Consider the following 133107-nt stretch of genomic DNA (forward strand, 5'->3'; position numbering starts at 1 on the left):
CCTGCAACCATGGAAAGTGGGATCCCACCCTGCACCCAAGGAAACTGGGACCCCAACCCTGCAACCATGGAAAGTGGGACCCCAACCCTGCACCCAAGGAAAGCAGGACCCCCACCCTGCACCCAGAGAAGCTGGGACCCCAAAAAAAGGGGGGGCTCGGTGCCAGAGGTGCCCCCAACCTCAGGGCGGCACCCAGAGAAAGTGGGACCCCCACCCTGCACCCAAGGAAAGTGGGACCCCCACCCTGCACCCAGAGAAACTGGGACCCCCGCCTTGCTCCCCAAATGACAGAGCTGGTGACACGGTCACCGAGGAGGAGATGTGGGGGTCACCAAGGAGATGGGGGGGTCAGTGAGGAGGGGATGTGGGGGTCACTGAGGAGTTGGGGGGGTCACCAAGGAGGGGGTGTGAGGGTCCGTGAGGAGGATGTGTGGGAGTTACTGAGGAGATTTGGGGATCACTGAGGAGGGGACGTGGGGGTCTCCAAGGAGGGGATGTCGGGGTCCGTGAGGAGGAGATGTGGGAGCCACTGAGAAGATGTGGGGGTCACTGAGGAGATGTGGGGGTCACTGAGGAGGGGACATGGGGGTCACCAAGGAGGGGATGTGGGGGTCACTGAGGAGGTGTGGGGGTCAGTGAGGAGGGGATGTGGGGGTCACTGAGGAGGTGTGGGGGTCACTGAGGAGGGGACATGGAGATCACCAAGGAGGGGATGTGGGGGTCACTGAGGAGGTGTGCGGGTCCCTAAGGAGATGTGGGGGTCACCGAGGAGGAGATGTAGGGGTCCCTGAGCAGAAGTGGGGATCGCAGAGGAGATGTGGAGGTCCCCGAGGAGGGGATGTGGGGGTCCCTGAGGAGATGTGGGGTCACCAAGGAGAGGACGTGAGGGTCTCCAAGGAGATGTGGGGGTCACCGAGGAGATGTGGGGGTCATCGAGGATGAGATGTGAGGGTCAGTGAGGAGAGGACATGGGGGTCCCCAAGGAGACATGGGGGTCTCCAAGGAGGAGACGTGGGGTCACCAAGGAGAGGACATGGGGGTCAGTGAGGAGTGGATGTGGGGGTCACTGAGGAGGTGTGGGGGTCACTGAGGAGGGGATGTGGGGGTCACCGAGGAGGTGTGGGGGTCACTGAGGAGGGGACATGGGGGTCACCAAGGAGGGGATGTGGGGGTCACTGAGGAAGGGACATAGGAGTCACCGAGAAGGGGATGTGGGGGTCACTGAGGAGATGTGGGGGTCATCGAGGATGAGATGTGGGGGTCCCTGAGGAGGGGATGTGAGGGTCAGTGAGGAGAGGACATGGGGGTCCCCAAGGAGACGTGGGGGTCTCCAAGGAAGAGATGTGGGGTCACCAAGGAGACATGGGGGTCTCCAAGGAAGAGATGTGTGGTCACCAAGGAGGAGATGTGGGGGTCACCGAGGAGGTGTGGGGGTCACTGAGGAGGGGACGTGGGGGCCACCGAGGAGGGGATGTGGGGGTCCGTGAGGAGATGTGGGGTCACCAAGGAGAGGACGTGAGGATCCCCATGGAGATGTGGGGGTCATCGAGGATGAAATGTGGGGGTCCCTGAGGAGGGGATGTGAGGGTCCGTGAGGAGAGGACATGGGGGTCCCCAAGGAGACGTGGGGGTCTCCAAGGAGGAGATGCGGGGGGTCCCCGAGGAGGGGGACGTGGGGACCCCAGCACCCCGCGAGGCTCGTGGGGTGAACAGAAAGGGCTCTGTGCTGGCCCCAGCTGGGAGAAGCGGGGGGCCAGGGTGACGGAGCTCGCTCCTCCCTGTTTGCCGGCCTCGCCGGGGCCAGGGACAGAGGGGGATTTGTCCACCCTGCGTCCTCGTCTCCTGCAGCCTCGGCGCTGGGAGCTGCGGGCAGCTGGCGCGGGAGGCGTCGGGCTGGGACGAGACCCCCCTGGGCAGGACCCTCAGCTTCATCAAGAGGATGACGGGCAAGACGAAGGTGAGGGGGGGGACGAGGAGGAGTGTGGGGGTTAGAGGGGTGAATCCGCACCCCGAAAGGCGGCGGTTGGGTTGGGATGGGAAGGGTGGCGCGTGGCATGCTCACTGTGCCTCAGTTTCCCCTCTTCTGCGCATCGCATGGGTTTCTATTTGGGGATCGAGAAAGCTGGGGGGATGAAAACCCTCGAAAGCGCTTGAAGAAGGGGATGGAGGATGAGGGAAGTGGCTCGGGGACGTGGGTTGGGTGGCACTGCCATCGTCCGCTGTCCCCGTCCCCGCGGCGCGAGCGGAGGGTCGGGATGGCGAGGGCTGGCGGCCTCTCCGGGATGGCGAGAGCTGGTGTGGTTCCCGGGACGGCGCTGGGAGAAGCCGCTCAGCCCCGCGGTGAGTCTGGGGGCTGCTCGGGACCCCCTCACCCGCCGCGGGGTGGGAACGGGGCTGGAGGCCGCGAGGTTGGTGCTGGCAGCGGGCGCGCTTGTTTGTGCGCTGAGCTCACCGCCCGCGCCCTCCCTTGGGCCCCTCGCTCCATCCCGGCTGTTTCCTGGAGCCATTCCTGCTTTGGGGATGTTTTCCTCCCGTCCTCCCTACAGGACCCTCTCCGTGCCTCAGTTTCCCCATCGCTCGCTGGGCGCTGCTGGGGGGCTCTGGTTGCCTCTTGGGGGCTGCGGGGCAGCAGGGGATGGATGGGGGGGTCTCTCTGCCCCCCCTGCCCCCTCAAACAGCACCAGGAGCTTGAGGGGAAACTGAGGCACGGCAGCACGCGGGATCTCGTGGCGGCGGCGGCCGCCGAGGGCTTTCTCCCCTCATCTTTTTGGGGTGAATCCCACCTCGCCCCCCCCCCCAGGAGCTGCGATTTGCCGCCGTGCAAAGCCATTAATCCCCCCCTCCACCAGCTCCTGATCTCATCCCGCTTCCTCGCCGCCAGCTGTTAACATCATCGCGGGGGCCACGTCCCCCCCGCTGCGGTCAAGCAGGCCGGACGCCGTCCTCGTCCCACGCCGGGGGCTGAAAATGGGTTGAAATCCAGATTTATTCTTCTTCTTATAGTTATTTTTATTTAAGGGTGCTCAGGACGCCCCCAAAAGGGCTGGGAAAAGTTGGTGTCCGATGGATCCCCAGGGAGGGGTGAGGGACCCCAAGGCTGGGAGCGATGGGGGGGTCAGGATGTGACCCCCCGGAGGGGGAAAAGGCGCTGATCCCGGCGAGAGAAATGAGGATGCTGAGCAGGGCACGTGGCGATTGCATCAGGTTGGGGGGGGGTTTGAGGATTGGGGGTGCTCAGAGCTTGGGGGGCACAGATCCTGGGTTAGGGGACACTCAGAGGTTGGGAGGCACAGATCCTGGTTTGGGGGGGCTCAGGGCTTGGGGGGCACTCAGGGCTTGGGGGACACAGATCCTGGGTTGGGGGGTGTTCAGGGTTTGAGGGGCACAGATCATGAGTCAGGGGGTGCTCAGAGCTTGGGGGGCACAGATCCTGGGCCAGGGGGTGCTCAGAGGTTGGGGGGCACAGATCCTGGTTTGGGGGGTGCTAGTAGCTTGGGGGGCACAGATCCTGGGTTGGGGGTGCTCAGAGCTTGGGGGGCACAGATCCGGAGTTGGGGGATGCTCAGAGCTTGAGGGGCACAGATTGTGGGTCAGGGGGTGCTCAGGGCTTGGGGGGCACAGATCCTCGTTTGGGGGGTGCTCAGATGTTGGGGGGCACAGATCGTGGGTCAGGGGGTGCTCAGAGCTTGGGGGGCACAGATCCTGGGCCAGGGGGTGCTCAGAGGTTGGGGGGCACAGATCCTGGTTTGGGGGGTGCTAGTAGCTTGGGGGGCACAGATCCTGGGTTGGGGGTGCTCAGAGCTTGGGGGGCACAGATCCGGAGTTGGGGGATGCTCAGAGCTTGAGGGGCACAGATTGTGGGTCAGGGGGTGCTCAGGGCTTGGGGGGCACAGATCCTCGTTTGGGGGGTGCTCAGATGTTGGGGGGCACAGATCGTGGGTCAGGGGGTGCTCAGAGCTTGGGGGGCACAGATCCAGGATCAGGGGGTGCTAGTAGGTTGGGGGGCACAGATCCAGGTTCAGGGGGTGCTAGTAGCTTGGGGGGCACAGATCCTGGGTTAGGGGTGCTCAGAGCTTGGGGGGCACAGATCCTGAGTTCTGGATTGGGGGTGCTAGTAGGTTGAGGGGCACAGATCCTGGGTTGGGGGTTGCTAGTAGGTTGGGGGGGCACAGATCCTGGGTTGGGGGGTGCTCAGAGCTTGGGGGGCACAGATCCAGGATCAGGGGGTGCTAGTAGCTTGGGGGGCACAGATCCTGGGTTGGGGGTTGCTAGTAGCTTGGGAGGCACAGGTCTTGGTTTGGGGGTGCTCAGAGGTTGGGGGGCACAGATCCTGGGGGGGTTGCTAGTAGCCTGGGGGGCACAGATCCTGATTTGGGGGGTCCTTGTAGGTTGGGGGTGTCTGAAGCAGAAGCTGTGGCAGGGATGGGGATGGGTCCCTGTGGTGCTGGGCACTGCAGGACAGAGGCACTGGGGTAACTGGGGTGGGTCACCCCCATTGAGGGATCCCCCAATAGAGGGGACCCCAAAAGAGAAGACCCCCATAGAGAAGAGCCCGAAAGAGGGGAGCCCAGCAGAGGGGATCCCCAAAAGAAGGGATCCCAAAAGAAAAGACTTCGGCAGAGTGGAGGTTGAAAGAGGGGACCCCAAGAGAGGAGACCCCCCAAAAGAGGGGATCCTAAAAGGGAAGACCTCCATAGAGTGGAGGTCAAAAGAGGGGACCCCAAGAGAGGGGACCTTCATAGAGAAGAGCCCAAAAGAGGGGAGCCCAGCAGAGGGGATCCCCAAAAGAGGGGATCCCGACAGAGAAAACCTCCATAGAGTGGAGGCCAAAAGAAGGGACCCCAAGAGAGGGGACCTCGATAGAGAAGAGCCCAAAAGAGGGGGCCCCAAGAGAGGGGACCCCAAAAGAGAAGACCTCTGTAGAGTGGAGACTAAAAGAGGGGACCTCAAGAGAGGGGACCTTGATAGAGAAGAGCCCAAAAGAGGGGACCCCAAGAGAGGAGACCCCCAAAAGAGGTGACCCCAATGGAGGAGATCGAAGAGACCTTTGGGCAACAGAGAGCACCCAGGACCACCTTGGGGTCCCCTCCATGGCTGGTGGGGTTCAGGCGCCGTCCGAGCCGAGGCCGTGGGGAGCGGAGAGGCCGCCGAGGGGAGGGACTGTGCTATTTCAGGAAGAAATCATAACTTAGCGGCGGGGGCCGAGCTCGCCACCGCCTCCGGGCCTGGGCGCAGTCCTTGGCGTCCCGGGGAGCCCCAGCCATGGCCATGCGCCCCGCGTCCAGGGTGAGTCAGGAGCTGGCAACTTCGGGGTCCCGCGGCATCGCGGCTGCTCGCGCCCAAGAACCCGTCGATGCCGGGCTGGGTGCCGCCCTTGGGACTGGGGGATGCTGGGGGGGCTGGGGGGCACGGTGGGGATCTCCGAGATCTGGTCCCCGCGATGCTGTGGGGCAGCTGCATCCCCATCGTGATGCCCGTCGTGAGATTTGGGGTTGGGGTAAATCCAACCTCGCGGGGTGGGACCACACGGTTCACCCCGTGGCTGTGGGGCACAGTGGGGGATCCCCAAGGAGCCGGTCCCTGCGATGCTGTGGGGCGGCTGCATCCCCATCGTGATGCCCGTCGTGAGATTTGGGGTTGGGGTGAACCTGATCTCACATGAGGGAGCCACGCGGTTCGCCCCATGGCTGTGGGGCACAGTGGGGGATCCCCAAGGATCTGGTCCCTGCGATGCTGTGGGGCAGCTGCATCCCCATCGTGATGCCCGTCGTGAGATTTGGGGTTGGGGTAAATCCAACCTCGCGGGGTGGGACCACACGGTTCACCCCGTGGCTGTGGGGCACAGTGGGGGATCCCCAAGGATTCAGTACCCGCGATGCCACAGGGCAGCTGCGTCGCCACCACGATGCTTATCATGAAATTTGGGGTTGGGGTGACTCCCACCTCGTGGGCTGGGACCATGTGGTTTGCCCCACAGCTGTGGGGTGCAGTGGGGGATCCCCAAGGATCTGGTCCCCACGATGCTGTGGGGCAGCTGCATCCCCACCATGATGCCCACTGGGAGATTTGGTGCTGAGGTGAATCTGGTCTCATGGGGAGGGATCACAGGGTTCCCCCTGGTGTTCTGGGGCACCGTGTGGGATCCCCAAGGATCTGGTGCCATGGGGTGGCTGCATCCCTGCCACGATGCCCGCTGGGGGCTGGGGTGATGCCGGCCTCACGCGTGGGGCCCGCGCGGTTCCCCCCAGGGCCGCGGGTTCCCCTCTCACCCCATCTCCTCCCTTCCTGGCGTTTTACGGCAGAGCTGCCACCGCTTCCCCCTTCGCCCTCTTCGCCACGTGACGATGCTCGCGGGGCTTTCCTGCCACGCGGGCAGAGGCACCAGATCCCCCGTGGGCATCGCGGCAGCCGCCGTGCCGGCCACATCCTGCCCCGGCTGCCTCCCCTTCCGTCGGCTTCGAGGCTGGTTGGGGTGACGCCTGGGCAGGGGGAAGCAGGAGCCAAGCCCAGCCGGAGGGCTTCGTGCCCAGGGAGGAAACGAGAACTCAGGAACGGGGCTCGGGGTGAAAGGAGGAGCGGGACCGCGGCTACCGGATGCTCGGGGCGGCCTCGCGAGGGTTTGGTTCTGCTTTTGGCATCGCCGTTGCGTTAAAGCCGCCTTGGCAGCGAGGCCTGAGCTGGGAGTGAGCGTGTGCCGAGCCGACGGCTTCCTCGAGGGCTTCGCTTCAGCTCCTGCTGCCTCTTCCCAGGGAGCCGCCAGCGTGGGTGCATCCTGCCCTGAGGGGTGCATGGGTGCATCCTACCTTGCCCACCTGGGTGCATCCCTGCCTGCATGGGTGCATCTCCTCCTGGGTGCATCCCTGGCTGTGTGGGTGCATCCCACCTTGCATGGGTGCATCCCTGCCTGCTTGGGTGTATCTCCTCGTGGGTGCATCCCTGCATGTGAGCATCCCTACCTGTATGGATGCATATCTCCTCGTGGGTGCATCCCTGCCTCCGTGGGTGCATCCCTGTGTGGATATATCCCTGCACGGATGCATTCCTGCCTCCGTGGGTGCATCCCTGTGTGGATATATCCCTGCACGGATGCATTCCTGCCTGCATGGGTGCATCCCTGTGTGGATATATCCCTGCACAAATGCATTCCTGCCTCCATGGGTGCATCCCTGTGTGGATATATCCCTGCACGGATGCATTCCTGCCTGCATGGGTGCATCCCTGCCTGCAAAGGTGCATCCCACCCTGAGGGATGCATCCCTGCCTGCATAGAATCATAGAATCACAGAATCATAGAATTGCCAGGTTGGAAGAGACCCACTGGATCATCGAGTCCAACCATTCCCATCAATCACTAACCCATGTCCCTCAGCACCTCGTCCACCCGGCCCTTAAACCCCTCCAGGGAAGGGGACTCAACCCCCTCCCTGGGCAGCCTTGGACACTGCCCAGTGACCCTTTCTGTGAAAAATTTTTTCATGATGTTCAGTCTGAACCTCCCCTGATGGAGCTTGAGGCCATTGTATGGATGTGTATCTCCTCATGGGTGCATCCCACCTTGCATGGATGGATCCCTGTGTGGATATATCCCTGCATGTCAGCATCCCTACCTGCACGGATGCATCTCCTCCTGGGTGCATCCCTGCCTGCCTGGGTGCATCCCTGCCTCCCACTCAATTCCCGCAGGGTTTACTGGGTCAGATTTGGCACTGCCATGCTGCTCCTTTGGCAGAGCGTCAGAACTGGATGATCTTTAAGGTCCCTTCTGATCCAAATCATTCTCTTTGCCTCTGCCATTGATTCCCACGGGGAAACTGAGGCAGCTCATGGAGAACCGTGGCAGCGCTCGGCAGCATCGCTGCCTTTCCCTGGTTACTCATTAAGCCGGGAGCCACCGGTTGCCCACATCGTTCTGTCCCCTTAGTGAGCATCAAATGCCACCAGGCTCGGAAACACAGGGAAAAAGGACACGGATTTTCTCCAGGAAACGTCCACACCCACATGCGACCCCACAGCAGGGTGGGAGCCTTCGTCTCGGTGTTCACCGAGTGATTCCTGGGGGGACGGGGGTCCCCAAAAAGCCACCCCTTGGCCACAGCCCCCGGCCTCGGAGCCAACGCGGTGCCTCGGTTTTCTTGGCAACCGCGGTAGCATTATCTCTGGATAAATCCGATAAATCCCGGCTTCTCCCAGCCGGCGGGTTAATATTTGACCGGATTCCGGTTAGCCCAGCTCCCGGTGCTGGGGGCCTCCCCACAGCTGGTGGTTCAAGGGGAAAAAAGAAGCCAATTTTCCCCCAAATATCGCTTTCAGCCCAATTTTCAGGCACTGGGAACTGGGAGGGAAAAGTGATTTTTCCCATCCCTTCTCCCAAAAGCTGTTGGGAAGCGGCAGCACCACTGGAACAGCTCCCAGCGGGGCTGGATCCAGCTTCGGTTTGCTCTGCTTGGGAGAGGAAAGCCCTGGAATGAAGGAAACAGGTTGGGTCTGCTGGGATGGGATTCATACGTCACCCCGAAACTGTGCTTTGGGGGTGTTGGAGCACCGGGGGGGATTGAAATCCCGTGGGATTTTCTTCTTTGTTTGGGGATTCCAGCTCTGTGGTCGAGGGTTCGGTGTCGCCCGGGGAGGATGCAGGGGTCGTGGTACCTAAAAGGAGCCTGTGGGGAGGGGAAACTGAGGCAGGAGAGCAACCTGCTGATGCTCTGATGGGAGCTGGAGTGAGTGACTCCAGGTGCCTGGGTTTGGATCTGGAGCGACCCTGGGTGCCCATTCCCAGACCCAGAGTGACCCCAGGGTGCTGGGTCACTGATCCGGAGTTATCCCAGATGCCTTTTCCTGGATCCAGAGTGACTCCAGGTGCCTGTGAGTGACCCCAGGTGCCCATTCCCAGACCTGAAGCTTCCCTCAGCGCCCATTCCCAATCCAGAGTGACCCCCAGGTGCCCGTGAGTGACCCCAGGTGCCCATTCCCAGACCTGAAGCTTCCCTCAGCGCCCATTCCCAATCCAGAGTGACCCCCGGGTGCCCGCTCCCGGATCCGGAGTGACTCCGGGTGACTCCTGTCCATCCTTTCCATCCCTGTCCACCCCATCCATCCCTTCCCACCCTTTTCCATCCCTGTCCACCCTTGTCCATCCCTGTCCACCCTTGTCCGTCCTGGTCCATCCCTGTCCACCCTTGTCCACCCCTCTCCATCCTTTCCCACCCCTGTCCACCTCTGTCCACCCTGTCCATCCCTTCCCATCCCTCTCCATCCCTGTCCACCCCGTCCATGCCTTCCCACCCCTGTCCACTCTTGTCCACCCCTGTCCATCCCTTCCCACCCCTGCCCACACCGTCCATCCCTGTCCACCCCTGTCCACCATGTCCATCCCTTCCCACCTTGTACACCCCTGTCCACCTTGTCCACCCCATCCACCCTGTCCACCCTTGTCCATCCTCATCCACCCTTGTCCACCCCTGTCCATCCCCGTCCACCCTGTCCATCCCTTCCCACCTCTCTCCATCCTCGTCCACCCTTGTCCACCTCTCTCCATCCCCAGCCATCCCTTCCCACCCCTGTCCATCCTCATCCACCCTTGTCCACCCCTGTCCATCCCTTCCCACCTCTCTCCATCCCCATCCACCCCTGTCCACCCCTTCCCACTCCTGTCCACCTTGTCCATCCCTGTCCACCCTTGTCCATCCCTGTCCACTCTTGTCCATCACTGTCCATCCTCATCCACCCTTGTCCACCTCTCTCCACCCCTGTCCATCCCTTCCCACCCCTGTCCACCTTGTCCACCCTTGTCCACCCCTGTCCATCCCTTCCCACCTCTCTCCATCCCCATCCACCCTGTCCACCCCTTCCCACCCGTGTCCACCTTGTCCACCCCTGTCCACCCTGTCCACCCTCTTGTCCACCCCGCTCCCTCTCCCACCCCACCAACTCCTCCTCTGCGGCCCAACTTCCTCCATCGCCCTCCCAGCAGCCTCGTTTCCGCCGCGGCCGGACGCCGTTTGGTGCGTGGAAACCCTCCGGCTGCGGCACGGCGGGCGAGGGGAGCGCCTCCTGCTCCTGCTCAGGGCGGGGGGCACGGCGGGAACCACCCCGACCCCGGTTTTATTGCCTGAGACCCGGTAAAGAGCCCTGCGCTGGGGAAACTGAGGCACGGGGCCTTGGGCGGTGGGGAAACTGAGGCATGGGGCATTGGGCAATGGGGAAACCGAGGCACGGGGCCTGGGTGATAGGGAAACTGAGGCACAGGGCCCTGGGCAATAGGGAAACTGAGGCACGGGGGCCTGGGTGATGGGGAAACTGAGGAATGGGGCCCTGGGCAGTGGGGAAACTGAGGCACAGGGCCCTGGGTGATGGGGAAACTGAGGCACGGGGGCCTGGGCGATGGGGAAACTGAGGCACAAGGCCCTGGGCAATGGGGAAACTGAGGCACGGGGCCCTGGGCAGTGGGGAAACTGAGGCACAAGGCCCTGGGCAATAGGGAAACTGAGGCACAGGGCCCTGGGTGATGGGGAAACTGAGGCACGGGGCCCTGGGCAATAGGGAAACTGAGGCAGGTGCCTTGGGCAATAGGGAAACTGAGGCACGGGGCCCTGGATGATAGGGAAACTGAGGCACGGGGCCCTGGATGATAGGGAAACTGAGGCACGGGGCCCTGGGCAATAAGGAAACTGAGGCACAGGGCGCTGGGCAGTGGGGAAACTGAGGCACGGGGCCCTGGGCAATAGGGAAACTGAGGCACAAGGCCCTGGGCAATGGGGAAACTGAGGCATGGAGCCCTGGACAATATGGAAACTGAGGCACGGGGCCTGGGCAATGGGGAAACTGAGGCACAAGGCCCTGGGCAGTGGGGAAACTGAGGCACGGGGCCCTGGGCAATGGGGAAACTGAGGCACGGGGACTTTGGGGAGCAGTTTGCAGTCGCCCGTGGCTCGATGAGGTTTTTTCGCGGGGGGGTGTGGGTTCTGGGCGCGTGTGGCAATCGCTGTAGTGGCGAAACGCTGGGCGAGGGGGGGACACACTAAGGGGGGGGGGAATCCAGCTGGTGCCTGCGCTTTGCAGGTCTTTGCGCTGCTGCTGGGGTGACAGGGGGGTGCAAAGCTGGGGGGGGGAGCCCCCAATGCTCCGCTCTCTCCTCCCTGCCTCAGTTTACCCCAAAAAGGGTTTTTTTGGGGGGGGGGGCACCCCCAATGCTGTTTTTTCCCTGGCACTGAGCAACCACACATGCAGCGAGTTTCTCGGGGCTCAGCCTGAGGTGGGGGGGGGGTGCCCAGCCCTGAGGGTTGGGGTTCGGGGGGGGGGTGTGTGTGCATGGGGGGTGGTGACAGCGAGGGGGGGGGACAGGGGAGGGCAGGGGAAGTGGTTGTTGGTTCCTGTGCCGCCCCGGGGGGGGGAAACGGCGGGTTTTGTTTAAAGAAAGTTTCCTCTAAGCCCGTTTATGCCCCTCCCTGCGCTGGGGGGGGGGGGGGGGGGGGGGCTGGGGGTGCCCCCACCCCCCCGGATCCCAGAGCCTTGGGGAGCCCCCCCTGCTCCCACTTTGGGAATGGGGACACCCCCCCCCATCCCTCCCAGTCCATGGAGGGGGGGCGGGGGGGCACAGCTTTGGGACCCCCCCCAACTGGGATGCACTGGTGGGAAACGGGATTTGTGGACCCCCCCCCTGCTGTCTCCGCTTTGGGAATGGGGGGACCCCATGTCTCCCCCCCCCAACCTTTGGGGGGGGGCACATTTCCCCCCCTCCACTGGGTTATACTGGTGGGAGATGGGATTTGGGGACCCCCCTGCAGCTTTACAACCTCCTGGCATCTGATTTTGGGGTTTTTTTTTGGGGGGGGGGAGGGGGCAGCGGGAACAGCCCCCCCCAAACCAGAAGGGGGGGGGGGGTTGAGCCCCTAGGGGCTCCAAACCTGGAGTGGGGGGGGGGGGAGGCAATTTGGGGGCAAACCGGTGGGTTTTTATGCCCTGGGGCGGGGGGAACCCCATCTATTCTAAAAGAGGGGGGGTCCCCCTGTCTATTTTAGCGGGGGGGGGCGCTGTGTCTCTTTTAGAAGCGGGGGGGGGAGGTGCTGAATTCGAATTCGACCCCAGCGCGTGGCGCCTTTTGTTGCCGCGACCGGGCCCTTTGTTCCACGCTGGGGGGGGGGGGGGTGGGGGGGACGGGACGGTCCCCATCGAGGAAGAGGGGGGGACACACACAAGGAAGGGGCCACGCTGCCTCCGTGTCGCCATTTCGGGGCTCGGATCCATCGCCCAGGTCAGCTCTTTGCTTTATTTTTAATTTTTTTTGTGTTGGGGGGGTGTAACCCGAACTCTACCTCGAGTTATATGGTTGGGGGGGGGGGAAAGGGATGTTTTCACCCCCAAAATCCTTCCCCCCCCAGGCTAAATGGAGGTTTTTTTGAGGGGGATGTTCTAAAGGAGGGAAATATCTGTGTTTTTTGGGGGGTGGGGGGCAGTTAGGGCTGGTTTCACCCCCAAAATCCTCCCCCCCCCGGCTAAATGGAGGTTTTTTTGGGGGGGGAGGGCATTTAGGGTTGTTTTCACCCCAAAAATCGCTCCCCCCCCAGTCAGGACGGAGGGTTTTTTGGGGGGGATGATCTAAAAGAGTAAAATCTGTGGTTTTTTTTTTTGGGGGGGTAGTTAGGGCTGTTTTCACCCTAAAAATCCTCCCCCTCAATCTGGATGGAGGTTTTTTTGGGGGGGGGTGTTCTAAAGGAGGAAAAGATCTAAGTGCGGTTTTTTTGGGGGGGGTGACCCCAACTCTGACTTAGAGGTGTATTTGGGGGGGCAGTTAAAGTTGTTATCACCCCAAAATTCCTTCCCCCCCCCCGGTTATGAATAGATTTTTTTTTTTTTGGAGGGGGGGTTCAAGGAGGAAAAGATCTGGGGGCTGGTTGGTTTTTTTTTTTAGGAGGGGGGTGATTTGGGGTTCTTTTCACCTCAAAATTCCACCCCACCCCGGTCTGGATGGAGGTTTTTTTGGGGGGGGGTGGTTCTCAAGGAGGAAAATATGTGGGGGCTGTTTTTTTTTTTTACTGGGGGGGGCAATTAGGGTTGTTTTCACCCCAAAAATCCTCTTTTTTTCGGTCTGGATGGACTTTTTGGGTGCGGGGGGTTGTTCTCGAGGAGGAAAAGAGCTGGGGGCTGTTTTTTTTTTTTACTGGGGGGGGCAGTTAGGGTTGTTTTCACCCCAAAAATCCTCTTTTTTCAGTCTGGATGGAGTTTTTGGGTGCGGGGGTGTTGTTCTCGAGGAGGAAAAGAGCTGGGCTATCTTGGGCGAAGTCGTGTTGGTTGCCGGCAGTTCCCCCCCCCCCGTGGGCGGGGGCCGGAAAAAACACCCCAAAACCCCCCAGTTTCTCCTTAAAACGAGGAAACTTTTTGCTCTGGAGCTTGGCTGCTTGGGGGGGGGGGGGGGTAGGTGGCACCACACACCCCCCCCCCCTCTTATCAAGGAGCCGCGATGCTGGGATTGGGAGGTGATGCTGTTTTGGGGGGGGGGGGCGGTTTGTTTAGGGGTAGATTGATGGGGTTTGGGGAGTTCAAGCTGGGTGGTTTGTTTGGGGGGGTCTGTGTGTGCCCCCCCTCCCCAAATCCGCTGTTGGACCCCGGCATCCAGGCTGGGGAAGGCGGAGGGGGGGGGGTGTCACTGCCCCCTCTTCCCCTCAGTGTCCCCCCCAACCAGCATGGGGGGGGCTTTTGTGTCCCCCCCTCATCCCTCGTGGCTCTGAGCCCTCAAATCCCCCCCCCACCCCCCCAAAATGGTCCCAGAGGAAAGGAATCCAGATTGGGGGGGGAGATCCAGATTGAGGGGGGATCCAGATTGGAAGGGGGGATTCAGATTTGGGGGGGTGGGGGTCCAGATTGAGGGGGGGGGATCCAGATTGAGGGGGGGGATCCAGATTGGAAGGGGGGATTCAGACTTGGGGGGGGGTGTCCAGATTGAGGGGGGGGGATCCAGATTGAGGGGGAGGGGATCGTGATTGGGGGGGGGGTCCAGATTGGAAGGGGAGATTCAGATTTGGGGGGGGATCCAGATTGAGAGGGGGTCCAGATTGAGGGGGGGGATCCAGATTGGAAGGGGGGATTCAGATTTGGGGGGGGGGGGGGTCTTGGTTGAGGGGGGGGATCCAGATTGAGGGGGGGGGGGATCAAGATTGGGGGGGGATCGTGATTGGGGGGGGGTCCAGATTGAGGAGGGGGATCCAGATTGGAAGGGGGGGATTCAGATATGGGGGGGGGTGTCTGTTGGGGTGTCCAGACAGAGTTGGGGGCCGGGGGGGGGGGGCAGGAAGGGGCCCCGGGTCCCGCCTTTGTCTGCGGGTCCGGATCTGAGGGAGGAGCCGCCGGCGGGGAGAAAAGAGAGCGGGGAGAGGGGAGGGAGACGGGAAAGGGAGGAAAAGAGGGGAAAAAAGAGAGTGAAAATAAAGGGAAAAGGGGAAAAAAAGTGGAGAAAAGGGAAAGAAAGCGGAGGAAAGGGGGGGGAGCAGAGAAAAGCGGGGGGGAAGGAGAGAAAAAGAGCGGGAAAGGAGAGAAAAGGAGGGAAAAGGGAAAGAAAAACAGAGAAAAAAGGGGGGGAGCAGAGGGAAGGGAAAGGAAAGCAGAGAAAATGGAAAGAAAAACAGAGAAAAGGGGGAAAATAAAGAGAAAAGGGGGGGAAAGCAGAGAAAAAGGGGGGAAACAAAAAGAGGAGGAAGATCAGAGAAAAGGGAGAGAAAAATAGAATAGGGAAAGGAAAATATAAAGGGGGAAGCAGAGAAAAGGGAAAGAAAAGCAGAGAAAAAGGGGAAAACACAGAGAAAGTGGGGAAAGCAGTGAAAAAAGGGAAAGAAAAGCAGAGAAAAAGGAAAAAAAAACAAAAGGGAAAGAAAAATAGAAAAGGAGTGAAAGCGAAGAAAGGGGGAAAGAAGAGAAGAGGGGGAAAAATGGAAAGAAAAGTGGAGGAAAAGGAAAAAGGTGGAGGAAAAGGGAGGAAAGAAAAAGGAAAGTTAAAAAAAAGGAAAGAAAAGTGGAGAAAAAGGGAAAAAGTGGAGGAAAGAAAAAAAGCAGAGAGAAAGGAAAGTAAAATTTAAAAAAGGAAAGAAAATTGGGGAAAAGCGGGTAAGAAGGAAAGAGAAAAAAAGGGAAAAAACCCCAGAGAATGGAAAGAAGTGGAGAGGGGATAAAATTAAGAGGAAAAAAGTGGGGAAAGAAAGAAGACAAAAAAGAAGAGTGGAGAAAAAAATGAAAAACAGTGGGGGAAACAAAAGCCAAAAAGAAGGAGGGGAAGCAAAAACAAAATAGAAAAAAAAAAGGAAAGAAAAGTGGAGGATAAACAGAGAAAAAGAAAAGAGAGAAAAGGGGAAAACATGGTGGAAAAGGGGAAAAAAGAGAAAAAGGAAAAAATCGGAGGAAAAGGGGAAAAAAGCAGATGAAACAAAAGCCGAGACAAAAAGAAAGCAGAAAAAAAGGGCCAAAAAAAGGGAAAGGAAAAAGAATGGGGGAAAAAAAAAGAGTAATAAAGAAAGGGGAAGAAAGGAAAGCAAACAAAAAGAAATAAGAAAGAAAAAAAAAAGGAAAGGAAAAAAAAAGCAAAATGAGACACAAAAAAAAATAAAAAAACAAACACACACTCCCCGGGGGGGCTGGAACTGGGCTGCAGACCCCTGGTTTGGGGGAGAAAGAGAGAAAATAGCTATTTTGGATAAATTGAAGGAGGTGGGAGGGTGTGGGGCTGCCAGTAGTGCTGGGGTCCCCAAAAAGCCTCCCCCAAGGGGGGAAAATGCGCTTTGGACCCCTGATTTTGGGGGAGAAGGGGGGAAAATAGTCACTTTGTGTAAAGAAAAGGAAGGTGCAGGGGTGGTGGAAGCACTGGGGTCCCCAGAACCGTCCTGGAGGGAGAACAATTGGGCTCTGAACTCCCGTTTTGGGGGAGAAGGGGGGAAAATTCACACTTTGGATAAAGAAAAGGGGAGGCACCTGGATTCTGAACCCCCATTTGGGGGGAAAAGGGAGGAAAATAGCCACTTTGGATGAAAAAATGGAAGATACAGGGGTGGTGGCAGTGCTGGGGTCCCCAAAACAATCCTTGGGGTGGAGCAGCTGGGCTCTGAACCCCCATTTTGGGGGAGAAGGGGGGAAAATAGCCACTTTGGATAAGGAAAAAGAAGGTGCGGGGGTGGCGGCAGCGCTGGGGTCCCCAAAACCATCCTTGAGGGGGAGCAGTTGTGCTCTGAACCCCCATTTTGGGTGGAAATTCCCACTTTGGATAAAGAAAAGAGGGGGAGCACCTGGATTCTGAACCCCAGTTTTGGGGAAGATTCCCACTTTGGCAGAACTGAGGCGGTGGGGGCGCAGGGCTGGCGGCTGCGCGGCTCCGGCAGTGCCCGCAGCCCCCATGGGTGCCGGGGATCATCGTCACCGTCCCCCGCGCCGCGTCCCCCGCATCTCATCCCCATTGGGGCTGGCGGCTGCGATGCCGGGGGGGGGCCGTGTGCCGGGGCGGGGGGGATTTCTCCCGCAGCCCCCCCCCGGTTGTCATGGTTATCGGATGATGGGAAGCCAAAGCGAACGGAGCGATCGCGGTGGCTTCTCCCCAGCCGCTCGGCTCCCCGTGCCGGGGTGGCAGGACCCCCCGAGCATCGCCGGCGAGCGGGGGGTCCCTCGGCCCCCCAGGCTCCCCACGACCATGAGCCGCGTCCCGAAGCCAGCGGGCACCGTGGCGGGTGGCGGTGGTGCCGGGCGCGTGCCGTGCCGCAGCCCCATCAGGCGCCCATCGCATCTCTCCGGGCAGAGCAAAGAGAAGGAGAAGATGAAGGAGGGGAAGGAGAAGGACGCCCGCTACACCAACGGGCACCTCTTCACCACCATCACCGTCTCCGGGATGACCATGTGCTTCGCCTGCAACAAGAGCATCACGGCCAAGGAAGCGCTCATCTGCCCCAGTGAGTAACCGCGACTCGCCGGCGCTGGGCACGGCAATGCCCGATCGCCCCCAGTTTGGCTCCGTGGATTCGTGCCACGGAGCAGGGGCGAGAGGGGTACGTGGAGAGGCTTTCTCTGAGGCATCCTGGCAAATGCCGGTGTGCTGCTCTAGCACAGACGGCATCACCGGCTCCTTCCAGCTCCCCCAGTGTGGGCGATGCCGGATGGAGCCAGATGCCATCGCCCTGGCACAGCTCTGGCGTGTGGCACTAGCCGTCCCGGTGAGGCAGCGGCTCCTTCCAGCTCTCCCGGTGCGGGTGATGCCGAATGGAGCCAGGTGCCTGTGGCATCACCCTGGCACAACCCTGGTGTGTGACCCTGGCCATCGTGGCTCCTTCCAGCTCCCCCAGCGTGGGTGATTCCAGATGGAGCCGCGGTGGCCATGGCATCACACTGGCACGACCCTGGCGTGTGACCCTGGCCATCCCAGCTCCTTCCAGCTCCGCCAGCATGGGTGATGCCAAATGGAACCGGGGTGTTCGTGGCATGGTGTTGGCACGACCCTGGTGTGCCACCCTGGTGAGGCAACCGGCACCGCTGGCTCCTTCCAGCCGCCCCGGCGTGGGCGATGCCGGATGGAGCCGGGGTGCTGGTGGCATCGCGCTGGCACAGAGGTCGTGTTCTCCGGATTGGGGGGGGTCTCGCTGGCACGGTGGCAGCTCAGCTGCTCCCCGGCAGCTGTGGCTTGTCCATGTCTGCGTGGATTCCCTCTGCATCTGCCCCTGTCACTCCAGCGCTGGCGTGGGGGTAGCAGAGGGTCCCCCCGGCTTCTCCGGTGGCTCCGGTGGTGGTTGTGCCGTCACCTCTCCTTGTCTTTCCCCCCTTCCAGCCTGCAACGTCACCATCCACAACCGCTGCAAGGACACGCTGCCCAATTGCACCAAGGTGAAGCAGAAGGTGAGCGCCCACCTGGTGGCACCGGTGACACGAGCTGGCCGGTCTCAGCTGCTCCGAGGTCTTTTTTTGGCAGGATTGGGAGGGGGGGGAATGGGGACACGAGGACGGTGACGCCTGCCGTGACGCCTCTGCTTCCTCCCCCAGCAACAGAAAGCGGCGCTGCTGAAGAACAGCTCGGCACTGCAGTCGGTGTCGCTGCGCAATAAAAGTGAGTGGGGTGCGAAGCGCTGGGGCCGGGGGGGAGGGCAGCACTGCCCCCCCTCTTCCTGTTCTGCTGCCACCGGGGTTCTGGGGACACCCCCTCATGGAAAGGACACCCCTTTGGCTGTAGGGACACTCCCATAACCGAAGGGACACCCCCCAGCTTTGGAGTTGCCCCCCAGCAGTGGGGACTCCCTCCAGGTTTTGGGGACCCCCCTCACTTTAGGGTCCCCCCCCAACTGTAGGGACTCCCTCCAGGTTTTGGGGACACCCCTGGTGTAGGCGCAGCCCCCTTGATGGACACCCCCCATCCCCCTGACTGCAGGGACACCTCCCAGCTTTGGGGACCCCGAAGTTGTAGGGACAACTTTCTGGCTGTGGGACCCCCCAGCTGCAGGGACACCCCCTTTCCTCTGCGGGGGGGATGCCCCTGGCTGTGGGGACCCCCCCCCAGCTGCAGAGACACCCCCTTTCCTGTCTGGAGGGCTCCCACCCGCCTCTATGGACACCCCCCTCCCCATCTGAGAGGTGTCCCCCTCCCGGGCTGTGGGTACCCCCTTCAATTTTGGGGATCCCCCTGACTGCAAGGACCCCCTCCTGGCTGTGGGGACACCCCAGGCTGCAGGGGGACACCCCAATCTGCAACGTGACCCCCCCCTCCAGTTGCAGTGTCACCCCACCTGGCTGCAGGGACTATAGGGAACCCCTTTTGGCTGTGGGGGACCCCCCCCAGCTGCAGAGACACCCCTCGGTCTGTGAGAGCCCCCCCACCCAGCTATAAAACCCCTCTTCTGGCTGCAGGGACACCCCCCCTGGGTTGTGGGGACCCCCACGGGGTGTGGGACCCCCCCCGGGTGGGGATGCTGTACTGGGATGTCCCGTGGGGCGGTGGGGACACTGCACACAGCCTGGGGGGGGTGGGATGGGAGGGGCGATGCCACTGACCCCCCCCGTGTGTCCCCCCCCACCAGGTGCCATCCGGGAGCGCCCCAACTCGGCCATCTACCCCTCGGAAAGCTTCCGGCAGACGCTGCTGGGTCCGCGCCGCGGCCGGCCCTCCCTCTCCCTCTCCAAGAGCGTCTCCACCACCAACATCGCAGGGTAAGCGGAGTGGTTTTGGGGCTGGGGGGAGGAAAGGGGAGGACGGGAGGGGCCCCCGGGTGTCCCAGCATCGTGTTTATCATCTCTGGAGTGAGTCCAGAGAAGAGCAACGAAGCTGGGGAGGGGGCTGGAGAAGAAGAGGAGCGGCTGAGAGAGCTGGGGGGGTTGATCCTGGAGAAGAGGAGGCTGAGGGGAGACCTCATTGCTCTCTGCAACTCCCTGAGAGGAGGTTGTGGAGAGGAGGGAGCTGGGCTCTTCTCCCAAGGGCCAGGGGACAGGACGAGAGGGAATGGCCTCAAGCTCCACCAGGGCTGGACATCAGGAAAAAATTTTTCACAGAAAGGGTGACTGGGCAGTGTCCGAGGCTGCCCAGGGAGGGGGTTGAGTCCCCTTCCCTGGAGGGGTTTAAGGGCCGGATGGACGAGGCGCTGAGTGACATGGTTTGATGTTTGATGGGAATGGTTGGACTCGATGATCCAGTGGGTCCTTTCCAACCTGGTGATTCTATGTCCCACCCCCCCAGGACGTTCAACGATGAATCCCCGCTGGGGATCCGGCGGATCCTGTCCCAATCCACGGATTCCCTCAACATGCGCAACCGCACGCTCTCGGTGGAGTCGCTCATCGATGAAGGTGGGGGACGCAGCAGGGTGGGGGGGACAGGGAGGGGACATGGGGCATGGGGACAACCCCGCTCTGCTCCCGTCACTCTCCCGCACAGGCCCCGATGTCATCCTCAACCAGCTGATGAGCGACTTCGAGACGGACGGGAAGGGCTTCGAGGCGGATTCGTGGAGCCTGGCTGTGGACAACAGCTACCTGAAGCAGCACAAGATGGACGTCATGAAGCGGCAGGACGTCATCTATGGTGGGTGGCCTCGTGGGGACATCCCAGGGTGGCAGGGTCGGGGGAGGGGACATGGGGACAGGGTGCAGGGGGAGCTGGGGATGGAGAGACAGGGCAGGGGACATTGAGGTGGGTCAGGGATGCAGGTATGGGGGACATGGGGATGGGAGTGGAGGAAGGGGGACGCGGGGACAGGGTAGGGGACACGGGGATGAGTCAGAGATGAAGGAATAGGGGACACGGGGATGGGAGTGGAGAAATGGGGACACAAGGACAGGGTGGGGGACACGGGGATGGGTCAGGGATGCAGGTATGGGGGACATGGGGGTGGGAGTGGAGGAATGGGGACAGGAGGACAGGGTGGGGGACATGGAGGTGGGTCAGGGGTGCAGGTATGGGGGACATGGGGATGGGAGTGGAGGAAGGGGGACGCGGGGACAGGGTAGGGGACACGGGGATGAGTCAGAGATGAAGGAATAGGGGACACGGGGATGGGAGTGGAGAAATGGGGACACAAGGACAGGGTGGGGGACACGGGGATGGGTCAGGGATGCAGGTATGGGGGACATGGGGGTGGGAGTGGAGGAATGGGGACAGGAGGACAGGGTGGGGGACATGGAGGTGGGTCAGGGATGCAGGTATGGGGGACACGGGGATGGCTGTGGAGGAAGGGGGACACAGGGACAGGGTGGGGGACACGGGAATGGGAATGGAGGAATGGGGGCACGAGGACAGGGTGAGGGACATGGTGATGGGTCAGGGATGCAGGTATGGGGGACATGGGAATGGGAGTGGAGGAATGGGGACACGAGGACAGGGTGGGGGACATGGGGATGGGAATGGAGGAATGGGGACACACAGGGTGGGAGACACGGGTGGGTCAGGGATGAAGGAATAGGGATGAAGAGATGGGGACGTAGGGATGGGGAAGGGGACACGGGGATGAAGACGTGCAGGAATGGGGTCATGAGGATGGGGTAGGGGGCACAAGGATGGGTGGGAGATGGATGAATGAGGCTGAAGAGATGGGGACACAGGGACAGGGTAGGGGACAGGCAGGTCAGGGATGAGGGAACAGGGATGAGTCAGAGATGGAGGAACAGGGATGAAGAGGTGGGGACACGGAGAGGGCAGCGGACACATGGACAGGGTAGGAGACGTGGACAGGATAAGGGACACAAGGATGGGATAGGGGTGCAGAGATGGGGACAAAGGGACAGGGAAGGGGACGTATGGAGAGGGAAGGGGACGTATGGACAGGGAAGGAGACACAAGGATGTGACAGAGATTGAGGAACGAGGATGAAGAGATGGATACAGGGATAGGGCAGGAAAAAACGGATGGCAAAATTGGGACACAGGGACAGGTCAGAGGTACAGGAAGCGGGGACATGGGGACAGGACAGGGGACACAGGGATGGGCCAGAGATGCAGGGGCAGGAGTGATGAGATGGGGACACAGGGATAGGGCAGGGGATGCATGGACAGGATAGGGGACTCAGAGATGGGTCAGAGATAGGGGAATAGGGGACATGGGGATGGGTCAGAGATGGAGGAACAAAGATGAAGAGATGGGGGCACAGGGACAGAGTAGGGGACACAGGAAGGGGCCAGGGATGGAGGAATGGGGCTGCAGGGTTGGGGACATGGGGACAAGCCCCGTCTCACCCATCCCACCCCACTGCAGAGCTGATCCAGACAGAGATCCACCACGTCCGCACGCTGAAGATCATGGCCAACATGTTCCGCAAGGCCATGCTGGACGACCTGCAGGTGGACCCGGCCACGGTGCAGAAGATCTTCCCCTGCGTGGATGAGCTGAGCCAGATCCACGAGCGGTTCCTGGCGCAGCTCCTCGAGCGCCGCAGGGAGTCCCTGGCCCATGACAGCAACAAGAACTTCGTCATCAACCGCCTGGGGGACATCCTCGTCAACCAGGTGGGGATTGCATGGGGCCACCGGAGCCGGGGGGTGCTGGTGGGGTGGTACGGGCTCGCTGACATCCCCTCACCTTCCTCCTCCTCAGTTTTCGGGGGTCAGCGCAGAGCAGCTGAAGAAAGCCTACACGGAGTTCTGCAGCAAGCACACCAAAGCCGTGAAGGAGTACAAGGACCTGCTGGCCCGCGACAAGCGCTTCCAGCAGTTCATCCGGGTGAGCGTCCCTCATCCCTGCACGGCTCCGGAGGGGCCCCCTGCATGGATGTCAGTGTCTCTCTGCGGGCTCTGAGCTTCGTGCCTCGCTGGAACACCCTCTGCCAACGCTGTGCCTTGGTTTCTCCATCTGCGTGTGTCTTCCTAACAACTCTTATCATGGTTATGAGCCTTTGGGGTGTGGGTGATGCTAACAGGGTGCCCTGTGCTTCCTTCTTTCCCTCCCTCCGGGCAGAGGATGACGCGCTCCCCGCTGCTCCGACGTCACGGGGTGCCCGAGTGCATCTTGCTGGTGACACAGAGGATCACCAAGTACCCGGTGCTCATCGAACGCATCCTGAAGAATTCCAAAGGTAATAGGGCCGGGAGCGGGAGGGCAACATCACGGGAGCTGCCCGTGCCGGGGAGGGTCAAGCCCTGAGCGTGTCCCCCCTCAACCCTTCACCCCAGACAACGAGAGCGACTCGGCGGACCTGTCGCGGGCGCTGAAGCTGGTGAAGGAGCTGATCTCCTCCATCAACGAGGAGGTGCACACGTGCGAGATGAACTCGCGGCTCTGGGACGTCTACCGGCGCGTGGACGGCCGAGCCAAAGTGCAGCTGCCGTGGGAGAGCCGCACCGGCGTCTTCGGCAAGGACGAGCTCCTGCGGCGCAAGCTGGTGCACAGCGGCTGCATGCTCTGGAAGACGGCGGCCGGGCGCTTCAAAGGTGGGGAGCGGGGCCGGGGGGGCCAAGGAAAGGGGTGCCAGGAGATGGGGGTGCCCAGGGACCAGGATTCTATGGGATGGGGTTACTAAGAGGTGGGGGTACCAGGGAATGGGGACACTGGGGGGCCGAGGAATGGGGTACCAGGAGATGGGGGTGCCCAGGGACCAGGATTGTATGGGATGGGGTTACTAAGAGATGGGGGTACCAGGGAATGGGGATGCTGGGGGGCCAAGGAATGGGCTACCAGGAGATGGGGGTGCCCAGGGACCAGGATTCTATGGGATGGGGTTACTAAGAGATGGGGGTTCTGGAGGATTGGGGCACCAGGGTAAGGGGTACCAGGAGGAGGAGATGCCCAAGGACCAGGATGCTATGGGATGGGGTTACTAAGAGATGGGGGTACCAGGGAATGGAGACGCTGGGGGGCCGAGGAATGGGGTACCAGGAGATGGGGGTGCCCAGGGACCAGGATTCTATGGGATGGGTTTACTAAGAGATGGGGGTACCAGGGAATGGGGGCGCTGGGGGTCAAGGAGTGGGGTACCAGGAGATGGGGGTGCCCAGGGACCAGGATTCTATGGGATGGGGTTACTAAGAGATGGGGGTTCTGGAGGATTGGGGCACCAGGGTAAGGGGTACCAGGAGAAGGAGATGCCCAAGGACCAGGGCGCTATGGGATGGGGTTACTAAGAGATGGGGATACCAGGGAATGGAGACGCTGGGGGGCCAAGGAATGGGGTACCAGGAGATGGGGGTGCCCAGGGACCAGGATTCTATGGGATGGGGTTACTAAGAGATGGGGGTACCAGGGAACGGGGGCGCTGGGGGTCAAGGAGTGGGGTACCAGGAGATGGGGATGCCCAGGGATCAGAGCACTGTGGGATGGGGATACTAAAAGATGGGGGGTTTGGAGCATGGGGTCACCAGGGTAAGGGGTACCAGGAGGTGGAGATGCCCAGGGACCAGGATTCTATGGGATGGGGTTACTAAGAGATGGGGGTTCTGGAGGATTGGGGCACCAGGGTGAGGGGTACCAGGAGATGGGGGTGCCCAAGGACCAGGGCACTATGGGATGGGGTTATTAAGAGATGGGGGTACCAGGGAATGGGGACGCTGGGGGGACAAGGAATGGGGTACCAGGAGATGGGGGTGCCCAGGGACCAGGACGCTGTGGGATGGGGGTCCCAGGAGATGGGGATGCACAAGGAACCAGGGGCTGTAGGAAAGGGATACAAAGGGATGGGGGTGCCCAGGGACTGGGGTACCAGGCAGTGGGGGTAACCAGGAGATGGAAATGCCAGGGACTAGGGTGCTGTGGGATATGGGGGGACAGGAGATGGGGGTGCTGGGGGAGCAGGGTGCTATGGGATAGAGGGACTGGGGGATGGGGATGCCAGGGACTGAGGGTGCCAAGGAGTGGGGTACCAGGTGATGGGGATGCCAGGGATTAGGGTGCTGTGGGATGGGAGGACCAGGGGATGGGGATACCCAGGGACCAAAGTGCTGTGGGATGGGGGCCTGGGGCTCTGTGGGGTGGGACTCGCCACCCCCTTGCACCCACCCCAGCATCTCGCGCTCCCTCACAGACGTCCTGGTGCTGCTGATGACGGACGTCCTCATCTTCCTGCAAGAGAAGGACCAGAAATACACCTTCCCCATGCTGGTGAGATGCTTTATCCCAGGACCCCATATCCTGGTGGTTCCCACCACGTCTGGGACCGCTGTGCCGGCACCAGGATGGTGATTAACCCCATCACCTATCCCGCAGGACAAACCAGCCGTCATCTCCCTGCAAAACCTCATCGTGCGGGACATCGCCAACCAGGAGAAGGGGATGTTCCTGATCAGCGCGGCCCCGCCGGAGATGTACGAGGTCCACGCCGCCTCCCGCGACGACCGCAACAACTGGATGAAGGTCATCCAGCAGACTGTCAGCGTGTGAGTGTCACCCCGGGGGTGACTTCGAGGGTCCTCTGGGCTGTGGAAGGATGCGGATGGTGGGAAGGGTGGACACGGTGTGATGGAGCTGGGGGTCCCGGCACTGACTCCCCATCCCTTCCAGCTGCCCCAGCCGCCAGGACTTTCCCCTCATCGAGACGGAGATCGAAGCGTCCTTACGCAAGCTGAAAGGTGGGACCCAGCCCTGTCTCCGCAGCTCTCTTCATCCTCTCATCCCTACTCCTTCCCCCCATCCCTATTTTTCCCTCCTTTCCTGCTCATCCCCCCTCCCATCCCTCCTTTTCCCCCATCCCTCCTTTTCCCTCCAGTCCATCCTCGTCCCCCCAATCCCTGCTCATCCCCCCAATCCCTGCTCATCCCCCCAATCCCTGCTCATCCCCCCATCTCTCCTTTTCCCCCAATCCCTGCTCACCCCCCCAATCCCTGCTCATCCCCCCATCCCTCCTTTTCCCCCAACCCCCTGCTCGTCCCCCCATCCCTGCTCGTCCCCCCATCCCTGCTCGTCCTCCCAATCCCTGCTCGTCCCCCCATCTCTCCTTTTCCCCCAATCCCTGCTCATCCCCCCGAGTCCCTCCTTTTCCCCCATCCCTCCTTTTCCCCCATCCCTCCTTTTCCCCCATCCCTCCTTTTCCCCCCAACTCCTGCTCGTCCCCCCATCCCTGCTCGTCCCCCCAATCCCTGCTTGTCCCCCCATCTCTCCTTTTCCCCCAATCCCTGCTCATCCCCCCGAGTCCCTCCTTTTCCCCCATCCCTCCTTTTCCCCATCCCTAATTTTCCCCCCAATTCCTGCTCATCCCCCCAATCCCTCCTTTTCCCCCCATCCCTAATTTTCCCCCCAATCCCTGCTCGTCCCCCCAATCCCTGCTCGTCCCCCCATCCCTCCTTTTCCCCCATCCCTCCTTTTCCCCCCGAGTCCCTCCTTTTCCCCCATCCCTCCTTTTCCCCCCAACTCCTGCTCATCCCCCCATCCCTGCTCATCCCCCCATCCCTCCTTTTCCCCCATCCCTCCTTTTCCCCCCAACTCCTGCTCATCCCCCCATCCCTGCTGATCCCCCCATCCCTCCTTTTCCCCCCAACTCCTGCTCATCCCCCCATCCCTGCTCATCCCCCCAATCCCTGCTTGTCCCCCCATCTCTCCTTTTCCCCAATCCCTGCTCGTCCCCCCAATCCCTGCTCGTCCCCCCAATCCCTCCTTTTCCCCCATCCCTCCTTTTCCCCCAGTCCCTGCTCATCCCCCCCAGTCCCTTCTCATCCCCCCATCCCTCCTTTTCCCCCCATCCCTGCTCATCCCCTCCAATCCTTGCTCATCCCCCCATCCCTCCTTTTCCCCACGCTCCATCCTCATCCCCCTAATCCCTGCTCATCCTCCTATTCCTGTTTGTCCCGCCATCTCTTCTTTTCACCCCATCCCTCCTCACCCCGCAATCCCTCCTCGTTTCCCCTCTCCCTGCTCGCCCCCCCGACCCCGCTCTCCTCTCGTGGCCCCCCAGACCGCATCCTGCAGCACGACCGCAAGATCTCGGCGCTGCTGGAGGAGAAGGTCGGGCTCTTTGCCGACATGCTGGCCCTGGCCAGCGGCTGCGAGGAGCCCTCGCCCACCCTGGCCCCACGCTCCTTCTTCCACTCCGACTCCACCGACGGCTCCCGCGGGGAGAAGCTGATGCACGACGCCATCCGGGAGGGTACGGATGAGACTGCGGGATGGGGGTGTTCCAGCTGGGGAAACTGAGGCACACGATGCTGTGAAATGGGGATGTTCTGACTGGGGAAACTGAGGCACCTGGTGGTGTGAAATAGGGATGCCCTGACTGGGGAAACTGAGGCACCTGGTGGTGTGAAATGGGGATATTCTGAGTGGGGAAACTGAGGCACCTGGTGGTGTGAAATGGGGATGTTCTGACTGGGGAAACTGAGGCACCTGGTGGTGTGAAATGGGGATATTCTGAGTGGGGAAACTGAGGCACCTGGTGGTGTGAAATGGGGATGTTCTGACTGGGGAAACTGAGGCACCCGATGGTGTGAAATGGGATGCCCTGACTGGGGAAACTGAGTCACTGGGTAGTGTGGAATGGGGATGTTCTGACTGGGGAAACTGAGGCACCCGATGGTGTGAAATGGGGATGCTCTGAGTGGGGAAACTGAGGCACCTGGTGGTGTGAAATGGGGATGTTCTGACTGGGGAAACTGAGGCACCCGGTGGTGTGAAATGGGGATGTTCCAGCTGGGGAAACTGAGGCACACAATGCTGTGAAATGGGGATGTTCTAGCTGGGGAAACTGAGGCACCTGCTGATCTGGGATGGAGATGCCCTGACTGGGGAAACTGAGGCACCTGGTAGTGTGAAATGGGGGATGTTCTGACTGGGGAAACTGAGGCACCCGATGCTGTGAAATGGGGATGCTCTGACTGGGGAAACTGAGGCACCCGGTGGTGTGAAATGGGGATGTTCTAGCTGGGGAAACTGAGGCACCTGCTGGTCTGGGATGGGGATGCTCTGAGTGGGGAAACTGAGGCACCTGGTGGTGTGAAATGGGATGCTCTGAGTGGGGAAACTGAGGCACCTGGTGGTGTGAAATGGGGATGTTCTGACTGGGGAAACTGAGGCACCTGGTGGTGTGAAATGGGGATGCTCTGACTGGGGAAACTGAGGCACCTGCTGATCTGGGATGGGGATGCTCTGAGTGGGGAAACTGAGGCACCCCGGTGGTGTGAAATGGAGTTGCTCTGACTGGGGAAACTGATGCACCCGGTGGTGTGAAATGGGGATGTTCTGAGTGGGGAAACTGAGGCACCCGATGCTGTGAAATGGGGATGTTCTAGCTGGGGAAACTGAGGCACCTGCTGATCTGGCATGGGGATGCTCTGAGTGGGGAAACTGAGGCACCTGGTGGTGCGAAATGGGGATGCTCTGAGTGGGGAAACTGAGGCACCTGGTGGGTGCGAAATGGGGATGCTCTGACTGGGGAAACTGAGGCACCTGGTGGTGCGAAATGGGGATGCTCTGACTGGGGAAACTGAGGCACCTGGTGGTGCGAAATGGGGATGCTCTGACTGGGGAAACTGAGGCACCTGGTGGTGCGAAATGGGGATGCTCTGACTGGGGAAACTGAGGCACCTGGTGGTGCGAAATGGGGATGCTCTGACTGGGGAAACTGAGGCACCCGATGGTGTGAAATGGGGATGTTCTGAGTGGGGAAACTGAGGCACCCGATGGTGTGAAATGGGGATGCTCTGACTGGGGAAACTGAGGCACCCGATGGTGCAGGATGGGGATGCTCTGAGTGGGGAAACTGAGGCAGGGGCTGGGCTGGGGTCCCCGCCACAGCTCACCCTGCGCTTCCCCGCAGTGGAATGCCTGAAGGAGATCTTCACGTGCATCGGACGCGACCGGGACCAGAATAACCAGTGCGAGGCCGAGAGCTGCCCCAGCGCCAGCAGTAAGAGGGGACGGGGCCAGGCGGGGAGGGGGCCGCGCACAGCTCGGGGCCCCCCGGCGCCGTAGGGGGCTCATCCCTGGCCTCTCCCCACAGACGGCAACACCGGCAACATCAACGGCTCCGTGGAGTTGTGCAGGGCGGATTCAGACTCGGGACAGAGGGTGAGCGCGGTGGGGGGACACGGGGAGGGTGGGGGGGACAGCGCAGGGGCCCCCGTGCTGCGGTGACCGCGGTGTCGCTCGTCTCTCTCCGCAGGACGGGAACGGCAACCAGCTCCTGCAGAGGGTCTCGCAGGAGGTGAGGGGAGCGGGAGAGGGGGCTGAGGTGCCGCCGTGCCTCAGTTTCCCTGCTCCGGTTCGCGCTCACATCCCATCCTCTGCCCCCCCTTCCCCCCAGGAGATCAACCAGCGCCTGGTGAACCTCTACTCGCTGCTGCATGGGCTGCAGGTTGGTGGGAGCTGCTGAGGGAGGGGGGACGGGGGCAGGGTGGCACCCCCTGCTCGCATCCATCCCCCTGTGACCCCTCCTCTGCCCCTGCAGGCGGCGCTGCAGCTGCAGGAGGGTGCAGAGAAGCCCCCTGCGACCCCCCCTTTCCCCCCTGCAAGTGCTGCAGCTGCAGGAGGGTCCAGAGAAGCCCCCTGCCCCTCTGTGACCTCCCCTCTCTCTGTAGGCGATGCTGCAGCTGCAGGGGGGTGCAGAGAGGCCCTCTGCGACCCCCTCCCCCTTTCCCCCTGCACTGCTGCAGCTACAGGAGGGTGCAGAGAAGCCCCTTGTCCCCCCATCTCCCCCTGCAGGCGATGCTGCAGCTGCAGGAGGGTGCAGAGAAGCCCCCTGCCCCCCCGTGACCCCCCCCTCCACCTACAGTCTGTGCTGTGGCTGCAGGAAGGTTCAGAGAAGCCCCCTGCAAACCCCCCCTCTCCCCTTGCAGGCAGTGCTGCAGCTGCAGGGGGGTGCAGAGAAGCCCCCTATGACCCCCTCCCCCTTTCCCCCTGCACTGCTGCAGCTACAGGAGGGTGCAGAGAAGCCCCCTGCCCCCCCGTGACCCCCCATCTCCCCTTGCAGGCAGTGCTGCAGCTGCAGGGGGGTGCAGAGAAGCCCCCTATGACCCCCCCTTTCCCCCTGCAAGTGCTGTGGCTGCAGGAGGGTGCAGAGAATCCCCCTGTGTCCCCTCCCTTTTCTCCTGCAAGTGCTGCGGCTGCAGGAGGGTGCAGAGAAGCCCCCTGCCCCCCCCCGTGACCCCCCCTCTCCCCTCACAGGCAGTGCTGCAGCTGCAGGGGGGTGCAGAGCAGCCCCCTGTGACCCCCCTCTCTCTCCCTGCAGGCGGTGGTGAGCCAGCAGGACACGCTGCTGGAGCTGCAGCTGCAGGAGGGTGCCGAGAAGCCCCCCGCGCGCCGCCCACCTCCCCCCGCGGCGGCCCCCGCGGCCCCCGGCGAGGCTGCGCTGGCGCTGCTGCAGCGGCAACACGCGCTGGTGCAGGAGGAGCTGGGGCGCTGCCGGCAGCGGTGCCAGGAGCGCGCGCTCGAGGCGGCGGCGCTGGAAGCCCGGCTGCGGGACAGCGAGCGCGAGCGGGCGCGCCTCGAGCGGGACCTGGACGAGGCGCGACGGCAGCTGCGAGCCGGGGGGACCCCGGCCCGGGGGAGGCGGGGAGCGGGGGAGCCGCGGCGGAGGAGCCTGCCCGCAGGGGACGCGCTCTACCTCAGCTTCACCCCCCCCCAGGTACGGCGCATGCGTGACACAAGCGTGTTTGGGCTAGGAGATGGGCTCATGGGTGACATGAGTGTGTCTGGTCTCAGCTCTCCTGGGTTTGAGGTGCTGAGGAGTGGGAATGATGCGCTCGTGTGACACGAGTGTCTCTGGGCTCAGCCCTCCTGGGTTTGGCGTGGGAGATGGGCTCATGGGTGACACGAGTGTGTCTGGTCTCAGCTCACCTGGGTTTGAGGTGCAGAGTGGTGGGAAGGACGCGTTTGTGTGTGACATGAGTGTGTCTGGGCTCAGCAGGCCTGGGTTTGGGGTGGGAGATGGGCTCATGGGTGACATGAGTGTGTCTGGTCTCAGCTCTCCTGGGTTTGAGATGCTGAGGAGTGGGAATGATGCACTCGTGTGACACGAGTGTCTCTGGGCTCAGCCCTCCTGGGTTTGAGGTGGGAGACACGAGTGTGTCTGGTCTCAGGAAATTTGGGTTTGGGGTGGGAGATGGGCTCATGGGTGACATGAGTGTGTCTGGTCTCAGCTCACCTGGGTTTGAGGTGCTGAGGAGTGGGAACGATGCGCTCGTGTGACACGAGTGCGCCCGGCCTCAGCCCCCACAGGTTAGGGGGTGCGGGTTGGGGGGACACTCAGGCCTGACACTCCCTTTCCTCCCCTCGCCCCAGCAGCTGAGCCTCAGTTCCCCCCCTGCTACCTTCTCCCCTGGCCCCCGCGATGAGCTGGATTTCGGGGGGGCCGACCCGGAGCGGCTGCGGGAAGGCGAGGACGCCCTGGATGAGCTCCTGGAGGACGAGGACCTGGGCAGTGGCCGCTCGCCCCCCGCCAGCCCCCGAGGTGAGACCCCCGGGGTGGGATGTGGAGGGGGCGCGGGAGCCGGGCCTGGGCCCCCCCGCCCCACTTTTCCTGGGGGTCGCGGGGCTCACCTGCTCTCTCCCCATAGATTTCCCGAGGATGCAGGATATTCCGGAGGAGGCGGAGAACAGCCAGGAGCTAAAGGAGGGCGATGGGGGCTGCTCGGACAGTTAGGGACCGCCTGCAGACCCCCCCCCGGCACCCCAACCCCCCCAGCACCCCAAAACCCCCGCGCCCCAAGGATGCTGGAGGCAGGATGCGGGATGGGGGGGTTGGAAAGATGCTATTCCCATGGGAGCCTTGTGGGGGTTGGGTGGGGGGGTCTGGTTGCCCCCTTCCCTCCTCCAAACTGGATGGGGGGGGGTGACAAAAACGGTTTGGGACCGGTGCCCCCCCCCCCGCCTTTATTTATTTATTTTGTTGGTTTGGGGTGGGAGGGGGCAGGGGGGGCGTCCCAGTCTGTCCCGACGCTGGGCAGGGTGGGACACCCCCTTCTCTCTGGTGGGGGGTGAGGAGCTCGCCCCCCTCTCCCCCCCGGCTTTGGGAGGGGCTGGGGGGGGTTGGTTGGTTCCACTGGGTTTTAAATGTAAAAAAATAAGAAGGAAAAAGACAAAAAAAAAAAAGGAAAATGATTAAAAAGAGGAGTTTGGACCCAAAGTGTGTGTGGGGAGGGGGGGAAAGCGGGAGGTAGGGGGAAAGCGGGGGGTGGGGAGCAGGGCTGGAGCGGGGGGTCCTGGGGCTGTGGCATGTGCTGAATGCGTCAGGACTCAGCAGTGCAGTGAGTGGGGTCTCATCCCTACAGCGAGGGTGTGGGGTCTCATCCCTGCAGTGAGTTTGTGGGGTCTCATCCCTGCAGTGAGTTTGTGGGGTCTCATCCCTGCAGTGTGTGGGGTCTCATCCCTGCAGCGAGTGAGGTCTCATCCCTGCAGCGAGTGTGTGGGGTCTCATCGCTGCAGTGTGTGGGGTCTCATCGCTGCAGTGTGTGGGGTCTCATCCCTGCAGCGAGTCTGTGGGGTCTCATCCCTGCAGTGAGTTTGTGGGGTCTCATCCATGCAGTGAATCTATGGGTTCTGATCCCTGCAGTGTGTGGGGTCTCATCGCTGCAGCGAGTTTGTGGGGTCTCATCCCTGCAGTGTGTGGGGTCCCATCCCTGCAGTGTGTGGGGTCCCATCCCTGCAGTGTGTGGGGTCCCATCCCTGCAGTGTGTGGGGTCTCATCCCTGCAGCGAGTCTGTGGGGTCTCATCCCTGCAGTGAGTTTGTGGGGTCTCATCCCTGCAGCGAGTGTGTGGGGTCTCATCCCTGCAGTGAGTTTGTGGGGTCTCATCGCTGCAGTGTGTGGGGTCTCATCGCTGCAGTGTGTGGGGTCTCATCCCTGCAGCGAGTCTGTGGGGTCTCATCCCTGCAGTGAGTTTGTGGGGTCTCATCCATGCAGTGAATCTATGGGTTCTCATCCCTGCAGTGTGTGGGGTCTCATCCCTGCAGCGTGTGGGGTCCCATCCCTGCAGCGTGTGGGGTCTCATCGCTGCAGCGAGTTTGTGGGGTCCCATCCCTGCAGTGTGTGGGGTCCCATCCCTGCAGTGTGTGGGGTCTCATCCCTGCAGCGAGTTTGTGGGGTCTCATCGCTGCAGCGAGTTTGTGGGGTCTCATCCCTGCAGCGAGTTTGTGGGGTCTCATCCGTGCAGCGAGCGCGCGGGTGCGCCGAGCATGCCGGTTCTCAGCGGTGCCTGATGCCGGGGGTGCTGGGCTCCTGCCGCCGGGGTGGCAGGGCCGGGACTGGGGAGCGAGCGGCGTCCCCAGGGAGGTGACGGAACAAGCCCGGGCTGGGCGTGGGGAGGCGACGGGGCGGAGGCCGCACAGCCCAGGTGCCCGCGCCCACACGCCTCGGCGCTCGCGGCACCCAAACCGGCACCGGCACCGGCACGGGGGGTCCCGGGCGCCCCCGCCATGAAGCGCATGTTCTCCTGCTCCAGCTCGCAGGTGGCGGTGAGTCCCGGATCCCCCGGCTGGGAACCCCCCGGCCCCACGGGTGCTGAATGGGATCCCGGCCCCAATTCTGGCCCCGAGGCCCTAATCCCGGCTGCGATGCCAGATGGGATCCCAGCTCCGATGCCAGATGGGATCCCAGCTCCAATGCTGGCGGCAATCCCAGCCCCGCTCCCAGCTCCGATGCTGGTTGGGATCCCAATCCTGACCCCAATCCCGGCTCCAATCGCAGCTCTGATGCCGACTGCAATCCCAATTCTGACCCCCAACCCCAATCCCAGCTCCAATCACAGCCCCAATCCCAGCTCCGATCCCAGCCCCAGCTCCAATCCCAGTCCCAGCCCCAATCCTGACCCCAATCCCAGCTCTGATGCCGGCTGCAGTCCTGGCCCCAACATCCAGGCCTGAACTCCAATCCAGGCCCTGATGTCCTGCCGCCGGCTGCAATCCCAGCTCCAATCCCAGTTCTACTCCCAGCTCCGATGCCGGCTGCAATCCCAATCCCAGTTCCAGCTCCAATCGCAGCCCCAATCCCAGCTCTGATCCCAATTCCTGCTCCAATCCCAGCCTCAATCCTAGTCCTAGCTCTGATGCCAGCTGCAATCCTGATCCAGCCCCAATCCCAGTCCCAGCTCCAATCCCAGCCCTACTCCCAGCTCCAATGCCGGCTGCAATCCCAGTCCCAATCCGAATCCCAGCTCCAATCCCAGTCCCAGCTCCAATCCCAGCCCTACTCCCAGCTCCAATGCTGGCTGCAATCCCAGTCCCAATCCGAATCCCAGCTCCAATCCCAGCCCCTGCTCCAATCCCAGCTCCAATGGCAGCTGCAATCCCAATCCCAGGCCCAGCTCCAATCCCAGTCCTACTCCCAGCTCCAATGCTGGCTGCAATCCCAGTCCCAATCCAAATCCCAGTCCCTGCTCCAATCCCAGTCCCAGACCCAGCTCCAATGGCAGTTGCAATCTCAATCCCAGTCCCTGCTCCAATCCCAGCCCCAGTCCCAGCTCCAATGGCAGCTGCAATCCCAATCCCAGTCCCTGCTCCAATCCCAGCCCTACTCCCAGCTCCAATGCCGGCTGCAATCCCAGCCCCTGCTCCGATCCCAGCTCCGATGCCGGCTGCAATCCCAATCCCAGTCCCAGCTCCAATCCCAGCCCCCCTCCCAGCTCTGACGCCGGCCACAATCCCGATCCTGACCCCAATCCCGATCCCATCCCCACTCCGAGCCGCGCTCCCGCTCCGAGCGGCGGTTCCCAGCGCTCGGTGCCCCGCGGCGCAGCCCGACAAACCAGCCGGGCGGGCGCAGGCCGGGACACGCTCTCCGGCGTCGCCTTCATCAACGGAGCCACCCGGCGAGTGGGGAAACTGAGGCACGGCCCCGGTTTCTGTGCCTCAGTTTCCCCCTCGCTGCTCGCGTTCCCCTCTAGGTTGAGAGTTGGAGCAAGCAGGACCAGAAGCTCCTGGAGGCGGTGGAGAAGGGGGATGTGGGCAGGGTGGCCGCTCTCGCCGCCCGCAAAACCGCGCGGCCCACCAAGCTCAACGCCGTGGGACAATCCGCGTAGGTCACCGGGGAGGGGGGACAGGGACAAACGGGGGTCCCGAAGTGGGGACACGGGGGGTCACAGCCCCTCGTCCTCCTCCAGGTTCCACCTGGCCGCGGCCAAGGGTCTCACCGAGTGCTTGAGGCTCCTGCTGGCGCGTGGGGCGCACGTCAACGAGCGCAACGAGGACGGTGAGAGGGGGACACGGGGGGACACGGAGGGGACAGCTGGCACTGCAGGGACGGGGACACAGGGTCCTGCTGGCTGTGTCCCCCTTTGGGGGTCCCCAACGCAAGGGGTCCCCAGGGGGGTCCTGCTGGCCACGTTCTCTTCCAGTGTTCCCCTCAGGTGTCCCCTTGAGTGTCCCCAACGCGAGGTGTCCCCAGGGAGTCCCCGCAAGCCGTGTCCTCTTCCAATGTCCCCCTTGGGTGTCCCCAAGGTAGAAGGTGTCCCCAGGGGATTCCCCACTAGCCATGTCCTCCTCCAGTGTCCCCCTTGGGTGTCCCCAAGGCGAGGTGTCCCCAGGGAGTCCCCTTGGGCCATGTCCTCCTCCAGTGTCCCCCTTGGATGTCCCCAAGGTACAAGGTGTCCCCAGATGAGTCCCCTCGAGCCATGTCCTCCTCCAGTGTCCCCAAAGTGAGGTGTCCCCAGGGGCGTCCCTGCTGGCTGTGTCCACCTCCAATGTCCCCCTTGTGTGTCCCCTTGAGTGTCTCCAAGGCAAGGTGTCCCCAGGGGGGGTCCCCACGAGCCATGTCCTCCTCCAATGTCCCCCTTGTGTGTCCCCTTGAGTGTCTCCAAGGCAAGGTTTCCCCAGGGGGGGTCCCCACGAGCCATGTCCTCCTCCAATGTCCCCCTTGGGTGTCCCCACGGCGAGGTGTCCCCAGGGGGGGTCCCAGGGTCCCCTTTGCTGTCCCCATCGTGCCGGGGCGCAGCGCTCAGCTCTCCCGCAGGCAGCACCGCTCTGCATTTGGCCACCATCGCCTGCCAGCCCCAGTGCGTGAAGGTCCTGCTGCAGGTGGGACGGGGTGGGATGGAGATGGGATGGGATGGGGTGGGATGGGGATGGGATGGGATGGGATGGGATGGGATGGAGATTGGGATGGGATGGGATGGGATGGGATGGGGATGGGATGGAGATGGGATGGGATGGGATGGAGATGGGATGGGATGGGATGGGATGGGATGGAGATGGAGATGGGGGTGGGATGGGATGGAGATGGGATGGGATGGGATGGAGATGGGGGTGGGATGGGATGGGATGGGATGGAGATGGGATGGGATGGGGATGGGGATGGGATTGGGATGAGGATGGGATGGGATGGGGATGGGATGGGGATGGGATGGAGATGGGGATGTGATGGAGATGGGATGGGATGGGATGGGATGGAGAAGGGGTTGGAGATGGGGATGGAGATGGGGTTGGGGACAGGGGTGGAATGGGACAGGGATGGAGATAAAGCAGAGGAGAGAGGCAGAGATGGGGATGTAGAAAGGATAGGGATGCAGGGAGGAGGACGGAGCCTGGCATGGAGATAAGGTTCGGGATGGAGCTAGAAACGAGGATGAGGACAGGGATGGGGACAGGGATGGGGACAGGAATGAGGATGGTGACAGGGACTGTCCCGCTGTCCCCCCAGCACGGCGCCAACGAGAGCCACGTGGATAGGCAGAACCGGACCCCCCTGCACTGGGCTGGTGAGCGCGGGGACCTCGCGCTGGGGTGGCGGGGGGTGACTCCTCCAAAGACCTTTTTTTTTTTTGAGGTGGGGACACCCCCTCAACTATCTGTGTCCCCCCCCCACCCAAAACCCCTCGAGCTGACGTGTCCCCCCGCAGCGTCCTCGGGCTGCGCCTCCAGCGTGCTGCTGCTCTGCGACCACGAGGCCCTCCTGGACGTCGCCGACGCCGTGAGTGGGGACACGACGGGTGGCAGGGGGTGACAGGGGGTGGCAGGGGGTGGCAGGGGGTGGCAGGGGCCAGCGGGCGCTGACGGGTGCCCCGTGTCCCCCCCCCAGCGGGGTCAGACCCCCCTGATGCTGGCGGCGAGGGGCAACCACGCGGCCATCTGCGCGCAGCTCCTGCAGCGAGGGGCTGACCCCAACCTGGCCGACGGGGACAACAGGTGAGTGGCCAAGGGACACGGGGGACACGGAGGGACACGGGGGGACACGGGGGACACGGGGGACACGGGGGGACACGGCGATGGGGGGGCTCTGCCCATGCCTAGGGTGGTGGCACCACGGCTCTGCTGCAGGGGCACCTGCTGTCACTGTGTCATTGTCACCCATCCACCCTGTCACTGTGCCATTGTCACCCTGTCACCTTGCTATCTTGTCACCCTGCCATCCTGTCCCCGTGCCACCTTGCTATCTTGTCACCCATCCGTCCTGTCCCCGTGCCACGGTGCCACCAACCCATCATGCCACCCTGTCATCGTGCCACTGTGTCACCGTGTCATTGTGTCACTGGGCCATCATGCCACCTTGCCCTTAAGCCACGGTGCCACCCAACCATTGCACCACCCTGCCACCCTGTCCCCATGCCACCATGTCACCCTGTCCCCATGCCATTGTGCCACCGTGTCCCTGTGTCCCTGTGCCATCATGCCACCCTGTCCCCATGCCATTGTGCCACAGTGTTCCTGTGTCCCTGTGCCATTGTGCCACCCTGTCCCTATGCCATTGTGCCAACATGTCCCTGTGCCATTGTGCCACCCTGTCCCCATGCCATTGTGCCACCGTGTCCCTGTGCCATCGTGCCACCCCGTCCCCATGCCATTGTGCCATGATGTCCCCATGTCCCCGTGCCATCATACCACCCTGTCCCCATACCATTGTGCCACGGTGTCCCCGTCTCCCTGTGCCATCATGCCACCCTGTCCCCATGCCATTGTGCCACGATGCCACTGTGTCCCTGTGCCATCGTGCCACCCTGTCCCCATGCCATTGTGCCATGATGTCCCCATGTCCCTGTGCCATCGTGCCACCCTGTCCCCATGCCATCGTGCCACGGTGTCCCCGTCTCCCTGTGCCATTGTGCCACCCTGTCCCCATGCCATCGTGCCACGGTGTCCCCGTGTCCCTGTGCCATTGTGCCTCCCTGTCCCCGTGCCATCGTGCCACGGTGTCCCCGTGTCCCTGTGCCATCATGCCACCCCGTCCCCATGCCATTGTGCCACCGTGTCCCTGTGTCCCTGTGCCATCAAGCCACCCTGTCCCCATGCCATTGTGCCATGATGTCCCCATGTCCCCGTGCCATCATACCACCCTGTCCCCATACCATTGTGCCACGGTGTTCCCGTGCCCCTGTGCCATCGTGCCACCCTGTCCCCATGCCATCGTGCCATCATACCACCCTGTCCCCATGCCATTGTGCCACGGTGTCCCCGTGTCCCTGTGCCATCGTGCCACCCTGTCCCCATGCCATTGTGCCACGGTGTCCCCGTGTCCCTGTGCCATCATGCCACCCCGTCCCCATGCCATCATGCCACGGTGTCCGTGTGTCCCGCAGGACGGCGCTGGCTCTGGCGTGCGAGGCGGGCAGCGTGGAGTGTGCGGAGCTGCTGCTGAGCGCGGGGGCGGCCGCGGGGGACGCCGAGCCCCGTGCCACCCACAGCACCAGCCACGCGCTGCACCGGCTCCTGCGCCGCACCTGCCCAGGTGAGCATCGTCCCTCACCTGCGTGCGCGCTCGAGGGGATAAAAAAGAGGGGAAAAAAAGAGGAAAATGAGGGTTGTTTCTTTCCACCGTGGCAGAGAACGGTGCCGGCTGTGCCAGGGACCCCGCGCCGCAGCCGGAGAGCCGGGCAGCGGGGAGCGGAGGCGGCGATAGCGACGACGAGGAGGAGGATGAAGAGGAGGATGAAGAGCAGCAGGACGGCTGCGATGCCCAGCGGGTGCGGCGCCTGCGGGAGCGGCTGGCGAGGAAGGAACGCGAATGCCAGCGGGCAGCGGGCGCCGCCAACGGCCTCCGGCAAGGCGTGCGGGAGCTGGCGCGGCTGCTGCCCGGCTACGAAGCTGCTGGTGGCACAGAGGAGGACGAGGACGGCGCCTGCTTCGCCCTCCTGGCCCAGGAGCTGAGGAGGAGGAAGGCGGAGGAGGAAGATGAGGCTGGAGGGCAGCGAGCGGCACGGCTGGACGGTGATGCCGGCTCGGCGGCCGCGTTCCTGGCGTGGCTGCGGGATGAGTGCGCCGGGCTGCGGGCCGCCAGGGCAAGCGCCTTGGCTCGGAGCAAGGGGCTGCGCAAGGAGGTGGAGGATGCTCTGCGGGGCAAGCTCAACTACGAGGTGGTGTCGGCCGACGCCGTCCGCAGGAGCTTGGCCGCCTGGGAGAAGCTGGCGGTGGGGCTGGAGCAGGCGCTGAGCCGCGCCGATGAAAGCCACGCCAAGGTGCTCGAGCGATGCCGCGGCCTCCTGGGAAAGCTCCGGTGCCCCAAGAACGGCGCCGAGGAGGGGAAGAGGCGAGCGGAGGTGCCGGAGAGGGGGACCTTGGAGAAGGAGGTGATGGAGCTGAAGGAGAGCAACGGGACGCTGCTGGCCGAGCTGGCTGGGCTGGGGCGCGAGCGGGAGCGGCTGCAGGACGAGCTGAGGCGGCTGCGGGCGCGGGACGGCGGCGGCGGCGACGCCGAAGCGGTGCCGGAAGGTGCCGGAGCGGCCGCCCTGGCCCGAGCGCGCCAGGAGGCGTCGAGGCTGCGGCGGAGGCTGTCGGGGCAGCGGCGGGAGCTGGCGGCGCTGCGGGACCGCGTGGGCGAGAGGGCGAGGGAGGCCGGGGGCGGCGCGGGGGACGCCGTCCTGCGGGAGCTGCACCGCAAGCTGGACGGGTTGGTGAGGTCTCAGCACGAGGCCCTGCGGCTGGTGGCGGAGATGGAAGGGGATGGAACCCGCGGGGATGGGGCAGCGGGAGAGGCGGGGGATGCGGTGGGGGAAGAGGCAGAGGAGCTGGGGACGGCACCGGAGCCGCCGACGGGCATCGCCGACGGGCACGAGCAGCCGGAGGCCGAGGTGGAGCGGTGGCGGGCGGCGGCGGAGCAGGAGAAGCGGGAGAAGGAGGCGGCGGAGGCTCGGGCGGCCGAGCGGGAGCGGGAGCTGCGGGAGCTGCGGGAGAAGGCGGAGGTGATGGAGCGGAGCGCAGGCAGCCTGCAGGCCAGGGTGGGAGAGCTCTCCAGGGCCTGTCGGGACAAGGACAGCAAGGTAAGGGCGCACAGGGACAGGGAACCCTTCCCATCACCATCCTATCCCATCCCCATCTCCATTCCATCCCAATCCCATCCCCATCTCCATTCCATCCCATCCCATCCCCATCTCCATCTCCATCCCATCCCCATCTCCATCTCCATCCCATCCCCATCTCCATCTCCATCCCATCCCCATCTCCATCTCCATCCCATCCCATCCCCATCTCCATCTCCATCTCCATCCCATCCCCATCTCCATCTCCATCCCATCCCATCCCATCCCATCTCCATCCCCTCACCCCCAGCAGTTTGTGACCAAAGGGACAAGGCCAGGGGGTGACGGGGACAGGGGGTGACGGGGCCGGGTGGGTTTTCCCACCTGCCTTCCTCCCCCTTAGATGAAGAAGCTGCTGGTGGAGACGGAGAAGCTGTCGGCCGAGGTTCTGGCGCTGCGGAGCCAGAGCGCCCGGCTCCAACTCCAGCTGGAGGTGGGTGTCACCACCCCCATGTCCCCCAGTGTCACTGTCACCTCGGCCACCTCCATCCTCTCCTCCCAGGTCCAGCAGAAGAACCACCGGGACGTCCTTGGGGTCTATCGGACCCACCTGCTCAACGCGGCTCAGGTGGGACCCCACGTCCTCCTGGCTTGGGAGGTGGTTTGGGGTGGAAAAGGTGAAAGTGGGGAGTGTGGGTGCTGGTTTGGGGTGGAAAAGGTGACAATGGGGAGTGTGGGTGCTGGTTTGGGGTGGAAAAGGTGAAAATGGGGAGTGTGGGTGCTGGTTTGGGGGGAAAAAGGTGAAAGTGGGGAGTGTGGGTCCTGGTTTGGGGTGGAAAAGGTGAAAGTGGGGAGTGTGGGTCCTGGTTTGGGGAGGAAAAGGTGAAAGTGGGGAGTGTGAGTGCTGGTTTGGGGTGGAAAAGGTGAAAATGGGGAGTGTGGGTGCTGGTTTGGGGTGGAAAAGGTGAAAGTGGGGAGTGTGGGTCCTGGTTTGGGGTGGAAAAGGTGAAAATGGGGAGTGTGGTCCGCAGGGCTTCATGGACCAGGGGGTGCACGCGCTGCTGCTGCGGATCCTGCGGACGGAGGAGTGAGGGGCGCGAGGGGCATTAAAGCCATTAAAGCCGAGAGGACGCCTGTCCCCGTCCCTGTCCCCTTCTGTGGGGGGTGTCGGGGGTCCTGCCCCATTGCTGGGGGGGACACGGGGGGGTGGGAGGAACAGGCCACGAGCAGCTCCCACGGCCATGGGTCTCCAGCCCCACACGGCCCCATAGATCCCACCCTGCCCCATAGAGCATCAGATCCCACACTCCCCATAGAGCATCAGATCCCACGCTGCCCCATAGAGCATCAGATCCCACACTCCCCATAGAGCATCAGATCCCACACTCCCCATAGAGCATCAGATCCCACACGGCCCCATAGAGCATCAGATCCCACACTCCCCATAGAGCATCAGATCCCACACGGCCCCATAGAGCATCAGATCCCACACTGCCCCATAGAGCATCAGATCCCACGCGGCCCCATAGAGCATCAGATCCCACACTGCCCCATAGAGCATCAGATCCCACGCGGCCCCATAGAGCATCAGATCCCACACTCCCCATAGAGCCCCAGATCCCACACTCCCCATAGAGCATCAGATCCCACACTGCCCCATAGAGCATCAGATCCCACACTGCCCCATAGAGCATCAGATCCCACGCGGCCCCATAGAGCATCAGATCCCACACTGCCCCATAGAGCATCAGATCCCACACTGCCCCATAGAGCATCAGATCCCACGCGGCCCCATAGAGCATCAGATCCCACACTCCCCATAGAGCCCCAGATCCCACACTCCCCATAGAGCATCAGATCCCACACTCCCCATAGAGCATCAGATCCCACGTGGCCCCATAGAGCATCAGATCCCACGCGGCCCCATAGAGCATCAGATCCCACACTCCCCATAGAGCATCAGATCCCACGCTGCCCCATAGAGCATCAGATCCCACGCGGCCCCATAGAGCATCAGATCCCACGCGGCCCCATAGAGCATCAGATCCCACACTCCCCATAGAGCCCCAGATCCCACGTGGCCCCATAGAGCATCAGATCCCACGCGGCCCCATAGAGCATCAGATCCCACACTGCCCCATAGAGCATCAGATCCCACGCGGCCCCATAGAGCATCAGATCCCACACTCCCAATAGAGCATCAGATCCCACACGGCCCCATAGAGCCCCAGATCCCACGCGGCCCCATAGAGCATCAGATCCCACACTCCCCATAGAGCATCAGATCCCACGCGGCCCCATAGAGCATCGGATCCCACGCGGCCCCATAGAGCATCGGATCCCACGCTGCCCCATAGAGCCCCAGATCCCACGTGGCCCCATAGAGCATCAGATCCCACAATCCCCACAGAGCCCCAGATCCCACGTGGCCCCATAGAGCGGGGGCGGGGCCAGGGGGGCGGAGGGCGTGGCCTACGGCAATGGGCGGGGCTAATCCTAGTGGGCGGTGCCAGAGGTGGGGGCGTGGCCAGTCGTAATGGGCGGGGCTGACCGCTTCCGTGTGGGCGGTGGGCGGGGCTAACCTTGGTGGGCGGGGCCAGTCGCGGTGGGCGGGGCTAACACCTGTCCGTCAGCGGCAGTGGGCGGGGCTAACAGTGACGCGCGATCGCTTATAATGGGCTGGGTTAACCTCGGTGGGCGGGGCTAGTGGCGGTGGGCGGGGCTGAGGGCTCGGCGCTGCGCGCGGCCATGTCCCAAGATGGCGGAGGCGGCGGAGCTGAAGGTGGGGGGGCGCTGAGGGGGGCTCTCTGGGGGGCTGAGGGGCTTAGGGGGAATGTCTGTGAGGCTGAGGGCTCGGGGGGGTTGGGAGTGGTGCCTGTGGGGCTGAGGGGGGTGCTTGTGGGTCTGAGGTGGGTCGCTGTAGGGCTGGGGGGGGTGTCTCTGTGGGGCTGAGGTGATGGGTCTCTGGGGCTGAGGGGGGTGTCTCTGTGGGGCTGAGGGGAGGGTGTCTCAGTGGGGCTGAAGGGGGCTCTCAGTGGGGCTGAAGGGGGCTCTCAGTGGGGCTGAGGGGAGGGCGTCTCTGTGGGGCTGAGGGGGGGTGTCTCTGGGGCTGAGGTGTTGGGTCTCTCTGTGGGGCTGAGGGTGGGGGTGTCTCTGTGGGGCTGAGGTGATGGGTCTCTGTGGGGCTGAGGAGGGGTCTCTGTGGGGCTGAGGAGGGGTCTCTGTGGGGCTGAGGAGGGGTCTCTGTGGCTAAGGGGAGGGTGTCTCTGTGGGGCTGAGGGGGGGTGTCTCTGTGGGGCTGAGGAGGGGTCTCTGTGGGGCTAAGGGGAGGGTGTCTCTGTGGGGCTGAGGAGGGGCGTCTCTGTGGGGCTGAGGAGGGGCGTCTCTGTGGGGCTGAGGAGGGGCGTCTCTGTGGGGCTGAGGAGGGGCGTCTCTGTGGGGCTGAGGAGGGGCGTCTCTGTGGGGCTGAGGGGGGGCGTCTCTGTGGGGCTGAGGGGGGGCGTCTCTGTGAGGCTGAGGGGAGGGGGTCTCTGTGGGGCTGAGGGGAGGGGGTCTCTGTGGGGCTGAGGGGGGGCGTCTCTGTGGGGCTGAGGGGAGGGGGTCTCTGTGGGGCTAAGGGGAGGGTGTCTCTGTGGGGCTGAGGGGGGGGGTCTCTGTGGGGCTGGGGGGGGGGTCTCTGTGGGGCTGAGGAGGGTGTCTCTGTGGGGCTGAGGAGGGGCGTCTCTGTGGGGCTGAGGAGGGGCGTCTCTGTGGGGCTGAGGAGGGGCGTCTCTGTGGGGCTGAGGAGGGGCGTCTCTGTGGGGCTGAGGAGGGGCGTCTCTGTGGGGCTGAGGAGGGGCGTCTCTGTGGGGCTGAGGAGGGGCGTCTCTGTGGGGCTGAGGAGGGGCGTCTCTGTGGGGCTGAGGAGGGGCGTCTCTGTGGGGCTGAGGAGGGGCGTCTCTGTGGGGCTGAGGAGGGGCGTCTCTGTGGGGCTGAAGGGGGGCGTCTCTGTGGGGCTGAAGGGGGGCGTCTCTGTGGGGCTGAGGGGAGGGGGTCTCTGTGGGGCTGAGGGGAGGGGGGTCTCTGTGGGGCTGAGGGGAGGGGGTCTCTGGGGCTGAGGGGAGGGGGTCTCTGTGGGGCTGAGGGGAGGGGGTCTCTGTGGGGCTGAGGGGAGGGGGTCTCTGTGGGGCTGAGGGGAGGGGGTCTCTGTGGGGCTGAGGGGAGGGGGTCTCTGTGGGGCTGAGGGGAGGGGGTCTCTGTGGGGCTGAGGGGAGGGGGTCTCTGTGGGGCTGAGGGTGGGGGTGTCTCTGTGGGGCTGAGGGTGGGGGTCTCTGTGGGGCTGAGGGTGGGGGTCTCTCTGTGGGGCTCAGGGTGGGGGTGTCTCTGTGGGGCTGAGAGTGGGGGTGTCTCTGTGGGGCTGAGGGGGGTGTCTCTGTGGGGCTGAGGGAGGGGTTCTCTGTGGGGCTGAGGGTGGGGGTGTCTCTGTGGGGCTGAGGGGGGGTGTCTCTGTGGGGCTGAGGGGGGGTGTCTCTGTGGGGCTGAGGGGGGTGTCTCTGTGGGGCTGAGGGAGGGGTTCTCTGTGGGGCTGAGGGAGGGGTTCTCTGTGGGGCTGAGGGGGGGGCGTCTCTGTGGGGCTGCGAGGGGGCGTCTCTGTGGGGCTGCGAGGGGGGGTCTCTGTGGGGCTGAAGTGATGGGTCTCTGTGGGGCTGGGGAGGGGTCTCTGTGGGGCTGAAGGGGGTGTCTCTGTGGGGCTGGGGGCTGCCTATGAGGCTGAGGGGGAGTGGTGTCTCTGTGGGGCTGAGGGAGGGGTTCTCTGTGGGGCTGAGGGGGTCAGTGGTGGCTGCGGAGGCAGGAGTGGGGCACAGGCAGGGGTGGGAGCTGTGGGTCCTGCCTGTGGGGCAGGGACTGGAGGGAGCTGTGGGGCAGAGGGCAGGAGCTGTGGGGCAGGGAGCGATGGGGATGCTGGGGTTCTCAGCTCCAGGGCAGAGCCAGGAGCAGGGAGGCGAAGAGGCGGTGGGAAAGGTGCTGGGATGCAGATGCCCCCGAGCAGCGGGTGAAGCCTTTGACTACTGTGGGCCCAGTGGCTACTGCGGGCCCGGAGGGGGCTACGAGACCTGGGGGGCTGCTGAGGAGAGGGAGAACCTGCAGGGAGGGCGAGCGGAGCGGCTCCGAGCCTAGCAGGATGCTGGAAAGGGGCAGATGTAGGTGCCGGAGTGGGGTGTGGGAGCTGTGGGGTGGCAGAGCCGAGGGGTTAGGGCTGTCTTGGCTGTGGGGCAGGGACAGGAGGGAGCTGTGGGGCAGGGGGAAGGAGCTGTGGGGTAGGGAGAGATGGGGATGCTGGGGTTCTCACCTGGAAGGCAGAGCCAGGAGCGGAAAGGTGAAGGGATGGTGGGAAGGGTGGTTAGCTCCGGATGCCCCTGGTGCAGTGGGCAGAGCCGTTGGCTACCTTGAGCCTGGTGGGCTTGGCCACGAGAGGAGCGGGCTACAAGACCTGGGGGGCTATGGAGGACAGGGAGAACCTGCAGGGAGGGCAAGCGGAGCGGCTCTGAGCCTGACGGGACGCTAGGAAGGATTGGGGCGAGGGCTGGGGGCACGAGCAGAGAGCTCCTTGTAACATGGAAACGCTGCAGCGGTGCTCAAGGCGGGATGGGCTTCACCTCCCTCCACTCTCTTTCTCGTTTCTTTAGGAGTCAGAGCGTGTCACCACCTTTGCCCAGCAGACTCTGGAATATGAAATTGCCCCTGGTAACGAATTCCAAAGCGGATTCTTTCTTCTTCTTGGCGGTTTAATATCCTTCCCCACCCCCCCCACCAAGGCTGGACTGTAGAATTCACACCCCTTCCCCATACTAGGAACAGGCACCTTTTGGGCAGCCAGAAACAGCGAGAACATAATTACTCGGAATAATTGTCCTGAATCTTTCCCTGTCCAAATTCTGATCCAGTTTTATGGCCCGATTCCTTTCCTTCCCCTAAAACTCGAGCCTGACTGCGGTGCGATCAGGTTAACAATACCCACGGAGAAATTGGATCCGATAATTGCAATTAAGACTTGGGATGGAGGAGAAGTTGAGCTCCGGCAACCACGGCTGGAATCCTGCAATTTGGGGGCGTAGTTTAGCTCACTGTAAAGCCCAGTGTGATCCGGGTGAAAGCCTCTGTAGCGTTTCCCGCTCCGCTCCCTCTGTGGTTGGATCCCTGCAGAGGAACCGTGGCTTAAATCCACCCGAGCCTTAGCATCCAGATTTACGCCTCTGGGATTTGGCCCTCTGGACGCCTGCCTGGATCTTGGCTCTTTTTTTTGCATCCCGGCTCCCTTTCCCTCTTCATCTCCCCTTGATGGTCTCCGTGCCAGGAGTTTGTTTGAGCTTTTCTCCATCTGTGCCTCATTGTAAAAGCAAGAGGAGCCAGTGGGAGCCGAAAGGATTTCTCCTTATAAAGCCTGTTCTTGGCCAAAGCCCCTTTCCCGGATTGAAAACGCGGAGCCGTGGCTCCCCGGGAAGGAGCAAAGCTTTGTGGACGTGCCCTGTCCGACAGTGGCACAACCGGCCTCGAGTCCAGCGGATCCAGCTGCTTCCCAAGCCTCAGGTGCCCTCTGGGAGCTTCCGATTGCCGTCTCTTCTGGCAATAAAAAGAGTTTTTCCTGCTGCTTGAATCCTCTGAGCAGGAATCAGGGAGGCTCCGGGGTAGGAGGAGTCCACAGCTGCTGCAGCGGTGGTGACACAGCCCTGCGAGCTCAGGGATGCGAGTGGGTTTCCTTGCGCATCTCCTGCTGGTCAGCCGTGCTACACTGATCTCCTGCTGGTTGGAGGGCTCTGGCTGGGGGGATTTGGGGGAATAACGGATGTGGGAAGAGGTCGGTTCCTTTCCCATCATTGTCACGAAGGGGAAAGGACAGAATTTGATAACGGTGCATCCCTAATGTGTCTTTTCCGGGAGGTGTTTAAAATGGGCACTGTCAAACCTGAGGTTTCCCGCTCCAGACAAATTCTCCTGGCTCCAAAAAAGGAGGGGAAAAAACTAAAGTTAATCATTCTTCTCTGGAATGCATCGCCTGGCAAAGGTAGCAGGCAAATCCCATGGGGTCTGACGAGCCTTTTTTCTGCCTGGAGCCGTGATCCGGTGCTGCCTGTTCTGCATCGGAGGCTGCACAGAGCTTTGGTACCGAAGGAACCGGCTTTGATAGTTTCACCAAACGCTTCCCTTTGATTTTTCCCTCTGGGAAGTGGAACATTTGTCACGTTCTCCTCCTGAGCCGTTGCCTTTTCAGGGGCGCGCGGGTAACACGATCCTCGTACAGCAAATTAAATTGCCTTAAAGCCTCTTGGTGCACAGGCCAGACTCAATTAACTCTCTGACGAGCCTGACCTGTCGATGAGGGAAGGTGCTGCTTAATTCTACAGTTACACGTGACCCCAGACGACTTGCTCTGCAGGATGTGAAGTTGAGATGTTCCTGCTGGCTGGTGCAACTTGAGGCCATTTCCTCTCGTCCCTTTCTTGGGAGCAGAACCTGACCCCGGCCTGGCTCCAACCTCCTTCTGGGAGCCGCGCAGAGCGATGAGGTCTCCCCTCAGCCTCCTCCTCTCCAGACTAAACAGCCCCAGGGCCCTCACCGCTCCCAGAACCCCTGGGCTCCAGCTCCTTCCCAGCTCCGTTGCCCTCAGTGACCGATGGGTGACAGCGATGGGGACTTTCACACTTGACAGTGCCTCTTTTAAGGCTTCTACCATCTTCCTAGGCCACCCTGTGCCTTGTTTTGCCTCGTGTCTGCTCACGCAGCCATCCTAACGGTGGTTGTTTTCTTTCCTTGCAGCACATGGTGATGAGCTTTAGGGTGTCGGAATTGCAAGTTCTCCTGGGCTTTGCTGGAAGGAACAAGAGTGGCCGGAAGCACGAGCTCCTCACCAGGGCCCTGCAGCTGCTGAAATCCGGCTGCAGCCCGGCCGTCCAGATGAAAATTAAAGAACTTTACCGGCGCAGGTTCCCGAGGAAGATCTTAACCCCTTCGGATTTATCCATGCTCCACATCCAGGCCGGGCAGCTGCCCTCGGCCACCGCGCTGGCCCCAGGCACCGTGTGTCACCTGCCCTACGACCACAGCTCCGGCGCTGCCGCTGTGCCGGCTGCTTTGCTGCCTCCAGCGCCGGGACCCAAGCACGAGGCGGACGTTCCGCACCTCTCGCCGCCCATTCACCCCGTCCATCCCGATGTCAAGATGAAGAGGTTGCCCTTCTACGACGTGTACGATGAGCTGATCAAACCCACCACGTTAGGTATGTCCAAAACTGCTTGCTGCTCTTGTTCTGCTGAGGCTCCTTCTGTTTTCTTGAGTGGAGAACAAAAAATACGTCCTGAAAGCTCCAGTATATAAAATAAATGAACTGTTTTATGCATTCTGATCCAGCTTGGAGGTGGCAGACAGGAGAAGAGGTGGGCTCTGTGTCTGGGTGAAAACAGAGTCCGGCAGGAAGCAAAAAAGGAACCTTAAATAGGAGCAGGAATGGGCAAAAGGGAGAAACCGCTTGGTTCTTGGTGTGATGTGGAGGCTGAGCAACACCCATTGTTTGTAAAACAGGGAAAAGAAAACACTGGGTTTGGCCTAATTCTGGAAAATCTGAAATGCTGGCGGTGAGACAGGGCACGGAGTCAGCGCAGGAATTGCGAGTGGGGTTGGAAGCGCTGCTGCAGGTGTTGCTTGGAACTGTTTGGGCCCAAGAAGGCTTTGTACCCTTTTTTTAGAGTAATTTCTAAGTTGTATTTTTAGTTTATGCAGAGCCCTCTGGCGGGGTCCAATGAGATCCACCCATCTTGTCCCTTTCAAATGGTTTTCGCTTGGATTTGGGGTGGTTTTCTTCCCTATAAACACAGCAACGTTTGCGGAGATCCCTGTCTGCACTCCAACCAAACCCGCCCGCGGCTGGGCTTTGCTTTCCTTGCTGTTTTGCTAAAAATGGCATTTCCTTGGGTTTGGCTTTGTCCCGCCGCTCCCACAGCCGGTGGCCGAGCCTCGTCCCTGAAATGGGACCCTCGCCTTCCAAAATAAGTGGGTTTTTCTCTCTCCCTTGATCAAACTCCAGTATTTATGTGAACTTGAAAGAGTTTTTATGTCATTCCCAGGGGAGCGTGGCCTTTTATTTCTGGCTTCTAGCGGTTTGTGTCTTTCTCCTCCCTTTGGCTGCGTAAACATCCCCTTCCCTTTCTTTTATTTTCATTACGTGGGGCAGTTTTCTTATAAGTGTCCAGATGGGAAGGTTGTGGTGTCAGAAAAATGCTGGGAATAAGCAGTAAGTAGGAAGAAATAATGAAAACAGGAATGGAGAGAGGGGTGATGGGGAAAATGGTGACGTGGGGGTTCACGACAGCCTCCTGGTCCCTCCCTGCTCCTTTTTCTGCAGGTGGGGAAGATCCAGGCTCTGGCTTTCCCACTCCCTGTGCTCCACCAGCCCTCTCGCTGCATTGCTGGGAATCTCAGAGACGTCAGTGTTGCTCTCAGGGTTGGATGAAGGCCACCAGCAGAGCAAAATGCGTTAGAAATTGCTTTCCAGGTGGAGGTTGGTTTTTTTCAGTTATATCAGGGAATACAGCTGCAAATCATAGAATCATTAAGTTGGAAAAGACCTTAGAGATCATCAGCTCCAATTGCCCCTGTCCACTACTAAATCACATCCCCAAGCACCTCATCTCCCTGCCTTTTAAACCCCTCCAGGGATGGGGACTCAACCACCTCCCTGGCAGCCGTTCCAGGGCTTGAGAACCCTTTCTGTGAAGACATTTTACTGATGTCCAATCTAAACTTCCCCTGATGCAGCTTGAGACCATTCCCTCTCATCCCATCACTTCTCACTTGGGAGAAGAGATGAACACCCATCTCTCTACAACCTCCTTTTAGGTGGTTCTGGAGAGCAAGAAGGTCTCCCCTCAGCCTCCTCTTCTCCAGGCTGAACAACCCCAGGTCCCTCAGCCGCTCCTCAAATGTGATTTTACCCCAGCTTCATTCAGAGCAGCATCAGGATCTGAGTTTGCCATCCAGGAGCCAAAGACTCAGACGTAAAAGTCTTAAGATGGTCAAAATTCCCTGAATGTCCCAAGCCGGGTTGGTCCTGGGCTGCCATCCTGTCGAGGTCATCTGTCAGGAAACTCAGCGCTCGCATTCCAGGCATTCCTGAGCTGCAGGAGCCTGGAGAGCAAAACCCCTGGTCCCAGAGAAGAATCTGTGCTCGAATGTGCTGGTAAGGGAGGCTGAGAGGAGGGCTTCCAGCTGGGAAGGGATACCCTGTGGAAAGGGTGACCCTCTCTGAAGGTAGGTGGCACAGAGGATGGAGGTGACCTTCTCCCCTGTGAATTCACAGGCGCCGTGGATGATCAAGCTGGGACCAGCCAGTGTTTCCAAATTCATTGGAATAAAGAAAGAATCAAAATGTTAGATATATACAAACCCGTCCCACAGTGATCACGGCCTCAGCTTCGTTTTCTCTTAACCTCAGGGTGCTGGAGGAGACCTTAGAGCAGCAATGAATCTGCAAAAAATCCTCAGCCCAGGAAGGATGTGGAGCTGTTGGAGCGAGTCCAGAGGAGGCCGTGGAGATGATGCGAGGGCTGGAGAACCTCCTGTGCGAGGCCAGGCTGGGAGAGTTGGGGTTGTTCAGCCTGGAGAAGAGAAGGCTGCAAGGAGATCTTAGAGCAGCTTCCAGTGCTGAAAGGAGCTCCAGGAGAGCTGAGCAGGGGCTCTGGATCAGGGAGTGCAGGGTTAGGAAAAGGGGAACGGTTTTGAGCTGCAAGAGGGGAGATTGAGATGAGATCTTAGGGAGGAATGTTCTACTGTGAGGGTCTACATGGCAGGAGTGGGACTGGATGGGCTTTGAGGTTCCTTTCAACCCAAATTATTCCATGATTCTACACCTCTCATCCCAGGGAGCACTGGTAGATGCTTGCTGTTGCTCCAAAACTCTCCTGGTGGGTGCAGAACTGAGTGCGGGAGAAGCCACATCACCTCTTTGCTCATGCTGTCAGCATTCTACATTCTTACGTGCCAATACTCTGCAAATATCCCTAAACCAGCCCAGGATTCCTGCGAGGGAGGTGGGCACTGACAGGTTTTACCACCGGAGAAGCTCAGGCACAAAACGAGGAGGAACTTGGTCCAGAGAGGATGAAATCCTGGTTTATTTTCCCATCCGTGTGGCACCAAATGGTTTCCTGTCTGGCTTTCCCTAAATCCCCCTGGCTCCATCCCTGTGCCCGAGGAGCAAACAGCAGCGCCCTGTTATTGTTCGGCTGCTGTGCTTTGATCTCCATGGGAATTATGATGATTTCTAGGGCAGTGACCAACCTCTGGCTTTCCTGTAGCTCCGTGTTTGATCCCTCTCTTCACAACCTCTCCATGATCCTACGTGGCAGCACCGTGCTGCGACTCACGAGAGGCTCTCGCAGACGCAGAAGAGCGAGCGGGCTGCCCGATTCCCTCACTGTTTGCTCTCTGTCCAAGCCACCTGATGCCAGGCTTCAGTTTTCCTTGTAAATAAAACAATGGAAGCTGAGCATTCATCTTGAAGGACAGTGCTGAAGCCTGGCTGCTTGGTCAAGGACCTGGAGGGACTCTGTGTGGAACCACAGTTCCTCTCGATGTCAGATTGCCTTGGTGCCTGTGGGTGTAAGAGGATGGTTCACTTTGTCTAAAATTCTCTTTCCAGCCTCAACCAACAGTCAGCGGTTTGAAGAAGCTCAATTCACCTTCGCTCTAACTCCCCAGCAAGTCCAGCAGATCCTCACCTCCCGGTAAGCAAATGATTCCTTTCCTTGCGGCTTCTCTGCCACAGATTCCCTTCCACGCGGCTGCGTGTTCAGAACAGAGAGTGGAGGCAGGAGGAAAAATGGGCAGTTTGGGTGGGTGCGCCTGGCAGATGCGGAGACTGGGGACAGTGGAAGAGGAGGACAGGCTGGATCATAGACAAGGCCCGTTCATAGTATCACAGAATCACCAGGTTGGAAAAGACCCACCGGATCATCGAGTCCAACCATTCCCATCAATCACTAACCCATGTCCCTCAGCACCTCGTCCACCCGGCCCTTAAACCCGTCCAGGGAAGGGGACTCAACCCCCTCCCTGGGCAGCCTCTGCCACGGACCAATGACCCTTTCCATGAAATATAGGGCAGCTTTCCTGGTGTCCAGCCTGACCCTCCCCTGGTGGAGCTTGAGGCCATTCCCTCTCGTCCTGTCCCCTGGCCCTTGGGAGAAGAGCCCAGCTCCCTCCTCTCCACAACCTCCTCTCAGGCAGTTGCAGAGAGCAATGAGGTCTCCCCTCAGCCTCCTCTTCTCCAGGCTAAACCCCCCCAGCTCTCTCAGCCGCTCCTCTTCTCCAGCCCCCTCCCCAGCTTCGTTGCTCTTCTCTGCACTCGCTCCAGAGCCTCAACATCCTTCTTGTGGGGAGGGGCCCAGCACTGACCCCAGGATTCGAGGAGCGGTCTCCCCAGGGCCGAGGCCAGAGGGAGAAGAACCTCCCTGGCCCTGCTGGCCACGCCGGGTCTGATCCAAGCCAAGATGCCCTTGGCCTTCTTGGCCCCCTGGGCCCCTGCTGGCTCCTGTTCAACCAACACCCCCAGGTCCTTCTCCTCCAGGCAGTTTCCAGCCAGACTTCTCCTAAAAGGAGCCGTTTCCTCCACTCCAGTGTGGTACGGGAGAGTAAAAAGCCGAGTTGTGTATAAGAAAGGTGTTGGTGGTGCTGAGCTGCTTCTAGAGGACCTGGCTCAGAGCCTGCAGAGTGGGATTATTGTATGGAAGGAAAAAAAATCTGGTAACTAGGATAAAACCAGGCCAGTTCATCCCTGAATTCAGGACCACCCTCCACCTTTGATTTTATGGGCGAATCTGCAGCTGGCATTATATTCCTAAAACTCGGCAGCAGCGGGAATCCTGGAGGTTGATTTTCTCCTTTTCCTGCCTGTTCAATGGGTTTTTGCTTTACATCCTTGTTTGGGAATTCCTGGCCACTTCAGACAGGTATTCCCTGGTTTTGGAACTCAGCTGCGCTGCTGTTATTCCTAATACAGGTCACAGGTATCGATATCAACATAACAAAAATTGAGGCTGCTGTAGCTGTGATTCTCTGTTTAGTGCTGCTTAGGGCTTTAATCCCTTCTTTTCTGTTGCAGAGATGTCCTGCCAGGTGCCAAATGTGATTACACGATCCAGGTGCAATTAAGGTAAGAGAATGTCTTTGAGGAACACAGCGAGTCCTGTGCCCCAAGTGTCCTCAGTTTGGTGTATCATGCGTTTAGTGCTTGGTTTAGTTTGCAGTGTGCTCAGAGGAAACTTAAAATGTTTGATGCTGTGTCCTGAACCCTGGTTTTCTGTGCAGGAGCAAGGGCTTCTGTGCAGGACTGAAGGTTTCTATGTAGGAGCAAGAGTTTTCCTACGTGGGAGCAGCCTCTGATAAGCCATGTTCTCAAATACCAAACCTAGAGGCTCTCTCCAAGCTCGGCGAGGCTGCTTGAATTGTCTCTGGGTTTCGTTCTGCCTGAGGTCTCATCTCAGTCTCCCCTCTTGCAGCTGAAAACTGTTCCCTCCTCCTATCCCTGCACTCCCCGACCAAGGGCAGCTTTCCTGGAGCCCCTTGTAGGACTGGAAGCTGTTCAGAGGTCTGGAGCCTTCTGTTTTCCAGGCCCAACAACCCCAACTCTCTCAGCCTGGCCCCGTACAGGAGACGCTCCAGCCCTTGGAGCCCCTGGTGCAGTGGGAGGTGTCCCTGCCCATGGCCAGGGTGGGACTTGGATGGGCTTTGAGGTCCCTTCCAACCCAAACTATTCCATGATTCTTTCCCAGCCATTGAGCTGTCCTGCTTGGAACATGGTTTTCTCTTTTTAACAGGAAGTTTGGCTGCTGTTTGTAGCGAGCATCACTGCTCACCTGCCACTTTCTCCCTCCTGCTTTTAGGTTTTGCCTGTGTGAAACCAGCTGTCCCCAGGAAGATTACTTCCCTCCTAATTTATTTGTCAAGGTCAACGGAAAACTCTGTCCCCTGCCTGTGAGTAAATCTCATTTCTTGTTAAGACGCCGTAGCCCGACGCCTGCCCTTTTACACAGCTGCAGCTCCCGGTGAACGCGGAGGGGGGAGATGGATTTTCCAGAGATTAAAGACTGGGACAAACAGTGTGGTTGGAGCACAGAACTGATTTCACGTTGCAGGGCTGGGGGCTGGTGGCGGGCGCTGCTCCGATTCCAGGAGCGTGGTCTGGAAGGAGAAGAATACGCAAACTTTGGGCCTGTTTTTTTTAACCGAGCAGATTCCCTCCCGGGCTTTTAAGGAGAAACTTGATCATAAAATTACAGAGTAAAGCCTGAGATGGGTGGGACGAGGGCGCTGCTGTAGTTCACCACCCTGCAGGCCACCCGGGTCAGGGCTGGGTCTTTGTGCTGGGCAGCGTGTAAAAATACCCTCAGAAACAGCTTTTGGCCTGGTTTCCAGCCCTAAAGGGGTGCGATTTGGCGTCATGGTGAGGAAAAGTGTTAGAATTTGACATGTTAGGCCAGTTCCCCATCAGTGTCCCACACCAGCCTCACTCCACGCTGGCACTCCTCGCGATCCAACCCCCAGAACAGCCTCTTAACGCTCTGTCTGAGCCCCTCCCATGATACTTATAGCAATTTGCATGCTTTGCCACACATTTTCTGTCTGGTTGTGGCAGAGACTGTTTGTAACCTGTGTTAAAAAAACCCCAACTAATTAGAGAGAGGCCATTCCTGGCCTTGCGGGGTGGCAAGAGGAAAGCGCAGGGGAGATGTGAGGTGGCTGAAGGGTCCTGGCAGCTTCTGCTCCCGGCTGAGGTTTTGTGCCTCCGTGCGGATGAGTCCTGGGCAGCTGAGGAGCTGTTTCTGCGCGGCACAGCAGAGCGATAGGAACGTTTTTCCTGTTTCACTTCTGCTGAAGCTGCCCGGTTCAGCCGAGGGCGATGAAAAACGGGTGGCGTGGGCCCCTCCCGAGCTGCAGAAAGGCACTCGGGCTGGATAATAGGATGGGTTTCTAATCGGGTTGGAATGTGGCTGTAATGAAGCAAACATGAGCTCACTGCAAGCTTTATCACGAGATGTGATGTTTTCGCTTCCCAGCTGCGTTGAGCTGCGCAGGGTTTGGTTTTGAACTCAACGCCGTTTGTGCGCAGCACATCCCGGCCTGGCAGCTCTGTGTTTGGTGAGAGGCTCAGCTTATGAGGGGATTCCAGGGCGCTCAACACCATGAGGAAGTTAGAAGGACCCTTTATTCTCCATTTCTTGGCACTGAGCAATAACAACATGCTGCTTTGAGACTAGATTCTCATACACACTCGGGGGTGATGACATGAGGTGGCTGGAGGTGCAGGGTGCCATGAAGAAATGAGGTTTGTAGAGTCTTAGACGCGTCCTTACGCCTCAGAGAGGGTTTATTTCATGGCAGGGAGTGTGTCTTGTTTCGCAGGGTTATCTCCCACCCACCAAAAACGGAGCAGAGCCGAAACGACCCAGCCGCCCCGTCAACATCACCCCCTTGGCACGGCTCTCGGCAACCGTCCCCAACACCATCGTGGTGAACTGGTCCTCAGAGTTTGGCAGGGTGAGTGGAGCGAAAGCTACTGGGTTTTCTGTCTTGCTGCTATTCCCCAACCGTCAGTTGTTGGCCGCCTCGGGTCTGCAGGGCAGAATCGAAGTCGTTTCGCAGCAGCATCAAGCAGTGCAGAGCCAGGAGAGCCTTCCGGTGCGTTCCAGGTGTGAGCAGTGTCTGCTTCTTCTCCACAGAACTACTCCCTCTCGGTGTACCTGGTGAAACAGCTGACGTCGGTGACACTGCTGCAGAAGCTCAGAGCCAAAGGCATCCGGAACCCGGACCATTCGCGAGCCCTGAGTAAGTTCTGCTTGGGAAGGTGCTTGAGCTGATCCTGGGAAGGCCGCACAGGTCGGGGTTAGTGAGCAAAGGCAGCACAGGTGTCTCTGTGTCCCTTCTTGCAAGCCTTACAGGATCTTGCTGAGTCCCATAGATGAGAACTTGACAGGAAGGTAAGGACTGTAAGGATTATGGATTATTTTTCAGTGATGCCATTCACTAAATCAAACCGTTCCTCATGGTTCCAAACCCTTTGTCCTGTGAGAAACAGCAGGAGTGGCCCCGCTGTGCTTACATTCAATTTGGCAGGCTGGGAGAGCTGGGGTTGTTCAGCCTGGAGACGAGAAGGCTCAGGGGAGACCTTAGAGCAGCTTCCAGCACTAAAAAGGGCTCCAGGAGAGGTGGGGAGGGGCTCTGGATCAGGGAGTACAGGGACAGGATGAGAGTGAATGATTTTGAGCTGCAAGAGAGGAGGTTGAGATGAGATCTTGGGGAGGAATGTTTTGCTGTGAGGGTTTTGCTGCCCAGGGCAGTGGTGGCTGCCCCATCCCTGGAGGGGTTCAAGGCCAGGTTGGATGGGGCTTGGAGCCCCTGATCCAGTGGGAGGTGTCCCTGCCCATGGCAGGGGTGGACTGGATGGACTTTGAGGTCCCTTCTAACCCAGACCATCCCCCTATTCTATGTATGTGGTTTCCCTCATGCTGTTTTAAGTAGGGAAGTCTTTGTGCTGCATGTGTGGCCCAGCCAAGGAGCCTCTTGCCAGGCACTTAACCTGTAATACTCTCTGCTGCTATACACGTTACCTGCCTGTAATTTGGGTAATGAATGTCATGGTGTGAATCATAAATCATGTCCGTACGTCTTTCTGCATGTAAACAAAGGCAGATGTTGACAGGAGACCTTTTTTCCCCTCCTTTCAGTCAAAGAAAAGCTCACGGCCGATCCCGACAGCGAGATAGCCACGACGAGCTTACGCGTGTCCCTCATGTGTCCGGTAGGTTCCTACATTTTCGTTCCTTTCTCTCACATCGGCCTTTGTGAGCAGCTTCCTGCTTCTCTGCTGTGTCGGGATGCTCTGGAGCGAGACGGGAACTGATGCTGTGCTGCAGCTTTGCTTTTGTTGCCAAGTCAGCTTTGATTCTAGAGAAAAGCGGAACCGCTTCCTTCCACGCAGAAAAACCTGCTGAGGTCATTGGTCTAAAACTGCCTGGCCCCAAAATGTCTTCTGTTGCCCAAATCCCTGTCTTTCGCTCTCACTTTTGGCACTTGTTTGAGGTGGAAGTGAGCTTAAAAACAAACCAAAAAGGCAAAACCACCCACCCCTGCAAGCTTGTTTTCTCTGGCAGGTTAATTCCTCATGGATTTTTAGCTCGCCCTCTTGTTTAACATGCGGGTACTAAGCAGGGGAGGAAGGGAATGAGCAGGAATAACGCTTCGCTTGGAGCTGCGAGGCGTGGTTTGTGCAAACCCAGCTCCGTTTCTTCTCTCCAGCTGGGTAAGATGAGGCTGATCGTGCCCTGCCGAGCCATCACATGCACCCACCTCCAGTGCTTCGACGCAGCGCTCTATCTGCAGATGAATGAGAAGAAACCCACTTGGACCTGTCCCGTGTGTGACAAGAAGGCCCCGTACGACAACCTGATCATCGACGGGTGAGCGTGGCGGGCTGCTTACACGCTCTTTAACCTGGATAATGCTTTGCTTCTCAGGCTTATCCTGGTGTATGTAGACAAGTTACAGCCTCAAATAACTTCAAATCTGATTTTCCTTCCTTAAACTGCTTTGATTCCGATCTGAAATCTCCTCAAGAACAAGAAGCCTTTATCCAAGAGCTTGGCTCCCTTCCTGGCAGACTCTGCAGGGGGAACCTGCTTACAGGGCTTTGAACAGAGCCCCTTTTTCAACCCCCTCCTGTGTGGGTTGAACCTCCCACCCCAACGCTAAAGCTGCAGGCCCAGCTTTCGGAGCTGTGACTCTCCGTTACCCTCTAACCCATCTCCTGAGCCCCATCGGCCCCAGTTTCTGCCGTCTGCGTGCAGGTATTTCTGCGTGAGCCCTTGCAGCTTCCCTCACCTCAGCTTGTGCTCTCCCTGGCAGGTTGTTCATGGAAATCCTCAACTCCTGTACGGACTGCGACGAGATTCAGTTCATGGAGGACGGCTCTTGGTGCCCCATGAAGCCCAAGAAGGAGAAGCAGGAGGTGTGCCAGGCGTCTGCGTTCAGTGGGATCGAGGGTACGGGAGCTGTGGTCACCAATTCTTTGGGGACAATTTGTTTTGCTGAGGCAACTTTTGCATTTACAAAGCAACGTTTGGAGCCTTGCATATCCCACTTGGGAGCTGGTATTTGGGATCCCCCTGAGATACCAGGAGCAGAGCAGGCACTTAGCACATCCCTGTGGAGTAAGGGCTAAGAAAAGCGGGAGGATGGCAGGTTCCTCTGGGAAATACAGCGCTCTTGGGGCAATCCCAAGCACAAATCCAGGCTGGCTGGAGAGTGGATTGGGAGCAGCCCTGAGGAGAAGGACTTGGGGTGCTGGGGGAGGAGAAACTCCACAGGAGCCAGCAACGTGCTTTCATAGTCCAGAAACCAACCGTGTCCTGGGCTGCATCCAAAGCGGAGGGGCCAGCAGGGCCAGAGAGGGGATTCTGCCCCTCTGCTCCACTCTGTGAGACCCACCTGGAGTCCTGGGTCCAGTCTGGAGTCCTCAGCATGGGAAGGACCTGGAGCTGTTGGAGTGAGTCCAGAGGAGGCCACGGAGATGATGTGAGGGCTGGAGCACCTCCTGTATGAGGACAGGCTGGGAGAGTTGGGGTTGTTCAGCCTGGAGAAGAGAAGGCTGTGGGGAGACCTTAGAGCAGCTTCCAGTGCTGAAAGGGGCTCCAGGAAAGCTGGGGAGGGGCTCTGGATCAGGGAGAGGAAGCCCTGAGTGGCTGCAGGGTCGCAGAGGCAGTGGTGGTTCACTCATCTCTGTTCCAGTGGCAAATCCCTGCTTTTCCTCTGCAGCCACCTCCCTTTACACTGTGAGCTCCGAGGCCAAGAACTCTTCGGAGGGCAAAAAAAAAGTGGAAGTTATCGATCTGACTCTGGACAGCTCGTCAGATGAGGAGGAGCCGCCGGCTAAGAAACAGTGCCCGGTCTCCGGCACGGCTCTCGCGGCAGCGGCTGGGCCCAAGGGGTAAGGCAGCACCGAAACCTGATCCCCCTGCTTCGCTGGGCTTGTTTGGCTTCCTGCTCTCTGCTGGGAGCCAGATCTGGGTGCTCTGCCCTTGGGAAGCGCTGCTGCTGCTTCCCTCACCTGACCAGGATGAGGTGAGGCCCCTTTGACCATGGGGAGGAGGGAGGGAGAGCTCAGGTTCGCTCCAGGTGTGGTGGCATCAGGCTATGGGGTTGAACAACGGAGGAATTTCCCCTTGGCATCGCTGTTCGGCTTTTGTGACGGTTCCTTGCATCCGTATTCTGTTCCAGGGCATTAAGTATTGATCACCAGCCGTCATCTGTGCTTCGGAGCCCAGCCATGGCAGCTCTCGGCAGCGATTATCTCTCCAACCTCCCCATTCCTGACTACCACCCCTCCTACCAGGTGTCCTCGGAGCTTCAAGGTAACAGCAAAGACCTCTGGCTGCCGTTATCGAATTATACCAGTTTACCAGTAACTGCTGGTGCTCCAACCGCCTTTTCTGCTGCGGCGTGGAGGCCTTCAGATCACACACGCAGACGTTCTTGGCCTGGCACCCCCTGCTCCACAGAGAGAGCATTTCTGAGGGACACGGTGAACATTTCCAAGTGCCAGAGTTCCCTGGCCCAACACAAGAGAGGGAAGAGGGAAACTAGAGTGTCTCCCTCGTGGAGCACAGCTCCGGAGAGGTTTCTCCAGGGGCCTGTAGGTGAGGTTGTGCCTGACAGAACAGCTGGAAACGGGGATGTTAGCTGTGGATCGCAGGTAGGAATGAAGTTATGGATCCCAGGTAGGAGCAAAGTCACAGATACCAGGTAGGAACAGCCCAGATTGTGGCTCGTAGCGTGTCCAAGGAACGAACCCGTCTCTCTCTGTCTGCATTACTGGGGTTCGGCTCCCTTCCTGCCAAGGGGTTGATTTACCATCAAGAGATGTATTTTTCTGCTTGTTATTTTTCCAGGTCTGGATTTGTTTTCCTTCCTTCAGAGTGAAAATCAGGTAAGGTGATTTTCTTGCTTTAGTTTCTCTTTTTCCTCCTCACCAAACACATCCCAGGCACCCTTCTTCCTCCTCCCTCCTCGTCCCCTGGAGGATAGCGGCAGGGGTGCCAGCTCTGTGGTTCTATCGGATACTCGTTCTGCCTGGCAGCTGCTGGAACCCTGGGTGTTTGCCCGTGCCCAGCATTTCTCTCACAGTGTCTGTCTTGCTAAAGCCAATTCCGAATCCCAGCGGCTCCGAGCGGGAGCGTTTCGCCTCGCTAACGCTGAATGCAGACGGAGGAGAGAGCTGGCAGCAGTCGGAGGGATTTGGCGGCAGTCGCCAAGAGCTGACAGGAGGCAGTGGGGGTTGATGGTTCTGAGTCTCAGTAAATGGAAAATGATTTATAGAATCCTGGAATGGTTTGGGTTGGGAGGGACCTCAAAGCCCATCCAGTCCCACCCCTGCCGTGGGCAGGGACACCTCCCACTGCATCAGGGGCTCCAAGCCCCATCCAACCTGGCCTTGAACCCCTCCAGGGATGGAGCAACCTGGGCCAGGGCCTCCCAAACCTCACACTAAAACATTCCTCCCCAAAATCTCATCTCAGTCTCCCCTCTTGCAGCTCAAAACCATTTCCCTCATTCTCTCCCTGCCCTTCCTGATCCAGAGCCCCTCCCCAGCTTTCCTGGAGCCCCTTTCAGCACTGGAAGCTGCTCTGAGTTCTCCCTGCAGCGTTTTCTTTTCCAGGCTGAACAACCCCAACTCTCCCAGCCTGGCCTCGTACAGGAGGTTCTCCAGCCCTTGGCTCAGCTGGCCCCTCATTCCCTGGGGAGCTCTGGGAGTGATCCCTGGTCCTCTCTAAGGCACCTGCCCTCTCCAAAGGGCTGTACGGCACCCGGTTTTTGTGGACACCGGGAGCTGATGGTTTTTTTCCTTTGCTCCGCAGCATTACAACCCTTCCGTGATCACCTCCCTGGACGAGCAAGACACGCTCGGCCACTTCTTCCAGTATCGAAGCACCTCTGGCCACTTCCTGAACATGAACCCGTTGGGGCCGGTGCTGGCAGCAGGATCTCACGGCGCCGGCAGCCCAGGCAGCGGCCGCATCAGCAGCATCGTCTCCACCAGCGCGCTCCGCGAGAGCCACGGACACAACAGCACCATGAGCAGCAGCGCGGGGCTGCCGGGTTGCCGGCCAGACATCATTTCTCTGGACTAAACCCCCGCCGGTGGCTGTTTTTCCCGCTGCCGGGGGCGGGAGACGAGGGCAGCATCGTGGCTTCCCTGTCCGGCGCTGGGAGGACGCGACGCAGAACCGATGGGGGCTCCGCGGGGCGCCCCTGGAACCTTCCGAGTCGAGAAGGCCGCGTCCCACGGCTGCGTCTGTGCGCGCACGCGCTCTTGAGCACGCTGGGATGTCGCAGTGCTCGTTAACCAGGGTTCATCAGGCCTCTTGATTGATGAAATCCATTTAGATCATGTGGGATCCTGCTACGGAGCTGGAAGAGCCGAGGAGGAGAACCAACCCCTCTTCCGTGGAGCAGAACCGGCTGCTCCAGAGCAGCATTTCTGGCACGACCCCCATCCTGGCCCCACACGGACCCTCAGGAGCGTGGCCGCTGCTGCCTCCTGACCCCGATGGGAAAAGATTCCTGGTTTTTAATGGCAGAAAGCGGTGACGGAGGAGAGGACAGGGAATTCTTCCCTGCTCTAATTCCCTTGTTTTTTTTTAACCAAGGTGGACTTGTTTCCCTCCACTCGCCGCTTCCCAGCGCTGCCCTGTACAGAGACAAACAGAGGATTTATATTTTCAGTTGCAGCTTTTGTACACGTGAACTCCAAAGAATTCCCCGTGTCTCCGCCTGCGGGCCCAACCACGAAGGCCGTTTGGTCCCTGCGGGCGCCGCGTCTCCCCTTGCACAGATTATTTATGTATTTAAACGTTTTCTCCCCGTCAGAGCCCCCCGCGGCGACCTTCCTGCTGCTTCGCCAGCGTTCCCAGGGGCTTCGCTCTCCCCGTTTGCGCAGCACCAGGCTGGAGCGCGGAGAAGGAGCACCTGAAGCCCTTGTTTTTAGCATCTTTTCACTGCTCCTTCCCTGAAATTCCAAGCGGTTCCTGTGCCGGCGGCTCGGGCCAGGGGAGCAGCGCGCAGGAGTCGGCTTGGCCCCTTCCCCGTTGTAGTATAACCGCGGTGAGTATTCCAACGCAATAAAGTTGTTACAGCCCCAGGAGCGGCCCAGCAAGAAGTTTGGGCTGGGATGCTCAGAAAGCCCTCTGCGTGGGCTTCTGGAGCTTCTCAACGTCCATATTCCTGAAAATCCCCCAAGGGAGAGGGGATTTGTTGTGCCAGGGGCTCAGCTCAGCTGTGTTCCTTGACTCTGCTCCTCCCAGGAGCGGTGAGAGGAGCTCGGTGTGGGATTCTGCTCCCGGGGCTGCGCAGCAGCTCTGCTCCTGGGGCCTCGCACAGCCCGGGAGCGCCTGCGGCTCAGCTCGGGTGCGTTCCCTGCTCCGGATGGAGCTGCCGGAGCCCTTAGCGTGGTCTCCATCCCATCCCTGCTCTGCACAGAGCTGCTCAAGCCCTCAGTGCGGTCTCTTAACGTCCCTACGGAACTGTTTGAGACCTTAGCTTGGCTCCGTAACATCCCTGCTCTGTGCGGAGCTGCTCGAGGCGGGGGCCAGGGGACAGGACGAGAGGGAACGGCCTCAAGCTCCACCAGGGGAGGGTCAGGCTGAACATTAGGAAAGAAATTTTCACGGCAAGGGTGATTGGGCAGTGTCCGAGGCTGCCCAGGGAGGGGGTTGAGTCCCCTTCCCTGGAGGGGTTTAAGGGCCGGGTGGACGAGGTGCTGAGGGCCATGGGTTAGTGATTGATGGGGATGGTTGGACTCGCTGATGTGGTGGGTCCTTTCCAACCTGGTGATTTTGACAGTCAAGCCATTCCCCAACCGTGTCCCTCTGTCCTCTCCTTGCCCTTCCTGGGCCAGTAGAATCCAGGCTCCCTCCCGGCTCCCCTCGCATCCCATCCTGCTCCAGTCTCTAGAGGCAGTGACTTTATTCCCTTTTGAATCCGGAGTCACTCCTGCTTCCCAAGCGAATCCAGCCAGAGCCGGAGGGCAAACTTGGTGCCGGTGCTGACGCGCTCCACGTCGTCGCCTTTGGTCGGGATGGTGCGCAGCAGGATCTGGGTCGGGATGCGGGTGCTGCGGGCGCCGCCGTCGCTCAGCTCCGTGATGCTGGGAGAGGGAATGGGATCAGGGAGCTGTGCAGGGCCTGGGGTGCCGTCCCCCTTGTCCCCATCCTTACGGGATCGAAGCCGGCAGCGCATGGGGGATGCTTCCCAAATTCTCCGCTCCGTCCTCCGTGGCTGCGACAGCCGCCAAGACTGGGGGCTCCAACCAAGCGTAGGCGCTCACCTCGCTCTCGCTGGGGCGCATCCTGGCCTGGACCCCAACCCAGAGCTCAGGATGGGGAATCACCCCCCCTCTTGTATAAACTGGGATGAACTGGGACGCTCCCGGGGGGGACGATGTGCTCACCTCGAGCTGCTCGTGGGGCTCGGCGCAGCGCAGCAGCAGGTACGCCACGATGGAGTGACGGCTCGGGGACCCCCAGCTCAGCAGCGCCGGAAACACGGACTGGGGGAGCCCCCACCCCACTGGTGGGGACCACGGGGGCCACCAGCCAGCCCCACGGGCATCCCCGGCCCCACGGGAGGGGACCCAAGGGTGACCCCCAGCCCCATGGGCACCCCCAGCCCCACAGAAAGGGACCCCAGAGCCTCCCCAGCCCCACCAGAGGGGACCCCAAAGCCACCCCTCAGCTCCATAGATGGACACCCTGGGTTCAACTACATCCCCCAGAGAACAGAAGGGGACCCCAGAGACACCCCAGCCCCATGGGAGAGGACTCCAGGGTGACCCCAGCCCCATGGGCACCCCAGAGCCTCCTCAGCTCTACAGGAGAGGACCCCAAAGCCACCCCAACCCCATGGGAGAGGACCCCAGCATGATCCCCAGCCCCATGGGCACCCCAGAGCCTCCTCAGCTCTACGGGACGGGACCCCAGAGACACCCCAGCCCCATGGGAGAGGACTCCAGGGTGATCCCCAGCCCCATGGGCACCCCAGAGCCTCCTCAGCTTTACAGGAGGGGACCCCAAAGCCACTCCAGCCCCATAGGAGAGGACCCCAGCATGATCCCCAGCCCCATGGGCACCCCAGAGCCTCCTCAGCTCTACGGGAGGGGACCCCAGAGACACCCCAGCCCCATGGGAGAGGACCCCAGGATGATCCCCAGCCCCATGGGCACCCCAGAGCCTCCTGAGCTCTACAGGAGGGGACCCCAAAGCCACCCCAGCCCCATGGGAGGGGACCCCAGAGTCTCCCCAGCCCCTCGGGCACCCCCGGCCCCACACACTGGGCTCCTGCCCCACCACAGTTACCTCCCAGAGGCCGAGCATCCTCCAGGAGAAGCCCCCCGCTCGCAGCCGCAGCCCCGTCTCCTCCTGCAGCTCCCGCAGCCCCACGCCCAGCAACTGCGGCCGAGCCGGGGGGTCAGGGCACAGCCCCCACTACCCCCCCTGCACCCCCACTACCCCCCCAGCACCCCCTTACCTCCTCGCCTGGCTCCACCATTCCCCCTGCGAGGAGGTCACAGCGTGTTAGGGAACCCCCAGAGGAACTAGCCCCCCTATTTTTTCACACACACACACACCCCCCCGGGACTCACCGGGTGGCACCCAGAGCCCGGGGAAGGTGCTGAGGCGGCGGGCGCGGCGGGTGAGCAGGATGCGGCCACCGCTGGCCTGCAGGAGGGTGGCCACCCCCACGGCCACCCCGCTGCCCTCCAGCGTGGCCACCGGCCGCTCGCCCCGCTGGCCCAGGCGCTTGGCGGGGCAGAAGGGGGGTCTCTGCAGGGTGGAGGGATGGTAGGGGACAGGGAGGGCACTGCAGGGGGGGGGTCACCGGTCCCCACAAACCTTGAGCAGCGCGGCCACCGAGCCGGGGAAGGGCTGGGCCGACAGAATGAAGCGGTCACCGTGCAGCCGGCAGTTCACCAGCACCGCGTCCTCGTGTGCCGGGCAGAGGGTGCCCGTGACGCTCTGCGGGCGGAGGTGACAGGGTGGGGCTGGTGCGGCCACCGCCACAGCACCATGACGGCCACATAGGATCCACAGTGACCCTTCCCATGAAAAATTTTTTCCTGATGTCCAGCCCTGGTGGAGCTTGAGGCCGTTCCCTCTCGTCCTGTCCCCTGGCCCTTGGGAGAAGAGCCCAGCTCCCTCCTCTCCACAACCTCCTCTCAGGGAGTTGCAGAGAGCAATGAGGTCTCCCCTCAGCCTCCTCTTCTCCAGGCTAAACCCCCCCAGCTCTCTCAGCCGCTCCTCTTCTTCTCCAGTCCCCTCCCCAGCTTCGTTGCTCTTCTCTGCACTCGCTCCAGAGCCTCAACATCCTTCTTGTGGGGAGGGGCCCACAACTGACCCCAGGATTCGAGGAGCGGTCTCCCCAGGGCCGAGGCCAGAGGGAGAAGAACCTCCCTGGCCCTGCTGGCCACGCCGGGTCTGATCCAAGCCAAGATGCCCTTGGCCTTCTTGGCCCCCTGGGCCCCTGCTGGCTCCTGTTCAACCAACACCCCCACGTCCTTCTCCTCCAGGCACTTTCCAGCCAGCCTTCTCCTAGGCTGGAGCTGCTCAGGGTTGTTGTGCCCCAACTACGTGGCTCCTATGGTAGCCACGGCACCACGATGGCCACCTCCCTGCTATATGGTAGCCACACACCGTGCTGGCCCTTGCAATGGCCACTGCCACGGCCCTGCAAGAGCTGCTGTGACGGCCACTACGATGGCACCGTCACCATGCTACGATGGCTACCGGCAGGGCTGCGATGGCTACCGCCCTGGCACCGAGACGGCCACAGCCACGGCCCAGGGGTGGCCACCAGGGTGCCGGCATGGCCTTGAGGGGGTGTCACCCCCTCCTCCTCCCCCCTCCCCCTCCCTCCTTGTCCCCTTGTGTGTTCCCCCACCCCCCTACCTGTCCGAACGGTGCCGGCCCCCCCACTCCCCCCCCGCGCCGCACGTGCACGAGCACGCGCGCCGCTCCCGCCATGGGCGCTGCGGGGGGCGTGGCTTCCGCGAAAGGGGGCGTGGCTTCCGCTGGACTCCCAATTCTCAGATCCCAGTGGTGGGCGTGGCCATGCAAATGAGGGGGCGTGGCCACGCGTGGGAAGCAGCGTAGCCAATGAATGAATGCTCCGCCCCAGGGGGCGTGGCCAAACGATTCACTCATCTGGGGGCGTGGCTTTAAGAGAAGGGGCGTGGCCTAGCGCGCCCCCTACCGGCTGCCACCCGCCCCCCCCCCCCGCCCCGCCAAGCGGACCCCGGGGCTGCGGCTGTAGGTCCCGTTTATTCAATCCGCACCTCGCCCCGTAACCACCGCCCCCCCCCCCCCGCCACAAACCCCGCGGTCACGGGCCCCGCACGGTGCTGGCGATGAAGGACTCCAGCACGAAGATGGTCTCGTCCACCTGGCTCTCGCTGGCGTCGATCCTGCGGGGAAGGAGGGGGGGAGGTGATGGGAGGGGGGACACACACACAACCCTGACCCCGTCCTCAGTCACTGTCCCGCTGTGCCCATCGCTGCGTGACCCTGGCCCCATCGCTGTTCCCATTAGGATCACAGAATCACCAGGTTGGAAAGGACCCACCGGATCATCGAGTCCAACCATCCCCATCAATCACTAACCCATGTCCCTCAGCACCTCGTCCACCCGGCCCTTAAACCCCTCCAGGGAAGGGGACTCAACCTCCAGCGATCAACACTGCCCAGTGATCCTTTATGTGAAAATTTTTTTCCTGGTGTCCAGCCTGAGCCTCCCCTGGTGGAGCTTGAGGCCATTCCCTCTCGTCCTGTCCCCTGGCCCTTGGGAGAAGAGCCCAGCTCCCTCCTCTCCACAACCTCCTCTCAGGGAGTTGCAGAGAGCAATGAGGTCTCCCCTCAGCCTCCTCTTCTCCAGGCTAAAGACCCCCAGCTCTCTCAGCCGCTCCTCTTCTTCTCCAGCCCCCTCCCCAGCTTCGTTGCTCTTCTCTGCACTCGCTCCAGAGCCTCAACATCCTTCTTGTGGGGAGGGGCCCACAACTGACCCCAGGATTCGAGGAGCGGTCTCCCCAGGGCCGAGGCCAGAGGGAGAAGAACCTCCCTGGCCCTGCTGGCCACGCCGGGTCTGATCCAAGCCAAGATGCCCTTGGCCTTCTTGGTCCCCTGGGCCCCTGCTGGCTCCTGTTCAACCAACAGCCCCAGGTCCTTCTCCTTCAGGCACTTTCCAGCCAGACTTCTCCTAGGCTGTAGTAAACTCATGCCGGTGCCACTGTGCTGTTGTCCTCATCCCTGTCCCCACCCAATCCCTGTCCCCATCCTCCCGTGTCCCCGTCCCTCACTTGTTGACGTTGCGTTTGAGGGTCTCGAGCTGCTGGCGCTCCGGGGCCGTGATCATCTCCTCGATCTCCTGCAGCTGCGCCTCCTCGGCGCCCGTGGCCTGCATGGACGCCAGGATGGCTTCCACGCGCTGCGACTTCTCCAGCAGCCTCCTGCGGATGGGGGACAGGCCAGGAACCGGTGGGATCGGCCACCTCAAACCCACTCCCTGGCCTCACGATGAGTCCCAGCACTCACTTGTTCTCCTTGGTCTCGTGCTGGCGCCGCTCCATCAGGTTGGCCACGCTCTGGGAAGAGGCAAGAGAAGTGGGACAGAGTCAGCGCTGGAGACGGCACAGAGGGAGAAGCCCGTGTTCCAGCAGCAAAATCCGAAATGACTGGTGGAACCGGTGACACCATCTGGGAGAGACCCAGGATGGAGGAAGAGAACCGCGCCATGAGGAAGAAGTAAGACAACAACCATGTGAGGTGATGGAGGACAAGGAGGATGAGAACTTTGCATGGTGGAGGAAGAGAAGGAGGAGAAGAAGCACATGTGGCAGTGGAGGAGAACTATGTGTGGTGGAGGAGGAGGAGAATGAGACGTGGTGGTGGTGGAGGAGGAGAAGACGTGGTGGTGGAGGAGGAGGAGGAGAAGACGTGGTGGTGGTGGAGGAGGAGGAGGAGAAGACATGGTGGTGGTGGAGGAGGAGAAGATGTGGTGGTGGTGGTGGTGGAGGAGGAGAAGACGTGGTGGAGGAGGAGAAGATGTGGTGGTGGAGGAGGAGGAGGAGGAGAAGACGTGGTGGTGGTGGAGGAGGAGGAGAAGACATGGTGGTGGTGGAGGAGGAGGAGAAGACATGGTGGTGGTGGAGGAGGAGAAGAAGACGTGGTGGTGGTGGAGGAGGAGGAGAAGCAGACATGGTGGTGGTGGAGGAGGAGGAGAAGACGTGGTGGTGGTGGAGGAGGAGGGGAAGAAGACGTGGTGGTGGAGGAGGAGAAGACGTGGTGGTGGTGGTGGAGGAGGAGAAGCAGACATGGTGGTGGTGGAGGAGTAGGAGAAGCAGACATGGTGGTGGTGGAGGAGGAGAAGCAGACGTGGTGGTGGTGGAGGAGGAGGAGAAGCAGACATGGTGGTGGTGGAGAAAGAGGAGAAGCAGACATGGTGGTGGTGGAGGAGGAGGAGAAGCAGACATGGTGGTGGTGGAGGAGTAGGAGAAGCAGACATGGTGGTGGTGGAGGAGGAGAAGCAGACATGGTGGTGGTGGAGGAGGAGAAGCAGACATGGTGGTGGTGGAGGAGGAGGAGAAGAAGACATGGTGGTGGTGGAGGAGGAGGAGAAGAAGACATGGTGGTGGTGGAGGAGGAGGAGAAGACGACGTGGTGGTGGTGGAGGAGGAGAAGCGGACATGGTGGTGGTGGAGGAGGAGGAGAAGCAGACATGGTGGTGGTGGAGGAGGAGAAGCAGACATGGTGGTGGTGGAGGAGGAGGAGAAGCAGACATGGTGGTGGTGGAGCACTACTGGGCTCCACCACACGGAGTGGGATCACACTTGGGGTGCCTGGATTTCCGCCCCCGTTCAGGAATATTGGTGTGGATGAGGACCTGACAGGGCTGAGAGCAGTGCTGGTGGCTCTGGGGCCAGGTGGAGCGAGCAGAGTCGCTGGTGGGTCTCCAGGGATGTCCACACGCAGCCCAGGCCGTACCTTGTAGCACCTGTGCAGCAGCATCCGTGCGGAGGAGAGGACGTTGACGGTGTAGAGGTAGAAGGTGCGAGAGGGCGCGTGGTCGGGAGTCTTGGGAATCTCCTGCCGGTGGGAGAGAGCAGGGGTGAGGGCTTCCCCGTGCCACACGTCCCTACGGAACCACGGGAGGTGTTGCCAGCATCCCTGGCTCACGGGAGCCATGCTTGGAAATGCTCATTCCCAGGAGAGTCGTTTTGGGGGAAGCAAGAGAGCAACGTTCGCTCCTGCTTGGAAGAGGCTCCGAGATCTCCGAAGCCTCCAGATCCATCGCTTCTCCAGCCCCGGGTGCGCACGCTCACCTGCAGGGACACGAAGTTCTCCGAGAGCATTTTGTAGAGCATGTCCTTGGCTTCCTTAGCCGGGATCATGGCAAAATCCTCCACCTGCTTCTGCTCCAGATGCTTCTTGCGCAGGAGCAAGCGGAATATCCTGGCACAGCGGGAACCAAACCTGAGCGGGGAGAGGGAAAGGAATGAGCGGATGGAAGCGAGGAAGCGGGGGAGAGGTCTCCGAAGGGTGGGCCTCACCTCTCCTCCACGATGGACTCCAGGGTCGCCGTCGCCAGGGACGTCAGGGCCTTGTGGAGATCTGGAGGAGGTCAAGGTCAAGGGGTAAAACCGGGAATCGCGTTAGGGAGGGGACAACGCTGGGTCAGGTGGTTCCGTTCCAAAGGATACTGACAGTGTACATGCCCCCGCCGCTGTCCCCGGATTTACCCACAAACTCCAGCTGCAAGAAGAGAGGAAAAAACAATAATTCAGGGCAACCTGAAGTAATAAAAATCCCAATTTTCAACAAAGCCTGAGTGTAAAAAGGGATACAGGGGTATTATGGAAAAAAAAAAAATCGCTGATCTTAACAGCCTGAAACACTGACTGCAAGTTTTAACACTTCTAGAGGCAGTGGAAAAGGGCTTTTCCCTCGCTCCGAGGTCTCCCTGGTGCGCAGCTGAAGGGAGGCAGCGAGCGGCACAGGCGAGGAGCTGCCATCCAGCAGGATTTAATTCCTTTCCACAGCCCAGTTCCGGCGTTCTGGAAGCCCGGATAAGCCGCCTTCCTTACCGGGTCATCCGCTAACAGGGTGAGGTACTGATCCAAAACCTGCTTCCCGATGTTGTATCCGGCTGGGAGGGATCTGAATATCTACGGGGCGGAAAAACAGGGTGGGAGAAATGGAGTAACCGGCTTCTCTAAATCTACAGGGGCTTGGCAGGCTGTTCTGTCCCGATCCGGACCCAGAACGGAGCCGTGTGAGCGGAGAACGGCCTCGGCTACGCAAAAACCAACCTCGTTGGAGGAGAGCGGCTGGGTGTACGGCGCTCCGGAGGACGTGGTGACCTCGCTCATCCGCAGCATCGTCCGCACGATCTCGCTGCTGGTCTGGTTTGGGGAGGAAGGGAAAACAGCTCTTGGTGTGGGAGAAGCGGAGTCCTGGGTTTCTCCCCGCCTGCCTGGGGTTTAAAACCTTCCCCTCACGATCATCAGGGTCTCTCCGGGCTCCCGGGAATCCCACACACCTGATCCATGCGGTTGGCCACGGCGCTGATGATGCTCTGGTCTCGGAAATGCTGGTGGAAGCGGTCGATGTTGACTTGCCAGTAAATGCCATCGTCAGGCGGAGGCTGAGGGGGGGAACAGTGAGAGAGGAACCCCCAAAATTGGGGAGAGGAGCCCCGAATCCAAGGGAGAGGAGCCCCAAAACTGAGGGAAAGGGCCCACAAGAAACAGAGGAAAGGAGCCCCAAAACCGAGGGAGAGAAGTTCCAAAACTGAGGGAGAAAAGCTCCAAAACGGAGAGGAGCCCCGAAAGCCAAGTGAGATGAGCTCCCAAACAAAGAGAGAGGAGCTCCAAAACTGAGGGAAAGGAGCCCCAAAAACTTATGGAGAGAAGCTCTGAAACTGAGCGAAAGAAGCTCCAAGACCGAGAGAGGACTGACAAAAATCAAAGGAGAGGAGCTCCAAATTGAGGGAGGAACCGCAAAACTGAGGGACAGGAGCCCCCAAACAGAGAGAGAGGAGCCCCAAAAACTGAGGATTGACAAAAACCAAAGAAGAGGAGCCCCAAAAACTGCAGGAGAGCATCCTGTGCCTTCCCAACTCTGCGGATGACGTTCCCGGTACCTCAGAGCTCTCTCCACCTCGCTTCTGCTTTTTTGCCTTGGGTTCGCTGCCCTCCTCCGCGTCCTCCTCACATGATCGTCTCCGCTTCCCTTTCCCTGTCGAAGGAGACGATGTTTCCTGCTCCAAACAGCCGTTACGGTGTCCGAGTGCTCCTCAAAACCCCCACGGGGCTGCTCACCAACAAGATTCAGCCGGGGCACGGCGTACATCTCCTTCTCGTTGATCACCAGCGTGGGCGCAGCCGGCCGCGGCGCCTCAGAGCCCTCGGAGCTCTCGGAGACCAGCGGGCACCTCTGGATAAAGTGCGTGTCCGCCAGGCGCACAAAGGTGTTGGAAACCTCTGTGTAATCCATGGTTTTCCCATCTGGATCAGAGGAGAGAGAGAGCGGTGTCGAGCTCTGCCAGCTCAGTGCTGTTCCTGCGGCTCCAGAGAACGTGATCAAAGAATCACAGAATCACCAGGTTGGAAAGGACCCACCGGATCATCGAGTCCAACCATTCCCATCAATCACTAACCCATGTCCCTCAGCACCTCGTCCACCCGGCCCTTCAACCCCTCCAGGGAAGGGGACTCAACCCCCTCCCTGGGCAGCCTCGGACACTGCCCAGTGACCCTTCCCGTGAAAAATTTTTTCCTGATGTCCAGCCCTGGTGGAGCTTGAGGCCATTCCCTCTCGTCCTGTCCCCTGGCCCTTGGGAGAAGAGCCCAGCTCCCTCCTCTCCACAACCTCCTCTCAGGGAGTTGCAGAGAGCAATGAGGTCTCCCCTCAGCCTCCTCTTCTCCAGGCTAAACCCCCCCAGCTCTCTCAGCCGCTCCAGCCCCCTCCCCAGCTTCGTTGCTCTTCTCTGGACTCGCTCCAGAGCCTCAACATCCTTCTTGTGGGGAGGGGCCCACAACTGACCCCAGGATTCGAGGAGCGGTCTCCCCAGGGCCGAGGCCAGAGGGAGAAGAACCTCCCTGGCCCTGCTGGCCACGCCGGGTCTGATCCAAGCCAAGATGCCCTTGGCCTTCTTGGCCCCCTGGGCCCCTGCTGGCTCCTGTTCAACCAACCCCCCCAGGTCCCTCTCCTCCAGGCAGTTTCCAGCCAGACTTCTCCTAGGCTGGAGCTGCTCAGGGTTGTTGTGCCCCAAGGGCAAGACCCGCCATTTGGCCTCGTTAACCCTCCTGCCGTTGTTCTCAGCCCATGGATCCAGCCTGTTCAGATCCCTTTGGAGCCTCCCGACCCTCCAGCAGACCCACACTCCCACCCACGATAATGCCACAGTCCTCAGAGAACTGCTATGGATGAGCTGGATCGGGATGAGAAGCAGCATTTCCAATCCTTCCAGCAGTGAGGCCGCTTTGGGCAGCTCCTTCTCCACGTTCCCACTCCCACAGAGTCTCAGGTACCGCATTCCCTGAGCAAAACTGGCCTCCACCAACCGCTCCACCACCTCCTGCTCTCAGATCTCATTTTTCTAAGGAGATTCTCACCTTCCATGGTCTCAGTGAGCCGGTCGGCCACCTTCTTCACCAGGGCGCTCATGGTCATCTGCCCGTTGAGGAGCAGCTCCTCGGCCAGCAGCTCTCCGGTGTCGCCGTAGAGCGTCTTGGCGGCGTAGATGTAGCGTGGGTAGCGCAGGATGCGCAGCACCCGCTTGCACTGGGCCTCATATTCCACGAATCCTCGCTTCTGCAGCTGGTAGGTCACCAGGTTGTGTTGGATGAGGACGCAGAGGGCTTTCTTCACCTGCCGGAGGCGGAGCGGGGCTCGGATACGGACAGAGAAACTGGTAGAGCCACACGGTTTGTGAACCGCTCTGTGCTGGGGACGCCCCCGCTGCCCTCGGCAGCCTCTGCTGGGGCTTCACCACCCTGTCAGTGAAGGATTGTTCCCAATATCCAACCTAAACTTCCCTCTGGCACAACTTGAGGCTGTTCCCTCTCATCCTATCACTTGTTCCTTGGAAAAAGGGCCCGACCCCAGCCTGACCCCAACCTGGATCTTCAAAGAGCGATGAGGTCTCCCCTCAGCCTTCTCTTCTCCAGAATAAACAGCCCCAGGGCCCTCACCGCTCCCACAACCCCTGGGCTCCGATCCTTCCCAGATCTGCTTCCTTCTCCAGACATGCTCCAGCCTGGATCCCCCTGCAGATCCTCCTGCCCTCCAGCCATGGATCCAGCCTGGATCCCCCTGCAGATCCTCCTGCCCTCTGACCATGGATCCAGCCTGGATCCCTCTGCAGATCCTCCTACTCTTCATCCATGGATCCAGCCTGGATCCCCCTGCAGATCCTCCTGCCCTCCATCCATGGATCCAGCCTGAATCCCTCTGCAGATCCTCCTGCCCTCCAGCCATGGATCCAGCCTGGATCCCTCTGCAGATCCTCCTGCCCTCCATCCATGGATCCAGCCTGGATCCCTCTGCAGATCCTCCTGCCCTCCATCCATGGATCCAGCCTGGATCCCCCTGCAGATCCTCCTGCCCTCCATCCATGGATCCAGCCTGGATCCCCCTGCAGATCCTCCTGCCCTCTGACCATGGATCCAGCCTGGATCCCCCTGCAGATCCTCCTGCCCTCCAGCCATGGATCCAGCCTGGATCCCTCTGCAGATCCTCCTGCCCTCCAGCCATGGATCCAGCCTGAATCCCCCTGCAGATCCTCCTGCCCTTCATCCACGGATCCAGCCTGGATCTCTCTGCAGATCCTCCTGCCCTCCATCCATGGATCCAGCCTGGATCCCTCTGCAAACCCTCAATCCCCTCGTCCGAACCACGGATAAAGACATCAAACCTACAGAGAAGCTGGGGTTACGCTCTCCTCATTAAGTGAAATAACGAACCATCTCTCCCGCTTTAGAAAAACAACCTGATTTTTTATGAATTGAACCTCTCAAATTTGTCCTTCTCCAGCTTTTCCTGCCCCGTTTTCCCTTCGGGAGCAGCAGTGGTGGCGCCGGAGAACTTGGTCTGAGGTGGGAGCGCTCCAGGCCGCGTTACAGGGCCGCAGGTGAGCTGGAGCCGTACCTGATCCAGCAGCAGCCCGGTGCCAGCAACGATCGCCCGCAGTGGCTGAGCGCCCGTCCGGATGAGGTACGTCCCTATCTTCTCCACGATCTCCCCAAAATGTTCTTGGAGCAGGAGGGAGCAGAGCTTTATCTCCGCCTGAGTCATCGCCACACGGATCAGGACGCCCTGGGGAAGAGCGCAGAGGCCTTATAGCTGGTTTTGGGGGGTGGGAGGGCAGGGGTGGGGGGAAACCCATCCGTGATCCGTCCTGGAATGGGGAGACGTCGGGAGAGCAGCTGGAAACCAGCGCCTGGCACGGCAGAGGGGGTGAGGGGACACACACGGCTGCTCTGGGTCCTGTCCTGGGGGGGGCTGGGGTCCCTGCTCCCCTCCTCGAGGGGGCTGGAACCTCTATCAGAGGGATTGGGGGTCCCCACGTCCCCTCCCGGGGCTGGCAGCCCTTCCTTTGGGACCTGGATCCGTAGGGCCCCCCCATCCCAAGGAGCCACTTTGTCAAGGGGGCTGGGGTCCTCCTGTCCCCTCCCAGCTGGGATGAGTCCCCCCTGCTCACAAAGGGAGGGGAAAGGGAAGGGTGGCAGCCTCTTCCCTCAAAGGGAGGAGATGAGATGGAATGAGAAGAGGAGAGGGGTCACCCCTGCCTGGGAGTTTCGGGGGGACCCCCTGCCTATGAAGAGAGAATATGGGATGGAAGGAGAAGTGGGATTGGGGGTGGGGGGGAGGATGATTGCCCCTGCCTGGAGATACTGGGGGGACCCCCCGCCCACAGAGGGAGGGGAGGGGAGGGGATGGAAGGAGAAGAAGTGGGATGGAGGAGGGGGTTGTCTCCTCCTGGGGGGTGGCAAGGCCTGGACCCATGGGTGCGCCCCCATCCCAAGGGGCGGCCCTGTCACAGAGGATGGGATCCCCGTGCCCCTCCCAGCCGGGATGCCCCCTCCCCTCACTGCCAGGGCTTCCTATCAGGGCTCTCGGAGCCGCCCCAGAGCCCTCGGAGCGGCCTCGCCTCGCCCTCGCTCACCCAGCCCCTGCCTCAGCCCATGCGGCCGCCATGGCAACCGCCGCTTCCGGTTCCGCGCCCTCCACTTCCGCCCGCGCCTCGAGGTGACGCTCTACCCGCGCCATTCGCTGCTCCGGCCTCGGCGGCGGGCGAGCGCACCGGAAGTGCGAAGCCTACTGGGGAGGGGCGGGGGTTCCGGTTTAGCCGCTCTGGCCGGCGCGGGGGGAGCTCTCGCTGGCCTGGCGGAGGACTGACGGCAGGCGCAGAAGATGGCGGAGGCCTCGGCGGCGGCCGCCGTGCCCCAGCACCGCTTCTTCTGCCACAGCTGCAAGGGGGAGATCAGCCCCAAGCTGCCGGTGAGCGCCGGGGGCGGGGGAGGCCGCGGGGGGGACCGGGGAGAGCGGAGGAGGGGGGCTCTCAGCGCCGCCGCCCCCACCGTGGGAGCGGTCCCGCCCCCCCCCCCCCCCCCCGTGGTGCCTTTGAGGGGGCGGGGGGAGCGGCATGGGAGGGGTTAACCCCCAAAATAAAGCCCTGAGGGTAGGGGGACACCCCCCCCATTGTTTTGTGGGCAAAGGGTCCCCCAAAACCTACAGATGGGGGAAACCCCCCCCCATCCCCTTGATTTGTGGGCAGGGGTCCCCCCAATACCCCCAAAGAGGGGTGACCCCCCCCCCATCCTCTTCCTCTGTAGGCGGGGGGTCCCCCCAATACCTCCAGGCAGGGGTGACCCCCTCTCCCCCCCCCCCCAATCCCACTTTTCCTTCCACCCCATATTCTCTCTTTGTGGGCAGGGGGCCCCCCAAAACCCCCAGGCAGGGGTGACCCCCCCCCCCCCCTTCTCATTCCATCCCATCTCCTCCCTTTGAGGGAAGGGGCTGCCACCCTTCCCTTCCCCTCCCGTTGTGGGCAGGGGGGTCCCCCAAAACCCCACAGACAGGGTTGACCCCTGTTTCACCCCCCCCCCCATTCCTTTGTGGGGGTCCCTGCAAACAATTCTCTCCCTTTATGGGCAGGGGCTACCCCCCAAAACCCCACAGACAGCGTTGACCCCTTCTTCGCTGCCCCCATTCCTTTGTGGGGGTCCCTGCAAACAATTCACTCCCTTTATGGACAGGGGGTACCCCCCAAAACCCCACAGACAGGGTTGACCCCTATTTCATCTCCTCCATTCTTCTGTGGGCATCCCTGCAAACAGGGGTGACCCCCCTCCACCCCATTCCCTCTCTTTGTGGGCAGAGGGTGCCCCCCAAAACCCCACAGATGGGATTAACCCCCTCTTCCCCCTCTTCACCCCCCATTCCCCCCCCACAAACCCTACAAGTGGGGGTTTCCCCTCTGTGCCCCCACCCCCTCCCCTCCCTTTGTGAGCAGAGGGTTCCCCTCAAACCCTGCTGCCCCCCAAAAGCCTGAGGACACCTTGACCCTCACCTCAACATCCCTGTGGGAGCGGGTTTGTCCCCTGATCCTTTGGGAAGCGCTGATGTCCCTGCAGCGGGGGGTGCAGTGGGGCCCCCTCCCCGCTTTTATCCCCTAAACTGAGCCCGCGGGGTTTCTGGGATGGGGGGAGGTTGAGCCCCAGCAGAGCCAGACGGGGTCCCCCGAATCCAGGGAACCCCAAGGGCTGCGAGAGGAGGTGACGAATCCCCTCGAAGGGAGCAGCTCAAGGTAGGGTTGGGCTGGGGTCACCTCGATTTTCTCCTCCTCCCACTTTCAGGGGTTGAAGGCTGGAGTTTGGGCTGTGTTTGCTGGGGTTTGGGGGCCGTTTGGGAAGAAGGGGCAGGAGCAGGATGGACACAGACACAACTCGGGGGGCTGCAAACATGACTTTGGAGGAGGTGGAGGTGAACGGAGCAGCTCTCTCGCGCAGCTCCCTGCATCCCTGCCCCTCTGAGTGGTGTGGGATGGAGGAAAGATGTCTCGGCAGCCAATATCTGCAAGCTGCTCCACATCCAGGTCCGATTCCGTTGCTGTCCTTGCTCTGCTGCAGCCAGGGATGCGTCTCCTGCAGGCGGGGAGTTTCAGCTTCATTAATCCCAAAAGGTCATTCCTGAGCTTCCTCGGGATATCTGCATCTGGATCCATCCCACCTCTTCATCCCAGGAGCTGGTAGCTTCACCTTCAGGTGCTTCACCTCCCTCTCACCTCCCAGATTTTGCTCCATTCTCTTTTTACCCCATTCCCATCTCTTTTTCAAGGAAGCGCTGACCAAAACCAGCTCAAATCCCGTCCTTCCCAGGACTCCAGCTTTCTTGCAGCCTCAGTCCTCTCTCTTGCTTAACCTGGGAGCAGAGCTCCAGGCCCTCTCCACAAAACCCCTTTGCATCCCTTTTTTGGGATCTGATGTGCCGGGAGCCGCTTCCTTCGCTTCTAAATTGGGAGCAAAGTCCCTTCTGCTTGGCGTGGGCAGGAAAGAGGTCACTGAATCCTCTCCCTGCAGGATGCTCTCCCGGTTCTCCCGGCGTCTCTCGCTCCAGTTTCTATTTCAGGAGCGCCCAGAAACCCAGCTCAGGGTCGAGGCCTCGCTGGAGGCTGTTCTGCCTCTCCCGACGGGCTCTGCGCTTGTTCCCCTCTGGATTCCGGTTGGGATGAGCGTTGTGGAGCTTGTGGTGGGTCTGGGGCTGCCGGATTTTACGTCCTGGATGTTAAATCGCCTCTTTGGAGCCACGATCAGAGATGGAGTTGAGAGCTCTGGTTGTCCGTGTCCCGGCCGTGGGGTGGGGACGCACACGGACAGGTTCTCGGTGACGCCGCTTGTTCCCAAACCTGTTCCTTCGCTCCATCCCTTTGAAGGAAAACGCAGCTAGAGCTTCCTCACGCCCTTCCTGAGCCAGGTGGCTCGCCTGGGAGAGACTTTTCCAACCCTTACTCAGCACCAGGATGTGCCCTGAGGAGCGAGGATGGAGCTTTGCTTTTCCCTGAGGGTCAGGAACGACTCTTGTCTTTGTCAGGAGGATCTGTGACACTAAAAGGAATAAAGTGGGAGAATCCAAACCTGTTTTCTGGGATCAGGACCCAGCTCTGTGCCCCCAGCCTCTTTGTCTCCCACTCCTGCCAGGCAACTTCTCTCCTTGTCTTTGCTGAAACAAAGCAAAAGCTGAGCGGGCTAGTTTGGGGGTTCCAAAGAACTCCAGCCCTGAGGATAATGGGAATTGATGGGCGATGCATGGAAAAAAATAACCTGTCTGGGTTTTTTAGCTTCGCATCCATGAATTGAAGGGTTGGGAAGAGGAATGGGTGCTGCTTGTCGTGCGTTGGAGCGAATCGCGGGGGTAAATGGCACCAGGGAGAGCAGGTGAGGTGGGAATGCAGCACGGATCCCGCTCCGAACACAAAATATAGAATCAGAGAATCACCAGGTTGGAAAGGACCCGCCGGATCATCAGGGAGTTGGAGAGAGCAATGAGGTCTCCCCTCAGCCTCCTCTTCTCCAGGCTAAACCCCCCCAGCTCTCTCAGCCGCTCCTCTTCTTCTCCAGCCCCCTCCCCAGCTTCGTTGCTCTTCTCTGCACTCGCTCCAGAGCCTCAACATCCTTCTTGTGGGGAGGGGCCCAGAACTGACCCCAGGATTCGAGGGGGAAAAGGAGCTGTTTGGGAAAGGCTCTGGGATACGCGGAGTCCGGCAGGCGTCTCCTCTTCAGGGTCGTTAGGTCTCAGCTGCAAATCGGAGCGAGGAGCAACAAACCCTTGGAATTGCTTAGGAGCAACCAACGTGAACTGAATCCATGGCTGGATCTTTGTGAGCCCTCTCCCGTCGCAGGGCTGGGGTGTCCAGTGGGTTTTGGGAGCGAAGCTGCTGCAGGCGGCCTCCTGCTGCGCTCTTCTCCGTCTCGGAAGCTGCTCCAGCTGGGAGGCGAGGCCTCTGCGTAAGCGCGGCGCCTGGTGATGTTGCAGCCAGGGCTTTGCTTGGGAAGGAAAAGCGGAACGAGATGAATTGAGGTGTCTTGAGGGCTCGTGTGCCCTTCCGAGGGAAACAGAGAGCTGGGAGGAGGCTGATACCGAGCTGGCAGGAAGGGGAAGCCGAAGAGGGTGAACACGGGGCTGCCTTGGCGAAGACATTGTGTTACCAGGCTGGGAGATGCTCTGATAACGCCCCAGGAATGCGATCGGCCCTGGAGCTCGGCAGGACGTTAGGAGCAACCGGCTGGCTTGGGTGTCCTGGCATTTTTTTCCCCTCTTCTGTGTTGAAGTTTCCTTCCAGGAGCGAGCCGTTTCCTTCTCCTAGTGGATAAACCCCTGGCAGGTGGGACTTGCTGTGTGTTCCCTTCGCCACATCCCAAATCGTTCGCTTGGGGCGTGAGGACGGGGCGGCAGGCGGAGGTGACGTTGGTGATTAGCGAGCCTGGGTTGGGCATGGAGTCCTCGGCGGTGAAAATGGTTCAGTAGGAAAATGTCCAATGGATTTATCCCCTGACTCGGATATTCCGGAGCGTCTCTAAGTTCCCTGCGAGAGCTGCCTTCCCTCCGCGTTGAGGCTGTGTGACCCGCAGCTCCTCGGCTCTCTGGCACCAGTTTAATGGAAGGGACTTTGCAGTGGCCTCCTGAATGGCTCTTTTCCCAAATCCCATGATCCAGACAAGCCTGAGGATCCAGGTGGCTTGGGCTTTTCTGTTTCATTTTCCTCAATCCGCCGCTCCCCTTGCGCAATCTCGATACGGGTGATTCGCTGTTCCACGATTATCAGTTGAGGTCAATAAAGTCCACTGGAACTGGGCTTTGGAATCCTCATAATGAAACTGAAACTTCGGATTCCCAGAGTGCCTTTGCAGGGTGGAGGAGCTCAGGAACCCCTGGTGGACTCTGCAGCATAACTGAGCTTTTTCTTTTCCTTCAATCCCAAGCTTGGGGCCTAAAACGAGTCTCCTTTTTCTTCCCAGGAGTACACTTGCCCGAGATGTGAATCCGGCTTTATTGAAGAAGTCACGGATGATTCCAGGTAAAGGCGCACGTGGATGCGCCGTTTGGTTTGACGCACGCGTACGTTTCCTCTGGGATCGTGGGAAGCCTCTGAAAACGGGACGAGGAGGATAAAATAAGGAATGCAAATGGCCTACAGGAAAGCTGGGGAGGGGCTGTGATCTGGGAGTGCAGGGATAGGGTGGGACTGGATGGGCTTTGAGGTCCCTTCTCCCCCCAGAGCCATTCCACGATTCTATGAAAAGCTTCTACTTATACATTAGGGTGGATTAATGCTGGATGAGACTGAAAACACAAGTGGCTGTCGATGTGTTTGAAAGACAAACAGACAGGGCGTTCCGGGATGATTCAGTAGTGGACAGGGACGGTAGGACTCAATGATCTCAAAAGTCTTTTCCAACCAAGCAATCCGATGATTAGGAGGCTCTTCCAGAGCCCAGAGAGCTGGAATGCAGTTTTCTTCCACGCTCAGGTCATCCCTGGCCCATCCACACATCTTTTAACGTCCGTAGTCTTGTTCTGTGCTGGGAAATTGCCGTGCCGTGTTCCTGCAGGCGGGCTCCGCTTGCTCATCCCATGATGGAGCCTCCTAATCCCAATGGGAGCTGTTTTGGGAAGGGTGGCTGACTCTCACTCCCCTCTTTTTTCTGCAGTTTCCTAGATGGCAGCAGCACAGACGACAGCCAGTCCACGCAGTTCACGGAGGTGAGTTTCTGGGCCTTCCTTTTGGTTTTTAAACCGGTCGTGACGCCGTTTCCAGTCTCGGCTCCAGGTGCAGCGTGTGAAGCACCTTCCCTTCCTGCCTTGTGAAAAGGACAGTGGATCTTCTGAAAGGCTTTGAGTCACTCGGCAGAGTTTGAGGAGACGCTGATGTTTCCGGGGTCGAGACCTGTCGGAGGTTTCCTCGCTGGGCTGGGCAGGAAAGGAAGGGCGCTGGGATGCTCAGCCAGGGTGGTGCTGCCTGAGGGCCTTTTCCTCCCTGCTCCGAGTTGGTCCAGAAATGCAGCTGTCTAAAAAGTCTAAATTTATAACAAAATCCATAATTCGGAGCAGGAGGTGTTGGGCGCTGAGGGCTGGAAGCGTCTTTTTTTACCCCGTTACCTACAGAGCCGGACGCGTGCCGACAGCCTGAGCTGAGCTCTGGGAATACGCGCTCCAGACTCTTCTGAGTTGCCCGGGGCACGTAGCTGCAGCAGCAGCTCCTCTTCCTGACCCCAGTGTGGCTTTCAGCTCAGATCCCTGCTCCGTTCCTCAGAGCTCGGTTTCCCTTCAGGCTGAGCTGTGTAAAACAGATGGGAATAGCATTTCCGTGTGTCTCCTCTGCCAGCAGGCCTTGCTTTGAGCCCAGGTTATCCATTTGACTGGTTATTGAGGACTTTTACTGTTTCCCTGGTCCTGTTGGGATTGCTCTGCGGTGTCTTGAGCTGCAGCTCCTAGCTGGGGTTATCCCGGGAAGGTCTGGGGTCTGGGGTGCTGCCGAGCCCTCCTCACGTGCCGCAGTGAAGCCTCGTGGCCCTGCATGAGAAACAGGGGTTGAAATTCCTCTTCAGCTTCATGTTTTGGATCTGGATCCCTCCTGTTTGCTTCTGTGTACTCTGGTTTGCCTTTCCTCCCCTCCTCTTCAGCCAAACCTGTTTGTCTCCCCCAAAAAATCATGTTGCCTTTATATTCCTGCTCCCCAGCATCCCAGAAATGATAAATGATGAAGCCATCCCCACTCGTAGCCCCGGTCTTGGTTTACAAAGAGCTCTGGGATGTGTAAATTTAAACGGCTTTTAGGATTAATAATAAATGAAAGTCTCCCCTGGCTGCAGGCGGAGCTCTGTGGGGATCGTAACCAGAAGGAGAACAAGCAAAACTCTGTCTGTGAAGCATTAATTCAGGGATCGGGTCATAAACTTGGCTTCTTCCATTCCTCCGATGCTGGATTGAGCCGGACAGAGCCCTGTAAAAGGAGCTGATTGGGTGGGAGACGGAAACGAAGCTGCTTTGATGGTGTCGCGGCGCGCGGCGAGGCTCTAGAAGAGAACAGCCCTCGTGTTTGGCTCGGTAGCGTTTAATTCCGCAGGGAATCCAAGGGCGCCGCTCCTTCAAATATCCCCTTTGCAGCATGGAGCGCGTCCCGCCTGGCACACGGCGGGTTTATTGGCCAAAACTCCTGGATTTGTTGTGTCCTGCGAGCTCATTGTTCATAAACCAGCGTGGTGAATCCCCAGTGCCCTCCTCAGCTGTTCCTTTAATCCACGGAATTGCAGAAGGAATGAAACCAGATGAGTTTTGCAGGCGAGGGTGGCCAAGGGAGCTTGGCTGGGAGCTGTGGATCAGGATGGGGATGCCTCGTGGCTGGATCCTGGCTGTTTTCCTGCCCCTCTTGGTGTCTCTGCCGGCGGGGAGCTCCGCAGAGCCCCTCGATTGATCTGTGCCCCGTTTCCATCTGTGTTTCCGCTCGGATGTGCTCAGGGCTGAGAATTGGACTCGGACAAGGAGCTTTTTGCAGGTGAACGTTCCGTAGGGCTGGGAATCACCTTCTCTCCTGTGGCCGGAGCCCACGGAGCAGCGTTACGCCTGCACACCCTTTCCTTAGCGGCTGTTCCACGCTGCTCTGGCCTGTGGTGTTGGCTCCAGCGACTGGAGGTGTGGACACTCCTCCTCAGGCCGCGCTTCTGTTCCCCCAGAGCACTTGGTGAGCCCGTGACTGCGGGCGCCTGGGTGTCCAGCCTTATCTCTCCTCAAATTCCAGCCCTGGGACAGAGAACCCGACCCTCACAGTGCCCTGGGTGGCTTAACAACATCTGCCTTGTTGGGATCTGTGCGTAGCCGTCGTGTTGGCCTTCCCGGGGGTGGAACACCACATTCGTTTGGGCTATAATTAAGTGTGTTTGCCAGACTTTTTTTTTTTTTCTTTTTTTTCCAGGAACCATGGTAACCGCATGAATTTGCTCACTTGCTTCTGTCGAGGTGGACTTTGCTGCCTCTGTGCAGGCAGTGGAGTCACCGGGAACCAGTGACGGAGCTGTGCGTGGTTTTTCTCTCCCCTTTTCTCCCCCTGCTCAGCTTTGGGACCATTTGGACCACACAATGTTCTTTCCCGACTTCCGACCCTTCCTGAGTAGCAGCTCACTGGATCAAGACAGCAGGGACAACGAGAGGGGCCACCAAGCCCACGCTGACCTCTGGGGACCCAGCCGACCCCCGCGATTGCCCATGACGCGGCGGTACAGATCCCGGGGCAGCTCGCGCCCCGACAGATCTCCCGCCATCGAAGGGTGAGTGCCCCGCTCACCCCCTGGAAGTGTCTCCATCCCACACGGAGCCTTGTGTTCCCTTCTGGAGTCCTCAGCACAGGAAGGACCTGGAGCTCTTGGAGCGAGCCCAGAGGAGGCCATGGAAATGATGCAAGGGCTGGAGAACCTCCCGTACGAGGCCAGGCTGGGAGAGTTGAGGTTGTTCAGCCTGGGGAAGAGAAGGCTGCAAGGAGACTTTAGAGCAGCTTCCAGTGCTGAAAGGGGCTCCAGGAAAGCTGGGGAGGGGCTCTGGATCAGGGAGAGGACGAGGGGAATGGTTTTGAGCTGAAAGAGGGGAGATTGAGATGAGATCTTGCGGAGAAATGTTCTGCTGTGAGGGTGGGGAGGCCCTGGCCCTGGTTGCCCAGAGCAGAGGTGGCTGCCCCATCCTTGGAGGGGTTCAAGGCCAGGCTGGATGGGGCTTGGAGCCCCTGATGCAGTGGGAGGTGTCCCTGCCCATGGCAGGGGTGGGACTGGGTGGGCTTTGAGGTCCCTTCCAACCCAAATCATTTTGTGGTTCCCTATCAGTGATAAATATGGGATTTGCGGTTCGAAACCTGACAAAACGGGGTCGGGGCACTTACAGTGGGTGACCCTCAGACCTGGAAGACGCAGGTTTTCCCATCAGCCGCTCTGCCCTTCCTCCCCCGCGGCGCTAATTGGAGCTGCCTGGTGGGAAAGGTGGGTTCTGCCAACCCTGACCACAGGGAAGCGAGTCAGTGCCTGGGAAGCTCAGTCATTTCCTCTCGCAGCCCTCCCACACTCGAGTGAATGCGCATCACTTCTCCCTAGTGCTGTGCCTCTGCCTAAGGGCTGGCCCTTCCCCACGGGGATTTACTGAGCCCTGGCTCTCGCAGCAGCGTTGTTGTGATCAACCAGAGCAGCGTTTCACCTTTCGCTGCCTGTTTTTGCCCTCTGTTTATTTGCTCAGCCTGTTCTTTCTCTTTCGATTCCCCCCGCTTTAGGATCATCCAGCAGATCTTTGCGGAGTTTTTCACAAACTCGGAAATTCCTGGCTCGCTGCACCCTTTTTCCTGGTGAGTATCACGTGGGGCTTCGGTCACGGGTGTCCACACCAGTGAACAGCCCTGCTCTGGTGCCCAGGAGCTCCGTTTCGGTGGAGGAGAAGCTCCACAAGAACCAGCAAAGTGCCCTCGTAGGCCAGAATCCAAACCACATCCCCGCATGCATCCAAAGCCGTGGGACCAGTAGAGTGAGGGAGGGGGTTCTGCCCCTCTGCTCCGCTCTGGGAGACCCACCTGGAGCCTGTGGCCAGTTCTGGAGTCCTCAGCACAGGAAGCATGTGGAGCTGTTGGAGCGAGTCCAGAGGAGGCCACAGAGATGATCCGAGGGCTGGAGCACCTCCCATACGAAGCCAGGCTGGGAGAGTTGAGATTGTTCAGCCTGGAGAAGAGGAGGCTGCGGGGAGACCTCGTTGCTCTCTCCAGCTCCCTGAGAGGAGGTTGTGGAGAGGAGGGAGCTGGGCTCTTCTCCCAAGGGACAGGGAACAGGACGAGAGGGAATGGCCTCAAGCTCCACCAGGGGAGGGTCAGGCTGGACAGCAGGAAAAAATTTTTCATGGAAAGGGTCATTAGGCAGTGTCCGAGGCTGCCCAGGGAGGGGGTTGAGTCCCCTTCCCTGGAGGGGTTTAAGGGCCGGGTGGACGAGGTGCTGAGGGACATGGGTTAGTGATTGATGGGAATGGTTGGACTCCATGATCCGGTGGGTCTTTTCCAACCTGGTGATTCTATGATTGATTTTCCTGGTACGGCCTGTCTGGGAGGATCATGTGAACCTCAGGGCTGGTTTGGGGTGAATAAAACAGTTTCCTTGACTCTCTGCCTCCCTTTGCAGGAGTGGCATGCTGCACTCGAATCCTGGGGACTATGCGTGGGGACAGAGTGGCCTCGATGCCATTGTCACCCAGGTAAGCGCCGTGCACGTGCCCACATGCAACAAGTCCCTGGGCTTTGATCCGTGCTCCTCTCCGGTCAATCCCGCTGCTGGACACAAGCCCTGAGTGGTTTTGGATGAGGATTAGGAACTTTCTGTCTGCTTGTGCCCTGCCTTGTGTGTAGGAGCAGGACTTGGACTTTATTCCCTTGGGAATACAGGATCTTAGTGACGTCTCGGGCAGCTCACACATGATGTGAGGCTCGCAGGTGCCTCTCAGCGAGCTCCACAGAATCCAACGGTTAAAATCTTCAGTGTCAACTCCAGATCTCTCACCAAATTCATCAACTTGCAGGCATGAGCCATTTCCCCTGTGGTTTATGGAGGGATGAGCCGAGTCTGCTCCCATTCCCTGGCACCGTTGTCTGGCTCCGTTGAGGTTTGGGGGGTGCCCATCCCCACACAGTCTCTCTCAGGGCGTTGGCGTCGCTGGGGTTGAAAGAGCAGACGGCTGCTTTACCGAGAGCTAATTTGGCTGCTGGTGTCGTGCCGACGCCTTCTGAAAGCGCCCGGCAGAGCCATCTGCTGCCGTTCGGAGTAGCCCCCGGCTTCCCAGGCTGCGTCACACGCCCGTCTCACCCGCCTTACTCACCGCTTCCCAAAAATGAGCCTGCAGCCCACACGGCCGCTCCGAGACGGCACCTTCCTCCTGCCACCCCGCACCCAGCAGAGCAGAGCGAGCCCTGCGAGGGGGCTGGTGTCACAGTTCAAGTTGGGGCTGGATACGTGGCTCCGCTCGGCTCCCCGTTGGGGCTGGAGCAGCAGCCCTGCTCATCCCATCCCTTCCAGCCCAAATCATTCCATGATTCCATGACTGCAAGCAGGAAAGGTAGGTTTGAACAGCACAAACGGTGCTGCAGAGGAGGAAACAGTCACTCGTGCACAGAATAGCTCAGCCAGGATGAAACGGGCTCCGCTTGCTCCCAGGGCTGGGAATGTTGCTGGGGTAGGCCACAATTTTAGTCACCTCAGGGGCTTTGGGAGCTGGTTGGAACCATCCCCAGGGAATGGCCTGCGCCGAGTTGCTCGTGCCTGGCCCCCTGGTTATGGGCTGGAGCGCTCTCCATGCCCCGGGTTTGTGCTCTTCACAGCAAAGCCATGTCCCTGCTCCTGAGCACGGCGTGTTTTCTTTTCCACAGCTCTTGGGGCAGTTGGAAAACACGGGACCACCCCCAGCCGACAAGGAGAAGATCTCCTCGCTCCCGACAGTGACAGTAACTCAGGAACAAGTCGGTAAGTGAAATCCATCCCCGGTCTCTTCCTCTGTGTCCCTGTCCCTCGCCTCCTGAGGCTTTGACGTGCGCATCCTGAGCTCCCCGCTCCCTCTGCTGAGGATCAGCCTCTTTGCTGTGTCCCAGCGCTGCTGCGGGAGGGTGGAAGGCAGAGCCGCTCCATCCTCCTGACTGTCTCTGTGGACTTGGGCTGGGAACACTCGTGTTTTCTGGCTCAGGAGACCCAGAGCTTTGTTGCTGCTGCTGCCATCTCCGGCGTTCGGTTCCCTGGGACTCCCACATCGCCGTGGATTCAGGCCATCATCACAGACCTTCCTTCCACAGAGCCTGCGCAATCAGTCGCTGCCGTTTTGGCCTCCCTACCCTCGATTGCTTTACCTTCCCCAAACCCCTTCTGTTTGTGCTGTTGTTTGGCCTTGCTGGAGCTGGGCTTGGCCTGTTCCTTTCTCCTCTTCCAAACTGGCTCACGGCAGGGCTGGCAGATGAGGCTCCAGGCGTGTTCCTGCTTCTGGGAACACTGTGTGGAACTTGGAGGCCCTCTGGGGTTCTCACAACCTTTAATGGTTTTGCAATCAGCTCATCCTGGGGCTTTTTCTCCCCGTGTTTGTCCTTGAAGGCCCAGAGGATCCCGTTCCCTCCAAGCCGCTCTTGGTACTGGAAGCTCAAACGCTCTGTTAAATTGCTTGATTAGAAAATCTGTTTCCACAACAGGTATTTGTGCCTGATGCTTTTTATACCTCTGGCTCCTCTCGTCTGGGAAGCATCTGAATTTCCATGTTGTAATGCTCAGTCTCGCCCGTTTGGGTTGACGGAGCTCGGGCCTGGCGGTCACAGGAGGCTGAGAGCTCGATCCGAAGGAGGCCAGAAGGGATTTTTCCAGTCTCCCACGGTGGAGGGGGAACATTTGGAGCATCCCCGCCAGCCTCACGTAACTGCTCATAATCCAGGCGAGGAAGTTTGAGCAGGACTAAGCGAAAACACCTGCCGTTTGGTTCATTTTCTCACTGCAGAGAGCGTAGGGAATTCTTTGATGGCGAGCGCTACCCACCCCAGTGGGTTCTTCATGGCTCCTAAAGGCTGGAAATCATATTCCCGGGGAGGCAAAGCTGCCTCCTCACCCTCCTCGCTCTTCCGTCTCTTCCAGATACGGGTTTGGAGTGTCCCGTGTGCAAAGAGGAATACACAATCGCCGAGCAGGTCCGGCAGTTACCCTGCAACCACTTCTTCCACAGCAACTGCATCGTGCCCTGGTTGGAGCTGGTAAGAGCCTGCGGGGCTGGGGCTCGGGGCTGTCCCGGCTCCCAGCCAGGCCCCGCGGGGGCATTTCCAAACCAGCCCAGTGGCCTTTCCCTGCAGCTCCTGCCTTTTCCTTGCAGCACGACACGTGTCCCGTCTGCAGAAAGAGCTTAAAAGGGGAAGATTCCACTAGGCAAACGCCAAACCCAGAGCCGGCAGCGAGTAACAGCTTCGACAGCGACAGCCACCTACACGATCGATGGACTTTCTGACAGCCGGGGCGCTCCGGCCGGCGTCGCTGCTGCTGCTGCTGTTCATTGTATTCGAATCCGAAGGGGAAAAAGGAATAGCAGGGAATGGGGGGCAGGGGAGGGGGTCACTGCACCGAGCGCTGTCTTCTTCCTCAACCTAAACTGGCATCTCCGAGCGAATCGCGTCTCCAGCGGAATCGCCTCTTTAGTCCTAAATTTGGAGTGATTTGACTTGATTTCTTTTATACTTGTGGAATCTTGACTTCCACGGGGCCGCTTCGCAGGGGAGGGAATCGCACGGAGCGGGGTTTGGGAGAGCCTGAGGGCTCCGTGCGGCCTCCTCCGTGTTCCCAGTGGGAAATGAGGAGGGGGAAGGCGTCCCCGGTGCAGTGCTCCCTGTAACCAAGGAGGGGATGGAAAGGAGAAGAGCTTTAACTTCTCCCCTCTGCCCCCTTTCCCTGCCCCTTGATCCAGGTTTGCGGGATCAAATCCAGGAGGATTTTTCCCTCTCCCTCTTCCCTTCAATCCGAGTGAGGGCGGCTCTGAGGTGATGATGGAGGCACTGAGGGGCTCCGGAGCCCTTCGGTGCCGGGAGCAGGAATGCACCGAGCGGGATTTTCTGTCCTTGGCGTGGACTCTTTGTTCAGTGGGGTTTTCCTGACCCTCTCCGGGTGCCGGTGTCCCCACACCCGTCCCTTCTCCCCGAGTCGTTTAGGCCCCTTAGCTGCCTCCTACCACGTGGACCACATTAAGGAATCCCTTAGGAAAACAAACCTAACTCCGTAGCCATTTTAACGGCCGATCCCTCGATTTAACCCTCCCTTAGTCCGATAACGTTAAGAAAATCTCTATTTTTGCGGATTATTGTTTATGGGGTTTCTTTTTTTCGCCACCTCTGTTAACATCTCACCCATCTCTGACTCTGTTTTTATCGTCCGAGGACCGACCGCGCTCCCGGCCCCCACAAAACCATCGTGTGGGGACCCCGAAACCCCGGCTGGGCCCGGCGCCGGGCCGGAGGGAGGGCTCGGTCGCGTCCCAACGTGTCCCCGCTTCATCGCTGTCTGCGGTGTACTACGTACACTCGAGTTCTGTGTGTGTTTGGTTTGCTATTTCATCAAATAAAGGCCTTTCTAAAGAAGAGGAGATGTGGAAAAGGACGGTTGGGGCTCGAGGGGGTGGTGGAGGAGCTCGGGGAGCTCTTGGGACACCAGCAGGGATGGAAGGGACCTCAAGGGGTGGCTCAGAAGGGCTTTCGTGCAGAGAAAAGTTCTTATCCCAGAGCTGGATTGGGATGGTTGAGCCTGGCTGGGGAAGGGGTAGGACTTTTTGGAGGCATCGGTGTTGTCCTTGCTGCTGTCCCCCTGGAATGTTCCGGTGCTGGTTTCTAGGAGCGGGAAGGGTTTCTCCTCCCCGAGCATCCCCGAGTGTGCGTTAGGGATGCAGGCAGAGCGCGGCCGCGGGTACCACACGCCCAGACATCTCTGCGGGGCTGAGCTTTATTGGTGGAGCTGCTCCCTCAGCCCAGTTGATTCCCCTTTTCTCCACATCCGCTCCCCCAAGTCCTTCAGCTCAATCTCGGGGGGGCTCCTTCGCGCCGGGGCCGGGCCCCGAGCTCGCCTGGCTGCATCCCCGTGCCAGCACAATCCAGCCCCCGCGGAGCCGTCGCCCTCCGCAAGGATGGAGCCGAGGCGAGGGGTGGCAGAGTCCCGAGCCCCTGGTTGTCCCCAAGGAGGGGGAAGGGACGTGGCCCTCCCCGACGGCGCCGGGCTCGAGGGGCCACTGCCTCCCCTCACTGCTCCTCCTTCTCCTCCTCCTCCTCAGGGAGCTTCTTGCGGGTGAAGAAGCCCAGCTAGGGGGAGAGGATGGAGAGGAGGATGGAGGGGATGGAAGAGGTGTAAGGGATGGAAGAGGTGTAGGGGCTGGAGAATACGGAGAGGAAGAAAGGGATGGAGGAGATGGAGGGGATGGAAGAGTTGTAGGGGATGGAGAATATGGAGAGGAAGAAAGGGATGGAGGAGATGGAGGGGATGGAAGAGTTGTAGGGGATGGAGAATATGGAGAGGAAGAAAGGGATGGAGAGGGTGGAAGGGATGGAAGAGGTGTAGGGGATGGAGAATATGGAGAGGAAGAAAGGGATGGAGAATATGGAGAGGAAGAAAGGGATGGAGAGGAAGAAAGGGATGGAGAGGAAGAAAGGGATGGAGAGGAAGAAAGGGATGGAGAGGAAGAAAGGGATGGAGAGGAAGAAAGGGATGGAGAGGAAGAAAGGGATGGAGAGGAAGAAAGGGATGGAGAGGAAGAAAGGGATGGAAGAGGTGTAAGGAATGGAGAATATGGAGAGGAAGAAAGAGATGGAAGAGGTGTAAGGAATGGAGAATATGGAGAGGAAGAAAGATGGAGAGGATGGAAGGGATGGAAGAGTTGTAGGAGATGGAGAACATGGAGAGGAAGAAAGGGATGGAGAATACAGAGAGGAAGAAAGGGATGGAGAGGATGGAGGGGATGGAAGAGTTGTAGGAGATGGAAAATATGGAGAGGAAGAAAGGGATGGAGAGGATGGAGGGGATGGAAGAGGTGTAGGGGGTGGAGAATATGGAGAGGAAAAAAGGGATGGAGAGGGTGAAGGGGATGGAAGGGGTGTAGGGAATGCAGAGGATGGAGAGGAAGGAGCCGGGGTCGGGGGGGTGGCAGGCTGAGCAACCTGTCCCCTTCCATCCCCTCCAAGCCTGGCCCCGCTCTCACCTTCCACAGGCAGAAGATGATGAGTGCCAGGAGGAGCAGCCCCCCCAGGATGCTGCCCACCAGGATCCAGAGGGAGATGGGCACCCGCTTCCCCTGGATAATTTCAAGCACCGTCTGCAGAAAAAAGAAAGGTGCCAGGGGAGGGATTCGGTGTCCCCACAGGGCTGGGGGTGGGGGGGCTGGGGTGGCTCCTACCTCCCTCCGATGCGCCCCTTCCTCCAGGAGGAACACGCTGCTGCCCGGGACCCCCAGCCAGACCGAGCTGACCACTCTCACGCTCCGGAATTTAGCCTGGGGATGGGGAAAAGAGGGGGTTCCAGCTGCATCTCCCACCCTGAGCTCCTCCCTCTGCCCCAGCTGGAGCGGGCATCTCCTCCATCCCTTTCTTCCTCCCCATACTCTCCATCTCCTCCACCCCTTTCTTCCTCTCCATACTCTCCATCCCCTACACCTCTTCCATCCCCTCCATCCCCTCCATCCCCTTCTTCCTCTCCATCCCTTTCTTCCTCTCCATATTCTCCATCCCCTACACCTCTTCCATCCCCTCCATCCCCTCCATCCCCTTCTTCCTCTCCATCCCTTTCTTCCTCTCCATACTCTCCATCCCCTACACCTCTTCCATCCCCTCCATCCCCTTCTTCCTCTCCATCCCTTTCTTCCTCTCCATATTCTCCATCCCCTACACCTCTTCCATCCCTTCCATCCTCTCCATCTTTCTTCCTGTCCATATTCTCCATCCCTTACACCTCTTCCATCCCCTCCATCCCTTTCTTCCTCTCCATATTCTCCATTCCTTACACCTCTTCCATCCCCTCCATCCTCTCCATCCCTTTCTTCCTCTCCATATTCTCCATTCCTTACACCTCTTCCATCCCATCCATCCTCTCCATCCCTTTCTTCCTCCCCATACTCTCCATCTCCTACACCTCTTCCATCCTCTCCACCCCTTTCTTCCTCTCCATTTTCTCCAACCCCTACACCTCTTCCATCCATTCCATCCCTTTCCATCCCCTTCACCCTCTCCACCCCTTTCTTCCTCTCCATATTCTCCATTCCTTACACCTCTTCCATCCCCTCTATCTCCTCCACCCCTTTCTTCCTCTCCATATTCTCCACCCCCTACACCTTTTCCATCCCTTCCATCTCCTCCATCCCTTTCTTCCTCCCCATACTCTCCATCCCCTACACGTCTTCCATCCCTTCCATCCTCTCCATCCCTTCCATCCTCTCCATCCTCTCCATTTTCTCCATCTCCTACAACTCTTCCATCCCCTCCATCCTCTCCACCCCTTTCTTCCTCTCCATATTCTCCATCCCCTCCTCACCCCACGGAAGAAGTCGTTGTGGATGGTGCGGAGGACACGGACGGAGACCTCGCCGCCGCGGTGCAGCCGCCCTAGCCGGCAGCTCACCTCCTGGCACCAGGTGTTGCCGCAGTCCTAAAGGGATGAAAAGCAGGGTGAAGACCCCCTTAGTTCCCCCCAAACCCCAACTTTGAGGGGGTGTCATGGTGATGCTCACCAGCCTGTCCACGTGCAGCAGGTCTTCAGGGTGCACCGGGATCACCGTGGCCGAGCCCCGCGGCTCCTCGGGAGGGTCCCGCAGCTCGCAGGTAGCCTGGAGGGGGGCACAGGAGGCAGAATCAGCACCGGGGGATAAGGGGGGACACAGGGGAACCCCAAAACCTCCCGGCTCTGGTGAGGGACTCACGTTGTCCACCAGGATGCGTGTGACAGAGAGGAAGGCGGCACGGCGATAGCCCAGGGCTGGCAGAGCCATGTGGAGAGTGAGGTTCCGGACAGGGTAGCACCCCAAATTCTGCACCTGCGGGGAATGGGGTGAGCCAAGAACCCCCAAACCTCCCCCTCTCTGCACCCCTACATCTCCTCACCTTCACCGTGGTCTTGAATTCAGGCCCGGGGCCGTGGGGGAAGGTGCCCAGTGGGTGAACCTCGTAGCGGTGCAGGTTGGCATCACTGCCCGGAGGAGAACCATGGGATGGTTTGGGTTGGAAGGGACCTCAAACCCATCCAGTCCCACCCCTGCCCTGGGCAGGGACACCTCCCACTGCATCAGGGGCTCCAAGCCCCATCCAACCTGGCCTTGAACCCCTCCAGGGATGGGGCAGCCACCCCTACTCTGGGCAACCTGGGCTCCGTGTGTGCTTTGCCGGCTCCCGTGGAGCTTCTCCTCCCCCACCACCCCAAGTCCTTCTCCTCAGGGCTGCTCCCAATCCATTCTCCCCACCAGCCTGGATTTGTGCTTAGGATTGCCCTGACCCCAGTGCCCTCGCCCTTAGGATCATAGAATCGCCAGGTAGGAAAAGACCTTGAGATCATTGTGACCAACCATCCCAACCTGCCACTAAACCACATCCCCAGGCACCTCATCTCCCTGCCTTTAAAACCCCTCCAGGGATGGGGACTCAACCACCTCCCCGGCAGCCGTTCCAGGGCTTGAGAACCCTTTTCATGAAGAAATTTTTCCTGACATCCAATCTGAACCTGCCCTGGTGCAGCTTGAGGCCATTTCCTCTCGTCCCATCACCTCTCGCTAGGGACAAGAGACCAACACCCACCTCTCTGCAACCTCCTTTGAGGTGGTTCTGGAGAGCAACAAGGTCTCCCCTCAGCCTCCTCTTCTCCAGGCTGAACAACCCCAGGTCCCTCAGCTGCAACTCTTGTTCTCCAGCCCCTTCCCAGCTCCGTTTTGCTCCATGAGGTCCCCACCTCTCCATCCTGGCCAGGTCCTCTGGATTCCATCCATCCCTCCTACCCAGCGTTTCTTGGTGGTGTTGGTGAACTTGCTGAGGTTGCCCTCCATCCCCTGTGTCTCCACCATCTCCAGCACCACAAAGCCCCCCACAAATCTTTTCCCCACTCCCCCCCAGCCCTACCTGGAGAGGAAGAGGTCGGGTTCATAGCGGATGGGGGCAAAAAGCCGGACGGCGTTGTCCTCTGGCGTGGCCTCCGTGCTGTCACTGGAGGGGAACGCGTGGCCGTGGGAAGCTTGGGAAGACCCCAAGACCCCCCAGACCCCCCCCGTTTTGGCCACCCCGCGCCTACCTGCTGGCCTCGAGGGCCACCTCGGCTCGGTCGAGGAGGACGGAGCAGCTGAACTCCAGCTCCAGGGTGAAGGAGACCTGGGGGCGAGTGGGGTGGGGTGGGATGGGGGCAGGGGGGCAGCAGGGGTTCCAGGAGGGGGGACAGGGGGGGTTCTTGTCTCCTACCTTGGCATCCGAGCGGAGGACGGGGTACCCGACGCTGCAGAGCCGGCGGTGACCTGGCAGCGCCGAGCACTCCAGCTTCACCGGGCTGGGGTCCTGCAGAAGAAGCGGGGGGTGTCACCTGCGGCTGGTGGGGAAGGGAGCTCTGGGGGATGGAGCTGGGGGGGCTTGGGACGAGCACAGGCGTGGGGACCCCACTTGGAATGGGTTGGGAGACCAGAGAGGGTCAAATGGACCCCTAAATCCCACCTGGGACGGGTTGGGAGACCAGAGAGGGTCAAATGGTTCCTCTAATTCCCACCTGGGATGGGTTGGGAGACCAGAGAGGGTCAAGTGGTCCCTCTAATTCCCACCTGGGATGTGTTGGGAGACCAGAGAGGGTCAAATGGAACCTCTAATTCCCACCCAGGATGGGTTGGGAGACCAGAGAGGGTCAAATGGATCCCTTAATTCCCACCTGGAATGGGTTGGGAGACCAGAGAGGGTCAAATGGACCCCTAATTCCCAACTGGAATGGGTTGGGAGACCAGAGAGGGTCAAATGGACCCCTAATTCCCACCTGGGATGGGTTGGGAGACCAGAGAGGGTCAAATGGACCCCTAATTCCCAACTGGAATGGGTTGGGAGACCAGAGAGGGTCAAATAGTCCCCTAATTCCCACCTGGGATGGGTTGGGAGACCAGAGAGGGTCAAATGGACCCCTAATTCCCAACTGGAATGGGTTGGGAGACCAGAGAGGGTCAAATAGTCCCCTAATTCCCACCTGGGATGGGTAGAAGGACCATAACGGGGCCAAATGGACCCCTAATTCCCACCTGGGATGGGTTGGGAGACCAGAGAGGGTCAAATGGTCCCTCTAATTCCCACCTGGGACGGGTTGGGAGACCAGAGAGGGTCAAATGGTCCCCTAATTCCCACCTGGGATGGGTAGAAGGACCATAACGGGGCCAAATGGATCCCTAATTCTCACCTGGGATGGGTTGGGGGACACATATGAGTCCAAATAGACCCCAACATCTCACCTGGGATGGGTTGGGAGACGCATAAGGGACAAATGAACCCCCATCCCCAACCTGAGATGGGTTGGGGGACCACAGGGAATCAAACAAACCCCTAATTCCCACCAGGGCTGGGTTGGGTGTGAGAATGGGCTGGAGGGTCTGTAGAGGGCTGGAAGGACGATGACATCTCGGAGGGGCTGGGGGAGCCCGTGTGGGGCTGGTGGAGCCCGTGTGGGTCTAGGGGACGCCCCCGTGTCCCCCTACCTGGAGCGCGAGGCTGGAGAAGTGGAGGTTGCTGGAGAAGCGGAGGAGCAGGCTGGCGTTGTAGGCGTTCTCCTTCTTGTTCTCCAGGACCACGTCCACCAGAACCTTCCTCCTGCCCTTGCGCAGGACGTGGGGCCTCTGCCTGCAGCGGCGACGCCGTTGGAGCTCTGGGGGCTCCCCAAGACCACGCTCAGCGCCGAGGACACCCCAGGGACACCCCATACCTGGAGCCCACGATGTCCATGGTGGCCTTGAGCACCAGGTCTGTGACGCACTCATCGTCCTCCCCACAGTCCTTGAAGAAGGGGATCTGGAAGGGTTGATCTCAGTGCCAGGAGCTCCAAGGAGGGTCCTGGATCCAACCCCAACCTCCTGCACCCACCAGTTTCCGGATGGTGGTGGGTGACGACTCATCCAGCACCGGCCCCGTGGATTCGGCCACGGCCAACCTCACGGTGAAGCTGAGGGGTCGCAGATAATCCGTGGTGTCCTGGGAGTGCGGAGAGGTCCCCGTTACCTCCGGCGCTGCTGCTGGGGTGGGAAAAGCTCCCCAGGTGCCATGGAAAGGTCCCACCACGGCTCACCAGGACGTGGAAGGGGAAGCGGAGGCAGCTCTGCCGCCCCAGCGAGAGCTCCAGGCGACGCTGCAGCAGGCGCTGGGTGCCGGAGTCGAAGGCGGCTCGGGCTCCTGGCAGCTTCTCCTCCAGGGACACGTTGTACCGGAGATCTGGGGGGACCAGGGTGGGGACAGCGGGTGGGGACACCCGTGGGGCTGGGGACAACCCAGAGAGGCTCTGGAAGCACTGAGGGCTTCAGTGAAGCTCTGGAGATGTTGTAGGGATGCTCTGGAGAAGCTCCAGGGTCAGCCTGGGAGATTCCTGGGACATCCCTGAGGATGCTCTTGAGATGCTCCAGGGATGGCACATGAAGGACCAGGATGGGGAGAGCGGTTGGGGACACCCATGGGGCTGGGGACGACCCAGAGAGGCTCTGGGAGCACCGAGGGCTTCAGTGAAGCTCTAGGGACATTGTAGGGACGTTCTGGAGAAGCTCCAGGGTCGGCCCTGGGGGATCTCTGGGACATCCCTGAGGATGCTCTTGAGATGCTCCAGGGATGGCACATGAAGGACCAGGATGGGGAGAGCGGTTGGGGACACCCATGGGGCTGGGGACGACCCAGAGAGGCTCTGGGAGCACCGAGGGCTTCAGTGAAGCTCTGGAGATGTTGTAGGGATGCTCTGGAGAAGCTCCAGAGTTGGCCTGGGAGATCCCTGGGACATCCCTGAGAATGCTCTTGAGATGCTCCAGGGATGGCACAGGATGGACCAGGATGGGGACACCCATGGGGCTGGGGATGACCCAGAGAGGCTCTGGGAGCACCAAGGGCTTCAGTGAAGCTCTAGGGACATTGTAGGGACACTGGAGAAGCTCCAGGGTCAGCCCTGGGGGATCTCTGAGACACCCCTGAGGATGCTCTTGAGATGCTCCAGGGATGGCATTTGATGGACCAGGATGGGGACAGTGGCTGGGGACACCCATGGGGTTGGGGACAACCCAGAGATGCTCTGCGAGCACCGAGGGCTTCAGTGAAGCTCTGGAGATGTTGTAGGGATGCTCTGGAGAAGCTCCAGGGTCGGCCCTGGGGGATCTCTGGGGCATCCCTGAGGATGCTTTTGAGATGCTCCAGGGATGGCACATGAAGGACCAGGATGGGGAGAGCAGTTGGGGACACCCATGGGGCTGGGGACGACCCAGAGAGGCTCTGGGAGCACCGAGGGCTTCAGTGAAGCTCTGGAGATGTTGTAGGGATGCTCTGGAGAAGCTCCAGGGATGGCACAGGATGGACCAGGATGGGAACAGTGGTTGGGGACACCCATGGGGCTGGGGACAACCCAGAGATGCTCTGGGAGCACCCAGGGCTGCTCCGTGATCAGCATCTGGATGCTTCAGTGAAGCTCTGGGGATGTTGTAGGGATGCTCTGGAGAAGCTCTGGGGTCAGCCCAGAGGATCCCTGGGACATCCCTGAGGATGGACACCACGGGATGGCTCTGGTGGTGCTCTGGGAACACTCCAAGGGTGCTCCTGGGCTCCCTGGGGATGCTCCAGGGAAACCCTGACGTGCATGGGATGCTCCAGGATTGGCGTATGGATGCTCTGGTGAGGTCTGGAGTTCTGGAGATGCCTTGGGATGCTCTGGGGATGTTCTGGGACCAGGTGGAGTCCCCAGCACTCACCGATGTCCCTGTCCCGCTGGCCCCGGGCTCGGCTCGCGGCACGGAAGCAGACCTTGGCTCGGAGGCAGACGGCACCGGCACCTCCGCGTCGGCAGTTCTTCTGGATGACGTTGATGGCCGGAGGCTCCACCGTCAGCGTCGTGTTGACCTGGACGATCTGTCGGGAGCTGGCGGCGAGGGAACGGTGACACCAGGATGTCACGGGGATGGTGACAACCATTCCCCAAGCCCCAGGGTCTCCTCCTCTATCACAAAGGGAAACTGAGGCACAGCGGGAATCCAGGAGAGCGTCCCACCAGGCGGGGCTGAGGCGGGTGGCCCCGTGGAGCGCGGTGGCCCAAGCCGTCCCCTGGCCGTGTCCCCCGTCCCGAGGGCTCACCGCAGCAGCACGGCCGCTCCCTGCGCCCCCACCGCCAGGTCCACCAGCCCGTCCCCGTCCAGGTCCAGCTGCCCGTCCACGCTGCGCCCAAAATAGCCGAGAGACGGAGCCAGCGCCGCCGCCTCGATGCGCTGGGGGGGAAAGGGAGAGCAGGGGGTTGGCACAGAACCACAGAATCCTACAATCACCAGGTTGGAAAGGACCCATCGGATCATCGAGTCCAACCATTCCCATCAATCACTAACCCATGTCCCTCAGCACCTCGGCCACCCGGCCCTCAAACCCCTCCAGGGAAGGGGACTCAACCCCCTCCCTGGGCAGCCTCGGACACTGCCCAATGACCCCTCCCATGAAATATTTTGTCCTGATGTCCAGCCTGACCCTCCCCTGGTGGAGCTTGAGGCCATTCCCTCTCGTCCTGTCCCCTGGCCCTTGGGAGAAGAGCCCAGCTCCCTCCTCTCCACAACCTCCTCTCAGGGAGTTGCAGAGAGCAATGAGGTCTCCCCTCAGCCTCCTCTTCTCCAGGCTAAACCCCCCCAGCTCTCTCAGCCGCTCCTCTTCTTCTCCAGCCCCCTCCCCAGCTTCGTTGCTCTTCTCTGCACTCGCTCCAGAGCCTCAACATCCTTCTTGTGGGGAGGGGCCAGAACTGACCCCAGGATTGGTCATGTTGAGGCTCTGGAGAGAGTCCAGAGAAGAGCAACAAAGCTGGTGAAAGGGCTGGAGAACAGGCCTTATGAGGAGCGGCTGAGAGAGCTCGGGTTGTTTAGCCTGGAGAAGAGGAGGCTGAGGGGTGACCTCATTGCTCTCTACAACTACTTGAAAGGACGTTGTAGAGAGGAGGGTGCTGGCCTCTTCTCCCAAGTGACAGGGGACAGGACAAGAGGGAATGGCTTCAAGCTCCGCCAGGGGAGGTTTAGGCTAGACGTTAGGAAAAAATTCTTTACAGAAAGGGTCATTGGGCACTGGAACAGGCTGCCCAGGGAGGTGGTTGATTCACCTTCCCTGGAGGTGTTTAAGGCACGGGTGGACGAGGTGCTGAGGGATATGGTTTAGTGTTTGGTAGGAACGGTTGGACTCGATGATCCGGTGGGTCTCTTCCAACCTGGTTATTCTGTGATTCTGTGATTCTGTGATTCGAGGAGCGGTCTCCCCAGGGCCGAGGCCAGAGGAGAAGAACCTCCCTGGCCCTGCTGGCCACGCCGGGTCTGATCCAAGCCAAGATGCCCTTGGCCTTCTTGGCCCCCTGGGGCCCTGCTGGCTCCTGTTCAACCAACCCCCCCAGGTCCTTCTCCTCCAGGCACCTTCCCACCACTCTTCCCCAAGCCCGGAGCTTCTTGGACTTGTGTCCCAAGTGCGGGACTTGGCACTTGGCCTGGTTGAACCCCATCCCGTTGGCCTCAGCCCATGGATCCATCCTGGCCAGATCCCTCTGCAGAGCCCCCTGCCCTCCAGCAGATCAACCCTTCCTCCCAGCTTGGTGTCACCCATGAACTTGTCCATCCCTACGTGTCCATTCCTATGTGTCCATTTCTACGTGTCCATTTCTACGTGTCCATTTCTACGTGTCCGTTTCTATGTGTCCATTCCTACATGTCCATCCCTATGTGTCCATTTCTACGTGTCCATCCCTACGTGTCCATCCCATCCCCTGATCCAGCTCGTTGATGAAGACGTTGAGCAGACCTGGACCCAACACCGAGCCCGGGGGTCACCGTTCATGCTGGAACCCCCCTCCCAGGTGGCAGCAAGACCCCCATCCCACCTCACCTGCTTGTAGTGGGGCAGGAGGGTCCCTGGGGCACCGTGGTAGACGTAGACAGCCCCGCGGTGCCCGTCCTCCAGCGGAGCCCCCACCACCGCGTCAGCCAAGCCATCGTGGTTGAGGTCCGGGATGCCGGCCATGGCGTAGCCGAACCGGGAATCCTGCGGCTTCTTGTCAGCGTGGAGGGTGCCACCGGGGACCAGGAGGTGCTGGGGGGCACGGGGTGGCTCTCGGTACCCCACAGCACCTGGGGGTGCAGGGAGACCCCTGGGCTGCCCCCCCCCAGCCCCACTGCACCCCCTGACCCTGTTCTGCACCCCAATCCCCCTGATTCCCCGGTGTCCCCCCAACCCTGCTGCACCCCCCGATCCCCCTGCACCGATCCCTGAGCTCCCCACACCCCCAAACTCCCCTTCACCCCCAAATCCTCTGCACCCACCCAACCCTGCTGCATCCTTCCTGGTTCCTCTGCTCCCACCAGACCTCTTGCATCCCCCCCAAACCCCCTGCATCCCTCCGATCCCCTTGCACCCCCAGCCCTGCCGTGCACCCCAATCCACTCCCCAGTCTCACGGTGCTTCCTGACCCCACCCTGCACCCCCCTAGGCTCCCTGGCATCCCGGTTCACCCGCATCCCCTCCACCCCCTGTGCCCCGACACCCCCCCAGCCCCTCACCTGCCCCACTCGGTACAGGTACACCCGCCCCGTCTCCCTGCTCTGGGCCCCCAGGAACATGGGGGCGGCCACCAGCAGGACGTCGGTCACCCCGTCACCGTCCACGTCCAGGGCGCACACCTCGCTCCCGAAGTAGGAGCCTATCTGCCGGGCACAGAGGGCAAGGTGAGGCCTGGCAGCCCCTTCCCAAGGCTGCTTGACCCCCCTTGACAGCCCTTACCTGCTCCCCAGTCAGTGCCTGGGCCACCGTCACGGTCCCCGCGGTGTCCATCTCGAAGAGGATCACCTTGCCCTTGTGCTGGAAGCGAGGGGCTCCTGCCACGTACAGGCGCTGCCCGCTGGGCAACCGCAGCGAGGAGACGGCGTAACCTGGCGGGGAGGGAGAGCCCTGGCCTTGGAGGGGCTGTTCCTCGGCCACCCGGGGTCCCTGGGGCATGGAGCATCCCTGGTTTGCACAGAATCCCTGGGGCACCAAGTACCCCTGGGGCACTGAGCATCCCTGGGGAATCGAGCATCCCCCGTTTGCAAAGCATCCCTGGGGCCTTGAGCATCTCTGGGGAATTGAGCATCCCTGGAGCACCGAGAATCCTTGAAGCACCAAGCATCCCTGGGGAATCAAGCATCCCCCATTTGCACAGCATCCCTGGGGAGTCGGGCATCCCTGGGGAATCGAGCATCCCTGGGGCTCTGAGCATCCCTGGGGCTCTGAGCATCCCTGGGGCACCGAGCATCCCTGGGGCTCCAAGCATCCCTGGGGCTCCAATCATCTCTGGAGCACCAAGCATCCCTGGGGAGTCAAGCATCCCCCATTTGCACAGCATCCCTGGGGAGTCGGGCATTCCTGGCGCACCGAGCATCCCTGGGGCTCCGAGCATCCCTGGGGCTCCAAGCATCCCTGGGGCACCGAGCATCCCTGGGGCTTCGAGCATCCCTGGAGCACTGAGCATCCCTGGGGCTCCGAGCATCCCTGGGGCTCTGAGCATCCCTGGGGCACCGAGCATCTCTGGGGCTTCGAGCATCCCTGGAGCACTGAGCATCCCTGGGGCTCCGAGCATTCCTGGGGCTCCGAGCATTCCTGGGGCTCCGAGCATCCCTGGGGCACCAAGCATCCCTGGGGCTCCGAGCATCCCTGGGGCACCGAGCATCCCTGGGGCTCCGAGCATCCCTGGGGCACCGAGCATCCCTGGGGCTCCGAGCATCCCTGGGGCACCGAGCATCCCTGGGGCTCCGAGCATCCCTGGGGCTCCAAGCATCCCTGGGGCTCCAAGCATCCCTGGAGCACCGAGCATCCCTGGGGCTCCGAGCATCCCTGAGGCATCAAGTGCCTTTGGGGCTGGAGCATCCCTGGGGGCACCCAGCATCCCCAGGTCCCCCCTGTGCCCGGGACACAGAGCACCCCATTTCCTCCACATCCCTGGGGTGCTGAGCATCCTTGGTTTTCCAGCATCTGTGGTAGCATCAAGAATCCCTCAGTTGCTGATGATCCCTGGTTCACCCCACGCCTCTAGGATATGGAGGATCCCAGGTTCCACCCCACGGCTCCAGGACACAGAGCAGCCTCTTCAAGATGTGGCACATCCCTGGGTCACCCCACATCTCCAGGATATGGAGCATCCCTGGGTCACCCACATCTCCAGGACTTGGAGAACCCCTGGGTCACCCACATCTCCAGGATATGGAGCATCCTTGGTGGATCCCACACAGCCAGGATATGGAGCATCCCTAGGTCACCCACATCTCCAGGACATGAAGGACCCCTGGGTCACCCCATATCTCCAGGACTTGGAGAACCCCTGGGTCACCCACATCTCCAGGACATGAAGCACCCCTGGGTCACCCCATATCTCCAGGACTTGGAGAACCCCTGGGTCACCCACATCTCCAGGACATGAAGCACCCCTGGGTCACCCCATATCTCCAGGACTTGGAGCATCCCTGGGTCACTCCACATCTCCAGGACATGAAGCATCCTTGGTGGATCCCACATCTCCAGGACTTGGAGCATCCTTGGGTCACCCCCATCCCTGGGGACACCCCTCATACCCAAATAAGCCGCGTGCTTCTTCATCTCCAGCGGGAATTCCTTCTGGAAGGCTCTGCGGGGCGGGACGATGCGCCCACGCGCGCCCTCCTCCAGCACGGCCCCGTCCCAGTCGTAGGCGCCCACCGTCCCGAAGAGGATCCCGTCCTGGGGGGAGGCGAGGAGGAGATGACACGACGCTGCGGTGGGACGGGAAGCGTGTGTCACCCACCTCGAGGATGTCACGTGTGGTGATGCCTCAGTGTCCCCATCTCCACCCCCCCACCTCCAGATTGCCCCCAGCTCCGCATGACTGGGACATACAGCCCCGGGATGATCTGAGGACCATTTTCCACTTCTCCAAAGCGGTGGCTGCTCCTTCTCCACCCCAAGCCCTGCCCACCCCCAGCCTCACCTCCAGGAGGTGGATAGAGAAGCCAATCTGGGACATCTCCAGCTCGAAGGAGCTCTCGTTGTACCCGTGGGTGCCTGGGGAGGGCAAGGAGATGGGATTCCTCCAGATGTGGAGGATTCCAGGTCTGGAATCCTCAACATAAGAAGGAGATGGAGCTGTTGGAATGGATCCAGAGGAGGCTACAAGGATGATCCGAGGGCTGGAGAACCTCCTGTATGAGGACAGGCTGAGAGTTGGGCTTGTTCAGCCTGGAGAGCTCCAAGGAGACCTTGCAGAGACCTTCCAGTACCTGAAGGGGCTACAAGAAAGCTGGAGAGGGATGTTCACGAATCTTGGAGCGATAGGATGAGGGGGAATGGGTGTAAACTGGAGAGGGGCAGGTTTAGACTGGAGTTAAGGAGGAATTTCTTCATGATGAAGGTGGGGAGGCCCTGGAACAGGTTGCTCCATCCCTGGAGGTGTCCAAGGCCAGGTTGGATGGGGCTTGGAGCCCCTGATGCAATGGGAGGCATCCCTGCCTATGGCAGGGGTGGGGCTGGATGGGCTTGGAGGTCCCTTCAACCCAAACTCTTCTCTGATTCTGTGTGGTCCTGGGGGTCCAGGACCGGTTCTGGCCCCACGTCACCTTCCAGGCTGAAGATTCGGTCACCCAAGGCGTCCACGATGTCGTTGAGGGCGGCCTCGTCGCTGACGTTGAAGAAATATTTCTCATCGGGGTCGCTGGCGATGAACTTGATCTCGCGGATGAAGTCCTCGGGGTCCTGCTGGCGGCGCAGGTAATGCCCCAGCACCTGCCGAGGGGACCCAGCGTCACCCGGGGACGCATCCTGCCCCGGATCCCATGGAGGAATGGGGAAACTGAGGCACAGAGGGCGGGAAGGGCGCTCACCGCGATGGCGTAGCGGGTGACATTGCGCTTCTCGCACTCCGCCAGCGCCTCGGGCAGCTCCTCGCCGTCGTGGGACTCCCCGTCGGTCACCACGATCATCAGCCGCGTGGCGTCCGCCCGCCCGCCCCGCGCGGGGCTGAAGGATTCGGTGCTGCCGGGGCAGGAGAGGCCGGTGCTGAGACCAACCCGGCCCCGGTCCCGATCCCACTGCTGAGCCCAACCGCAAACCCAGCGCTGAGCCCAGCCCAGCCTTGGCTCCCGTTCCAGTCCTGATCCCAATCCCGACCCTGATCCCCACCCTGATCCCAATCCCGACCCTGAACCCCATCTTGATCCCAATCCCAATCCTGATCCCCATCCTGATCCCAATTCCAACCCCAGTCCCCATCCCAACCCCTATTCCGACCCCAGTCTCAATCTTGACCCCATCCCAATCCAAACCCAACTCTAATCTTGATCCCAATCCTGATTTATATCTCAATCCCAACCCAACCCTGATCCCAATTCTGATCCTGATCCCAATTCCGACCCTGATCCCAATTCTGACCCCAATTGCAATCCCAATCCCGACCCCAGTCTCAATCTTGACACCATCCCAATCCCAACCCAACTCCAATTCTGATCCCAAACCCGGCTTTTATCTCAATCCCAAGCCAACCCTGATCCAAATTCTGACCCCAATCGCAACCCAAACCCAACCCTGACCTCAATTCCCAACCCCGATTCCCATCCTGATCCCAATCCCAACCCTGATCCCCATCCTGATTCCAATTCCAACCCCAGTCCCCATCCCAACCCCTATTCCGACCCCAATCTCAATCTTGACCCCATCCCAATCCCAGCCCAACTCCAATCCTGATCCCAATCCTGACTTTTTTCTCAATCCCGAACCATCTCTGATCCCAATTCTGATCCTGATCCCAATTCCAACCCCAATCACAACCCCAAAGCCAACTCCAACCTCAATTTCCAACCCTGATCCCCATCCTGATCCCCATCCCAACCTCCATCCTGATCCCAATCCCAACCCTGATGCCCATCCTGATCCCAATTCCAATGCAAATCCCCATCCCAACCCCTATTCCGACCCGAGTCTCAATCTTGACCCCATCCCAATCCCAGCCCAACCCCAATCCTGACTTTTATCTCAACCCCAACCCAACCCTGATCCCAATTCCCATCCCGACCCCCATCCCGACCCCAGCTGTGATGCAGGTCCCAGTCCCTACGCCGCCCCTCACCACGCGCGGTGGATGGCGAAGGCCGTGCGCGTCTCCCTGCCCTCCTGCCGGCTGATGTTCTTGGCCGCCTCCACCACCTCCCGGGCCGTCCGGTACTGCCCCAGCGTCCACTCGTGCACCGCCCGCTCCCCGTACTGCAGCACGGCCACCTGCACCCGGCCCCGTCAGCCCCGGCACGGGGGGCCCCAACGGCCACGGCTCCTCGAGGTTGGAGGCACCCCAGGGACCGTGGCATCACCCCATGGAGGCATCAACCCAGGGGCAACGGCATCACCCCAAGAGCAAGGGGTCCCCATGGTTGGCGTCACCCCAAGGATAATGGCATCACCCCATGGAGGCATCACCCCAACGTCAGTGGCATCACCCCAAGAGCAAGGGCTCCCCAAGGTTGGCATCGCCCCTAGGTCAATGGCATCACCCCATGGAGGCGTCACCCCAAGATCAATGGCATCACCCCAACAGCGAGGGCTCCCCATGGTTGGTGTTACCCCAAGGTCAATGGCATCACCCCATGGTTGGTGTTACCCCAAGGTCAATGGCATCACCCCAACAGCGAGGGCTCCCCATGGTTGGTGTTGCCCCAAGATCAATGGCATCACCCCAAGAGCAAGGGGTCCCCAAGGTTGACATCACTCCAAGGTCAACGGCATCACCTCAAGACTAAAGGGTCTCCATGGTTGGTGTCACCCCAAGGTCAATGGCATCACCCCAAGACTAAGGGGTCCCCATGGTTGGCATCACCTCAAGGTCAATGGCATCACCCCAAGAGCAAGGAGTCCCCATGGTTGGTGTCACCCCAACGTCAATGGCATCACCCCAACGTCAATGGCATCACCCCAAGAGCGAGGGGTCCCCAAGGTTGGCATCACCCCAAGGACAATGGCATCACCCCATGGAGGCATCACCCCAACGTCAGTGGCATCACCCCAAGAGCGAGGGCTCCTTGAGGTTGGCATCACCCCAAGGTGAATGTCATCACCCCAAGAGTGAAGGGTCCCCAAGGTTGATGTCACCTCAAGGACAATGCCATCACCCCAATTGTGAGGGCTCCCCAAGGTTGGTGTCACCACCATGACCCTGGGGACACCACCAAGGCCCTGGGGACACCTCCTCACCTGGATCTGTCCCGGCCCGATGAAGAACTTGCTGAGGACGTTGCTGAGGAAGTTCTGCACCTCGTACCAGGGGTAGATGCTGTTGGAGCCGTCCAGGACGATGACGATGTCCATGTAGGTGGAGCAACCTGCCATGGGGGACGCAGGTGGCACCGGGTGGCACCAGGTGGCCACGTCCCCGCGTGGAACGTCCCCCGTGACCCATCCCACCACGGATCCCACACTCACGCTGCGCCGTGGGCGCGATGGTCCCCACCGGCTGGAGGTCTCCATCCAAGCGGGCACAGACGCCGGTGCTGAAGACGGAGGTGCCGCACTCCTGGGACCAGAGCGGGGCGCAGACCTTGGGGACAAGGGGACACAAGGAGTGGGCTGGGAGGTGACGCCGACCCTGGCCGTGCCTCAGTTTCCCCCTGTGCCTCAGTTTCCCCCTGTGCCTCAGTTTCCCTCCGGAGGCCCCTCTCACCACGAAGCCTCCATCCTTGGAGTCCACCAGGGTCATCCCCAGGTGCATGTTCCCACCAGAGAGCCACGAGGCAGCGGAACCTGGTGGGGAGAGGGGGGGGGACACGAGAAGATGAGGGGGGAGGAAGCACGAGGGACCCCCCCGGCCCCCCCCAACCCAGGTACCGAGGTTGGCTTTGGTGCAGGTGGCGTTGGGGGGTCCCACGCGGCACTTGTAGACGTCGCCTTGGCGGTCGCCGTCCCACGGGGCCCCCACCAGCAACCTGGGGGGACGGGGCAGCTTCAGGGACCCCCTCCCTGCCTCAGTTTCCCTCCCTGTGCCTCAGTTTCCCCTGGTGCCTCAGTTTCCCCTCCTTGTGTCTCAGTTTCCCCCTGTGCCTCAGTTTCCCCTTTGTGCCTCAGTTTCCCCTGGTGCCTCAGTTTCCCCTCCTTGTGTTTCAGTTTCCCCCTGTGCCTCAGTTTCCCCTTGTCCCTCAGTTTCCCCTTTGTGCCTCAGTTTCCCCTTGTCCCTCAGTTTCCCCCCTGTGCCTCAGTTTCCCCTTGTGCCTCAGTTTCCCCCCTGTGCCTCAGTTTCCCCTTATGCCTCAGTTTCCCTCTGTGCCTCAGTTTCCCCTGGTGCCTCAGTCCCCTCCTCTGTGCCTCAGTTTCCCCTGTGCCTCAGTTTCCCCCCCGCTCCCTCCTGGGGTGCCCAAGCCCCCCCGTTCCCCACCCCCCCCCCCCAAACTCACCAGCGCTCCCGGCCGCTCGCCCTCTGCAGCACTCGGTAGCCAAACTGGGCTTCCACTGGCCCCCAGAACACCTGGGGGTGCCTCACGTCCACGTTGAACCCCAGACAGAGCCCTGGGGGGGCGTCCATGGAGGTGGGGGGGGCATGAGGATGAGGGGGGGATCTAGGGGGGGGTGCATATGGGGGGGGGGTATTGGGGGTAGTGATGGGGGGGGCTGTGGGGATGGGGGATCCATGGGGATGGGGGGTCCATGGGGATGGGGGGGGCATGGGGGTTGGGGGGGCATTGGGATTGGGGGGGACATGGGAGTTGAGGGGGCATTGGGATTTGGGGGGGCATGGGGATGGGGGGGCATTTTGGGGGGAGCATGCGGATGGGAGGAGATCCATGGGGATGGGGGGGGACACTGGGGGGATGGATGGGAATCGGGGGGGGGGACACCTCGAATTCCGCACCCAGAACCCCGAATTGTGCACCCAGCACCCCAAATTCCGCACCCAGCACCCCGAATTGTGCTCCCAGCACCCTAAATTCTGCACCCAGCACCCCGAATTCCGCACCCAGCACCCCGAATTGAGCACCCAGCACCCCGAATTGAGCACCTAGCACCCTAAATTCCGCACCCAGCACCCCGAATTGTGCACCCAGCACCCCAAATTCCGCACCCAGCACCCCGAATTCCGCACCCAGCACCCTAAATTCTGCACCAAGCACCCCAAATTCCGCACCCAGCACCCCGAATTGTGCTCCCAGCACCCCAAATTCTGCACCCAGCACCCCGAATTCCACACCCAGCACCCCAAATTCCGCACCCAGCACCCCGAATTGAGCACCTAGCACCCCAAATTCCGCACCCAGCACCCCGAATTGTGCTCCCAGCACCCTAAATTCTGCACCCAGCACCCCGAATTCCGCACCCAGCACCCCGAATTGAGCACCTAGCACCCCGAATTCCGCACCCAGCACCCCGAATTGTGCTCCCAGCACCCCAAATTCCGCACCCAGCACCCCGAATTGTTCTCCCAGCACCCCAAATTCCGCACCCAGCACCCCGAATTGAGCACATAGCACCCCGAATTGAGCACCCAGCACCCCGAATTGTTCTCCCAGCACCCCCAATTCCGCACCCAGCACCCCAAATTCCGCACCCAGCACCCCGAATTGTTCTCCCAGCACCCCCAATTCCGCACCCAGCACCCCAAATTCCGCACCCAGCACCCCGAATTGTGCACCCAGCACCCCAAATTCCGCACCCAGCACCCCGAATTGAGCACCCAGCACCCCAAATTCCTCACCCAGCACCCCGAATTGAGCACATAGCACCCCGAATTGAGCACCCAGCACCCCGAATTTTGCACCCAGCACCCCAAATTCCGCACCCAGCACCCCGAATTGAGCACCCAGCACCCCAAATTCCTCACCCAGCACCCCGAATTGAGCACATAGCACCCCGAATTGAGCACCCAGCACCCCGAATTGTGCACCCAGCACCCCAAATTCCGCACCCAGCACCTCGAATTCCGCACCCAGCACCCTAAATTCTGCACCAAGCACCCCAAATTCCGCACCCAGCACCCCGAATTGTGCTCCCAGCACCCTAAATTCTGCACCCAGCACCCCGAATTCCGCACCCAGCACCCCGAATTGAGCACCTAGCACCCCGAATTCCGCACCCAGCACCCCGAATTGTGCTCCCAGCACCCCAAATTCCGCACCCAGCACCCCGAATTGTTCTCCCAGCACCCCAAATTCCGCACCCAGCACCCCGAATTGAGCACATAGCACCCCGAATTGAGCACCCAGCACCCCGAATTGTTCTCCCAGCACCCCCAATTCCGCACCCAGCACCCCAAATTCCGCACCCAGCACCCCGAATTGTTCTCCCAGCACCCCCAATTCCGCACCCAGCACCCCAAATTCCGCACCCAGCACCCCGAATTGTGCACCCAGCACCCCAAATTCCGCACCCAGCACCCCGAATTGAGCACCCAGCACCCCAAATTCCTCACCCAGCACCCCGAATTGAGCACATAGCACCCCGAATTGAGCACCCAGCACCCCGAATTGTGCACCCAGCACCCCAAATTCCGCACCCAGCACCTCGAATTCCGCACCCAGCACCCTAAATTCTGCACCAAGCACCCCAAATTCCGCACCCAGCACCCCGAATTGTGCTCCCAGCACCCTAAATTCTGCACCCAGCACCCCGAATTCCACACCCAGCACCCCAAATTCCGCACCCAGCACCCCGAATTGAGCACCTAGCACCCCAAATTCCGCACCCAGCACACCGAATTGAGCACCTAGCACCCCAGATTCCGCACCCAGCACCCCGAATTGTGCTCCCAGCACCCCAAATTCTGCACCCAGCACCCCGAATTGAGCACCCAGCACCCCGAATTGTGCACCCAGCACCCCAAATTCCGCACCCAGCACCCCGAATTGTGCTCCCAGCACCCCAAATTCTGCACCCAGCACCCCGAATTGAGCACACAGCACCCTGAATTGAGCACCCAGCACCCCGAATTGTGCACCCAGCACCCCAAATTCCGCACCCAGCTCCATGAATTCTGCACCCAGCGCCCCAAATTCTGCAGCCAGCACCCCGAATTGTGCACCCAGCACCCCGAATTCTACACCCAGCACTCCAAATGTATCATCCAGCACCCCAAAGGCACCAAGCAGAGCCTCATGAGCTGCACCCAGCACCCCAAATTCCCCACTCAGCACCCCGAAATGTGCACTCAGCACCTCAAAGACACCCCCCAGCACCCCAAATTCTGCACCCAGCACCCTAAAGGCACCACCCAGCACCCCAAACGCAGCATCCAGCACCCCAAATATATCAACCAGCACCCCAAAGGCACCAACTGGAGCCCCATGAGCTGCACCCGGCACCCCGAATTCTGCACCCAGCACCCCAAAGGCACCACCCAGCACCCCAAAGCCAGCAGCCAGCACCCCAAATCCTGCACCCAGCACCCCAAAGGCACCAACCAGAGCCCCATAAGCTGCACCCAGCACCCCAAAGGCAGCATCCAGCACCCCGAATTCTGTACCCAGCACCTCAAAGACAGCCCCCAGCACCCCAAATTCTGCACCCAGCACCCCAGGAGCTGCACTCAGCACCTCACAGGCATCACCCAGCACCCCAAATTCACCCCAAAACATCAAGATTTTCCACTAAAGCCCCTTCTGGCCCTTCTTGGGGCATCTGGCTCCCTCCCAACCCCTGAGGAATTTTTGGGGTCCCCCCTCTATCCAAAAACAACCCAAAATATCTTGAAGAAGGGGGGGGAAAGGACCAAAATTGGAAAGTTTTGCCCCAAATTTCCCCCCAGTTGTCTCAGCGGGGGGGGGTCACAGGTGGCTGAGCGCCGGGTAGCCCCCAAACACCTCCGACTCACCCCAAAACCCTTCGATCCACCCCAAAACTCATCTGATTCACCCCAAAACCTCTTGATTCACCCCAAAACCCTCCAATTCCCCCCCAAAACCCTCTGGTTCCCCCCAAAACCCTCTGATTCCCGCTGATCCACCCCAAAACCCCTCTGATCTCCCCCAAACCACCTCTGATCCACCCCTAAACACTTCCGATTCACCCCAAAACCCACCAAATCACCCCGAACTCTTCTGATTTACCCCCAAACCCACTGATTCACCCCCCAAACCTCTCCAATTCCCCCCAAACCCCTCTGATTCACCCCCAAAACCCACCAAATCACCCCAAACCCCTCTGATTTTCCCCAAAACGCATTGATTCACCCCAAAACCCTCCAATTCACCCCAAAACTGACCAATCTGCCCCCAAATCCCCTCCAGTTCACCCCAAACCCCATCCGATTCACCCCAAAAGCCGCTGATACACCCCAAAATTCCTCCAATTCACCCCAACACTGACCAATCTGCCTCCAAACCCCTCCAATTCACCCCCAAACCCCACCCGATTCACCCCAAAACCTCCTGATTCACCCCCAAACCCCTCCAACTCACTCCAAAACCCTCTGATTCCCCCCGAGCCACCCCAAAACCACCTCTGATCTTCCCGTAACCCCTCTGATTCACCCCAAACCCCTCCTATTCACCCCAAACCCCTCTGATCCATCCCCAAACCCCTCTAATTCACCCCCAAACCCACCAATCTCCCCCAAAATCCCTCCAGCTCACCCCCAACCCCTCCAGTTCTCCCCAAACCCCTCCAGTTCACCCCCAAACCCCATCCGATTCACCCCAAACCCCTCCTATTCACCCCAAAACCCTCCAGTTCACCCCAAAACCCCTCCAGCTCACCCCAAACCCCTCCAGCTCACCCCCAAACCCCATCTGATTGCCCCCAAAACCCTCCAATTCACCCCAAACCCCTCTGATTCATCCCCAAACCCCTCCTGATTCCCCCCCAAACCTACCAATCTCCCCCAAAATCCCTCCAGCTCACCCCCAGCCCCTCCAGTTCACCCCCAAACCCCATCCGATTCACCCCAAACCCCTCTGATCCATCCCCAAACCCCTCCAATTCACCCCAAACCCCACCAATCTCCCCCAAAACCCCTCCAGTTCACCCCAAACCCCATCCGATTCACCCCAAACCCCTCCTATTCACCCCAAAACCCTCCAGTTCACCCCCAAACCCACCAATCTCCCCCAAAACCCCTCCAGCTCACCCCCAACCCCTCCAGTTCACCCCCAAACCCCATCCGATTCACCCCAAACCCCTCTGATCCATCCCCAAACCCCTCTAATTCACCCCCAAACCCACCAATCTCCCCCCAAACCCCTCCAGTTCACCCCAAACCCCTCCAATTCACCCCAAACCCCACCAATCTCCCCCAAAACCCCTCCAGCTCACCCCAAACCCCTCCAGCTCACCCCAAACCCCTCCAGTTCACCCCCAAACCCCATCCTATTGCCCCCAAAACCTTCGGATTCCCCCCAAACCCCTCTGATTCCCCCCCAAAAAACCCTCCGATGCCCTCCGATCCACCCCAAACCCACCTCTCATCTCCCCCAAACCCCCTCTAATCCCCCCCAACCCCCCTCCAATTCACCCCAAACCCCCTCCAATCCCCCCTGGACCCCCCCTTTTCCCCATCCCGCTGGGTTTCGGGGTGCTGTTACCTGGGACGAGGAGCAGCGTGGGGAGCAGCCCCATGGCCCCAGCACCGCCGGCATCGGGCGCTCAGCAGCTCAAAGGTGACTCTGTCTCGTCCGGCACCACTTGGGGTTGGGTTTTATTTTTTTTTCCCTCTTTTTTTTAATATATTTTTTTTTCTCCCCTCCTCCTTCATCTTCAATTGGCTGCTAAAAATAAACAGCCGGAGGTTTTTTTTTTTTTAATTTCTTTTTTTTTTTTTTGAAGGGGGGGAAGGAGGGAGGAAAAAAAAAAGGCAAAGTGGAGAAAAACAAGAGGAAAGTGAGGAGAGGGAAGGAAAAGGGTGTTTGGGGTGTCCAGGAAGGGGGTAGCCCCCTTTTTCCAGCAAATCAGATCCTCCTGGAGCAGAATTGATCCCCCGGAGCAGGATTGATCCCCCCCATCCAGAGCAAAATAGCTCCCCTCAAATAGGATTGACCCCCCCACCTTGGAGTAGGGTTGATCCCCCCCTTGGAGCAGGATTGATCCCCATGGAGAAGAATTGATCCCCCCTGGCTTAGGATTGATCCTCATGGATCAGGATCAGAGCCCATGGATCAGAATTGATCCCCCTGGAGCAGGATTGAGCGCCCTTTGGAGCAGGATTGATCCCCCTTGGAGGAGGATTGATCCCCCCTTGGAGGAGGATTGATCCCTTTGGAGCAGGATCGGACGCTGTGGAGCAGGATTGATCCCCCCAAGGATCAGTATTGATCCCCTTGGAGCAGGATTGGAACCCCTGGAGCGGAATTAATCCCCCCTGGAGCAGGATTGATCCCCATGGATCAGGACTGATCCCCCCTTGGAGCAGGATTGGAATCCCTGGATCAGGATTGATCCCCCCCTTGGATCAGGATTGATCCCCCAGAGCAGGATTGGAACCCCTGGAGTGGAATTGATCCCCCCTGGAGCAGGATTGATCCCCCCATGGATCAGGACTGATTCCCCCCTTGGAGCAGGATTGGAACCCCTGGAGCAGGATTGATCCCCTTGGAGCAGGATTGATCCCCACCTTGGATCAGGATTGGACCCCATGGATCAGGATCAGACCCCATGGAGTAGGATTGATCCCCTCCTTGGAGCAGGATTGGAACCCCTGGATCAGGATTGGAACCCCTGGATCAGAATTGGACCCCATGGATCAGACCCCATGGAGTAGGATTGATCCCCCCGGAGCAGGATTGATCCCCATGGATCAGGACTGATCCCCCCCTTGGAGCAGGATTGGAACCCCTGGATCAGGATTGGACCCCTTGGATCAGGGTTGGACGCCCTGGAGCAGGATTGGTGCCCCCATGGAGCAGGATCGATCTCCACGGATCAAGATTGGACTCCACGGAGCAGAATTGATCCCTCTGAGCAGGATTGGACCCCAAAGATGATGCTGGGACACCCAATTCTTCAACCCTAGGACCTCAACTTGAGGCTTTGGATTTACTTCAAGCTTTTGGGGTTAAAACTTCAAGGTTTGGGGTCCCCATCCCCCCCCTTCAGCTGCCGGACCAGGTCCTGGGCTCTAAATCCAGCGGATCTCAGGGTGCCACGTCCTCCGGGTGACACTGCCACCTCCTGGGCACTGTCCCCACCTCGTGTCCCTCGGAGGAGGCTGAGAAGATGGGGTGACCTTGATGAGGACCTCTCCGTCCCACCCAACATCTCTTTGAGCCGTCCTCAGCGGGGGAAACTGAGGCAGGTGGGACGCCCAGTGCGTGGTGGCACCTCAAAACCATCTTCTGGAAGTTGAAGGACACCAGTGGCACCCCAAGTCCACCTTCTGGATACTGAAGGACATCAGGTGAGAGGCCATGGCTGCGTGGTGGCACCTCAGAACCACCTTCTGAATACTGAAGGACGTCAGGCGAGAGGTCACGGCTGCGTGGTGGAACCCCAAAACCATCTTCTGGATACTGAAGGAGATCAGTGGCACCCCAAGTCCACCTTCTGGATACTGAAGGACATCAGGTGAGAGGCCACGGCTGCGTGGTGGAACCCCAAAACCACCTTCTGGATACTGAAGGAGATCAGTGGCACCCCAAGTCCATTCTGGCTACCGAAGGATGTCAGGCGAGAGGCCATGGCTGCGTGGTGGAACCCCAAAACCACCTTCTGGATACTGAAGGACATCAGGCATGAGGCCACCGCTACGTGGTGGCACCTCAAGTCCATTCTGGCTACTGAAGGATGTCAGGGGAGAGGCCACCGTGATGTGGTGGCACCTCAAGTCCACCTTCTGGATACTGAAGGACGTCAGGGGAGAGGCCACAGCTGCGTGGTGGCACCTCAAAACCATCTTCTGGCTACCGAAGGACGTTAGGCAAGAGGCCACGGCTGCGTGGTGGAACCCCAAAACCACCTTCTGGATACCGAAGGACATCAGTGGCACCCCAAGTCCACCTTCTAGCTACTAAAGGACATCAGGCAAGAGGTCACGGCTGCGTGGTGGCACCCCAAGTCCATTCTGGATACTGAAGGACGTCAGGTGAGAGGCCACGGCTGCGTGGTGACACCCCAAATCCACCTTCTGGGTACTGAAGGTCATCAGCAACCGCTACGTGGTGGCATCCACAGCCGTCTCCTCCTCACCGGTGGCAGGACTAAGCCCATCGGGGCTTCCCAAGAGGCTGCGGAGCTGGAACCAGAAGAAGGGGCGTCTCCCGGGCTCCTGGGGCCACTCCAGGTAGGTCTTGCTACCCAACATCTTGCGGAGCCGGGTGAAACGCCGCGGCAGCCCCCGAGCGTCGATGGGTTCCTTGACCACCAAGATGACGTCCTCGCTGCCCAGCCCCACGGCGCGCTGGTGGGCGAAGTAGAGCTCGTAGTTGCACCACTCGCTGTCGACGAAGCTGCGGGAGAGGACGAAGATGACCTTGGCGCTCCTCTCGATGTTCTCCACGATGTTATCGATGATCCAGCGGCCCGGCGTGAAGTCCCTCTCGTGGATGCAGAGCCGGTAAGGCGGCCTGGTGCTCTCCAAGCGTTGCAGGAGCTCCCGGCGCACCCAGGCGGCGTCGGCGCAGCTGTAGGAGATGAAGGCGTGGTAGGAACATCTCCGCGTGGTGCCCGCTCGCCGCCCTCTGTACTTGGCTCGTAGCAGCTGGAACGTGGCCCTCAGGTACCAACCGGCATCCAGCTTCCAGCAGAGCGTGGCACACGCCGCCACCGCCACCGCCGTGCCGGCCACCGCCACCCCCACCAGCGCCGGCACGTTGCATTCCAAGGGGCGCGGGGCGTAGGTGGCCACGGCCGTGTCCAGCAGCGGCTCGGGGTGGTAGCAGGTCCAGTTGTGGGGCCAATCGAGCAAGGCGGGTCGCCCCCGGCGCCGCGTCTCCTCCAAGAAGAGGTGGAGGTCGCAGGTGCAGTGGTAGGGGTTGTTGCCGGCCGCCAGGCTAACGAGCCGCGGCGTGTTGACGAAGGAGCCGCGGCCGATGACGCCGAAGGAGTTGCCGTCGATGGCCAGCACCTCCAAACTGGGGCATCTCCACTCGGAGGGGATGAACTTGATCTTGTTGCCGCTCAACCGCAGCTCCCGTAGCCGGGGGCTTCGGGCGAAGTAGTCCGTGTCCAAGCGGTCGAGCTGCGAGTAGGAGAGGTCCAGGTACTCGAGGGTGGTGGGCAGGCACCTGAAGGTGCTCACGGTCACCTGGTTGTTGCGCAGGGACAGCCAGCGCAAGGTGGGGCTCCACTGGCACGTCTCCCGCACGCCGCCCAAGTTGTTGTAGCTGGCATCGAGACGCACGAGCCGGGGCCACGTCCTGGTCAAGGAAGCCACCACGGCCAAGCTGCGGAGCTGGTTGGTGGCCAAGACGAAGCTCTCCAGCTTGGGCATGGCGCCCTCATAGTGGCAATGCCGGTTGTAGATAAAAGCATCTTCCAGACGGTTGTTGGAGATGTCCAGGACCTCCACGTTGCGCAGCTCGCCCCAGGCGTCACAGGGGACGGAGTTGAAGTTGACGTTGATGATGGAAAGAGCAGCCACCCCGCTCAGCCAGGTGAAGGTCCAGTCGAAGCGCAGGATGTCGGGGTTGCTGATGTCCTGCAGCAAGAGGCGGTCGAGCCGCGGGGCGGCCGCCCAGGCGCCGGAGCCGTCCAGCCGCGGCGAGCGGGCAAAGTCGACGGCCATCAGCGCCAAGTCCCGGACGCGGGAGCGTTGGACGTTGAGTAAGGCCAAGCGGAGGAGGTTCTCGTTGAACTTGCCCCGGTAGAAGACCAACTTGGTGATCCTCAAGTCGGCCAAACCGGCAAAGGGGTCGGCGGTGCCGCCGTAGTAGGTGAACTCAAAGAGGTTCCGGAAGCGCAGGTACTCGAGGGGTTTGCCCCGCAGGTCCCGCAGCATCACGGGCAGCAGCTCCGCGTTGTCGTCCAGGGCCATGTCGCACCACAGCTCCGAGGTGTTGAGCCACGAGAAGGCTCCGGCTTGGTAGCGCAGCCGGCTGGAGGCCGATTTGATGGCGAATTTCCGCAGCGCCGTGTCCTTCAAGACGGCCAAGTCGTCGCGGGAGATGTCCCGCAGCCGCGGCCCCCCCAGCGACAGCTCCCGCAGCGCCCGCAGCCGCGCGAAGGCGCCGTCCAGCGCCGCACGCCCGTAGAGGTTGTTGGAGACGTCCAGCCAACGCAGGTTGACCAAGGGGCTGAGCGCCGGCGCCGGGATGAGCTCCAGGGAGTTGTTGAAGAGCTGGAGCTGCTCCAAGAGGGGGTTGGAGACGAAAGCGTCGGGCGCGATGCGGGAGATGGCGTTGTAGCCCAGGTCCAAGCGCCGCAGTTGGGTCATGCCGGCAAAGTCGCTCGCCGCGATCTCCCGGAGTTTGTTGTAGGAGAGGTCGAGGGCGCGGAGGTCAGCGGGGAGGCCGCGGGGCACCCGCTCCAGGTCCTGCCCCTTGCACAGCCCCGTGCGGCTCTCGGCGTCGACGCGGCACGGGGGCTGCGCCGCGTGCCCCGCCAAGGCCACCAGCGCCAGGCACCAGACGCCGCGGGTGCCCGGGGCCAGCGGCGGCCGCATGGCCTCGGGGCGGGCAGCGCGGTGGCCACCGAGGCGCTGCCGCTGGCCAGAGCGGGGACGGGGACGGACGGGGCATGCGGGGGGCCCCCAGGAGCCGGCCTGCTGAGAAGGGGGCATCAGCGGGACCGCGAGGGACTGGGAATCCAGTGGGATCGAGCCGAGGGGAACAGCACCCGGATCCGGGGGTGGGGAAGCGGATCCCAGGGGGATTGAGGGGCTGGAGGGGGATCCAGGGAGGGTTGGATGCCAGAGGGTCAAGGACTGGATCCTAGGGGGACTGGGGAGTTGGATCCAGTGGGGGTTGGATCCCAGGGGATCAGGGACTGGATCCTAGGGGGACTGGGGAGTTGGATCCAGCGGGGGTTGGATGCCGGGGGATCAGGGACTGGATCCTAGGGGGACTGGGGAGTTGGATCCAGTGGGGGTTGGATCCCAGGGGATCAGGGACTGGATCCTAGGGGGACTGGGGAGTTGGATCCAGTGGGGGTTGGATCCCAGGGGATCAGGGACTGGATCCTAGGGGGAATGGGGAGTTGGATCCAGTGGGGGTTGGATGCTGGGGGATCAGGGACTGGATCCCAGCGGGATTGGGGAGTTGGATCCAGTGGGGGTTGGATCCCAGGGGATCAGGGACTGGATCCTAGGGGGACTGGGGAGTTGGATCCAGCGGGGGTTGGATCCCAGGGGATCAGGGACTGGATCCTAGGGGGACTGGGGAGTTGGATCCAGTGGGGGTTGGATCCCAGGGGATCAGGGACTGGATCCTAGGGGGACTGGGGAGTTGGATCCAGCGGGGGTTGGATGCTGGGGGATCAGGGACTGGATCCTAAGGGGACTGGGGAGTTGGATCCAGTGGGGGTGGGATGCCGGGGGATCAGGGACTGGATCCCAGCGGGATTGGGGAGTTGGATCCAGCGGGGGTTGGATGCTGGGGGATCAGGGACTGGATCCTAGGGGGACTGGGGAGTTGGATCCAGCGGGGGTTGGATGCCGGGGGATCAGGGACTGGATCCTAGGGGGACTGGGGAGTTGGATCCAGCGGGGGTTGGATGCCGGGGGATCAGGGACTGGATCCTAGGGAGAATGGGGAGTTGGATCCAGTGGGGGTGGGATCCCAGGGGATCAAAGACTGGATCCCAGCGGGATTGGGGGGCTGCAGGGGGGAGTTGGATCGAAGGGGAGTTGGATCCAGCGGGGGTTGGATGCCAGGGGATCAGGGACTGGATCCCAGGAGTGTTGGGTCCCAGGGGACCAGGGACTGGATCCCAGTGGGATTGGGGGGCTGCAGGGGGGAGTTGGATCTAGTGGGGGTTGGATCCCAGGGGATCAGAGACTGGATCCTAGGGGGACTAGGGGAGTTGGATCCAGTGGGGGTTGGATCCCAGGGGATCAGGGATTGTATTCTAGGGGGACTGGGGAGATGGATCCAGTGGGGGTGGGATCCCAGGGGATAAGGGAATGGATCCCAGGAGCACTGGATCCCAGGGGATCAGAGACTGGATCCTAAAGTGGTTGGGGGGCTGGAGGGGGATCCGGGGGGATCGGATTCCAGGGGATCAGGGACTGGATCCCAGGGAGACTGGGGGCTATGGGGAGGGGGTGTTGGATTCAGGGGGGCTTGGATCACAGGGGATCAGGGACTGGATCCTAGGGGGATTGGGGGGCTGGAGGGGGACTCGGGGGGGGTTGGATCACAGCGGATCAGGGATGGGATCCCAGTGGAATTGGTTGGGGGAAAGGATCGGATCCAGGGGGGCATTGAATCCAGGGAGGGTTGGATCCCAAGGGATCAAGGACTGGATCCTGAAGGGATTAGGGGCTTGGGAGAAATTGGATCCGCGGGAGACTGAATCCCAGGGGATGAGGGCCAGGATCCAAGGGGCTTGGGGGGCTGGAGGGGGATCCAGGGAGGGTTGGATCCCAGGGGGACTGGACGGGGGGAAGGATTGGATCCAGAGGGAATCAGATCCCAGGGAGATCCAGGATTGGTCCTGGGGGGACTGAGCACTGGATCCCGAGGGGACCAGATCCCGGGGTGGGAGAGGGGTGGGGGTCAGGGGCCAAATCCCAGGGATCCAGCACCGTCTCCGAGAGGCCGCGGGAGCAGATCCCGGGGAAGGAGCTCAGCGCCCAGATCCCGTGGGATTCGGGACAGAGGATCCCGCAGGCTGAGAGCCGAACCCAGCGACGACACCGCACCTGAGCCTTCCTCCTCCTCCTCCTCCTCCTCTGGGGGGTCCCCAGCTCCCGCTTCAGCTTTTCCGCTGATTTTTCAGGTGGGATTCCTTTTCCAACCAAAAAAAAAAAAAAAAAAAATTTAAAACCAAATTTTTTTTTTTTTTTTTCATGCATCTCGGCGCTTGCGGCCAAGAGGTTGGAACTTTGCTGGAGAAACCAGGAAATCAGAGGAGAGAAAAATAGAGACGGGGCCTGCGCCAGCGCGGAGCGAACGGGGACGGATTGTCCAGGAATCTCGGATTGTCCAGGAATCTCGGATTATCCAGGAATCCCAGAGCATCCAGGGCCAGGTCCCAGCCTGGGGGGGCTGGGGGGACCCCCTGCTTCACCCTAAAGCTGCCCCCCCCACCAAGCGTTGCACGGAAAGGGGTCAAAACACCTCAAATTGCCCCAAAAAGGAGGGGGTTGAGGGGGGGAGGAGGTTGGGGGGTGTCCCAGGGTCTTGGGGGAGGGGGGTCAAAGAGGTTGGGGTGCTCCCCTCTATCCACCGTGATCCCATCTTCTCGGGGGGTGCTGAGCCACCCACATGGGGAAACTGAGGCAGGGCTGCCAACGCCCTCCCGGCCCCAAATATTTGATCGGAGGCCCCAGGCACCCCAAAAAACCCTCAAATCCCCCCCCCAGCCGGCCTCTGCTCACCCCACGTGGCCCCTGGGATGCAGCGAGTTGGCGGAGCTCAGCGGGGCGGCCGCAGGTGAGACGCGGGGCGATGCTGAGCCGGACGGGGGCCCCGGCTCGGGGGACCCCCCCAAACCTGGACTTTGTCCCCAGGGAGGTTCCAGCTCTGGGATGTGCCCAGCGTTCAGCTCGTGGCATGAGGGGTGGGTCCCCAAAACCACCCCCAGTTCAGCCCAGCAGCCCCAGGCTCACCTGGTGCTCCCAGCACAGCACCCCCAGTTCAGACCAGTGCCCCCAGTCCAGCCCAGTTCACTCCCAGTCTCTCCTGGTGCTCCCAGCACAGCACCCCCAGTTCAGCCCAGTGCCCCCAGTCCAGCCCAGTTCACTCCCAGTCTCTCCTGGTGCTCCCAGCACAGCACCCCCAGTTCAGACCAGTGCCCCCAGCCCAGCCCAGTTCACTCCCAGTCTCTCCTGGTGCCCCCAGATCATCAGCCCCAGTTCAGACCAGTGCCCCCAGTCCAGCCCAGTTCACTTCCAGTCTGTCCTGGTGCTCCCAGTCCAGCCCAGTGCCTCCAGTCCAGCCCAGCATCCCCAGTCTCGCCTGGAGCTCCCAGCACAGTGCTCCCAGTTCAGCCCAGTGACCCCAGTCTCACCTGGTGCCCCCAGATCAGCAGCCCCAGCTCAGCCCAGCGCCCCCAGTCCAACCCAGTTCACTCCCAGTCTCACCTGGTGCCTCCAGCACAGCGCTTCCAGTTCAGCCCAGTGCCCCCAGTCCAGCCCAGTGTCCCCAGTCCAAACCCAGTTCACTCCCAGTCTCTCCTGGTGCCCCCAGGTCAGCACCCCCAGTCCATCCCAGTGCCCCCAGCCCAGTCCATCCCAGTCTCCCCAGTTTGCACATGAGGGGATCCCAGGGTCAGCTGCCTCCGTAGCCGACTCGAAACCAAGCGCCCACGGCCAGGAGCGGCCACCGGCCACCACCAGGACCCACCCTGGAGCCCTCTCCTTAACGAGCTCCTAACGAAGCCCCTCGCCCAATTAGCAGGGAGCTTCCCCTCCTCGAAAGGTTCGTAGGAGCCAAATAATTTACAAAAAGAGGGAGAAAATGCCCTAAATTGGCGTTTCCAGGCTCCGCTGCGACAATCCCGAGGTCTCCAGCCTCGGCATCTCCTCTTGAGTCCCAACTAATTAACACCAATTAAACTTTGATGAACGTTGCTGGGTCCGGGTCTGGAGTTTCTCTTGGCTGGGAGAGCCCAGTCGCGAGAGGGCGGCTGGCAATAGCTCTGTAAATGAACCTGAATTGTAATTAGCTCAGTAATAACGCTAATTAGTTGGAATTGGGAGCTCCAAGCCAGCCCCGGCTCCCCCAAGGGCACCCCGGCCGCGCTCCGTGTCCTCCATACGCTCCGCAAGCCAAGAAATTCTTGGATAAGTGGCATTTTATTATCATTAAAGATGATCCCGCTACCTAATCGGGGCATTTGGGGATCAAATTGTCCACTCGGGATGAGCGCTGGAGGCTGGGAAGCTTCACCCCAACACCTCACATCCCATAATTGCTAGGAAGGTGCTTCCCAAGGAAAAGCAGAGGTGGGGATGGATGGAAAAGGGTCATAGTGGGATGGAAAAACCCTTCAAAGTGTCTCCCAGATGGCTGAGGGAGCAACTCAGCCCTGGGGAGAGCTCCGCGTTCCAGCAATATCCAATTCCAAGGTGTTTATGGACCTGGAGAAGTGCTGGGATGGGATTTCATCGGAGGGGCATCAGCCAGCAGATCATGGAATCATGGAATGGTTTGGGCTGGGAGGGACCTCGAAGCCCATCCAGACCCACCTTGCCACGGGAAGGGACTCCTCCCACTGGATCAGGGGGCAGGAGGTTTGGAGCAGCAGGATGGGAAGGAAAAACTCATGGAGATGGAGGTTCGGGAAGGTACGGATGCACCCAGTCCTAGGCAGCTGAAAAAAATGGGCTCCGAGAAGCTGGTGGAACTGATGATGTTCCCATCTCTGCAGAAAATTCCTACACTTGTGTTTAATACAGGGTCATAGAATCATTAAGTTGGAAGAGACCTTTGAGATCATCAGCTCCAACCATCCCTGCCCACTACTAAATCACATCCCCAAGCACCTCATCTCCCCAGATTTTAAACCCCTCCAGGGACGGGGACTCAACCACCTCCCTGGCAGCCGTTCCAGGGCTTGAGAACCCTTTCTGTGAAGACGTTTTTCCTGATGTCCAATCTAAACTTCCCCTGATGCAGCTTGAGGCCGTTCTCACTCATCCCATCACCTCCCACTTGGGAGAAGAGACCAACACCCACCTCTCTGCAACCTCCTTTGAGGTGGTTCTGGAGAGCAACGAGGTCTCCCCTCAGCCTCCTCTTCTCCAGGCTGAACAACCCCAGGTCCCTCAGGTGCTCCTCACAACCCTGATCTCTGTTCCCTTCTCAGGACGCGCGTCAGGATCTCAAGGTCTTTCTTGGAGCGAGGGGCCCAAAACCGAACCCAGGATTCGAGGTTTGGCCTCACCAGCACTGAGAACGGGGGAGAAGCCCTTCCCTGCTCCTGCTGGCCATGCCATCTCTGATCCAAGCCAAGATGCCGGTGGCCTTCTTGGCCACCTGGGTCACTGCTGGCTCAGGTTCAGCCGCTGTCGACCAACCCCCCCAGGTCCTTCTCTCCCAGGGACCTTTCCAGCCTCTCTTCCCCAAGCCTGGAGCTGCTCGGGGTGGTTGTGTCCTAAACACAGGACTCTAAATATAAAATCCAAGGATGAAAATGAAATAAAGTATGAAAACAAAACAAACTAAATATGAACTATTGATATCAAACCATGATTGACCTCGCCCTACGCGGTTTTATGAACAGTAATGAAGAATTCCTTGCAGTGTCTTGGCAGCTGAGCTTTAATAACCAACTCTGCAAACCACGATCGGTGCCGATGCTGATTTACGCCACGGTATTTACACACACGTGAAGAGCCGGAGACGCTGTGCAGCTTCTGCTGGGTTAAAACCTCATTCCAACACCTTAAACCCCGGCGTTAACCACACGTGGAGGCTGCTGGGGGCAGCGCCGGCCACGCTCGTCACTGATTTACCATCTCCAAGAGTTCCAAGTCCAAGCTGGGGTTTGGCTCGAGTCCTTTCCGTGAGCCGAGGGGAATCACAGGGTGGCTTCTGCCACCCAAACACCACAGGCTGATACCTCAGCCTGCCCCTTCCCTGCTCAGGACGTGGTTGCAGGTAGAAAAACCCCACGTTCTGACCCACCGTCGCCGCCTTCGTTATCCAGCAGGATTAAACTCCCTCTTCCTAAAGGTCTGAGTTGTTTGGGCTGCACGCTCCGGCCTTTTCGCAGCAATTCAGCCTTTTTCCCCTCCCTGCATCACCCCAGTGCTCACAAAAATGCTGAATGGAAAGTGTCCTGGAGCTCGATCCAGGCTAACAAACCCACTCGAGCAAGGGAACCAGGGTTTTCCAGCCCAGGCATCACGCAGATGTACCTGGAAGCCTGAAATCTTCAGGCACGGAGGTGCCGGAGCGGAACAAAAACATCAGGGGGATTTAAAAACAGGCAGGGTCGCTCCCTCTCGGGGATGGAGCAACGAGCATCCCACCTCTGGATGCGAAAGGTCACCAGCTCTGAGAATCAGTGAGTAAAACACCTTTGAGAGCTGGGAAGAGCTGGTGTAAAGAGCGTTAGCTGGGTCACGGAAACTAAGGAAAATGGGAAAATATTTTGAGGCAGCAGCACCTGCTCCAAGGGAAAAGCCAGCAGGAACAACTAACGTGGAGAACGATGGCATCGAGGTGTCCCCTTCCCCATCTATGACAAAAGAAGCCACTATCAGAGAAGCCAACGGCTCAGTGGGGTGAACCCACGCCGCTCCAGGCAGAGGGAGGAGGTGGATGCGCAGGTCTCAGCTTCTTCACAGCAGCAGGGAAGCGATCGGGCTGCCCGAGTCCCCTTTCTGCTCTCACACGCAGAGAAATCCACGTGGGAAGGGCTGGGGGTGACGTCGAGGCTCGGCGAGACTCGCTGGAGTCGCTTCTTCCCCACTGGGATTGCGGGGAAGGGGGCAGGCAAGCAAAAATTCTCCGACGGGGAAGCACACTGCTCCGACCTCACCTCAAAGTCATCACTGGCCAAGCTGTGGACTTACCCCGGAATCGCCTCCGAACGCCCGGCTGGGAACGGCTCCTCCGCGGCCAAACTCCTTCCAACTCACCCTCTGCCTGCACTCAGATTTCTTAAAAGGAAGATAAAAGCATCAAAGTAGGTGTTGGATGCTCCAGGCAGCGCTGGGCTCACCCCCAGCCCGCGGTATAAAGCCCTCTGGTCTGGGAGAAGCCTCCTACGGCTCCAAATATTTCCCTCCTGGCTGGATTTGGGATGCCATCTCCCTAAAGGGGAAGAAGAAACGTTAAACCCCTAAAACAGCTGGACAGGTGCTACAGCTGGTGGGGAAAACCACCAAATTTAGAGTCCGTTGAGCATCTCTCCAGCGGCGCAGGGAGCTGAGGCCGCTGGAACAGGTCCCTGTGGGCTTTGATGCCGCAAATTCCCTCTGTCCTCTTTCCATCTCCCCTTTATTGAAGCAGCCAGGCATGATGTGAACACGGAGCTGCACGCAACGGGACTGCGAGAGTCAGCTTGAGTCGTGTCCCGGCCCCGGGAATGTCCCCAGATCTGGCTTCGAGCCCAGAGGTGGGCACCGAGGACAACTACGGCTTCAGTTTGAGCCAGGGATGGAGAATGGTGAGGATGGAGAGGATGGAGGAGGTGAGGCCACACAGCCCCACGAAGCCCGGGTTGGTTTTATACAGCCCCAGCTTGTCCAGGGGGATAAAAAGGTCGCAGGCGTTTTTCACCACATCCAGAAGCAGAGGAGGGTTGTTCCGAAGGACGTGGATCAGAATCCGCAGCTGGATCTGCAGCCTCAGCCCCAGCTGCTGGAGCCCGTTGTCAGCCTGGACACGGCAACCGTTCTCGCTGCCTTTCGCTCGCTTCCCGCTCATCTCGCGCTCCATCAGGATCCGGATCTCGTAGGCGTCCCGGCTCAAGTTCACGATGAGGGCAAAGAGGTAATACCTGGAAAACAGGGAGAGGGATGGCGGGGAGAGCAGAGAGAGCGGGCAAAGGGCACTGGAGACACGCTCTGCAACACCTCTGGCTGTCCCCCCAGAAATAAAATGCCCGTGGGAAGGAAGAATCTGGGTTCTATCGAGAGGTGAGGGGCCCGTCAGCACTGCCATCGGCGCAGGAAAAGCAGTGCTGGGCTTATGGTTGAATTTAAAAGGTCTTTCCCAACCTGAATGATTCTGTGGTTCTATGTTAAGCAGGCCTGGATCTGGTGCTGATCCATGCGAACGCAGCAGCCCCTCAACCTGCCTGCGCTGCCGTCACAGAATCATAGAACACTTTGAGTTGGAAGGGACCTTAAAAATTGTCTAATTCCAGCCACCACGGCCACAGGCAGGGACACCTCCCACGGGATCAGGGGCTCCAAGCCCCATCCAACCTGGCCTTGAACCCCTCCAGGGATGGGGCAGCCACCTCTGCTCTGGGCAACCTGGGCCAGGGCCTCCCCGCCCTCATCGTGAAGAAATTCCTCCTTATGTCCACTGGGTGGAAGCTGGATCTGCTGGAGGTTGGGAGGCTCCAAAGGGATCTGAACAGGCTGGATCCATGGGCTGAGACCAATGGCAGGAGGGTTAACGAGGCCAAATGGCGGGTCCCGCACTTGGGACACAAGCCCAAGCAGCTCCAGGCTTGGGGAAGAGTGGTGGGAAGGTGCCTGGCAGAGAAGGACCTGGGGGTGTTGGTTGAACAGGAGCCAGCAGGGGCCCAGGGGGCCAAGAAGGCCAAGGGCATCTTGGCTTGGATCAGAAACGGCGTGGCCAGCAGGGCCAGGGAGGTTCTTCTCCCTCTGGCCTCGGCCCTGGGGAGACCGCTCCTCGAATCCTGGGGTCAGTTCTGGGCCCCTCCCCACAAGAAGGATGTTGAGGCTCTGGAGCGAGTGCAGAGAAGAGCAACGAAGCTGGGGAGGGGGCTGGAGAAGAAGAGGAGCGGCTGAGAGAGCTGGGGGGGTTTAGCCTGGAGAAGAGGAGGCTGAGGGGAGACCTCATTGCTCTCTGCAACTCCCTGAGAGGAGGTTGTGGAGAGGACGGAGCTGGGCTCTTCTCCCAAGGGCCAGGGGACAGGACGAGAGGGAATGGCCTCAAGCTCCACCAGGGGAGGGTCAGGCTGGACACCAGGAAAAAATATTTCACGGAAAGGGTCATTGGGCACTGGAACAGCCCAGGGAGGGCGTTGAGTCCCCTTCCCTGGAGGGGTTTAAGGGCCAGGTGGACGAGATGCTGAGGGACATGGGTTAGTGATTGATGGGGATGGTTGGACTCGATGAACCGCTGGGTCTTTTCCAACCTGGTGATTCTGTGATTCTATGATTCTAAATCATCCCATCTCCTATTTAAAGCCATTCTCCCTTGTCCTATCACTCCATGTCTTTACAAAAAAACCCTCCCCAGCTTTCCTGGGGCCCCTTTCAGCACTGGAAGCTGCTCTAAGGTCTCCTTGGAGCCTTCTCTCCTCCAGGCTGAAGACCCCCACCTCTCCCAGCCTCTCATCCTGCTTCTTGGGGGGCTGGCAGGGGAAAGACGAGAACCCAGCTTCTGACCTGAAGGACCTTTGGCTCCACTTCTCCTGGTCGAGGTGGGGAAGCAGCCCTGTCCTCCCCGCCCAGAGGACGTTGTCGCAGGCGTAGAACATGGCCCTGTTGAGGTGGCTGAGGGTGACGCAGAAGCGCAGAACCACGTCCGACAGGTGGATGGAGCGTTTGGCCGCCTCCAGCGCCTCGGCCGAGCTGCCCAGGCGAAGCACTGCAGGACAGACAGACGGACAGAGGGACTGTCGGGAGGGGGTAGGGTGAGCAGCACTGCGGGACAGACAGAGGGACTGTCGAGGGGAGTGAGGGGGGGCTCGGTCTCTGAGGGGGACTGGGTGGAGGGGTTATGGGGGGCTGTGGGTCTGGTCATAGGGGTGTGTTTGGGGGTTATTGGGGGGTTGGGGATTATCGGGGGCTGTGGGTATGGGGGGGCTGGGGATTATGGGGATGTTAGGGGTTATGGGGGGCTGGGGCCTTGTCGTGGTGGGGTTGGAGGTTATGGGGGGTAATGGGGGGCTGTAGATCTGGTTGGGGGTCTGTGGGCCTGGTCGTGGTGGGGTTGGGGGTTATAGAGAGCTGTGGGCCTGGTTGGGGGAGGGTTGGGGGGGCTGTGGGTCTGGTCATGGGGGCTTGGGGGTTATAGGGAGCTGTGGGCCTGGCTGGGGGATCTGTGGGTCTGGTTATGGGGGGTTGGGAGTTATAGGGAGCTGTGGGTCTGGTCGCGGGGTGGTGGTGGGGGCTGTGGGGGGACATGGGGGGCTGCGGGCCCGGTCAGGAGGGGCGGGGGGACATGGGGCTGCGGTCCTGGGGGGGGTGGGGGGACGGTTCTGAGCGGCTACGGGCTCGGTCACGGGGGGCTGGGGGGGGTGTGCTATAGGGGGACACGGGGGCCGCGGTCCCGGTGGTCGTGCTCCCGCCCCGCTCACGCTTGCGGCCCAGCGCCAGGTGCGCCTCCAGCTGCCGCAGGCCGCGCAGGGCCCCGCCGCTCGCCCCGTTCCGCCGCAGCGCCTCGGCCGCCAGCGCACACGCGTACTGCGCCGCCCTGTAGGACACGAGAAGCCGCGTCAGCGGGGGCACCGGGGAGGGGGGTGTGTGGGCACCGGGGGGTGCAGCGGCCCCGCCGCCCCGCACCTGAAGAGCCGCTCCTTGGCCTGGCTCTGCGCGCTGAACCGAACCCACGGCTCCATGGCCGCCGCGGCGCCGCTTCCGGGAGCGAGACGGCGGCCGCCGGGGGTCAAACCTCGTCAGCGACGCGGCTCGCGGAGCCGCTTCCGGGAGTGCGCGACGGCGGCCGCCGAGGGTCAAACCGCGCCGCGCGCGCGTCCCCCAGTGGGGACAGAGAGTGGGGATGGAAAATTCAGAGAATGGAAGAATAAGAAGAATCAAAGAATCGTAGAATCAAACAAGTCGTAGAATAAAAGAGTGGTGGAATCAAAGAATTGTAAAATCATAGAGTAAAAAATAATAGAATCAAAGAATCACGGACTCATAGAAGCCAAGAATGACAAAATCAAAGAATTCTAGAATCAAATCATCAAAAATCATAGAAAAAATAATAATAGAATCAAATAATCAAAAATCATAGAGCAAAATAATCATAGATTCGTAGAATCAAAAGTCCTAGAGCAAAATAATCATAGATTTGTAGAATCAAAAATCCTAGAGCAAAATAATCATAGAATCAAAGAATTGTAGAATCAAAAAATCTCAAAATCAAAGAATCCTAGAATCATGTAATTAAAATATCATTGAATCAAAGAATAAAAGAATCCCAAAGAATCATAGAATCTAATAATAAAAGATCATATAATAAAATAACCACAGAATCAAATAAAAAATCATAGAATGAAAGACTAGTGGAATAAAAAAAACATAGAATCCTAGAATCAAAATCAGAATTGTAAAATCCAATAACCAAAATCAAAGATTCATGGAATCGTGGTATCAAATAATCAAAACCTCATAGAATAAAGTAATCGTAGCACCGCAGAATCAAAAAAAATAGAATCAAATAATTGAAAAAATCATAGAATCAAAGAATCACCGTACCAAACAATCAAAAAAGCACAGAATAACAGAATCGGAGAATTGGAGAATCAAAGAATCATAGAATCAAATGATCAAAGTGTCCTAGAATCCTGACGGTTGGTGTAAGGCGCGAGCACCCAAAGATTGGGAAGGACGGGAAAGTTTTATTAGAGTCGAACCCCTCGTTAGGCAGCGGGAACTACCTGCTCGTTTGCAAAGTCCCCCTGGACCCCGAAGGGCTCTGCTGGGACGGGCAGCTCAGCCCTCCCACCGCCCACCCACCTGTATACAAATGACTTTCCATAAACTTGCAGCTTCTTTTTAATCAGTTATTTTATATTTTCGTTGCTGCTGGGATTCGCACCATTGGGTAAAGTCTGGATATTCCACATCAAGCAGCGGCTCGGGAACGGCGTCCCGGAGGAGCAGCTGCTTGCCACCAGCTCACATCCAAACTTACAACAAACACAAACACTTGCTGACATCTCTTCTTCCTTCTGGAGGTAGAATCACAGAATCACCAGGTTGGAAAGGACCCTCTGGATCATCGAGTCCAACCATTCCCATCAATCACTAACCCATGTCCCTCAGCACCTCGTCCACCCGGCCCTTAAACCCCTCCAGGGAAGGGGACTCAACCCCCTCCCTGGGCAGCCTCGGACACTGCCCAATCACCCTTTCTGGGAAAAAATTCTTCGTAACATTCAGCCTGACCCTCCCCTGGTGGAGCTTGAGGCCATTCCCTCTCGTCCTGTCCCCTGGCCCTTGGGAGAAGAGCCCAGCTCCCTCCTCTCCACAACCTCCTCTCAGGGAGTTGCAGAGAGCAATGAGGTCTCCCCTCAGCCTCCTCTTCTCCAGGCTGAACCCCCCCAGCTCTCTCAGCCGCTCCTCTTCTTCTCCAGCCCCCTCCCCAGCTTCGTTGCTCTTCTCTGCACTCGCTCCAGAGCCTCAACATCCTTCTTGTGGGGAGGGCCCAGAACTGACCCCAGGATTCGAGGAGCGGTCTCCCCAGGGCCGAGGCCAGAGGGAGAAGAACCTCCCTGGCCCTGCTGGCCACGCCGGGTCTGATCCAAGCCAAGATGCCCTTGGCCTTCTTGGCCCCCTGGGCCCCTGCTGGCTCATGTTCAACCAACATCCCCAGGTCCTTCTCCTCCAGGCACTTTCCAGCCAGACTTCTCCTAGGCTGGAGCTGCTCAGGGTTGTTGTGCCCCAAGGGCAGGACCCGCCATTTGGCCTCGTTAACCCTCCTGCCGTTGGTCTCAGCCCATGGATCGAGCCTGTTCAGATCCCTTTGGAGCCTCCCGACCCTCCAGCAGATCCAGCTTCCACCCAGCTCAGTATCATCCACAAACTCGCTCAGGGCGCACTCGCTGCCTGCACGAGGGAGATGGCCCAGCCAGCCACATTCCACGCTGCTGCTAAACACGCTGCTGCTGCAGGGACCTCGCAGCTCACCTGGCACCAGCCACCCCAGCACCGGTGTCCCTGTCACCGCAGCAGTGCAACAGGAACAGAAGCAGCCCTGGATCAGGCAGGGAAGGGCTCCTCAGAGGCCACCAGTGTGCATCCTGCTCAGGGTAACTCGTTTTATTAAACAGCAATTAAAAAGAGGGCGGAGGGGCAGGGTTCCAGCCCACGTGGCGTTAAGTGGGGGGCAGCGAGCTTCCAGCCCCCGCAGGCTCAGCTGCCACTGGTGAGAGTGGGATGGAAAATCCCCCTAGCAGGACACGCCAGGTGCTGGGAGCTGCCCGAGACACCTCCGAGTGCCCAGCTGCAAGAGAAATAAGAGTAGAAACTGCAGCCCAAAGAGGCACCTCAGCCACAGCGGCTGGGAACCCACCAAGCTATGTACAGTCTGTCCTGGGAGCCCGGGCTGGGAGCAGCTGGCAGCCCCGGGGAAAAGGAGAGCGCTCCCCCTTCAGAAAGGATCGACGAGCAGCTCCAGAGTCAGAGAACAACACAGACAGGATGGACAGACAGGCAGCGTCTGCCGGCTGGCACAGGAGAAGTGGAGGGGAGCGCTGTCTGGCATCAGTCTTGTATAAATAAGCTAAAGCAAATCAGTTTATTCACAAGGCCAGGACTCCAAGGCGCTGCCAGACTCAAAGCCTCCAGCCCAAAGCGTGTCCCAGGCCTGCAGAGGAGGCAGAGACTGCTCCTCTCCTGCTTCAGCAGGCACGTGCACGGCTTCCAAAGGGGCTCCCGGCGAGGGATGAGCTCCGCCAGTCGCAACGGAGCCTGCGCCAATCCCAAACGTGGCAGAGAAGGGAGACACGTGGGTGCAGCCCCTTCCTCCACACCAAACTGCAGGTACAACCCACCCAGGCCGTGGGGCTCCCTGCTGGGCTCACAGGGTGCTCTCCAGCGTATTGTAGTTGTCCTTAAAGCTCTTCAGCTCCAGGAAATGTTTGGCACGTTTGCTCTTCTGGCTGGAAGGCAGGTAGGTGACCTGGATGGTGGCAGGGTTGGAGACCTCTGGAGAGAGGGTGAGATCCTTCGCTGCTGACTGGTGCTGCCGCTGGGTGACACCGCCCCGCGCCTTAGTCCTGGGGAGAGAGGAGAAGCACCCTCAGCTGCCACCATCGCCTCACATCCCGCACCAGGCAGATGGTTGCTCAGGATGGCACTCCTGGTGCTTTGGACAAGCTGTGGGTGCCAGGCCAGGAGCCTGCGCGAGGTCCCCAGCTCCAAGCAGCCAGCACAAGTGGGAATGTGATCTGTGACCCAGTAACAGACCCAAAACACGTGAACAGAGAGAGAGCAAATCTGGAAGGATGGACAGGCACATTTCTAGCACATCTCAGGCTAGGTTCTGCCCTAAAACCATCTCCGTTCACGCCTCTGCGAAGGGCCCTAGGACACTCCCCCACACCCCACACCCAGGCAACCACACTCACAGGTTTGCCAGCTCATTCAGAGCATCCTGGTACTTCAGGTATTCCAGTTTCCCAAAGACCTGGGTGCAAACAGAAAAGACCATGAAAAACAGCACAGGAAGGACATGGATCTGTTGGAGCGAGTCCAGAGGCCACAGAGATGATGCGAGGGCTGGAGAACCTCCTGTACGAGGCCAGGCTGAGAGAGTTGGGGTTGTTCAGCCTGGAGAAGAGAAGGCTCCAAGGAGACTTTAGAGCAACTTCTAGTGCTGAATGGGGCTCCAGGAAAGCTGGGGAGGGGCTCTGGATCAGGGAATGCAGGGAGAGGATGAGGGGGAACGGTTTTGAGCTGCAAGAGGGGAGATTGAGATGAAATCTTAGGGAGAAATGTTTTGCTGTGAGGTTTGGGAGGCCCTGGCCCTGGTTGCCCAGAGCAGGGTTAACTGCCCCATCCCTGGAGGGGTTCAGGGCCAGGTTGGATGGGGCTTGGAGCCCCTGCTGCAGTGGGACTGGATGGGTTGTGAGGTTCCTTCTAATCCAAAGCATTCATTGATCCTCTGATCCCATGAGAATCAAGGGAGGACACAGCGTGGTCTCCACCCAGCGCTTACCCCAGTGCCGTAGCGGGCGCTCTCGTAGCCATCAAGCAGGGTGTCGATCAAGGCTTTGCGGATGCCTTTGAAGGAGGCGCTGGAATTCCGCAGTTCCAGCAGGTAGGCACAGAAATTCTTCCCTATTAAAGACTTTGGGTACCGACCCTCTGCGTGAAACGGGATTTCTGGAAAACGAAACACAACACAACCGGCAGCTGAAGCACAGGCCACAACACTCGTGTTTACCCGCAGACAAGAGCGGAACTGGCAGGGAATTTAACTCCCCAGCATCGAGCCCTGGGGACCCTGCTTGGGACCAGACACCCACAGGATTTGTCTCCATTCACCACCAGGCCGGCTTCGCCCACCCAGACATTTTTGTAGCCAGCAGTTTGTCTGTCCAGGCCATGGGTTTCTCAAGCAGGATACTGCGAGAAACCGTGTCTGAGACTTTACTGAAATCCAGGTACACCACATCCACAGCCGTTCCTAGGTCTACTAAGCATCCTCTCCCACTCCTGCCCTTACCAGATGTCCGGATGGCATCCAGCGCTTTCATCCTGTACAGGTAGTTATAGCAACCTGGCAAAGAGAAAAAATAAACTGAATGCTTGGCCACAGTGAGAGGGAGGGGGGAAAAGGGGAGCAGAGCACAGAGACCCCATCTCTGTCATCTCCAAACATGAAGTTGATGTGAAAACCAACAGTAGAGGCAACCTGGCCCCGGGAACGGCCAGAGCTGATGGGATAAACACTAGTGAGAGTCTCTGGAATATGGGGGTACCTGGTGCCTCCAGCTGCAGCAGCCTGCTGTCATCCTCCGCCAACAGCCGGGGTTCGTACCTGATGTCCTGCACCCTCGACAGCCGAATATCAATTTCTTCCTTTAAATCCTGGGAAAATAATTCCCGTTTAAAGAGCATGGATCACACGGATGGGAACAGCCAAGTCCTGAGGCCTGGAAACCATCCCACTCCCTCCCTGGCTGCACATCACCACACAGAGGTGGCGGCTCCAGGAGCAGAAAAGACCATGGAAAACAGCACAGGAAGGACATGGGTCTGTTGCAGCGATTCCAGAGGAGGTCACAATGATCTAGAGGCTGGAGTATCTTCTGTGTAAGACCAGGCTGAGAGAGTTGAAGTTGT

The 133107-nt window shown here is 60.2% G+C and overlaps 10 protein-coding genes across 17 annotated transcripts in view; 4 read left to right on the plus strand and 6 right to left on the minus strand.

Moving 5' to 3' along the window:
* Window positions 1-1810: 1810 nt before the first annotated feature.
* On the plus strand, window positions 1811-31110 carry ARHGEF2 (Rho/Rac guanine nucleotide exchange factor 2). Of its 5 annotated transcripts, none has more exons than XM_069878603.1 (22): window positions 1811-1957; window positions 16766-16916; window positions 17786-17853; window positions 17998-18061; window positions 19026-19155; window positions 19679-19788; window positions 19877-20023; window positions 21689-21939; window positions 22028-22153; window positions 22388-22505; window positions 22603-22860; window positions 24447-24523; window positions 24629-24798; window positions 24923-24990; window positions 26310-26501; window positions 28167-28256; window positions 28350-28417; window positions 28512-28553; window positions 28653-28703; window positions 29577-29972; window positions 30629-30797; window positions 30904-31110. In XM_069878603.1, the coding sequence occupies exons 1-22, from the start codon at window positions 1940-1942 to the stop codon at window positions 30987-30989; spliced, it is 2850 nt and encodes a 949-aa protein (XP_069734704.1). In that variant the 5' UTR covers window positions 1811-1939; the 3' UTR covers window positions 30990-31110. The 5 variants fall into 5 exon arrangements, with proteins under 5 accessions (XP_069734704.1, XP_069734702.1, XP_069734705.1 ...); XM_069878601.1 differs by lacking the exon at window positions 1811-1957 and adding an exon at window positions 5203-5286; XM_069878604.1 differs by lacking the exon at window positions 1811-1957 and adding an exon at window positions 12208-12250.
* A 1589-nt stretch (window positions 31111-32699) lies between these two features.
* ANKRD35 (ankyrin repeat domain 35) lies at window positions 32700-40604 on the plus strand. Its single transcript, XM_069878468.1, has 12 exons — window positions 32700-32799; window positions 34227-34357; window positions 34443-34531; window positions 35291-35355; window positions 35978-36035; window positions 36177-36247; window positions 36356-36462; window positions 37851-37999; window positions 38095-39527; window positions 39910-39999; window positions 40069-40134; window positions 40538-40604. The coding sequence occupies exons 1-12, from the start codon at window positions 32761-32763 to the stop codon at window positions 40595-40597; spliced, it is 2358 nt and encodes a 785-aa protein (XP_069734569.1). The 5' UTR covers window positions 32700-32760; the 3' UTR covers window positions 40598-40604.
* A 1595-nt stretch (window positions 40605-42199) lies between these two features.
* PIAS3 (protein inhibitor of activated STAT 3) lies at window positions 42200-61376 on the plus strand. 3 transcript variants are annotated; one of them, XM_069878607.1, is made up of 15 exons: window positions 42200-42288; window positions 45173-45230; window positions 47301-47760; window positions 51178-51262; window positions 52639-52689; window positions 53420-53510; window positions 54939-55073; window positions 55256-55361; window positions 56261-56334; window positions 56832-56992; window positions 57438-57574; window positions 58347-58518; window positions 58809-58942; window positions 59480-59517; window positions 60446-61376. In XM_069878607.1, the coding sequence occupies exons 2-15, from the start codon at window positions 45216-45218 to the stop codon at window positions 60716-60718; spliced, it is 1932 nt and encodes a 643-aa protein (XP_069734708.1). In that variant the 5' UTR covers window positions 42200-42288; window positions 45173-45215; the 3' UTR covers window positions 60719-61376. The 3 variants fall into 3 exon arrangements, with proteins under 3 accessions (XP_069734708.1, XP_069734707.1, XP_069734706.1); XM_069878606.1 differs by lacking the exon at window positions 45173-45230; XM_069878605.1 differs by lacking the exon at window positions 42200-42288 and having other exon boundaries at window positions 45001-45230.
* A 1165-nt stretch (window positions 61377-62541) lies between these two features.
* NUDT17 (nudix hydrolase 17) lies at window positions 62542-65605 on the minus strand. The gene is made up of 8 exons (XM_069878378.1): window positions 65531-65605; window positions 64521-64600; window positions 64228-64445; window positions 64113-64138; window positions 63941-64033; window positions 63037-63135; window positions 62804-62940; window positions 62542-62733 (listed from the first exon to the last, which is right to left on the minus strand). Exons 1-8 carry the CDS (start codon window positions 65603-65605, stop codon window positions 62574-62576), a joined length of 888 nt encoding a protein of 295 aa, XP_069734479.1. The 3' UTR covers window positions 62542-62573.
* Window positions 64418-74898, minus strand: POLR3C (RNA polymerase III subunit C). Its single transcript, XM_069878608.1, has 16 exons — window positions 74802-74898; window positions 73784-73951; window positions 72250-72505; window positions 70954-71139; window positions 70776-70870; window positions 70173-70277; window positions 69943-70035; window positions 69718-69798; window positions 69334-69385; window positions 69184-69244; window positions 68956-69106; window positions 68618-68719; window positions 67169-67218; window positions 66934-67083; window positions 65957-66045; window positions 64418-64600 (listed from the first exon to the last, which is right to left on the minus strand). The coding sequence occupies exons 2-15, from the start codon at window positions 73928-73930 to the stop codon at window positions 65964-65966; spliced, it is 1611 nt and encodes a 536-aa protein (XP_069734709.1). The 5' UTR covers window positions 73931-73951; window positions 74802-74898; the 3' UTR covers window positions 64418-64600; window positions 65957-65963.
* An 86-nt stretch (window positions 74899-74984) lies between these two features.
* Window positions 74985-88792, plus strand: RNF115 (ring finger protein 115). Its single transcript, XM_069878525.1, has 9 exons — window positions 74985-75136; window positions 79654-79712; window positions 80347-80398; window positions 82748-82959; window positions 83943-84014; window positions 84832-84904; window positions 86070-86163; window positions 87307-87422; window positions 87539-88792. Exons 1-9 carry the CDS (start codon window positions 75050-75052, stop codon window positions 87668-87670), a joined length of 897 nt encoding a protein of 298 aa, XP_069734626.1. The 5' UTR covers window positions 74985-75049; the 3' UTR covers window positions 87671-88792.
* Window positions 88793-89188: 396 nt separating this feature from the next.
* ITGA10 (integrin subunit alpha 10) lies at window positions 89189-111989 on the minus strand. The gene is made up of 30 exons (XM_069878357.1): window positions 111926-111989; window positions 106811-106922; window positions 106248-106345; window positions 106084-106163; window positions 105846-105960; window positions 105618-105745; window positions 104503-104651; window positions 103262-103412; window positions 102998-103163; window positions 102373-102446; window positions 101981-102125; window positions 100158-100306; window positions 99938-100081; window positions 99267-99470; window positions 97500-97630; window positions 97121-97287; window positions 95470-95612; window positions 95268-95375; window positions 95110-95195; window positions 94886-95027; window positions 93624-93716; window positions 93460-93536; window positions 93291-93374; window positions 92286-92370; window positions 92105-92218; window positions 91916-92011; window positions 91720-91833; window positions 90590-90685; window positions 90395-90508; window positions 89189-89501 (listed from the first exon to the last, which is right to left on the minus strand). Exons 1-30 carry the CDS (start codon window positions 111957-111959, stop codon window positions 89442-89444), a joined length of 3459 nt encoding a protein of 1152 aa, XP_069734458.1. The 5' UTR covers window positions 111960-111989; the 3' UTR covers window positions 89189-89441.
* Window positions 111990-113395: 1406 nt separating this feature from the next.
* On the minus strand, window positions 113396-117051 carry LOC138732034 (toll-like receptor 2). The gene has a single exon (XM_069878380.1). It carries the CDS (start codon window positions 117049-117051, stop codon window positions 114487-114489), a length of 2565 nt encoding a protein of 854 aa, XP_069734481.1. The 3' UTR covers window positions 113396-114486.
* A 5631-nt stretch (window positions 117052-122682) lies between these two features.
* PEX11B (peroxisomal biogenesis factor 11 beta) lies at window positions 122683-127700 on the minus strand. The gene is made up of 4 exons (XM_069878860.1): window positions 127594-127700; window positions 127389-127504; window positions 126475-126676; window positions 122683-124886 (listed from the first exon to the last, which is right to left on the minus strand). Exons 1-4 carry the CDS (start codon window positions 127647-127649, stop codon window positions 124520-124522), a joined length of 741 nt encoding a protein of 246 aa, XP_069734961.1. The 5' UTR covers window positions 127650-127700; the 3' UTR covers window positions 122683-124519.
* Window positions 127701-130062: 2362 nt separating this feature from the next.
* Window positions 130063-133107, minus strand: part of C29H1orf43 (chromosome 29 C1orf43 homolog) — a 5176-nt gene continuing 2131 nt past the window's right edge. For both annotated transcript variants that reach the window (XM_069878852.1, XM_069878853.1), the window contains exons 3-7: window positions 132744-132852; window positions 132488-132541; window positions 131978-132144; window positions 131388-131446; window positions 130063-131036 (exon numbers count right to left, since the gene is read on the minus strand). In XM_069878852.1, coding sequence (XP_069734953.1) covers window positions 130838-131036; window positions 131388-131446; window positions 131978-132144; window positions 132488-132541; window positions 132744-132852 — 588 coding nt within the window. In that variant the 3' untranslated portion in view covers window positions 130063-130837. The remainder of the gene's footprint in view (window positions 131037-131387; window positions 131447-131977; window positions 132145-132487; window positions 132542-132743; window positions 132853-133107) is intronic.

Source organism: Phaenicophaeus curvirostris, chromosome 29, assembly GCF_032191515.1.
Source record: "Phaenicophaeus curvirostris isolate KB17595 chromosome 29, BPBGC_Pcur_1.0, whole genome shotgun sequence".
In the NCBI taxonomy this organism is placed as follows: Eukaryota; Metazoa; Chordata; class Aves; order Cuculiformes; family Cuculidae; genus Phaenicophaeus; species Phaenicophaeus curvirostris.

Coding starts and splice junctions, on each gene's coding strand:
- PEX11B (XM_069878860.1), bottom strand. CDS start 127,649: ATGGAGCCGTGGGTTCGGTTCAGCGCGCAGAGCCAGGCCAAGGAGCGG. Junction 127,505..127,593: donor GCCAAGGAGCGGCTCTTCAG/GTGCGGGGCGGC, acceptor CGTGTCCTACAG/GGCGGCGCAGTACGCGTGTG. Junction 124,887..126,474: donor TGGAGCCAAAGGTCCTTCAG/GTCAGAAGCTGG, acceptor CCTGTTTTCCAG/GTATTACCTCTTTGCCCTCA.
- POLR3C (XM_069878608.1), bottom strand. CDS start 73,930: ATGACTCAGGCGGAGATAAAGCTCTGCTCCCTCCTGCTCCAAGAACAT. Junction 70,278..70,775: donor GAGGTGGAGAGAGCTCTGAG/GTACCGGGAACG, acceptor TCCCCCCCTCAG/CCTCCGCCTGACGATGGCAT. Junction 69,245..69,333: donor CGGGGGCATGTACACTGTCA/GTATCCTTTGGA, acceptor GACCTCCTCCAG/ATCTCCACAAGGCCCTGACG.
- ANKRD35 (XM_069878468.1), top strand. CDS start 32,761: ATGAAGCGCATGTTCTCCTGCTCCAGCTCGCAGGTGGCG. Junction 36,463..37,850: donor CTGGCCGACGGGGACAACAG/GTGAGTGGCCAA, acceptor TGTGTCCCGCAG/GACGGCGCTGGCTCTGGCGT. Junction 40,000..40,068: donor GGCTCCAACTCCAGCTGGAG/GTGGGTGTCACC, acceptor CTCTCCTCCCAG/GTCCAGCAGAAGAACCACCG.
- ITGA10 (XM_069878357.1), bottom strand. CDS start 111,959: ATGGGGCTGCTCCCCACGCTGCTCCTCGTCCCAG. Junction 95,376..95,469: donor GCTTCCCCTTCCACGTCCTG/GTGAGCCGTGGT, acceptor CCGCACTCCCAG/GACACCACGGATTATCTGCG. Junction 93,537..93,623: donor TCCTCCGCTCGGATGCCAAG/GTAGGAGACAAG, acceptor ACTCGCCCCCAG/GTCTCCTTCACCCTGGAGCT.
- NUDT17 (XM_069878378.1), bottom strand. CDS start 65,605: ATGGCGGGAGCGGCGCGCGTGCTCGTGCACGTGCGGCGCGGGGGGGGA. Junction 64,601..65,530: donor GGCCGGCACCGTTCGGACAG/GTAGGGGGGTGG, acceptor CTCCGCCCGCAG/AGCGTCACGGGCACCCTCTG. Junction 64,034..64,112: donor TGGTGGAGCCAGGCGAGGAG/GTAAGGGGGTGC, acceptor GCTCGGCCGCAG/TTGCTGGGCGTGGGGCTGCG.
- ARHGEF2 (XM_069878599.1), top strand. CDS start 16,523: ATGATGGGAAGCCAAAGCGAACGGAGCGATCGCGGTGGCTTCTCCCCA. Junction 26,502..28,166: donor GCACGACGCCATCCGGGAGG/GTACGGATGAGA, acceptor GCTTCCCCGCAG/TGGAATGCCTGAAGGAGATC. Junction 28,554..28,652: donor TGCAGAGGGTCTCGCAGGAG/GTGAGGGGAGCG, acceptor CCTTCCCCCCAG/GAGATCAACCAGCGCCTGGT.
- RNF115 (XM_069878525.1), top strand. CDS start 75,050: ATGGCGGAGGCCTCGGCGGCGGCCGCCGTGCCCCAGCACCGCTTCTTC. Junction 75,137..79,653: donor AGATCAGCCCCAAGCTGCCG/GTGAGCGCCGGG, acceptor TTTTCTTCCCAG/GAGTACACTTGCCCGAGATG. Junction 86,164..87,306: donor AGTAACTCAGGAACAAGTCG/GTAAGTGAAATC, acceptor CGTCTCTTCCAG/ATACGGGTTTGGAGTGTCCC.
- LOC138732034 (XM_069878380.1), bottom strand. CDS start 117,051: ATGCCCCCTTCTCAGCAGGCCGGCTCCTGGGGGCCCCCCGCATGCCCC.
- PIAS3 (XM_069878605.1), top strand. CDS start 45,132: ATGGGCTTCACCTCCCTCCACTCTCTTTCTCGTTTCTTTAGGAGTCAG. Junction 47,761..51,177: donor GATCAAACCCACCACGTTAG/GTATGTCCAAAA, acceptor TTCTCTTTCCAG/CCTCAACCAACAGTCAGCGG. Junction 57,575..58,346: donor TGCGTTCAGTGGGATCGAGG/GTACGGGAGCTG, acceptor TTTCCTCTGCAG/CCACCTCCCTTTACACTGTG.